The sequence below is a fragment of the Dromiciops gliroides genome, chromosome 1, assembly GCF_019393635.1.
Source record: "Dromiciops gliroides isolate mDroGli1 chromosome 1, mDroGli1.pri, whole genome shotgun sequence".
NCBI classification, from domain to species: Eukaryota; Metazoa; Chordata; class Mammalia; order Microbiotheria; family Microbiotheriidae; genus Dromiciops; species Dromiciops gliroides.
Genome location: NC_057861.1, coordinates 529,254,817 through 529,398,995, shown reverse-complemented (window position 1 = coordinate 529,398,995; position 144,179 = coordinate 529,254,817). Strand labels below are relative to the sequence as shown.

Below are 144,179 nucleotides of genomic sequence, written 5' to 3'. Positions count from 1 at the left end.
ATGGCTGGGCCTGGAGTCAGGAAGACCTGAGTTCAAATTTGGCTTCAGATACTTACTAGTTTTGTGATCCTACACGAGACTCTTGACCCTGTTTGCCTCAGTTTCTTCCTCTGTAAAATGAGCTGGAGAAGGATATTGCAAACCACTCCTGTATCTTTACCAAGAAAACCCCAAATGGGGTCACAAAGAGTTGGATACAACTGAACAACAACATGTACATGGGGTCACAAATTTGGCACCTCTAACCTAAAGTAAAAACTTCCTTCCCTCCCTTCCACATAATCTATAATTCAGTGATACTAACCTACTTGCAGCTCCTCATACTTTCAACACTCTATCTCCAGAATCCCTGCCTTTTCACTGACTGTTCTCCATGCCAGAAACTCTCTCCCCTCCCTCTCCTGGCTTTCCTGACCTCCTTCTCCTCAAACCTCTGCCCAAATCCTACTTAATATTTGAGACCTTTCCCTGCCCAATCCCTATCTACCTCTCCCTACCCTACCTCCATTCTAGTGCCTTCCCTCTGAAATTACCTTCAACTAGGTGGCTAAGTGGATAGAGTTCAGGGTCTAGAATCAGGAAGACCTGAGTTCAAATTCAGCCTCACACACTTACTCGTATGTAACCCTGGGCAAATCACTTAACCTCAGCTTCCTTATCTATAAAATGGGGGGTAATAATAGCAGCTTCTTCCACAGGATTGTTATGAGGATCAAATGAGATAATAATTGTAAAGTGCTCAGCACGGTACCTGGCACATAGTAAGTGCTATATAAATGCTAAATTATTATTATTATTATTATTATTATTAACTTGTGCATCTATTATATCTATAAAATTATTTGCTCAGAAGCACTGGGCTAAGTGCTTTCATGTGAAGCCAAAGATATACAATGATACCTCTATTAATGAACAAGATGGGCTGCAGATACACATTTCTACAAGACATGTAAATATGGGAGTTTGAAATATTATATAACCCTGTCTTTAGCAGGAATTTGCTAATGGCTAATCAATGTCTGGTGAACAAGAACATCCCACTGCATTAGATGCTCCTCAGGGATGCAAATGAACAAGAACACAAAACAGTCCAATGGGGAAAGTCACTTAGGTAACCAGACTCCCAAGACATGGATTGCGGTGCCACAAAGTGATCCCAGCTGGCTCTCAGGCTTACACTCCTATCAATATAATCTATTCTAAAATGTAAGAGCTAATTTAGGAACCCCGGATCAGAAACCTCATCCAGCTCTGCTTTTCTAAGCTGATTATAGGCAGGATAAGGAGACAGAAGCCATTTGGGGTACTGGCAGTAGTTTCTTGTTTCTTGCCCCCACAGATGCATGACATTTGAAAAGGTTGGAGACATGATTTCTGGGTAATTTAGTCGTTTTATTAATAATGCCAGCATTTTAATAGAAGGATGGTCATTTGGCCATCTCTCTTAGAACATTGACAATCATGGAGGCGGGCTCAAGACTTGCTTTGAAAGAGGGGTGTTCCCCAGAGTGGCAATCAACTTTGATTGATTAACAATGAGAGAATGAATATTACAATGAAGGACTGGACCTGACCTTTGATTATGTCATTTAGTTCTAAGTTAGCCCCAGCCTTGGGCAACCTATTCTAAGAATTTATCCTCACCCAAACCTGAGTGGAACACAATAGCTAGCCCATCAGGGTGGGGTCTGCACAAGAAAGTCCAACCTCATTATCAGCAATGTACTTTAAGAGACCAAACTTTTAAAATCAAGACTTTAGAAAAAGAGGAAACTCTGGATCTCCCCAAATCATTGGTTATTAATAATCATTTTTCTCAGACTATTACCCATATTTCATAAGTGGAGTAACAATGACATCAAGCAGTTGGTGCCTCAGTGACATCTAGTATTTTGTGCCTAAACAAAGCCCCAGTGAAGTGGAATGGAAAATGTTGATAGCAAGAGACAATGATTAATATTCATCATGATGCACTAGGGTGACAGAGTTGGGTGACAATCATGAGAGTCCACGTAAAGCTCCTTTCCCTGGTCTGGAGTAGGGATATCATAGATTCCAGGTACTTTGTCTCAGGTGACTGAGATACCAGCAGATAGCTACAGCTTTCCCTTGGAGATGAATGTATGGAAGAAGAGAGGGGTAAGGAAACGCAGAAGGAGGTGGAGGACAGAAACTAGGCATTCCAGATGTGGAAATTATATGACCAGCACCTGCGAATCAGATCTGCACCACCTCCTGCTTTGACGACCACTGCCAAGGAAACTCAAGAGGAACACAAAACCTCCATGGAGAATGTGCCTGCCTCGAAGCAGTTTGAGCTCTTCAGGAGTTGCATATTAAGACCCCTGAAGAAGATAAAGAAGAGCTCTTTCAAGATGCCAGCCAAGCTCTTCCAATTTGCAAACGAGAATGGCCTTCCTGAATGGGAAGAGAGACGAGGTACGGGTGACATCAAGCTGCTAAAACACAAGCAGAAAGGGACTGTTTGCCTCCTCGCCAGAAGGGACAAAACTCTGAAGATCTATGCTAATCACTATATAACATCATTGATGGAGCTGAATCAGCCCAGTGTAGGTAGTGAGTGACAGGGCCTGGGCCTGGAACACACAAGCTGATTTTGCTGATGAAAGTCCTAAGCACTTCTGAAGTGCTGGCAATTCGATTCCTAAATGCAGAACATGCTCAGAAGTTTAAGACAAAATCTGAAGAATGCAAAAATGAAACAGAAGAAAGAGGAAAGAGAGCTGGAACAGACAGAGAGAGCAGCACCCAAAAAGTGGTGGAGCTATGCAGGAAGGAGGTGAAGGAGGAGAAGGAATGCAGCCAAGAGCCTGAGAACCCTGAGGCACCTGAGAACCCCAAGTCAGCAGAGGAGGAGACCTAGGACCAGGATGTGTTACTTCAGTAAATCAACTCAATGGCCTCTCTTTCTTTCCTTTCATTTTCTCTATTTTTGCTTGTTTCTTTCTTTCTTTTATTTATTTCTTTTTTTTTTTTTTGCAGGGCAATGGGGGTTAAGTGACTTGCCCAGGGTCACACAGCTAGTAAGTGTCAAGTGTCTGAGGCCGGATTTGAACTCAGGTACTCCTGAATCCCAGGCTGGTGCTTTATCCACTGTGCTACCTAGCTGCCCCCCTCTTTCTTTCTTTTAAACAAGGACTTTATATAAAGAACTGAATTCCACCCTCCAGGTTGTTCTTTGAGTTTTGGGGTTTTTTTTGGGTTTTTTTTTAGTGAGGCAATTGGGGTTAAGTGACTTGCCCAGGGTCACACAGCTACTAAGTGTGTGTGTTAAGTGTCTGAGGCCGGATTTGAACTCAGGTACTCCTGACTCCAGGGCCGGTGCTCTATCCACTGCGCCACCTAGCTGCCCTGTTCTTTGAGTTTTTACCCTTTTTTGAAGCTGTCTTCAGCAAATACATTCCCAGTCACATGTATTACACTCATAACATTCTTTTCCATAGTAAAAACCCATTTATAGTACATCCAAATGAGTGAATAAAACATTTGAAAGCTAAAAAAAAAGAAAAAGAAAGAAAGAAGAGAAACAAAAATAATGAAGAAAAGATATGACATGCAATCAAAAACAGTTTAACAGGGGCAGCTAGGTGGCACAGTGGATAGAGCACCGACCCTGTAGTCAGGAGGACCTGAGTTCAAATCCAGGCTCAGACATTTGACACTTAACTAGCTATGTGACCCTGGACAAGTCACTTAACCCCAATTGCCTCACCAAAAAACAAACAAAACAAAACACACACACACACACACACACACACAGTTGAACTCAGTTATTTAAATAGACTAATGGAAAAATGTAAATGAGAAATGGACAACAGAAATGACATTGATACCAAGTTTAATAATTTCATCCTGGAGTTGAACCATGTAATTTAGTTGCTACAACAAGGATAAAAAAGCTTAGAAAGCACCTTAGTAGACAATTTACCTACTTGTCCTAAAGAGAGAGGCAGTTTTCAAAGCCAATACAGAGTTAAAACATAACTAATCTGTAACATCTTATTAGAAAAAGTATAGGTTATCAGTAAAATTTTCTCATAAAGCAGAAATAAATAGTGAAGGGTAAAACTAGTCTAAGGAAAGCTTAACAAGATCTCCAAGTAAGCCAAATTATACCAAAATCATTTGAGGATGAAAGAAGACTAAAAAGTGTGGGGGGGGTGCATTATACAACATGCCCAAAAAATGAACTCATTATATTTTCTCCAAAATTTTTTCCTCTTCCTAACCTTTCTATTATTTTTTTAAGTTACCACCATCTTCTTTGTCACCCAGGATAATAATAAACAAATAGGTTTCATCATTAACTCTTTACTGACTCTTACCCTCCCTTCCCACATCCAATCCATTATAAAATCATGTCACTGTTATCTTCATAACATGTCTTCTATATGTCCCCTTTTCTCCTCTGACATTAAAACTACCCTGACTTAGGTCTTCCTCTCAAGTCATACCTAAACTCTCAATAGCCTGCTAATTGATCTGCCAACTTGTGCAAGTCTCCCTCCATTCTAGTCCACCCTCCAGTTAGCTTTCAAAATGATCTTCAGAAAGCACATTTCACCAAGTCATTCCCCAATTAAGAAATGGTCAAAGGATATGAACAGGCAGTTTTCTGATGAAGAAATCAAAACTATCTATTGCCATATGAAAAAAATATTCAAATTAAAACAACTCTGAGGTACCACCTGACACCTATCTGATTGGCTAAAATTACAAAAAAGGAAAATAATATATGTTGGAGAAGCTGTGGAAAAATTGGAACACTAATGCATTGTTGGTGGAGCTGTGAACTGATGCAACCATTCTGAAGAACAATTTGGAACTATGCCCAAAGGGCTATAAAGCTGTGTATACCCTTTGACCCAGCAATATGACTATTAGGTCTATATCCCAAAGAGATCATAGAAAAGGGAAAAGGACCCACATGTTCAAAAATATTTATAGGTGCTCATTTTGTGGTGGCAAGGAATTAGAAATTGAGGAGATGCACATCAATTGGGGAATGGCTGAACAAGTTGTAGTATATGAATGTAATGGAATACTATTGTGCTGTAAGAAATGACAAACAGGCAGATTTCAGAGAAACCTGGAAGGACTTGCATGAACTGATGCTGAGTGAGATGAGCAGAACCAGGAGAACATTGCACGCAGTATCAACAACACTGTGTCTTGATCAACTGTGATAGACTTGACTCTTCTCAGCAATACAATGGCCCAAGAGAGTTTCAAAGGACTCATTATGGAAAATGCTCTCCGAATTAAAAAAAAAAAATAGAACTATGGAATCTAGATGCAGATTGAACCATACTATTTCTATTTTTTGCTTGTTTTTCTTTTTTGAGGTTTTTTCCTTTTTGCTCTGATTCTTCTTTCACAGCATGACTAATGCAGAAATGTGTTTAATGTGATTGTACATATATAGCCTATATCAGATTGCTTGCTGTCTTGGAGAGGAGGGAGGGAGAAAAAATTAAAACTAGAAATCTTATAAAAACAAATGTTAAAAACTATCTCTACATGTAACTGGAAAATAATAAAATACTTTTATGAAAAAAAAAGAAAGCACATTTCAAATTGCCCCCATCTCCACCCCCCACTACTCAATAAACTCCAATGGCTATCATTCAAAGTCCTTTATAATCTGCTCTTCAGTGCCCACCTTTTCAGTCTTCTTGCATCTTGTATGCCTCCCACTTATTCTGTGATCCAGAAACACTAGCCTCCTTGCTTTTCCTTGAACAAGACATTCCATCTCCCAATTCTGAGCATTTTCACTTGCTGTCCTCCATGATTGGAGCTTTTTCCCTCCTCATTTCCATCTCTTGACTTCCTTGGCTTCCTCGAAGTCCTAGCTAAAATTCCACCTTCCACAGGAAGTCTTTCTCAATTTTCCTTAATTTTAGTGTCTTCCCCACTGTTGATTATTTTCAATATATCCTGTATATAGCTGATTTGCATGTAATCTCCTCCATTAGACTGAAATCCTTGAGAGTAGATGCTGTCTTTTTGCCTTTGTTTGTATACTCAGTGCTTAGAACAGAAAATAAGTGATATGACCAAAATAAGAGAAGTAGGAATTAACCCCTATATGCTGAAAGGACAAAATAGAATGGTACAGAAAGCCACAATAAGAAATAACAAAGATTAGGTCAGAAAGAAGTGGGGGCAAATTGGCATTCCCCTCCTCTCCCTGCTTCTGACTTTCTGGCCTCTGCTACAGATCTCTCCCTGGGCTATCCCTCACTGACTAGAGCCTCCTCATCCTGGAATATTCATCCATCTCTAAGGACTTCTCACCCTGTAACACACACTGGTCCGCTAGACTTCTCCTCCCATTAGTGAGTTCTTCCTGGGGCTGCCATTTTGGAGAAGAGACAGGACAGGTCAATCTATAGCCTTCCTGTTTCTGTTTCTGTGCCTGGCACTTAATAAGTGCTTAATAAATGCTGTTCTTGCCTTGGTAGATGACCAAGAATGCAAAACTGTGTATTGTGGTTTGATCTACTAGGTAAAAGAGTGACAGAGTAAAGTGATGTTTGAAATAAACTATTTTTGTAGCTACATGATAAATGCACTAGAGAAAGGATTGAATGGAAGCCAGAAAAGCCATTCAGATACTGTACAATTTGTCCAGGTGTGAGTTAAAGGTGGCTGTGGGTTAAAGGAAGGGACACAGATGAAAGTCAGTGGAGGGAAAGAGCAAACAAGTCGGCTAATGAAATTCATGTGGGGAGCAAAGGAGGGAGTGGAGTTCAAATCAATTTGATTGTTGCAAACCCTGGGAGCCAAGGGGAATCAGAGTACCATGGATGACGATAACAGCAGTCACAGGGACGAAATAAAAGGCTGGCTGCCATTTACTGCAATTGCAAGCACACCACTGGTAATGGCCTTGATTATATTGGTAGTAGAGTCACGTGACCATTTGATGAAAATATAAACATGAAGTAGAACTGGTACTGGCCTTGTCAAATAGTGAGCAATTGATTCAACCAGACAGATGAATTGTATGCTTGGATTGTAATCAAATGAACTCAGAGTTAGTCCAGAATATGAACTCAGCTAACTCCAGGCACAAATTTATCTGAACGCTCAGAGATTTACTGAAATGTTAAAGCTAAAGAAAATTCTAGGAGATATCTTCGGACCACGTTACAGGTATGCTGTACCTTTTAAAATGGCATGTTCAGGGCAGCTAGGTGGTACAGTGGATAGAGCACCAGCCCTGGAGTCAGGAGGACCTGAGTTCAAATCTAGCCTCAGACACTTGACACTAGCTGTGTGACCCTGGGCAAGTCACTTAACCCCAATTGCCTCACCAAACATAAATAAATAAATAAAGATTTTTAATGACATGTTCAATGGAGAGGAATAATTACAATACCTGAGATTTCTCAGTATATAAAACCCCCAGTTTAGAAAATTCCCTCTAATGACCAATGTGGACATTTATTTTGCATGATTTCATGTTTGTAAAAGGTTTTGTGGTTCTTGCCTTCTGGGGGGGGGGAGTGGGGAGAGGGAGGGAGGGGACAGAGATCTGGAACTAAAAATAAGTTAAAGTGCTTTGGTGTTTTGTTTTGTTTTTTAAATAAAAGTCCTGGCTTCCGATCAGCCTCCCCGCCCCCAGGACGGTTGTCATAGCCACCATGCAGTAGGGTCTCTCTAGGCCCTGCTGCTGTTGCTGCCCGCTTCTTCTCAGGGTTCAGAGGGGGTGGGAGCAGCATCTCAGGGGTGGGGCAGAAGCGGTGGGGGGGGAGGGGGGGGTGTTAGGGAGAGCTTTAAGATCCAGGGGTGGGCAGTGATGAGGGGAGTGAAGCTGAAAGACTGGATCACCTTGCCGCGTGTTGGTGGACCTCATGTGAGGAGTGTGAGATTTAAAATTGGATGCTAGAACATTAATTTCCCCTCTTTAACCTTTCCCTTAATTTATCTCCCAGACTAGTAAATGGAAGAAGCTTCTGGTCTCTAGTTAGAGCTTTTATTGTGTGGTAGTTACCAGGTGATGTTGATTAAAGGGATAGGAAAGTAGAAATACAAAACAAATAGTCTTAAGTCTAAGCTTAGTCTATATTCCGTATAAAACTCACCAAAAGCCCAAGGCCACCTTTGGGGAGGAGAGCCTCATCAGGCACGTGCTGCTAACGGCAAGCCAAGCCGCGTCCAACTCCAGTCAGCGTCTGTCTATGTGTCACACCAGTCCTCGGACCAGGAGAGCAGGGAAGAGAGATCTCACTTCCGTTCTCTCCTTGCCTTTTAAGCTCGCACCCCGGAAGTGGAGTGCTTAGCAGCCGGGCTGGCGTGCGTAGCCCATGTATGGCCGTCGGTCTCCTCCCCAAAAGGGTGGTCCTTCAAAAACTGTCATCTTTCCGTATTCACTGACTGTTAAAAACTTTTTTTACCACATTCCCCCCTTTGATTCCTCAAGAAACATAATGTTTCCTTGATGGAACAGTAAAAAAATAACAGAATATAATAACTATTGCTAACTAATAATATGTGAACAGCAATATAAAAAAGGAAGAGAGGAAAGTTTTGTCCAGAGGGGCAGTTTTTTGTCCTCATGAACCGATGCTTTGACATTAGTCTTGCAAAGGGAGAACCTCTGCAGAGAGTACATGTTACAGATAGTGTATATTATAACAGAAAGGAGATAGTAAAAACTAACAAAACAAAACAGTTCATATAAAGTCTCTGAGTTGTCTTGTCTTCTTGAAGTGGTAAGATGTCATCAGGAGGAAACTGGATTTTGGTCTGGAAAACTGGATTTTGGACTTTGGTCTGGAAAAACTGGATTCTGGACTCTGGTCTGGAAAGCTGGATTCTGGACTCTGGTCTGGAAAGCTGGATTCTCTTCTTTAACTGTTTGAATTGCTGCATTTTTACTAAACCTTAGCATAGCATTGTCAATGATCAAATTAATTCCATTACATTCCCTCCTTTATATCCTTAGACTTCTAATAGAGGGTTGAGGTAGTTATGCAATCAGTAACACTTTTTACCACCATGTGTCTGGATCAAAGCCAAATTTAGTATGTGTTCATGACACCTGAAAATATTATGGAAAGGTTATCATACCATATCTCATGGTTCCAAGACAGCCAGTGATTATGCTAGGCCACAGGTGAGTTCAACTGAGTAAAATAAAAAGATAAATAAGTTCAGTTAAGTTAGGTTATATTAGGAGGGAGAGAGGATGAATACTGGACTGTGCCTAGTAATTGTGCTCTACATAGTCACCATCATAAGCAAACCATGGACTTACATATACCTGTCTCTCCTTTTGTTCCACATGTATTCTCTCCAGGGCCTGCATCAAAGTTCACAGCAAGTTAAGTCTCTGAAATGATAAGTTTCCATACTTCCGAAATCTCATATTAATTTCACCAAAGACAGTATGATGGTAAAAATGCGTGCTATGCTGCATAACTTAGAATATATTAGTGATATATACAATAATTCCAAACCATACCCAGAGTATAATGACATATAAATAATAAACGAATGTAAATAGCTGATTATATTAGACATTATTACATAATCTTCTTTTAGCAAGTAAACCACATCATCTTATACATGAATTCTCTAGTATAACAGTAGCAGATACTTAAAGTGGTGATCAATTTATCAAAAAGGAATAAGACTTCAATTAGCATGATTCAATATTCAATGTTTTCAGTGAGGTATCAAGCAATAGGGTTCTCTCTCCTCCAATCTGGACATTGAGTCAGAAAATATTTGCGTACTTCTGGCAGTGAATTACAAATAAACATGTTGAGAATAATATAAGAATCTTTTAAATCAATTGGATCCAATCTGGTATATTGCCCGGCGGTCTCACAAAGCCTATCATAAAATCTACTTGGTCTTTCATTAGCCTCCTGAAATGTGCTCATAAATTTAGTCCATTTTTCGGGTTTTCTAGAGCATAATTCCATCCCCTTCAGAAGTGTTTCCCTAGCGTCTTTTAATCTTTGGAATTCCCTGTCGTTATTATAATTCCACTCTAGATCCTTTAGAGGCCATTCCACATCGGCCTTACCCTTCGCAACAAGGGCATTTCCTGCTGAGATAATATCTGTAATCTCAGTTGGGGACAGTAAAGTTTCCATAAGGCAAGTAACATCAGCCCAAGTGGGTTGATATATATTAAATATAGTCCTTAACTGTGAAACTACAATGTTTGGATGTTTCTCAAAACTAGGAAAGATTGTTTTCCATGAGCTCAAGTCAACTGGTGTAAAGGGGTTATATTTTCTAACCTGAATTGGCACTCCCTTTTTATTATGTTCTATAGCTTCCTGCAAGGGAAGTAGTTTCTGCTGATTTGATTCTAAAGACTGGCCAATATCTGTTTCTGTAATTGGGTTACCTCCAGTAGGGGGAGCTATCTTAGCATCTCCCTCGCCATGTGGTGATGCTGGGTTACCTTCAGCAGAGGGAGCCATCTTGGCGTCTCTTTCACCACGTGGTTCCTTCCACTTCACAAACATGATAATATCCATAATAGAGTTATAGTCATGTTAACTATCGTGAGTATGGTATTACAATTTATGTCACTGCAGGCATAAAATTCCTACTAATATTAAACACATTTTCAGTGGAGACAGTTACATTCATACCATTATACAAAAAGATTTTGCTATGTGAGTGAGGAGGAGACCAATAGCACAATGAAGGAATACCGAGAATTTTTTACAACTGGAGCATGTCGGCTTTCTCAAGACAGATGGAAGTTTTGTGGTTCATGATATACCTTCTGGTTCTTATGTTGTAGAATTTATATCCCCAGCTTACAGGTTTGACCCTGTCCATGGATATCACTTCAAAAGGAAAAATGAGAGCAAGATATGTTAATTACATTAAGACCTCAGAAGTGGTCCGGTTACCCTTATCCTCTTTCAAATGAAATCTTCTGGTCCACCTTCCTACTTTATAAAAGGGAGTCCTGGGGTTGGATGAATTTTCTGATGAATCCAATGGTTATGATGATGGTACTTCCATTACTGATATTTGTGCTTCTGCCCAAAGTTGTCAACACAAGGGATCCTGACATGAGATGGAGCAGTCAATGAACACGTTGAATTCCAACCATGAGCTACCTGATATTTCAGAGTTTATGACAAGACTCTTCTTTTCAAAACCCTCCGGCAAGTCTGCAGCGGCAGCAAGTGGTCCAGAGCTGGCATTTGCATGAACACTTGAATGACACTGGATAGCATCCAAATCTTGAGGGAGAACTTCACAAAGCAATTACTGTAATCTTGAACCAGCCTGAAAGTTGATCTCTTGCAATTATTGTATATGATGTAACTTTTTAACTCATTTAAACTGTTTGGTACTTGGTACCCTGAAGATAAACCAGATTCCATCCTTTACCATATGAGGTCAACATTGATGTCACTGAATTAATTACAGTGCCCTGTAGAGAATGACATAAATAAACTAAATTATATGAAGTGCTATATATTATGTACAATAAAATAAGTCTTAATCCATAAAAATAAAAATAAACACATACAATGACAAACAGTTTGGTAGAGAAATACATCAAACTTAACAGGGAAATAAGTAATAGGGAGTGGGAAGGGAGTTAAAAGGAAGTATAATACTAGAATCACAAGCAAAACAAATTTCTTGAGAATGAAAGGAATTACAAGGTAGGGGAGAAATTAAAAGAACAGAATCTAAGGGAGATGCATATCAACTGGCCAATGGTTGAACAAATTATGATATGTAGATATAATGGAATATTATTGCACTATAAGAAATAAGGAAAGAGATTATGTCAGAGATTTTTGGTTAGTATGAACTCACTGAGTAAAGTTAGTAGAACCAGGAAAATAATTCATACAAGAACAACTGAATTTTCAAGAAAAATAACTTCAAAAGACTTAAGAACTCTAATCAATGCAAAGACCCACCATGTCTCAAGAGGACCTATGTTGAAACATATTATTCACCCCTTGACAGAAGGGTGATGGACTCATGGTGCTGAAAGAGTCATACATTTTTGAATATAGCCATTGTATGGGTTCAATTTGCTTGACTATGTTTATTTGTTACAAAAAGGGTTTCCCCTCCACTGACATTTAAGTGAAGCTGAGGGGAGAAGAGCAGATTAGCAATAGTGATGCCAAAAAAAAATGGAGAGCAAGCCATTGAAATGTTTTTCAACAAGGAAGGAAGAGGAAGGAAGGAAGGAAGGAAGGAAGGAAGGAAGGAAGGAAGGAAGGAAGGAAGGAAGGAAGGAAGAAAGAAAGAAAGGAAGGAAGGAAGGAAGGAAGGAAGGAAGGAAGGAAGGAAGGAAGGAAGGAAGGAAGGAAGGAAGGAAGGAAGGAAGGAAGAAAGAAAGAAAGAAAGAAAGAAAGAAAGAAAGAAAGAAAGAAAGAAAGAAGAAGAAAGAAAGAAAGAAAGAAAGAAAGAAAGAAAGAAAGAAAGAAAGAAAGAAGAAAGAAAAGAAAGAATTGTGGCACCAAAGGGAAGGGAAAGCCAACAAGAGACCCAATATGATCCTACAATGATTTGAAACTCCAACAGAGATAGTAGAGGTCATTAAGTCCAACCCCTTTTTTACAGATAAGGAAAATGAGGCTCAGAAAGGTTAAAGTGATTTTGCCCCTTCCAGTGGTCACAGAGTTCACAGTGTCTCTTCATACATTTGATCAAATTAATTCATGACCCAATCAGGATGAAACAGAACATTTCCTTTAAGGAATGTGTATATTTATAGGACTTTTCAGTGGTAGATAAGTGGTCAGTCAGTTGGACCCAGATTATAGAGTAAGTTAAATGTCAGACATTTGGATTTATAGACAATAGAAAGATAATAGAAGATTTTGAGCAGGGGAATAGCACACTGAAAAGAGATTTTTTTTTTTAGGAAGATTAATTTGGTGGTTATGTGTAGAATGGACTATGTTAATCATAACAATTTATATAGCACTTCAAGGTTTGAAAAGAGCTTTATGAATATTATCTCATTTTATCCTTTAATAAAAAAAACCTCTGGGGAAGTAGGTATTATTGTTAATTCCCATTTTCAGATGAAGAAACTGAGGCAAAGAGAAATTAAGTGACTTGCCTAGGGTGACATAGCTAATAACTTTCTGAGTCTGGATTTGAACTCAGGTCTTCCTAACTCCAGGTCCAATACTCTGATCCACTGTACCACCTAGATGCCTATAGACCAGAGTCAGAGAGACTAGATAAAATTCTACTTCAATAATCCAGGAATGATATAATATGAAGCTGTACTACAAGGGTCAAGTGATATGGCAATGAAGAGACAATTAAAAAAAAAATTTAAAGGAAGAATTAAGAAAACTCTTAACTGACTGATTAGAAATGGGAATTGACGGGGCAGCTAGGTGGTGCTGTGAATAAAGCACCCGCCCTGGATTCAAGAGGACCTGAGTTCAAATCTGGCCTCAGACACTTGACAATTTACTAGCTGTATGACCCTGGGCAAGTTACTTAACCCACATTGGCCCACCAAAAAAAAAAAAAAAAAAGGAAATGGGAATTGAAGGTAAAAGAGGAGTCAACCATTACAGAATGTTTAAGCTGAAAGATCAGCTAACCCAACCTCACCCCACCATTTTATGAGTAATTATAAGTAGGCATTTCCTTATTCTCCAATAGAGCTCTCAAGTAAAACTTCAAAGTATGCCCCAAATAAATAGGCAAGTGAGCTAATTTCCATTAAAGGAAATTTCTCTATGTCAGAATTCAATGGGTTTGGGGCCTGGACATAGGAACTTTGTCACAAGAGAAAACGTTGAAAAATGGTTTGTTCTCCATTAATCTCAATTACTTTCCATATTCAGAGGGAGCTCAACTGCAGTATATTACTATAATTCTAGAGATGGAGGTGGACTCATGGCAGGGAGAAGAGGTCAGCACTCTACTGATGGTATATATTTTCTTTTATTGATAGACCCTCAACTATAAGGTAGACCCTGGGGGAAACAGAAATCTACAAGAAAAGGAAAAAGAGTTGTTTTTAACTAATTATGAGCTTAGGGATAAAATAATTAAATTGATTCTGTGTCTCTGAAATAATTTAGAAATTTAGCTGGCCTGTAATGAGTTAAGTTTAGAAATCCAATTCTCCTATTAATCACCATTCTATTCTTTTGTCAAGGAATCTGTTACCTTTGAAGGAAGCAGGTAGACACCAGGGAGTGTAATCTAGTATCTTTACACCACCAAGCTATCCTTCAAGCACGTCTGGTTTGTTATCCAAAGAAGTCTGGTTTGATATCTCTGTCCTTGCAGATGCAGCTGGACTCAAACAATGAACATTTCTTAGTCACAGGAGGGAAGGAGGGGGCTATTGCTAACCCTCATTCCTAACTTTCATCCAATCATATTTTCTTCCATCTATGATGCTAGCCTTCCTATTTTCTATACTCTCCAAAACTATAAAAAATGCTGTTTATCCCATAACTGAGTCTTAGCTTTGCTGGAAAAGCTGAGATGCTATTTATTGGTAAATTCATGCTTCAGTAATAAATTTATCATGCTCAGAACTTTGGGGTGAGTCCTTTCTGTTTCACCTTTTTTTTATTATTAAATTAAACCTGTCTTATGATCAATATGTTTTTAGCCTAAATATTTGCATGGGAACTGAGGAAGACTCTTTCACATTTTCTGTAGATAACTATGCACAAGTCAAATTCCCTTGCTCCCAAGGAAAACAGTGGGTAAGGATACAAACCAAGAGAGTGATTTGTGAGAAGCTTCTAAGGTTGAATTCAGAGTATGTAAATCTGGAGCTTTGGTTCTACGTCTTAAATTACACTCAAGTATTTATAAAAGGAAAAGTAAAAAAGGAGTTAACTAGATTGTAGCACAATCAGTCCACTAAAGGAAGCTATATTAAGAATACTTCTAGGGGCAGCTAGGTGGTGCAGTGGATAGAGCACCGGCCCTGGATCAGGAGTACCTGAGTTCAAATCTGGCCTCAGACACTTAACACTTACTAGCTGTGTGACCCTAGGCAAGTCACTTAACCCCAATTGCCTCACTAAAAAAAGGGAAAAAAAAAAGATTATAAGAATACTTCTACTAGATGCCACACAACAATAATTAAAATAGTAAAATATGTTGGCCATATGATATAGTTATATATGATATAGTTAAAACAAATAGTTAAGTTTATTTAATTCCTATATTGGTTTGTAACAGAATGTTAAAAAAAAATAGCCAACACTAAATGACATTGCCACATTTGATATAGTTGCAAATATCGACTAACATTGTAGATGTGATAGTGAGTAGCCAGTCATTCTCATTTATGGTATTTCCTATTTACATTCCAATGGAATCACTCTGGAGCCTAAAAATGGAAGGTATTACTAATTCACTGGGTTATTTTTTGTTCTCTATTTGAACGTGGAAGGTAAAAAGATAAAATAACTGAGGGAGACAAAGATCTTCTGAGCAATTGCCCAACAAATCGAGACCAGACCCTTTCCTCAGCTTAGGACTGGACCCCAAATACATGGGAGACTGACTTTTATACATTAAAAACAATCAAATAAAGTCAATTAATTAAAAGGAAACACTATGACATTAGGTCATCTGATTTTTAATTGTATGAACAAGTAGGGACTTTCCAAGTTGGGGGAGAATGAAGAGATACAATTCCCTGAAATCAGAAAAAGAGGTGTCCCATTCTCCAAAGTGTCTGTAAATAATCAAAAGAACATGGAAATGGGGGTAGCTAGGTGGAGCAGTGGATAAAGCACTAGCCCTGGATTCAGGAGGACCTGAGTTCAAATTTTGCCCCAGACACTGGACACTTACTAGCTGTGTGACCCTGGGCAAGTCACTTAACCCTCATTGCCCCCCAAAAAAATTATTATCCAGTATTACCCATATACTGAGATCCCCTTAAAATGTGATATGCCTAGCCCTTCAGTAAGAGATCATGTCTTTGTTTCTACAATTGGTTCAAAACACAAATTTTTTACTCTGGACTTCAGTTTGTCATTGTAACAGGCTCTTGGTAGGACCTGCATGGATAATAGGTACAGCTATTCCAAGTATCATCTGCTGGCTGAACTTCACAGGAATCTGCAACAAGAAAGGAATACTTAAAGCTGATAAGGAACCTGCAATGAAGGGAGTTGGACTCAATCATGGTTTCCAGCTCGTAGTATTAGTTGCTAAAGAAACTAAGAAGCTGAATGACATGGTCAAGCCCTCTAACTAATATATATTGTGACACCTATTTAGATCCAGTTTTTTACTGACTCCATTACTGAGCTTTTGTCAATTACATTTCAATGGTTTGGCCTCCATCAAAAGAGCTTCCATTTGGGGAGTTCCCCTTCCCACATTGGACCCTACAGATCCACAAAAAAAAAAACCAAAAAACGGCCATGCAAAGTTTTACAAGAAAATAAAACCTGTCCTTGGAACTATCAATCAAGGTAAATAAAAAGTGGGGGGTGGATTTTTAAATAAAAAATTAAAATTCTAGATAGTAAAATATTAAATTAGTCTTTAAAACATTTTGGTAAAATGCTAACTGTAAAAAAAAAAAGAGTTGTGATTATATACATGCAAAAGCAAAGAATATAACCACGGAATGGGGTTTGAAGATTTTTGTTATGAAGTATCTGAAATGTGTTTGTTGGGCCCAGAGCAGAGGGAGAATGGCAAGCTGTGATTTTCCTGTGATTAGTACTCTTCCTCATGGCCACAATACCTGAAGTCATAGCATCTTTACTACAGGTAGCTAGGGGAATTGCTATTTCCTTTAGAGGTAGGTAGCTAGGTGACACAGTGAGTAGGTCTAGTGATATTCTTGGATTCACCAAGGCTGCTCTCAAACACTAAGTAGCTATATGACCTTGAGCAAATCACTTCTCTCTATGAATCAGTTTTTTCAGCTGAAAGATTAGGGCATTGGACTGGATGTCCCCCAAGATCCCTTCCCTCCCTATATCTATAATCCTAACTGGCATGGCCTCTTCTCCTTTCTTATCTGCACAGGGGCCTTTATACCCAGAAATCAGTTGTTTTGGACTTCAGAGAAGAACTTGCTCCAAGGGACCCCAGTTCCTTTCTTTTTATCTTGAGGACCTTCTTTCCACTTAAAAAGGCTAAAGGCCTATTTTTGTTTCCTCAGAGTCAGAGGAAGCTCATGAAAAGTTAACATACAACAAATGTGAAGCATCTATTTTACATGACATGTACCCTGCTTAAATTTTAAGTATAAAATGAGGATTTTTCATTGGCTTTCAGAGAGATTTGGTGCTTTTTGTAGTATCTAGAGGAAGGGAGTTTTAAGAAATAACTTATATTTCTGCTGACTTTAACCTTTTATGAATTACCATAACTGCTTATGAAGCAGCCCTCTAATGAAGTTGGATACAGGTTTGTGTTGTTTGTTTTGGTTTGGTTTTGATAAAGTAAAACAAGACAGTGTCCAAAAAGAAAAAAAAAAACCAGGACTGGTTATTACAAAAAACTGAATACCCATATTTCTATCATCTTAGTCTGTTATGAGGCTTAATAACCTACTATACACTGTTATGCTGCCTCTCAATAAGTATTAATTAAATTATGATTATTAATAAGTATTCATTAAAGTATAATTAACAAGTATGTAATTGAATTTGTTCTTATGGTATAAGAAAGTTATCAAAATTAATAACATCATCTGAATTTTTAAATTATGGGAATTTTTGCATAAATGTGCTCCCAGACCTGTGTCTCAAATTTGGGGGGGGTTATTTGGTTTTTTGGGGGGTTTTTGCAGGGCAATGGGGGTTAAGTGACTTGCCCAGAGTCACAAAGCTAGTAAGTGGTCTGAGGCTGGGTTTGAACTCAGGTCCTCCTGAATCCAAGGCTGGTGCCTTATCCACTGCGCCACCTAGCTGCCCCCTCAAGTTTTAAAAATGAAGTGCTGTGATAGTCAACTAAGAGCAATTTTAATGCTTCTCTGGAAAATCTCATTCCAATGCATTTTCAGGGACCCAAGACCAAAGGACACAGGTATTTATATTCTTCTTACTCTCCTCCTAAACCTGGTATGAAAATGGTAGATTTTTTTAAAGTTAGAAATAGAAGAGCACTCAAACGAAATGTATAGGTTCTACATGTAGAATATTCCATCACTGGCAACTGCAAAGTGTCCCAAAAGTCTTAGTGCAGGTTTTAGCTTTTAAACCTCAATCAACAAACATTTATTAAGTATCTACTATGTTCCAGGCACTGTGATAAGCTCTGGGATTACAAAAAGAGGCTAAAAGGAGGCAGCTAGGTGGCACAGTGGATAAAGCACTGGCCTTGGAGTCAAGAGGACCTGAGTTCAAATTTGGCCTCAGTCACTTGATACTTACCAACTGTGTGACCCTGGACAAGTCACTTAACCCTCATTATCCCACCAAATAAGAAAAAAAAGAGGCTAAAGACAGTCCTTGTCCTCAAAGAGCTTACAATCTAATAGACATACACCAGACATATACATGTTTAAAACTTACCGAAGGGACAGATAGGTGGTGCAGTGGATAGAGCACCGGCCCTGGAGTCAGGAGTACCTGAGTTCAAATCCGGCCTCAGACACTTAACACTTAACTAGCTGTGTGACCCTGGGCAAGTCACTTAACCCCAATTGCCTCACTAAAAAAAAAAAACTTACCCAAAAAAAAAATCATTGAAAATTTAATTATATAAATACTGCTTGACACCTGTGGTCTATATAGGGTTCTGCCTGAGAACAGTAGGCCTTAGTAGGGTAGGACAGTGGAAAGATGATTTCTCCATGTGTGGTCTGAGCCTAGCTCCAACACGTACTTCTTAGTTTTGTGGCCCTAGACAGGAGCGAGTAGACCGTCTATGAACTACTATGAATAACTATTTGTTGGATAGAGGGATGGGTGGTTATGAATTGGAACAAAGGACTGTTGCCCTCTTAGAAGGTCTGGTTTAGGACTCAGGTTCTCCTGACAGTCATTCAAGTGATATTCTTAAATCAGAGACTTTCTATATTTTGATTTTGAAAAGGGAGTAAGACAACCCAAGCAGTTAATATCAATAGAAAAGAACAAAAAAGTTCTGGGAGGTTTGGGGGGGAAGAAGTACGATATAGGAGGTAGTCCAAGACAACTCTAAAGTTTTGTGATTCTATATCCCTTAACCCTTTTTGATCCAGTCTATAAAATGGGAGTGACAAAAGTATTCATACAACTTTGCAGGGTTGCTATCCAGATTTAATGAGAGAAGACACATAAAGTGCTTTATATTAATTCAGGATGGTTTTATTAGGGGGATAGGGCTGTGCTACTGGGAGTACTCAAGTGTTAGAGTGTCCTCTGCCGTGTGGGAGGCACCATTATTTCACAGGAATGATAAATAAGCATCAGTCCTGCTGGGTACTACTCTTCCTGCAGGCATATTCTTTTTGGCACAGATGTTCCCACATGTATGGGAAACTGCCTTTGATGTAGGCAGGTGATCACTAGGGCTCTGGATTGCTGCCTAAGTAGGTGTTTGAAGTCCTGACACTTTGATAGAGAACAACATGGAATTGAGAAAAACAATATCAAGCAAGAATCTGAAAGAATCCCCCAAAATAATGGTCTCTATAAGTATAGAATTATAGAATTTTTGAAACAGCAGATTAAGCACCAGATCTGGAGTCAGGATGACATCCTGCCTTAGATACTAGCCCATGTGACCCTGGACAAGTAACTTAACCTCTGTCTGCCTCAGTTTCTTCATTTATAAAATGGGGATGATGATAATAACACTTACCTCCCAGGGTTGTTGTGAGGATAAAAAGGAAAAACATTTATAGAGTGTTTTGTAAACTTTAAAGTACTGTATAAATGTCATCTATAATAATAATTATTTATTATAATGATGATTATCATTAACTAGTCTAAATTCATCAGTTTATAGATGAGAAAACCAAGGTCCAAAGAAGTTAAATGATTTACACAAAGCTATAGAATCAATAACAAGCAGAACTGAAGGAAACAGAGAAGAAAAGGTACCAAAACGGGAGACATTAAAAACACCATAGAGTCAGAGTCAGAGGGAACTGGAGGGCTATCCAGTCTAATAACTCCCAGACCTTGGCATTGGCCCTGAAGCTGTACTTTCCTCTATGTGTTATCTCCCCCAATTAAAAGTGTGAGCTCTTGGAGAGCTGAAGCTATCTTTCTGTTTTTTCCCCAGCACGTAGTATTAGAGCTTTATAGAGGGTTTAATAAATTGACTTTTTAAGCATTCATCAAAAATCTTCACACACTTGCCTTGGATTATCCTCCACAAACCATGTCATTCCTTCCCAATTCTGAGTGCTGTACTCTAGGAAACAGAACCAACCAAAAGTGCTGGGAGTTCGGCCAGAAGGAATCTTTCTTCAGTCACAGATGAAAACTGGAAGCTGTGACTAAGCCCAAGGATTAGGGATAAGTCCAGGCCAACTCAGTGGTATCCAGTCAATATCCATTCTACTTCTTGTAAAGAGGATTCAGTCGAGTTGAGCTATAGAGTACTGTCAAGAAACCACTTCACAGAAGTGCACCTAATCATTGCTGGGAAAGTACCAAATGCAATTAAATCAGAAGCTTAAGCAATGTATAGAGCATGAGCCAAGGATGTCAGCACATTCTATGTGAGCATTCTCATTGGCCCTTCCCCTGAAGGAATGAATGCCTATGGTCAGGACATGTGAAGTAATTATAGGACAAAGACCAACAAGCATGCATGCACACCTATATATTATTCACATAATGAAGTATAAGTGTCAGCTGGATACTGTACTGCAAGATGAAATTAAGGCATTAATAACAGAATGAATAAATATTTGAGTGGACCACATTTTTAGATTCACATACAGCTATTGTGGATGATGTCCAGAAAAGAATCCAAATGGAAAAGTGATCCCCTAGTAGATGGTGGTGTTCTATGGAATGGGATGACACTGCTGTCTCCATCAAGTTCTGGAACATTTACTTCAGGGACTTCTGAATGAGATCAATAGTCATTCAAATGCACTCAGTTTAACAATCCCACAATGGAAAAACCAAGTGGATGAAAATGCCTGTAGTCCAGATTCCAGTATGCAGTTGCATGAACAACCTATCATAGAAGTGCTCTAAATGACCTTATGGTTCTTCTTTCTTTTAAAACCTTTTTCTAGTGAAAGCCTTTTCTGTCTGGGGAATGGAATGTCTGCAGTCATAAATACAATAAATTGTATAATTTACTGAACTTGATCAGAGTAGCTTATTATAATTCTGAATTCAAACACTTCAAGTCCATATGTGATATTGCAACAAGCCCTGCTTATGTTGACTTTGCAATGTAGATAGAGCCCCTTGACTTGGAATTAAAAAGGCCTAGGATTTAATCCCAACATTAAACAAGAATTTATTAAGCACCAACTATGTACCAGGCATTGTGCTCAGTACTGGAAATATAAAAACAAAAATTAAATATCCTTGTTCTCAAAGACTTTGCATACTGTCAGGGAAGATATTTACATACATAGGTATGTGGAGAATACAGTTCTACATCACAACTTTCCCCATTGCAGTTTCAATAAATCACAAGTCAGCATAAGAAATTAAATAGGAATTTGGGGAGAGTTTTGAGGAAGCTACAGATGACAGGCAAAGACCAGCAAATGACACAGAAAAAGTTTAGAAACTCAGAAATGCATAAAATGTATGTTTAGCATTATATAATATCAATGCAAATTTATAATAAGGTGCTATAAACATCCCATAAAAGAAAAAGAAAAATTCATACTTCTTCTATGGTGGTATGAAGGGAGGCCCAAAGATTTTACATGTATTTTCCACATGGTATAGCACTCAACTCCAAAAATGTGGAAAAGATCAATAAAAGGTAGTTTAGGGGGAGGCAGCTAGATGGCACAGTGGACAGAGCACCAGCCCTGGATTCAGGATGACCTGGTTCAAATCCGGCCTCAGACACTTGAAATTTACTAGCTATGTGACCCTGGGCAAGTCACTTAACCCCAATTGTCTCACACACAAAAAAAAGTAGTTTAGGAAGGAAGAACACAAGTAATTGAAGGGATCAGGAAAAGCTTCATGCAACAGTGCTTAAGGAAAGTCTTGAAAGAAGTTAAGGAATTCTATGAAGGGGAGGGAGAGGTGAAGAAGCATGGAGGATGAGAGTAAGTGCATGTGAATACAAAGACACAGAGATGGGAGATGTTATGTCATGTCTGAGGAACAAGAATGCAAGGAGAGTGACATATACTGGAACTAGAAAGGTAGTTTGGTGCCAGATTGTGAAGGCCTTTAAAAGACAAAGGAGTTTATATTCTATCCCAGAGGCAATAAAGAGCCACTGGAGTTTATGAGTAGGAGAGTGGCATTGTCAGATAAACATAGAAAGAAAATCATTTTGGCAGCTGTCAGGATATATTGTAAAGGGGAGACTTGAAAGTTAGAAGACCAATTTGAAAGCCATTTCAATAGTGTAAGTGAATGGTGATAGGTCCTACACTAAGGTGCTAGCTGTGTGAGTAAGAAGAGGTCAGATGCGAGAGATGTTACAAAGGTAAAAATGGCAAAATTTGGAAATTAAATGCCAAGGCATCAGCAATAGCCCCACCACCACCCCTATCTTTCTTTTAGATGCCAAGATTTTTCAGGTAGCTGCACCTAAACACAATGACCTGATTTTCCTCTCATTCACAGCTGCCATTGGTGTTCCTTGTTTTTCTTCACTGTTTGCCTCTCCCTCAACTCAATTCAACTCAACAAATATTTATATTGACTATGCGCAAGAAGGATCTGCAGAGACTAAAAGAGGAAAATTTAAAAGTCCTTCTCACTGAGGAGCTTACAAAATAGACAGTAGGATAGATGTATGCCCCAAATAAAACCACAATTGAATTCATAAATGAGGTGAGAATATTGTGAATAATTCGAAGGAGGACTTAATTCAAGGCAAATTAATCAACAAATATTTATTAAGCTCCTATTATTTGCCAGGCATTATATTAGATCCCGAGGATATTAAAGAAAGACAAAAACAGTCCCTGTCCTCAAGGAGCTTACATTCTAATGGGAGAGAAAATATATAACCAAGTCTGTAAGGTACATAGAGCATAGAAGAAGTGTAACCTTAAAGGGGAAGACTCAAGTGCCATAAAGACAGGGAAAGAGCTGTAGAAGGTGGTATTTGAAGTGTCTTAAAGGAAGCCTGGGATGCCACGAGGGAGGAAGGAGAGCATTCCAGGCATGGGAGGAAACTGGTACAAAAGCATGGGCATGGGAGATGGAGTGTCCTATGTGAAGAACAGAAAACATTGACAGTATGGGTGAATCATAGAGCATATGAAAAGGAGTAAAGTATAAGACTGGAAAGGTAGAAAAGGCTGGATTATAAAGACCCTTAAAGGCCAAAATGAGGAATTCATGGGTTCATCTGGGAAAGTAATAGGGAGCCATTGAATTTATTGGGGAAGGGGAGGGTGACAGAGTCAACTGGTCAACAAGCATTTATTAATCTCTTACTGCATACCAGACTCTTTGATAAGCACTAGGGACACTAAGAAAGACAAGCCTATGCTTTAGGAAAATCACTTCGGCAGCTCTGCAGAGAATGGATTGAAGTGGTGAAATATTTAAGGCAAGAAAACCAATTAAAAGTCTTTTGAAATAGATCAGGTAAGAGGTGATGGAGGCTTGAACTAGGGTTATGGCTGTGTGAGTAGAGAGAAGAGTGCATGAAAATCCAATCTAATAGATATTCATTTGAATTAATAAAGATAATATTTAAGGGGCGGCTAGGTGGTGCAGTGGATAGAGCACTGGCCCTAGAGTCAGGAGTACCTGAGTTCAAATCCAGCCTCAGACACATAACACTTACTAGCTGTGTGACCCTGGGTAAGTCACCTAACCCCAATTGCCTCACTTTAAAAAAAAAAAAAGATAATATTTAAACTAGTCACTGAGACAAACTATTTTGCTTCAAGGACATGTAAGGACATTTTTAGGAAAATGAATTTGGACCACTTGCTATTCAAATCCTGCAGCCGACACATGAAGCTACGTGTCCATGGACCAGTTGCCCAACATCTTGACGTCCCAGACAACTCTCTGGGACTATTAGATGAAGAGAAGACTCTACAAGGGGCTGGGGACAAATTGAAGCTGTGAGCCACAAATGCAGAGACCATATCATTTATGGAGATTATATTCTTGTTCTAACATAGCTGATTCCCATGTGGTATGCTTGTAGTCTCTGCGGATTCCTTAATGAAAGTATCCCTTGGTAGCCTTTGGACAGTAGAGTCTGACATAAATGGTCTTTCTTTGTTCTCCTGTTATATCCTTTGTCTTGTACAATACACACATTCTTCCCCCCACCTTGTTTCACAACTGGGGTATTTGGAAGAGGACTACGAACAGGTTTACATTATCTAAACCCTTAGTGACCCACTCACAGGATAAAATGTCCTATTGATGTAAGATGTTTTCTTTACAAACAAGGGGCCAAGTTAAAGGATGCTGCTGGTGAAGTTTGCTTATTGGAAAGGTGACAGCAAGTGGGAAAGGTATGAATGCATTTGCTTCGATACCAAGCAACTGGTGACACAGTGGCTAGAGTGGGAAGCCTGGAGTCAGGAACACCTGAGTTTAAATCCGGCCTCAGACACTTACAAGCTATGTGACTTTTGGCAGGTTACAATTTTCTCATCTGTAAAATGGGGTTAATAACACCACCTCTGTCACAGGGCTCTTGTGAGGATCAAATGAACTTCTATTTGTAAAAAGCATCTTAACACAGGACCTGGATATAGTAGGTGCTGTATAAATGTTTATTTCTCCCCCTTTCCTCTCTGAGAATATGATCATTAGAATAAGGACAACCTGCGATTTCAGTGACATAATGAACTCTGGATGAAGTGTAACCCTCTACCAATGCATATTGGAAGTTTCTTGGCAACTTGGTCTTAGAGACTAGCCTAGAACACCCAGAAGTCGAGTGACACTCCCAGAAAAAAAATGCAGCCAGTTTATGTTAGAAGTTATTGGGGAGTGAGAGGAGCTTACTTTGGCTCCATGAGTGCTCCCTCTGTCAATTAAGGTGACAGCTCCTCTGGACCTTAATCAATGTTTTATAAGCTGCTGTAGCCAAAAAAAAAAAAAAAAAGTCTCCCAGGGTAACTATACTTTCTGTTGTGAGCCTCTCCCCAAATTTAGCTAATCTAGTCCTTGGACAAGACAGCAATATCACCAGACCACCTTTGAAGACTTTCCAGATTATTTGGGTCTGCTAGAGTTCCCACACCATTGGCATAGCCTTTGGGATCCTGGTGTTCCTCCTATACCACAATGCAATGGCTGTCCTGCATGCTGAAATGCTCGCCCTCCTCACCATCCCTCCCAGGATCCTGGTTTCCTCCAAAAACTCAGTTCACAGCTACCTTTTACAGGAACCTTTCGTGATTTCATCTACTGCTGGTGCCTTCCCTCCCATAATTACCTTGTGTTCACTTTGTCCATAATCTGGATACACTTTTCTGTGCATGTATCATCTTCCCTGTTAGAATGGAAGTACCCTGAGGGCAAAGAGTGTTTTGTTTTTAATTTTGTATCCCCAGCACCTAGCACAGTGTTTGGCACAGAGTAAGTGTTTAGTGAATACTGGTTGGTAGGTTAATTAGATAAAGGAAGAGTTCTTGGCCTTTTTGTGTCGTGGATGCATGGACCAATTTTCTGGATGTTTTTAAATAACTGAAGGGAATGCTCAATTTCAGTTAGAATTTTTTTTTTTGCAGGCAATGGGGGTTAAGTGACTTGCCCAGGGTCACACAGCTAGTAAGTGTCAAGTGTCTCAGCCAGGATTTGAACTCAGGTACTCCTGAATCCAGGGCCGGTGCTTTAACCACTGCGCCATCTAGCTGCCCCCTTCAGTTAGGAATTTAATAAAAATAAAGATCTAATTTTTCTCATTCATATTCATAGACTCCCAAAATCTATCCATGGACCCAAGGTTAAGCACCCCTGAAATACAGGAATAAGATTGTAGTGGGAAATAACGACTTAAAATTCTAAGGGAATTGATCCTCTATATCTACAGTTCTGTGCATGGAAGCAGACGTTCCTTAAGCTATCCCCAATTCTCTGTAACCTCAGAGCCTACCTAGCACAGTGTTAATAGGTGCTAGACAATAAACTTAGGCTTGCTGTGACATCCATACTGTCCCCAGACCTTTCACTAAAACTCTAGAGCCTGGTCATCCCTGGGTCTTTGAAATCTAATTCTTTTTTAAAAAAATAAACACTTTTATTTAAAGTTTTGAGTTCCAAATTCTATCCCTCCTTCCCTTCCTCCCTCCCTTCTCCCCTCACTGGGGCAGTAAGCAATCAGATATAGGTTATACATGTGCAATTATGTATAACATTACGATAGTAGTCATTTTGTATAAGAAAACTTGAATAAAATTTAAAACTCAAAAAAAGTGAAAAATAGCATGTTTCAGTCTATATTTAGTCAATATCAGTTCTTTCTTTGGATGTGAGTAGTATGCTTCATCATTAGTCCTTTGGAATTTTCTTGGATCATTATATTACTAAAAATAATTGTCATTCATTATTCTTCATCAATCAATATTGTTGTCACTGCACAATGTTCTCCTGGTTCTGCTCACTTCACTATATATCAGTTTATATAAGTCTTTCCAGGCCTTTCTGAAATCATCCTACTCATCATTTCTTATAGCACATAATATTCCATCACAATCATATACCACAGCTTGTTTAGCCATTCCCCAATTGATGGGCACTCCTTTGATTTCCAATTCTTAACTACCACAAAAAGAGCTGCTATAAATATTTGTGTACAAATAGGTCTTTTCTCTTTTTGGGAATGTCTTTGAAATATAAACCTAGCAGTGGTATTGCTGGATCAAAGGGTATGCATAGCTCTATAGCCCTTTGGGCATAGTTCCAAATTGCTCTTCAAAATGGTTGGATCAGTTCACAACTCCACCAATAATGGATTAGCATCCCAGTTTTCCCACATCCAACATTTTCCTTTTTTGTTATTTTTGCCCCTCTGATAGGTGTAAGGTGGTACCTCAGAGTTGCTTTCATTTGTATTTCTCTGATCAATAGTGATGGGGGCAGCTAGGTGGCACAGTGGATAGAGCACTGGCCCTGGAGTCAGGAGAACCTGAGCTCAAATCCAGCCTCAGACACTTAACACTTACTAGCTGTGTGACCTTAGGCAAGTCACTTAACCCCAATTGCCTCACACAAAAAACAAAACAAAACAAAAAAATAGTGATCTAGAGGTGTTTTTGTTTGTTTGTTTAGCCTAGCAATGAGGGTTAAGTGTATGGCCCCAGGGTCACACAGCTAATAAGTGTCAAGTGTCTGAGGCCAGATTTGAACTCAGGTCCTCCTGAATTCCAGGGCCAGTGCTTTATCTACTGTGACACCTAGCTGTCCCCTAGAGTATATTTTCATATGATCATAGGTAGCTTTGATTTCTTTGTCTGAAAACTGCCTGTTCATATCTTTTAACCATTTATCAATTGGGGAATGACTTGTATTTTTATAAATTTGACTCAGCTCTCTATGTATTTGAGAAATGAGGCCTTTATTCAGAGATACTCATTGCAAAAATTCCCGTTTTTTCTGCTTTCCTTAGAATTTTGATTGCATTGGTGAAACCTAATTCTCAAGAGCTTCTGTCCTCCCAGAGGTTTTTGAATAAGAGAAGGGAGGCTTTTTGCTGTTTCTAGTTTTGTAGACTAGTAATAACTAAGCTGCTAATAAATAAAAAGAAATCCACCAGTAAAGCTCCCCTCAGAAGGCCACAGTGGAAATCAAAGCCCAAATATCCAGGGCACAGTTTGACTCACCACATTTTCTTTCACCTATCTTTAATCTCAGTCAGACACTGGGCTGATTCCACAATGGTAATCTAGTTACACAGTACTGTCTAATAAGTCATTGCAAAATTCTGAATGTTCGGGAACATTTCAGAGCTAACCAAGCTGTATAATGCTTGCCAACAGAGTCCCCCCTAGTGGGTACTAGAGGGGCAGAAATCCACCTTGGTCTACCTCCATGTGGTTCTTAGCAAAGACTGAATGTGATTGAGAACAGAACAGAAGCAAAGTGATGTCCAAACCTTTCTCTAGGTGCCCTTGTTAAGGTCCTCTGCTAAGGCAGGATAGAAGTGGTCGCGGGTGAGTCTTGATGACATCTCATTTGTAGTTCAGTAAACTAGCATCCTCAAGTACAATATGACAACATGTTTGAGCAATAAGATCTGTCAGATTCTATAGGCCAGTCTCTTCAATAATCCATTTCAAGGATCCTACATGTGAAGGTATTGTCATCTACACCGTCATGTCAGCCTAACTATTTAAATGCAAAGGGATGAAGAGGCAAGATAATAACAGCTCAACTTGTCTCCTGTTTCTTTAAACTCAACTAAAAGCAAACACAGACACTGCCAGAAACTATGATGTCAAGTGCTGTGTGCTGTGAATAACCAGAGGCAAGGCTATGATGGTTACAGCAAAATTTTTAGATGGACCTAGAAGCACTTCAAACAATTAGGAGGATTCTACTGTAATCAGGAAATCCTTTTAGGCTGAACTGGATATCCTGGAAAAGCATCTCGACTTCAACATATCTATAGGCAGCTGAAGATGTATCTCTAGAGCTCAGGAGAGAGATTTGAACCCAACACTCTTCTGCTTTGCATTTAAGGGCCCTTCACAAACAGTTTTCACATCCTTTTACCTCCTATATTCTATATACAGACAAATGGCCGATTTTGCGCTTCAAGTCAAGTGAATCAGCAGTCATTTATGAAGCACCTACTTTGTGCCAGGGATTGTGCCATGCATTAAAAAATACAAAGAAAGACTAAAAAAAGAGCCCTTGTTTCTCAAGGAGCTCACCATCTAATGATGGAGACATATGGATACAGTAGAGATAATCAACAGAGATGAGAGACTAGCATTAAGGGTGACTGGAAACAACTTCTTGCAGAAGGTGGGATATAAGTTGATATTCTATTTTCCTCTTCTACTTCCTTTGCACCGGCTGTCCCCAAGGCCCATAATGTTTTCTGTAACAATTGGAATGATGCCACCTGCTGGAGACTTACTGTAGAAAAGCTCCGCCATGAAAGGAAGGTCTTTGAAGGCAAGACCATGCGTCTTTTCTTTGGCGTCAGGAAGTGACCTTTGCTGGTAGGAGGAGGAACAGGGAGCCGGGTGCTCTGTCTCTCTCTCTTTTCCTGGGGACTCTGGTAGAGAGCGGAGCTAGAAATGTGCTCTCCCTTTAATAGATAGATGAATGTAGGCCTTTCTCTCTCTCTTTACCAAATTCTTATTCTCCTTAATAAATGCTTAAAAGCCTAACTCTTGCTAAAGCTTATAATTTATTGGCGACCACTCATTAGATATTTTAGACAGATAAGCTAGAATTTTAGCCCTTAACATTTCCTTCCTCATCTTAGAATTCTGAGTTTCCCCTTAAAATTCATCTCAAACACCACCTACTCCTGCACAATTCTTTCTTGATCCTTCTTGCCATAGGAACTTACTTTTTGTATGAATTTTTATATATAATATCATTTATATATATATATATATATAAAAACAAATACAAATATATATAACAAATATACACAATATATAACCAATACAAATAAAAATTATTGCTTATCTGTTTTAACTTCTCTATTATACCTACTATATGTATTATTTCCCTACAATAGCGAGTTTCTGAATCATTGTTTTTTTGTTTTTTTATCTCCAGTACCTAGCATACTGCCTGATGCATAATTGTTGGGTGTGGTGGTGGTAGTGAGTCATTTTTCAGTCATATCCGACTCTTCATGACCCCATTTAGGTTTGGCAGGAGGGAGAGGGGGAAAGGGAGGTGTTGGCAAAGATACAAGAGTGGTTTGTCATTTCCTTCTCCATTCATTTTACAGATAAGGAAACTGAGGCAAACAGGGCTAAGTGACATGCCCAGGGTCACACAGCTAGTCAGATGCGTCTTCCTGACTCTAAGCCCAGTACTCTATCCACTGCACCACCTCAATGCTCTGGCCTGGACACATAGAAAGCAATAATAAATGTTGATTGAATGATGGCGGGGATGGTGAAGCCATAAAGTATAACTAACTGAAGAGAAGGGGAAAAGGATGAGGGTTTTTTTTGGGGGGGGGGATGGGGATGAGGGAATAGGCTATTGGAATTGGTGATTAGGAAGTCACTCATGACCTGTGAGAACAGTTTCATTAGTGGTAAAGTCAACAGGCAGATTGCTAAGGATTGAGGAAGGACTAGGTGGTGATAATAATTACCTCACATTTACATTGTACTTTAAAGTTTGCAAAGCTCTTTCCTTATAATAATCCAGTGAGGTAGGAAGTATGACAAATATCTCAATGGTGTGTGAATTACATGGTATAAGCAATCATTTAATTTATTTTTCTTTTATGACTGCAGTGGTCATTCATGCCTAAATGCTTCTATACAGTCATTAGGCTAACTAAGAACACTTGACCTTGAGCAGATGAAACTGGTACCGTCACCATCTTAGCTCTCTGTCAGTCAGATGCTGGCTTAACTGTCTCATTGCTCTCATTCATTGTGTTTTGAATCCTGTGTTTTTGCTTTTGTTTTAAAAAATGGCTGACTATTCCTGCAAGGAAACATGCAAATTTTGAGAAGATGTTATAGCAGCTACTGGTGGAAAGAAGTCAATTGTTTCAAGAATCATTCCGGCCTATAATAAAACAAGATCAGTAGCACCAGGAAATGAGGGCAAAAATTTAAAACGGTAAAAACTGACAAACTTTACTATAAAACAGCCTGGGGGCAGCTAGGTGGCGCAGTGGGTAAAGCACCAGCCCTGGATTCAGGAGGACCTGAGCTCAAATCCAGCCTCAGACACTTGACACTTACTAGCTGTGTAACCCTGGGCAAGTCACTTAACCCCCATTGCCCCGCAAACAAAACAAAACAAAACAAACAAAAAAAAAAAAAAAACAGCCTGCTTCATTTTCAGAGAAGAAAAAGCAAAAACTCATCAGAGGGACCTGACAGCTAGAGGAATGAATACCAATTCCCCTATAGCAGTGATGTCATACACAAATAGGAACAGATCCCTATAAGTTGAACATTGACTTAGAAAACCACAAATTAACATCATCTGTGGTGTATTGTATTTTTATTTATTTTTTAAGCATTTCCCAATTACATTTGCTTCTTGAAGTCAATAAGTCTGACATCTCTGCTCTGTAGCACAGCATACACTTCTTAAAGTTGTAAGGAAAGGACAGAAAGATTTTTAAAACGAACAAATAAATGCTAACCATTGCTATGAAGATAAAATGCTTGTCATGGACAAGACAATACAGAGATGGAAAAGGTTGATTTTACTGATAACACTCACTTTTTCATTAAGAGCTAGGCCAAAACCATTCTCAGCAAGGTCCATTTGAACCTATAAGATCTGGGCTTCATTATGCTATAAAACATCTTCCACCCCCCCCCAAAAAAAAATCAAGGGTATTTTTACTTCCAGTGAATCTAAAAGTCTCATACCCATTGAGGGAATGATAAACCCTGATAAATATATTAGTATAGTGGGAAAAAAAATTTCTCCAGAATTATAGAAACTCCCAAATGGAGATAGAATACTGCAACACAACCTTGTATCATACCACAAATCACAAAAAATTAAGAGATTTATGCTAGAGCTAGAGATAAGCATGTTTTAATGGCCTGGGAACTCTCCTGATTTATATCCCATTGTCAAGCCTTGACTTGAAAAAATAGACTATTCATCAAAGGCACACTATATCCAGTGTGATAAAAATGTAGATTCATGAAGATGAATTACAGAATATATGTCAAAATCATATTAACTCAATGCCAAATTGTGTAAAACAAGTGAATGCAACAAAAGGAAGACATATTGCATATTAAAAAATGTTAAGATATAAAAACTTGTAAAGTTTCTGACATGTCAACATATTTATTTTATTTTTCTGCACACTAATTTGCACACTACTGTAAGAGACCAGGACATGGAGAAGATCAGGAAGACAGAGAATTCTAGGATGATGGTCAGAGAATCTTTAAAGTGGCAGAACATGGGGTCAAGGTTAGCATGAAAGTGAATGAAAGCAAAATACCATATTTTGAATATCTTATTCCTCCTATAGAATAGGATATTCAGAATAAGAAGACAGAGTGGAAGAATTGAGATGAAGCAAAGGACTTCACAATGATGGTGAAGGGGTTTATTTTGAATGGAGAGTGAAAGATCAAAGGATAGGAGGGTGAGGAGAGAGACTGAAATGGCAAAGTTCAGAACCTTAAAATTGAAACAGTGTGAGATGGTGAGGTCTAAGATATATATGTGGCTTAAATAAGGGATTAGAGGAGAAGGTCTTTGGAGCTAAGGAGGTTGAAAATTATGTACAAAAGTGATATGTTGCTCCTGTGATAAAGGAGATACTGAATAAAGTCTGAATTAAAGAGGGATTCTCTGTGCAGCATGAGATTTTCCAAATGCTCCTTTTTGTAGTCAAAGTTGACATTCTACTGGTTACATCAAGTCCTGAGATATCATAGAACCTCGTGGGAGAAATCTATAACCATTCCAAAGATCTTAGCCTAACCATCCACATAGGAAAGGCTCAATGTATGAAAAATGTCTATTGCCCAGATAAAGACATACAGTTGAATGGCAGCCTATAGAGCTTAGCCTTATCCATCTCTGTGTGTGTCTGTGTGTGTGTGTGTGCTTATTATAAATGAGCATTGAGGGGGCAGCTATGTGGCGCAGTGGATAAAGCACCAGCCCTGGATTCAGGAGGACCAGAGTTCAAATCTGGCCTCAGACGCTAAACAAGTAAGTAAATAAGTAAGTAAGTACTAGCTGTGTGACCCAGGGCAAGTTGCTTAACTCTTGTTGCCCCACAAAAACAAACAAACGAATGAATGAATAGATAAATAAATAAATGAATGAATGAATAAGTAAATAAATAGATGAATAGACAGATAAATAGATGATAGATAGATAGATAGATAGATAGATAGATAGATAGATAGATAGATAGATAGATAGATAGATAGATAGATAGATAAATGAATAAATAAATAAATGAGCATTGAAACAGTCCCAGAATTGAAAAAGAAGAGCCATCAGGAAATTACAAAACACCTTTAAGGATCTCAGGCTTCTCCCAGAAACAAAGGACCATTTTTTTTAATACCAACATTTTTCTGAAGATAGTCTGGAGGCTGGCTAATAAATAGAAATCTGACGGTAGAAACAGGAAGACCCAGTCTTTGGTTTTGTTCAGACACATACTAGACTAGCTGATTCCCTAGGCAAGTTACTCAAGCTCTTAGCACCCCAGGAAACTCCACAAGACTATAAATTGCAGAGCCAGTCAGTCATCAAATGCTTAGTAAGTGATTTGTATGTGCTAGGCACTGTGCTAAGCTTTGGAAATACAAAGAAAGACAAAAATAACCCCTGCCCTCAAGGAGCTTAAATTTCTAATGGGGAGATATACATATACATGTACATGTACATATACATATATATATATGATGTTCCAAAAGTCTTAATGCAGTTCTGAGCTATTAAATGGTATACCATAAATTGTTTAGCTATTCCCAAATCCTTGAGCTTAGTCTTAAAGGAAGCCAGGGAAACTTCTAAAAGCCAAGGTCATCCACTGCATCCCAAGCCTTCACTAGCCATTTTGACTTTTGTCTTACCACTGGACTTCAATGAGTCTGGAGCAGAGAGTGAGACTGAAGACTTTGTACAACACTTTCTCACTTAAATCCAATTCACGTAAAAGTCAAAACATTACCCTCATAATGACATTGATCATCTTTGAGAATGAAGGACAAGGGCAGCTAGGTGGTGCTGTGAATAGAGCACCAGCCCTGGATTCAGGAGTACCTGAATTCAAATCCAGCTTCAGACACTTGACACTTACTAGCTGTGTGACCCTGGGCAAGTCACTTAACCCTCATTGCCCCACCACAAAAAAACAAAAAAGAGAATGAAGGACAAACAAGTGTAAGATGCCAAGGTAACAGATAATCCTATGTATGAGAAAAAGCCAGTCCAAAGGTACTGAACTAATAGAGGGTCATTTAATTTCAAGGAATAGCAAGGATGCCAGAGGATGAGTGCTGGGATTTGTATTGGTATTGGTATGGATTGGGGTGGGGGTGGGGGGCAATGTATTGGTAAAGGGAATTTCCCTTATTGTGATCTTGTTCATTATACCAATGAAATGAGTCTAGTTCAAAAAATAAATCTATAGCCTTCGAAAATTAAAAATGAACATCACACAGAAGGCAATAGAGTAAAGCAGGGATTTAATCTTGGTTAGGTGATAGATTTGGATTGAATGAATCTCAGAGGAGAAATTACTGAGTGATGGCGGTAAACAGTCTGGAGGTGGCAATGAAGAACAAAGAGTATTCTAACTCCCCAATATAACCAGTGAGTCAGGGGGTATGGGTAAAAATTACAAGTTATACTGGAAAGGGTAGACAAGTATTGTATTCATCAGAAGGGAGCCAGGCTTCAATAAGTGAAAGATGGAATGCATGAAAAAGGAAAGGTTTACAATGAAAATAAGGGTGTTAACCATGAAGCAGACATTCCAGAGAGCACAGTGAAAGGGGTGAGTATAACTTATTGATGATGATGATTGATAGATTGAGGAGGAGGAGGATTGATTAATGAGGAGGCATATTGATTGATGATTGATTGATTGATGATAAAACATATGGTACTTTGCTGGGCTATTGTGAAGACAATTCTTTGTCAGGTATAAAGTACTATATAAACGTTATCTATTACTGTTGTTGCAATAATCAACCTAATGGGTTTATTGTAAGTAAATCTCTCTTTAAAGTACTATATAAGTGTAGTTTACTATTTTTTAAAATGATGAGCAGGATGCTATCAGAAAAGCCTAGAAAGACCTATATGAGCTGATGCAGATTGAAATGCACCATATACAAAATGAAAGCAATATTGTAAGATGATCTGCTGTGAATGATTTGGTTATTTTCAGCAGTGAAATGATCCAAGACAACTCTGAAGAACTTATGAAAAATGCAATCCATCTACAGAGAAAGAACTGATGGTATTTGAATACAGATTAAAGCATAATTTTTTTGTTAGTTCCTTTATCTGAGGTTTTGTTTTTGTCTGTTTTCTTTCACAACCTGGCTAATGTGGAAATGTTTTGCATAACTATTCATATATAACATATTGAATTGCTTAAGTTCTTTGGGGGGTTAGGGAGGGAGGGAGGAAGAGAATTTGGAACACAAAATTTTAAAAAATTGATGTCGGGGCAGGTAGGTGGAGCAGTGAATAGAGCACCGGCCCTGGATTCAGGAGGACCTGAGTTCAAATCCGGCCTCAGACACTTAACACTTACTAACTGTGTGACCCTGGGTAAGTCACTTAACCCCAATTGCCTCACCAAAAAAAAAAAAAACTGATGTCAAAAAATTGATGTCAAAATTTGTTTTTACATGTAATTTGGGAAAATAAAATTCTAAATTGAAAATTGAAATTGAAAGGAGTGGGTATATGTGGGTGGAATATTTGGAAAAGAGAGGTGAGAGATTCAGAGGAGCAGAATGGGAAAAAGAGAACAGGTAGTGGGAAATAAAGAATGGGGTTGGTATGACAACTTTATGCAGCTAGATGGCTCACTAGATAGAGCACTGAAACTGGAGTCAGGAAAACCAGAGTTCAAATCCAATATCAGTCATTTACTAGCTATGTGACCCTGGGCAAGTCACTTAACCTCTGTTTGTATTAATCAACTGGAGAAGAAAATGGAAAACCCCTCCAGCATCTTTGTCAAGAAAATTCCATGGACAATATTGGCATGCTATAGTCCATAGGGTCATGAAAAGTCAGACACAACTTGGGTTCAGAATCACTAAGGCGGAAAGAGTACAACAGAGCGGAAACATGCTAACACACTGAGAAGTCTTTTAAGGGAGCCAGGAATTAGACTGTTCAAGGTCCTTTAGATGAGAGGGAGTACATTTGTGTTAGAAAATATGTTTGCAGGGTTTTAATAGTAAGAAGCTAGGTGGCACTATAATGCACAGAACGCTGGGCCTGAAGTCAGGATGACTCATCTTCTTGAATTCAAATCTGACCTCAGACTCTTACTAGCTGTGTGACCCTGAGCTAGTCACTTAGCCTTATTTGTCTTAATCATCTATAATGAGCAGGAGAAGGAAATGGCAAACCACCCCCAAATGGAGTCACGAAGAGTCAGACACAACTGAAATGACTGAACAACAAAGCAGGAAAGATAGATAGGGTCCCAATTATGGAAGATTTTAAGTACTAGGAGTTGGGGTTTTGTTCTGTAGATAATAGAAAGATTTTTGAAATTTTAAGTAGGTGTCAGGAAAGGGGGAGAGGAAAGAGGAAGAAGATTTTGAACTTAAAATTTTTTAAATGAATGTTAAAAATTATTTTTACATGGAATTGGGAAAAATAGAATATTCTAAAAAGAAAAAGAAATTTTAAGTAGATAAGTGATATAGTAAGAGTAGTGATAAGGAAGATTAATTGGGTAGTAGACTATGATGGATTAGAGTAGGAAAAGACAAGGAAAAAACTGTAATGTGATAATCAAGTCACAAAATGATTAGATTGGTGTGTTAAGGGCTAAAATTCTAGCTAGTCTAAAATATCTAATGAGTGGTCGCCAATAAATTATAAGCTTTAGCAAGAGTTAGACTTTTAAGCATTTATTAAGGAGAATAAGAATTTGGTAAAGAGAGAGAGAGAGGCCTAGATTCCTATCTATTAAAGGGAGAGCACATTTCTAGCTCCCTTCTCCGCCAGAATCCCCAGGAAAGAGCTCGAGACTGAGCGCCAGTCTCTTCCTTCCTCCTCCCACTAGCCCGCGTCACTTCCTTTTCCAAAGAAAAGACTCCTGGTCTTGCCCTCAAAGACCTTTGCTTCATGGGTGGAACTCTTCTACAGTAAGTCTCCAGCAGGTGGCGTCATTCCAATCGTTACAGGTGGAAGTAGAATTTTTTAAAAGCAAGATATAGGAAACGTTACAAAGGAAGAAGTAGGTATTTGGTGACTGAGTGACTTACAGGAGGAAATGCTAAAGAGAGAATTAAAGATCATAAAATCAGAATGTTCAAGCTAAAAGTGACCAAAGACGTCATCTAGCTTAGCTCCCTTATATTACAGAAAACTGACATTCCCAGAGGTAAAATTACTTTCCCAAGATCAATTGAGTAACCTGGTGCCAGAACATGATAGACAAGAGTCCATGTCGCCTGCCATCTTTGTAGAGTCCCTTTGATATGTACATTATGGGTGACAACAATAGTGCCTTGATGGAAACAGGATGTTGACTAACACCTAGAAAACCCTGCACATTTGTTCATTAGTTAAACTATGAAGAGGAACTTAGGAAATGAGAGAAGATTTGAGAGAGAGAGAATAAGTCAAGTTTTATATCTACTGAGTCTGAGGTGAAGGCAGGACATCTAAGTGGAAATGTCAAGAAGCAATTAAGAGACTAAGGCCAATAGCTCAGGAGAGGTCAGCACTAAAGGTATGACATTGTGAATTATCTGTACTTTTTCACCTGCTTCTCTTTTTAACCAGTAGTTCATATTTGGGAGGTATATGGTCAGGCTTAGGGCTATGGCCTATGGTCATGAGAAAAGATAAAGGCAATTGACTCATACCTTTAATTAAGTCTCATTATCACCATAGTCCAGATGATGCCTAGCACAAGGCCTTAATCATAGTATGTCCTCAAATACTTAGAGGAGAATGGAAATTGGAAAACAAAACAGGGACGGAGGAATTTAGTCATCTCATGTGAATTTAGCTCTCAATCAAATTGGATCTTTAAATCATCAATCTTATCAGTTGTTCCAGCAATACCACTGCTAGGTTTATATCTCAAAGACATCCCCAAAAAGAGAAAAAAACCTATTTGTACAAAAATATTTATAACACCTCTTTTTTGTGGTGGCTAAGAATTGGAAATCAAAGGAGTGCCCATCAATTGGAGAATGGCTAAACAAGCTGTGGTATATGATGGTGATGGAATATTATTGTGCCATAACAAGCAGGATGATTTCAGAAAGGCCTGGAAAGACTTGTATGAATTGATGTATAGTGAAGGGAGAAGAAACAGGAGAACATTGTGCACAGTGACAGCAATATTGTTTGATGAAGATCTGTGAATGACTTGACTCTTTTCAGCAATACAATGATCCAAGACAATCCCAAAGAACTAATAATGATACACATACTATCAATCTCCAAAGAACTGATATTGACTGAACACAGACTGAAGCATGTTATTTTTTATTTTCTTTAATTTTTTTCTTTTATTCAAGTTTTCTTATATAAAAGACTAATGTGGTAATGTTTTACATAATTGCATATGTACAATCTATATTTGATTGCTTACTGCCTCAGGGATCAAGGAAGGAGGGATAACATTTGGAACCCAAAACTTTAAATAAAAATATTTATTATAAAAAATTAATTATGGCATAACCAATAATTATTATAATAAAAAATGACCATTCCACAACTGATAGTTTTATTATATAGATATGACTTTATTGTATACTTGATATCAGATAGTAAGATTCATAAAATGCTTTTATTTATTTGGAACAGAACTATTAACTTTGCAATATTAAAAAGCGTATTCCACCTTCTCTACTCTATACCCCTTCCCCCCAAAAAAGCCTGACATTACCAATCACCATAATCATCAACTAACTTTCTTCTGTACCAGACTATAATTTTATTGGGCCTAGTGAATTCCCAATAATGAAATGTCCTTCACCAATGTAGATTGTCACCTGCTCCATAACTTTTTATCTTAGAGAGTCACATGAGGCACTGAGAGGTGAGGTAAGTTATCCAGGCTCCTGTAACCAGCGTTTATCACAACCAGGACCTGAAATCAGAACTTCCTGACTCCAAAGCTAGCTCTCTAACCTCTATGCCAGAATGACTCTCCATTAATTAAAAAAATGACAAGCATTCATGGTACAATCACTGAATCCCTCTAAATCCTAGAAATACAAGTTGTGCTAATTCTATTAGAACATGATCAATCAGATCTGTGTGTCTAACTCTTAATCTCTCATGAACACTATAGAATATTCTTGAGATACAAATATCTAAAAAACCAACTGAAGTCCCTAACCATTTATCCAGCACAGCAAAGTGACTCATTTCTATTCCAGTGCTTGCTTCAAAATGTAAATTAAGTTGCTTCTGGCCTCCCATGATATAGAACCTCCAGCAGACAGTATAGAAATCTTGGCAGAGAAAAGATATATTTGGAACATAGTAGAGAAATCCTTGAGGGAGACAAAGGTGGTTTATTTCTCTTTGTTATCTTGGTACAACCTGCAGGACAATGGATATTTTTAGTGTAAACAGATGCTTATTTCCAAACTTCAGGGGAATCTACAAAAATGAGTGAAGAATAATTAGAGTCCAATAAGCAATAAACTACCTTGATAAAAAGAAGGAAGACAATGTGATTTTTTAAAAATTAAGTAATGCAAAGTTTTACAGAGAAATAAAATCTACCTTTATCACTATATAGCTTTGATTTTTCATGTCTATACTTTATATTAGAATGCTTATAATCTTTTTAATCAATATTGTATTTTTCCATTTAAATGAAATTTAAAATTTTGTTCTTAAAATACTTTTTGTTGCCATGAAAAGAAAAATAGACATTGTTATCATTTAATTTATATTAAAGCACAGCTACATTAATAGAATGAAAACTAGAAATTTAAATTACATGGAATTTTTAAGTATAAATCTATTAAAGGAATAAGGACTATGGATTTAAATTATATAGAATTTGAAATAATAGATCATATAACCTTTCTAAGAAAAGTTTCAAATTTAAATTATAAGCAGGACTATAGCAGGAAATCACGGAGCCCCAGAAGCTCCATAAAGTCTGAAAGACAAAAAAAGAACCCTCTTTAATGGGAGGAAGTCTATAAGATTCTCTAAAACATTGAACAGTTGATAAGTTTCATCTCTTAAACTGCACTGATGATTCTAAAGAAAATATGTAAATTAACAGTCAGAGGTATAACTAAAAAGTGGGGAAACATAGCACACACACACACACACACACACACACACACACACCAAGAATTGGCTATAAAGGCTGGTCTTGTGCAACAGAAAATGGATTGGAGACAGGCCTGCGCCTGGAAGAGGGATGGGTGGGAATGGGTTCACTAGCTTCAAATAACTAATTGTTAAATTTTTAGTATAAGCATTTATACCTTGAAAATCAGAAAATGCTAGAAATCAGCACTTGGGATATTGTTTTGTTGAATTCTGGATTTCAAAAAGTGATGAAGAAAATGTTAATAATGTAGATTTAACTTTTTTTTTTTTTTTTGCGGGGCAGTGGGGGTTAAGTGACTTGCCCAGGGTCACACAGCTAGTAAGTGTCAAGTGTCTGAGGCCGGATTTGAACTCAGGTACTCCTGAATCCAGGGCCAGTGCTTTACCCACTGCACCACCTAGCTGCCCCATGTAGATTAAACTTAAAGGTTTCATTCACACTTTTTTTTTTCTGAGTCTTGGTTGTTAAACATTTACCAACACACCCCTGGATCTGGATACCTGGCATATGGACAGCTAAGAGAATGGGTCCCTTAGTACCCAAATAAATTTGAACTCAAGTTCTAAAGAAGGCTAGATATGATTTCAATCAGGTTTGTTTAAATACTGATTTATGTAACCAGTCAAAATTATTTGATTAAATTATTTTAGTCTATACCCCAAGTTCCTAGTCTCCTAAATTAGAGAAACTTCTATTCTTTTTTTCCATATTCCTCTGACCCCATCTCATTCCCTTCAGAGTGCTATGCTAAACCCCTCTTGGTTAAGCTATCTCTTTAGAAATTATCTAAGGGGAAGATTGCTGATACTGCTTCCCCTAAAAGAAGCAGAGTCCCCTTTGAAGCTATTCTAAGAGATCTCTTGTTCTGCTTCTATCAGATAGCATTCTGTCAGCAAGCATTCCCAAGTACTTCCCACATGGCAGGCAGCTGTATTAAGGGCAGGGAACACAATGAAAGGGAAAAGCAGTGTCCCAGACCTCAAGGAACTCACATTCTATTGTAGAAGACAGCACATAAATAATTCTTATATATACAAGATATGCTTACATAGAGTTCAGGTGGAAAGGGCCTGGTTTGGGGGATATTGGCTGTTTCCAAGTGATGAATTATTTTTTCTTGGCAGGAACAATCAAAAATTGCTTCCTGCCTAAGTCCTTGCTCACATATAAGGAAACAGAACTCTGTATGCTTAAGGCTTCTCACCTTAGAGGGCTCCCCTTCCTGTGGATAGAATCGCCATTTAATTCTGTAAGAACCTGAGACTTGAACTGAAACTTTAATTATGTGCAGAATATGGAGAAGTGGAGGGGCAATTAAGCTAGGAGCAGGTAGGTCAGGTCCTGGAGTCAGGAGGGCCTGAGTTCAAATCTCACCTAAGACACTTAATAGATGTGTGGCCCTGAGCAAGTCATTTAACCCCAATTGCCTCAAGGAAATAAAAAAGAAAGAAAAAAAAGAAATGTAATTAAGGTGGAGGAACAGCATAAAATAAGGAAATAGGATTAACAAAGTGAGTTTGGGCAATAATGAGACCATTAGGAAGGTGGAATGAGATTTGATGATATAAGGTGTTGCTTAACAGTCAAAGGAGTTTAAAACCAATATGGCAGCTAATAGGGACCCAGTGTACATTAATCATTTGCATATTTTCTCTCCTGCATGCAAGTTCCTTGAAAATAGGACTAGTTTTTGCCATTCTTTGTATCCCCAGAGCTTAGCACAATGCCAATGTTTGTCACAATATTTGTCAATTTGATTTGATTAAAACAAGTGAAGATCACAGAATCTAGTAATCATCATTCCATATAATTACATATTTGCATTTCTATTGTCCTAACCTATCTTAGGAACAGGTAGGTAGCAGTGGATAGAGCATGGGCCCCTGGAGTCAGGAGGACCTGAGTTCAAATCCAACCTCAGACACTTATTACCCTGGGCAAGTCATTTAACCTGTTTGTCTCAAATTCTCATCTGTAAAATGAGCTAGAGAAGGAAATGGCAAACTATTCCATTATCTTTGCCAAGAAAACCCAGTTGGGGTCACAAAAGGTCAGACACAACTAAAACAACTCAACAACAACAATATCTATTGTAAGGAAAAAAATTCAGATCATACATATTAACATGTCCTATAACCCTGCCTTTGTTTCTCTCATAAAAAGAGCTTAAAATTGGCATAAAATAGTTTGATATTTATAATTTGATCCTTAAGCAGCAAGATGCCTCAATGTGTACTGGCTATACTTGCAATAACAAAGACTCGGGTTCAAATCCTGTCACAAATATTTACTAGCTGTGTGACCCTGAACAAGTCACCTATGCCTCAATTTCCCCTTTCAGCCTCAGTTCCCTCATCTGTAAAATAGAGATGATAATAGCACCTACCTCCCAGAATGGTTATAAGGATCAAATAAGATAAATTATGTAAAGTGTTTTACAAATCTTAATGCCCTGTTAGTATATAGAATCTTATAGATGATTCCAAATACATTATGTGGTCAAAGGTTTCATCTAAAAAGGATGAAGAAATTAAATATTGCACCCATAATGAGCATATAATCATTTTTTGTTTAACTGAATTTGTCCAAGTGGAAAAAATAAAGTAACTGATTAAAATATAGATATTTAAACATAGGTTTTGCTTCCTGACCTGTGTCTCTTGACAAGTTCTGAAAGAGAAGTTTTGTAATACTTGGCTAAGGGCAATTTTAATGTTCATAAGCACAAATCTCATCCCAATGCAGTTTTGGGGACCAGTACCAAAGGGAAGGTACACATAGGGGTTGATGTTCTCCTTGTTCTCCTTACTGAACCTGTGTTCAGAAAGACAAAAGAAAATTAGTTGGTGAAATGGAAGAACCCTTCAACCCATATGTTTAGGATAGTCACACAGAACTCCCAATCTGTGATAAATGCTAAATACTTTTATAAGGTAGCAATAATCAACAAAGAAATGTTGGTGCTTATTGGAGGTAAATACAAAACATGGAATCTGCCCTCAAGAATCTTAAAATACAGTTGGGGAAGTGGGTCTAACATATGAAATAATTAGAAAATAATATAAATGTGTCCTAGTATACAAATATACAAATGTATAATCAAAGTGCTAAAGCACTATAGAGATTCAAAAAAGGACAATATCACTGTCCAGTGGACACCTAAAGATAGAAACCAATCAAATATGCTTCAGCAAGACTCTTTACCCTCCAACCCTGAACATCCTTAATGAGTGACTGATGAATAAATGACCCATTCATTCAAAAAACTGATGTTGGGGGCAGCTAGGTGGCACAGTGGATAAAACACCAGCCCTGGATTCAGGAGTACCTGAGTTCAAATCTGGCCTCAGACACTTGACACTTACTAGCTGTGTGACCCTGGGTAAGTCACTTAACCCCCATTGCCCCACCAAAAAAAAAAAAAAAACCTGATGTTCCTTGGCTATTTTAAGTTCAGGAAGTCAGCTTCTCTCAAGACCACCAGTACCTTAATATGAAAGCCATCATGACTGAGATTGCAATGACATCGCTGGTTGTATACTTGATCGCCTACTCAAGCCTCTCTACCCACCCCCCCCCCCAACTCTAGACATATCCTTGATTGCTCCTGCCCAATCCCAGGTGTCTCATTTAGAGGTTGGTGCCATTCTTTGGGCTAGTAAAAACACAATTGATTGCTTTTTAGCCTTACTGGCTAATCAGTCTCTCCTACAGAAGCCTCTGCAATGGACTATGATGAAAGAAAAGGTAAGACAGAAGCTTGATGTTGATTCTGAAATACTGGTAGATGATAAATGAAGAGTATGTATGAATAAGTGTTTCCAACTCATTAAGTGGTGACTTCATAAGAATTTAAGGCTCCTATTGTTCACAATAATGACTTTTCTTATTATAAAGTGGCCAAAGAAGACTGACCAGAACTCAAATGGATCACAGATATCAGGAATATCTGTAATTCTTTTTTTAATTGAATTTTATTTTCCAAAATATATGTAAAAAACAAAATTTTAACATCAAGTTTTTTTAAAACTTTGTGTTCCAACTTCTCTTCCCCCCTCCATTCACACCCTAATTATTTTTTTAAAATACTAAATATTTTTATTCAAAGTTTTGAGTTCTAAATTTTATCCCTCCTTCATCTCCCCCTTCCCTGAGGCAGTAAGCAATCAGATATAGGTTATACATGTGCAATCATGTAAAACATTACCATATTATTCATTTTGTATAAGAATAAATAGGATACAATAAGAATAAAAGGAAAAAATGAAAGAAATAAAGTAAAAAATAGCATGTTTCAGTCTGTGTTAAATCAATATCAGTTCTTTCTTTGGAGGTATATAGGATGCTCCATCATTAGTCTTTGGGATTATCTTGAATCATTCTATTGCTGAGAATAGCTAATTCATTCACAATTCATCAAACAATATTGCTGTCACGTGCACAATGTTCTCTTGGTTCTGCTCACTTCACAGAAGTCTTTCCAGGCCTTTCTAAAATCATCCTGCTTGTCATTTCTTATGGCACAATAATATTCCATCACCATCATATACCACAGCTTGTTTACCCATTCCCCAATTGATGGGCACTCCTTTGATTTCCAATTCTTAACAACCACAAAAAGAGCTGCTATAAATATTTTTGTACAATAGGTCTATTGCTCTTTTGGGGGATGGCTCTGGGATATAAACCTAGCAGTGGTATTGCTGGATCAAAGAATAAACACAGTTCTATAGCACTTTGGGCACAGTTCTAAATTGCTCTCCAAAATGGTTGGTTCTTTTCACAACTCCACCAACAATGAATCAGTGTCTCAGTTTTCCCATATCCCCTCCAACATCCAATATTTTCTTTTTTTGCTATATTTGCCACTCTGATAGGTGTAAGGTGGTAGCTCAGAGCTTTTTTAATTTGCATTTCTCTGATCAATAGTGATCTAGAGCGTTTTTTTTCATATGACTACAGATAGCTTTGATTTCTTTGTCTGAAAACTGCTTGTTCATATTCTTTGATCATTTATCAATTGGGGAATGACTTGTATTTTTATAAATTTGACTCGGTTCTCTAAATATTTGAGAAATGAGGCCCTTACCAGAAATACTTGTTTCAAAAATTCTTTCCCAGTTTTCTGCTTCCCTCATAATCTTGATTACATTAGTTTTGTGTGTGCAAAACCTTTTTAGTTTTATATCATCAAAATTATCTATTTTATATTTTGTATTGCTCTCTATATCTTCTTTGGTCCTAAATTCTTCCCCTGTCCATAAATCTGACAGATAAATTATTCCATGCTCTCTTAATTTGCTTATGGTAGGTATCACATTTTATGTGTAAATCATGTACCCATTTTGATTTTATTTTAGTATACGGTGTGAGATGTTGGTCTATATATAGTTTCTGCCACAGTTTTCCAGTTTTCCCAGTGGTTTTTATTCCAAAAACTTGGATTTTAGGGTTTATCATATACTAGATTATCATAGTCATTTGCTGTAGTGTAATTTCTACCTATTCTATTCCACTGATCCACCTCTCTATTTCTTAGTACCAGATTGTTTTGATAATTACCACTCTATAATACAGTTTGAGATCTGGTACTACTAGACCACCTTCTTTTGTATTTTTTTCATTGATTCCCATGATCCTTGAGCTTTTGTTTTTCCAAATGAATTTTGTTGTTATTTTTTTCTAGATCTATAATGTGTGTGTGTGTGTGTGTGTGTGTGTGTGTGTGTGTGTATGTGTGTGTGTGTAGTGGAAATTTATTGTGATTTGGGGATCCTGCCTTTGGGCTGAGATTAAAAAGTCTTAGGCCCTCAGGGGTTTTTTCCGTGTAACAGGGGCTGGGGCCCCTCCCCCACTGCTTCAGCCAAGCGGAAAAGACCCATGGACCTTAAGGGACACCAGGTCCGATGGCTGGGGGAAAAGCCCCAGCTCCCTCCACCCTGAAGGGATATACCCCAGAGATCCCGGGCTTGTCCAGGCCAGCCTCTGATGCAGCCTATGCCAGGTCCCAGGTGCGCAGCAGGAGGCATGGGGCCCTTGAGCCCTGGGTGTGGTCGAGCCCCACCCCCCCAAGCATAGCTGGCATGTGCAGGAGCGCCGGGAGCCCAAGGTTTGAGGGGAAAGAAGGAAGATATATACCGGGGAGTTAGGCAGTAAAGGAGGTGGGAGAAGACAGTGATGGAGAAAGCGAGAGAGGGCTGACAGACAGGAGTTCGCAACAGTAAGAGCCTTTTCAGGGGGCTGGCAAGAATATGGAGCAGGGGAGCTTTTCAGTGAGGGGAACAATGCTAGAAGAACGTCCATTGGCACGGAGAGCGGAGGATACTAAGAAAGTTGCAGGCGCAGCAAACGAGTTCATTGGCAGAAAGTTTAAAGGCTGACAGGTTGTATTTTACCTTTGTTATCCTTGTTTCTACATTTAACTCTAAATTTATTCACCTAAATAAACCCTGCTTTGATTATTTAATTAAGAGGCTTCTTAATCGTTTACTTATCAATCTGGGAGCAGAGAAGTGTGGAGAAAATTTTTAAAAGGCCCTAACAGATTGGCTTAGGAAATTAATAGCAGTCAGATAGCCAGCCAGTCAAAAATCCCCAGATTAGTCCTCCAGTTAGATTAGCCCCCCTCCAGTCAGATTAGGCCCTAAATTACCTGAAATATTATATATATAGATATAGATATAGATATATAGATATATAGATATATGTCCTCCTGAATCCAGGGCTGGTGCTTTATCCACTGCTCCATCTAGCTGCCCCCTATACAATATTTTTGATAGTTTGATTGGTATAGCACTAAATAAATAAGTTAACTTGGGTAAGTCTGCCATTTTTATTATATTATCTTGGCCTAACCAGGAGCAATTAGTATTTTTCCAATTGTTTAGATGTGACTTTATTTGTGTGAAAAGTGTTTTATAGTTCTGGTCATATTGTTCCTGGGTTTGTCTTGGCAGGTAGACTCCCAAGTATCTTATATTGTCCACAGTTATTTTAAATGGAATTTCCCTTTCTATCTGTTGTTGCTGGACTTTGTTGGTCATATATAGAAATTCTGATGATTTGTGTGGATTTATTTCATACCCTGCAACTTTGCTAAAGTTGTTAATAATTCCAAGTAGTTTTTTTTTTCCATTGGTTCTCTAGGATTGTCTAAGTAACATTATATCATCTGCAAAGAGTGATAGTTTTGTTTCCTCATTACCTATTCATGGCTGTATTCTTAATGGGACACTCTTAATGTACCAGGAAAAAATCAGGAATACACCTATCTATAACACAAGTGGTAAGGAAAGATAGTACAACATTTGAGGAACTTCTGTATTTCATAATTTCTACTCCTGAGATAGTCCAAAGAGTCAAAATATAGTACTCATAAAACTAAGTGCAAATAGTCAACTCCCCCCCCCAATTTAACAAGCCATGGGAAATACCATAGATAGATAGATACATAATTTAATTTTATAAACCTAACTCCAGCTAGTTCATTTGTTTGTGGCTTTTCTCCTTCTCATGGAATGGGTATTTTCATACGCAATAAATCTTGCTTCTTATTTGTTCATTTTTCAAAACAATATCTCTGTTTTGTATTCTTTCTACTCTTAGTACTCAAATTCCAAATGAAAAAAGATTAAAAGTTACTCAAAATTGATCTTAAAAATCAATTGTGGGGCAATTAGGTGGCGCAGTGGATAAAGCACCAGCCCTGGAGTCAGGAGGACCTGAGTTCAAATCCGGCCTCAGACACTTGACACTTACTAGATGTGTGACCTTGGGTAAGTCACTTAACCCCAATTGCTTCACCCAAAAAAAAAAATCAATTGTATGGGAAACTTAAGATATCTTTTTCCTGAAAAACTTTCACTCATTCTACATTGACCATAGCTAGGTTAATTGATGATTACAATCCACAGTAATACAGGAGAAAACACATTTTCCTTTCTTTTTTTTTTTCCTTCTGCTACCCGGCAAAAATGCTCCCAGAGTAGAGAAAGGAATAGTCTACCTATCAGATCTTTGGAAAGGAAAACAGTTTATGACCAAACAAGATATAGAGTATATTATAAAATGCAAAATGGATGATTTTGATTATATTAAATTTTAAAATTTTTGTACAAACAGAAGCAATGCATCCAAAATTAGAAGGAAGGCAGAAAGCTGGGAAACAATTTTTGTGGCCAGTACTTCTGATAAAGGCCTCATCTCTAAAATATATAGGGAACTAAGTCAAATTTATAAGAATCCAAGTCATTCCCCAATTGAGAAATGGTCAAAGGATATGAACAGGCAGTTTTCTGATGAAGAAACCAAAGTTATCTATTCCCATATGAAAAAATGCTCTAAATCTCTAATGATTAGAGAGATGCAAATTAAAACAACTCTGAGGTACCACCTGACACCTATCAGATTGGCTAAAATGACAAAAAAGGAAAATAATAAATGTTGGAGAAGCTGTGGGAAAATTGGAACACTAATGCATTGTTGGTGGAGCTGTGAACTGATCCAACCATTCTGGAGAGCAATTTGGAATTATGCCCAAAGGGTGATAAAGCTGTACATACCCTTTGACCCAGCAATACCACTTTTAGGTCTTTTTCCCAAAGAAATCATGGAAAGGGGAAAGGGACCCACATGTACAAAAATATTTATAGCTGCTCTTTATGTGGTGGCAAGGAATTGGAAGTTGAGGGGATGACCATCAATTGGGGAATGGCTGGACAAGTTGTGGTATATGAATACAATAAAATACTATTGTGCTGTAAGAAATGATGAGCAGGAGGAGTTCAGAGAAACCTGGAGGGTCTTGCATGAGCTGATGATGAGTGAGATGAGCAGAACCAGAAGAACATTATACACAGTATCATCAACATTGAGTATTGATCTACTGTGATGGACTATATTCTTCTCACCAATGCAATGGTACAGAAGAGTTCCAGGGAACTCATGATAGAAGAGGATCTCCAAATCCAAGAAAAAAAAAGAAAGAAAGAACTGTGGAGTATAGATGCTGAATGAACCATACTATTTCTTTTGTTTTTGGTGCTGTTGTTTTTTTTTCTATTTTGAGGTTTTTCATCATTGCTCTGATTTTTTCTCTTATAACAGGACTAATGCAGAAATAGGATTAATGTTATTATGTGTATATATATGTGTGTGTCTATAGATATATATATATCTATATCTATATATAGATGTATATGTATAGAGATATATAGATATAACCTATATCAGATTACCTGCTGTCTAGGGGAGGGGAGAGGGAGGGGAGGGACGGAGAAAAATCTGAAATTGTAAAGCTTGTATAAACAAAAGTTGAGAACTATCTTTACATGTAACGGAAAAAATAAAATACCTTATATGTAAAAAAAAAAAAAAATGCTCCAAGAGTGAGGATCTTCCAGGTTGATCAGGCAAAGAGGAAAAAGGTTACTGTCTGGATAGGGTTCCAATTAAATTAAGGGATGTTTTCATCATATACAAAAAGATAAAATCAAAACAAACAAAAACATCTTCCCAGCCTCATACAGACACACACACTCATGCATCCAGAAAACAAATAAATATTCAAATCTAGGCATTTTATTTTTTCTTAAGGGCATTAGGATTCAGACACTTTAAATCTTGGGGGAATAATAAAACAAAGAGATACTGGAGTTCCTTTACCAGAACTTAGAGAAACATCTCCCCTTCACTGATACTTAGGGAGGGAGCTGTTAGCTCTTGACCAAATTGCCTGAAAAGTTTAGCATCTAGCACAGTGCCTGATACATAGTAAAGCACTTAAAACACACTTACAGATCAACTTTTTTATCTCAATCCAGGGATCCCAGAATACATATCTCATAAGACTGATACACAAAAGAAAAAAGGATTCATTCTCACTTTTCCCAGGAACATAATCTGTACCTTTCAGGGCAAAACTCCTCTGGCTCTGTCCAGTACTCTGGATCATGATGAAGGACATAGGATGGAATGAGTACCACTGTCCCTTTGGGAATGGTCAGTCCATTGATCTCAACAGTTTTCTTACAGACTCTTTGCAGTCTGCCTATTACAGGGAACAACCTGAGTATTTCATTCACCACCATGTCTAGGTATTCTATCTGCATCACAACATCATAGGTGACTGGGGCCTGGGAAGAAGAAAAATAAATCCCAGCAAACTAAAGCTATAAACAAGATCTAATCTTTGTTGATCTTAAACTCAGTTTGTGCCAGATTAATCATAGCCCTGTTCACCAAATGTATTAAAAACAACTTCAACAATAATAATAATAACACCTTCTGAAAAAGTTATAAAGACATTGTCATTAATAAACCTATGAAAAGCTGGGGTCGTGGTATTTCTCTGCTTGCTAGTGAAGTATTTGCAAATTTCTTAGTTCTGTCAAAAATAAGGGGGCAGCTAGATGGCGCAGTGGTTAAAGCGCTGGCCCTGGATTCAGGAGTACCTGAGTTCAAATCAAGCCTCAGACACTTAACACTTACTAGCTGTGTGGCCCTGGGCAAGTCACTTAACCCCCATTGCCCCGCAAAAAAAAAAAAAAAAAAATTAATATTCCATGTTAATATTTTCTAAAAATGAACACTTTTGAGTTTATTGATATAGTCAAGATAATGGTGACAAAGGCATCACTTGTCCCTTACTAGAATTAAGTAGAGATTAATTTAATCAATTCTCTTCAAAGTTGTACTCTTGGAACTAAATTACCAACAAGGGAAATCCAGAGCTTGTCTTAGGCAAAATTATTGTTATCCAAGTTTGTCTTTGAGATCTTTCCATTTCCTTTTTTTTAGTGCCCTTTTGCATCTTTCTGCCTTCCCTTTCCCCACTTCCTGAAATTGCAATTCCTTCCCAAATTCACTTCCTTCTATTCTAGTCCTCGACATCCTCTCCAATTAATACCTATCAGTATTAGAAAGCTATGGTTTTAGTTGATAACTGTTGAAGATTTTACCCTAAATTTGTATTTTGACAGCTGTTCTCGAAACCTGGAATGACACTGTCATGGGTAAATTTAGGTTTATTAAGCAAAATAGTTTAGGGCAAAGCTTCTTAAACTGTGGGTCACCACCCCATATGGGGTCATATAATTGAATGTGGGGGTTGTGAAAAATTTGGCACTAAATGTTTGATTTGTATACTTATATACCTATATATCTGGGATTGCATACAAATTTCTCAGGCAAAAAGAGGTCTTTAGTGGAAAAAGTTTGAGAAGTTCTAATTTAGGGGATAGGAGACTTTCCCACATTAGGTCACATAAGTATCTGCTTATTTATAAGACCATCTTTGCTCATATCTTTTGGTTCTGACACTCTTCTATATAGCTCAGAAAACAGTAACAGGGTTGGGGATAGCGTATGAATACTCATCAGCCTATTTCAGTCCTCTCTAACCCTGTTTGGGGTTTTCTTGGCAAAGATACTGGAGTGGTTTGCCATTTTCTTCAACTCATTTTACAGATGAGGAAACTGAGGCAAGCAGGGTTAGTGACTTGCCCACTGTCACAGAGCTAGTCAGTATCTGAGGATGAATTTAAATTCAGCTCTTCCTGACTCAAGGTGCAGCACTCTATCCCCTACACCAATAGTTGGGGCTTAATAAATATTTTTTTGACCAATTTTAACCAAGATTGGGCCTTTTATTTCTGAGATATATTGCTCTTTATAAATAGAACCCCCAAGTGTGTCTATGATTCCCCTCCCCCTTTCTTTGCCTCTTCAAGTCGTCCCAAAGCTCTGGGATGAGGGAAATATACAGGGGAAATACATGGGAAGTATTTGTGCTTTCCACATAGTCTATACAGAGATAACTGGGTGAATAGGAGGTTGAAGAGAAGCTCTGCTTTCCTCACTCCTTTCACACTCACTGCCCACTCACCTCGTTGAGCAGAATAACATCTATCTCCTCCTGCAGTCTCCGCTGAATGTCAGGGTGAGTAGCCAGGTTATAAGCAAGGAAAGAAAGGGCAGAGGTGGTGGTTTCATAGCCAGGTAAAAGAAAGATAATGGATTGAGCCAGAATTTCTTCATCACTCAAAGCTAAAAAGAGAGGAAGGGAAGATATTCAGCAGTCACTATACCTTTTAACATATCATTCAACCAAAACACAATAATTCAGTACAAGAAAATTTACATGAGACTCCAAGAATAGGAGAAAACATTAGGGGACCATACCTGTGATCTCATTGATGTAAGGAATTTCCAGTGAGGAAACTCTTTGCAATTTACAGTCAAAGCAAGAATTCTTAACCTATAGTCTGAAGATAGATTTCAGGGGCTTGTCTGGTAAAAATAAGTTTACATCTTTATTTTTTCACTAACCTCTAACTAAAATTTAGCATTTCCACCTAATATGAATGTAGGCAGCAAACCACTCTACTATTAAGCTTTATCAGATTGTCAAGCACACACACACACACATACTATATATATATATATATATATATATATATATATATATACACACACATATATATATGTATGTGTATATATGTGTATGTATGTATATATGTATGTATGTATATAGTGTGTGTAGATATAAATGTAGATGTAGATATAGGTATAGGTATAGGTATAGGTATAGGTATAGATATAGATATAGATATAGATATAGACATATATAGACATAGGTATAGATATAGACATACATAGACATAGATATAGATAGATATATATGATTATATATTTAGATTATAGAGATAGAGATAAATGGAGATAGAGATATATGTGTATGTTTATATATACGTATGTTTGTTTATATATTTATAATATATTATATGTCATACACATAATATGTGTATATATACATATAAATATAGATATGGAAAATATAGGTATGGACACAAACAGGTACATATGACACAGACACAGACACAGACACAGACACAGACACAGACACAGACACAGACACAGACACAGACACAGACACAGACACAGACACAGACATATCCTGTCTTAACAAATTGTCTGGGCACATGAAAAGTAGCCTAGCCAGCCAAGGCCCACACAGCCAGTGGTTGCCAGAGGCAGAGCTTGAAATCAGTTCCATATAACTCCAAGGCCAAGTCCATGCATTAGTTCTTGCTGCCTCAGCCTGGCTAGAAAAATTTGTAAACAGAATTCTTATTTATAACCAGAGTTTACACCACAGTAACACTCATTTTAAGGCAGGGAAAAGGCTAAGCTCTTAAGTGAGTATGTGGACTTCCTTTCTCCCTTTCATTTTTTTTTTCCCAACCATTTACTCCTTGTCTGTCCCTCCCTCATTTTCTGATTCAAGATGTATCAAAAATTACTTAGTTTATTTTTTTTTCAAGTCATTCTTCCTTCATTCTGACATACATACAGAGAACCATCAACGGGTAACATGAGGGGATACAGGTGTCATTAATAAATATAGCTCAAGGGGGCGGCTAGGTGGCGCAGTGGATAAAGCACAGGCCCTGGATTCAGGAGTACCTGGGTTCAAATCCGGCCTCAGACACTTGACACTTACTAGCTGTGTGACCCTGGGCAAGTCACTTAACCCCCATTGCCCCACAAAAAAATTTATAAATAAATAAATAAATATAGCTCATGGGGCAGCTAGATGGCACAGTAGATAGAGCACCTGCCCTGGAGTCAGGAGAACCTGAGTTCAAATCCGACCTCAGACACATTACACTTACTAGCTATGTGACCCTGGGCAAGTCACTTAACCCTCATTGCCCTGCAAATAAATAAAATAAGTAAATGAATGAATGAATGAAAATATAGCTCACACTTGCTTACTCCCCTATGGTTACAATGTATTTTAAATACATTATCTTATTTGACCCTCACAACTATCCCATGAGAAGGGGAGCTTACACTTCCTTCTCTCCTCTGACACTCCTCCCACCTTAATGCAGAGCCTCATCACCTCATTCCTTGATTACTGCAATAACCTGCTGGTGGGCCTGCCTGCCTCAAGTCTCTCCCCATTCCAGTCCATCCTCCACTCAACTGTGAAAGTTATCTTTTTTAAGTGAAGGTCTGACTATGTCACACACACACACACACACACACACACCAATCCAGTGACACTGGCCTCCTCACTATTCCTCAAACAAGACACTCCATCTCCTGACTCCAGGTATTTTCACTGGAAATCCTCTCCCCACTGCCAATGGATGGAATACTCTTCCTCCTCCTCTCTGCCTTCCCTGGCTTCTTTTAAGTCCCAGTTAAAATTCCATTTTCTCTAGGAAACTTATCCCCATCTCCCTTAACTGTAGTACCTTCCCACTATTGATTATCTCCAATTTATCTGTATTTATCTTGTTTGTACAGTTATTCCATTTACAAGTTGTCTCCCTGTTAAATTGTAAGCTCCTCAAAGGCAGGGATTGTCTTTTGCCTCTTTTATTATTCCCAGTATTTAGCACAGTGTCTGGCACATAGTAGGCACTTAATAAATGCATATTGATTGACTGACTGATTTATCCCCCTTCTTCTGGAGAGGAAACTAAGCCTTACAGGGGAAGTGAATTGCCCAAGGACACAGAACTAGTGATTGGAGCTGAATCTAGAAACCAGGTATTCTCTGCTGCTCTCTCCATTTTTCCACTGTATTTCCCTAAAGTTAACTCCCAATAGAAATAATGGGAGGATGCTCAAGGATGAATAATGCAAAAAGAGCTTTAGGCCATATTCTGATCAGAGACAAGATAAGAACTCACTAAATTGCCAGGTTTAGAGATTTCCTTTGAATGATTTTTACAACCTCAAGGCTTAAACTTCAGGAGTCAAAGGCTCTAGATTCTAGTCTTTTTATTCTCTTCTTGAGCACAAGACTGCAAGGTCTAACCATGGGCAAAGCTTCTTGAACTGTGGGTCAAGACCCCATATGGGGTCATGTAACTGAATGAGGGATTTTTGAAAAATTTGGCAATAGTAAAAGTTGATGTATACCTGTTTTATATACCCATATACCCACGGTCACATAAACATTTCTCAGGTGAAAAGGGGTAGTGAGTGGAAAAAGTTTAAGAAGCCCTGGCCTGGTACTGCCATGTGTGAAATGGTAGAAGACCCAGGAACTCATACTGTGGAAGGAAGACCAGCCCTTGAGTCCAAGGAATTCATCTCCAATAGGACTACTTTTGTGACACTGGACAAGGTCCTGAGACCTCTGTTTCTTCATCTATAAAATAAGGAGTTGGACTAAATGTCCTCTGAAGTTCTTCCAATCATCATCTTTGTAGTAGCAGCCTAGTTGGCCTGAGTCCAGTTAGGGATGCTCTGGCCCTGAGGGGGATACTATCACCATGAAGTAATGCAGTTGGGGCTGCTAGGTGGTGCAGTGGATAAAGCACCAGCCCTGGATTCAGGAGGACCTGAGTTCAAATCTGGCCTCAGACACTTGACACTTACTAGCTGTGTGACCCTGGGCAAGTCACTTAACCCCCATTGCCCTGCCCCCCCCAAAAAAAAAAGAAAGAAAGAAATGCAGTTGATCAGCTTTCTGGGGTCAGTTAGAGATTACTCTTTTCTTGGAGAAGCAGAGTAGTTGATTAACCAGGTAATGGTTGGTCAAACAGATAATAAAGCAGCCACTCAGAAAGCTGGGCTCCTTGAATTTACAACATGAGCTTAGTTGGGAGCCAGTCGTATTTCCTATGTGATTAGGACCAGGTAGTGACAATAATCTCAAGTTAGAAAAGTGGAATTTTTATTATTCATATATGCAAATAACTAACATCATAATTTTCAAACTGCTTTAACTTTTCAGTCTTAGGTCTCTACCCCCACCCCCTTCCCACCTCTATAAAATTATCATCTTCTTCTTTGTTCAGGGAGTTGAAGTCTAGACTTCTTCTCCCAGCCATACCTCTGTGTGCCAAATAATAAAAACTTTTACTTAAATTTTGATTGGATTGTGTGGGCAAATAATTCTTTGAAAGAGGAATGTTTTCAAGAACTGATCTAGCATTTATGTGACACTTTATGGTTTGTAAAGCCCTTTAGGAATATTAACTCATTTGATCCTCATAACACCCTTATTATTAACCCCCTTTTATAGATGTAGAAACTGAGGCATACAGAGGTTAATTGACTTGCCAAGGTTCACAATGCTAATGAGTGTCTGGGTTTAAATATTAACTCAGTGGGCAGCTAGGTGGTGCAGTAGATAGAGCAACGGCCCTGGATTCAGGAAGTCCTGAGTTCAAATCTGGATTCAGACACTTGACACTTATTAGCTGTGTGACCCTGGGCAAGTCACTTAAACCCAATTGCCCCACCCCAAAAAAATAAAAAAGAATATTAACTCAGGCCTTCCTGACTACAGGTCTATTGCTCTATTCATGGCATCACCTAGCCTCAGATCTAGATGACCTACCGCTTATTTTCATCATTAAAACCTTGGACAATCCTGAAAAGTGGCAAATGCCAATATATTTTTGGAAAGTGTCTTGAATCATCTCCTTTCCTTGCCTGGAATACATTCCCTCCATAACAGCTAGGTGGCACAGTGGATAGAGCCACTGGCCCTGAAGTTGGGAGGAACTGAGTTCAAATCTCACCTCAGACACTTACTAGCTGTGTGACCCTGGGCAAATCATTTAACCCCAATTGCCTTAAACAGGTCATCTCCAGTCATTCTGATGTATATCTTGCCACTGGACCCACATGGCTCTAAAGGAGAAAGTGAGGCTGGTGACTTTGCACAGCCCTCCCTCACTTAGATCCAATTCAGTGCAAGTTATGACATCTGCCGTGGTCCTCTTTGAGAATGAAGGACAAACAACAACATTTCCTCTTGATATCATCCTCCTAGAATCCCTTGCTCCTTTCGAGACTTGCCACAGATGCTACCTTCTCTACTATGCCTTTCTTGATGCCCCCAGTTAATGCTCTCATCATCTTCAAGTTAGCTTGTATTTACTTCTTCAGGCACATATTCACTACCTCCAGCAGTATGTACCCTCCTTAAGGAGACCATTTTAGCATTTTCTCTTTATATGCCCAGAACTTCATTCACACTGCATGCATTTTCAGTCAGTCAATAAACATTTATCAAGCCTCTGCTACATGCCAGGCACTGTGCTAAACACTAGGAATACAAAAAGAGGCAAAAGACAATCCCTTGCCCTCAAGGAGCTTACAGTCTAAGGCAGGAGACAGCATGCAAACAAATAGATACAAAGTAAGCTATATACAGGATAAAGAGAAAATAATTAACAGATAAAGTACTGGAATTAAGAGAGTTTGGGGAAGACTTCCTCTACAAACAAGAGATACACAGGATATGTAGGAAATAATTAAAAGAAGGAAGGCAATAGAATTAAGAGGGGTTCAATCGAATGTTCAACTGAATTGAATATAGTATAATCTCCCAGGTAACCAGGGAACTTTTCTCTATTCCCTTAGATGACACCCTTATTCAATATCCCCATATATACACCACTTACAGGCTTCCCTCATGCCTGATTTACCTCCATGGTAGTTTGTCTCATCTCTAGAGGTCTGTGAGTCAATCAACAGCTGCAGGAAATCTACTCAGTCCTGGAAACAGAGAGGAAATCTCTGATGATGGAAAAATACTTGAGAAGAAAGAAATCTCCTCTAACGGCCCCACAGAAGGATAGACAATCCAAGTACTAAAGTATTAACAATATCTTGTGGTTCTAGCTAAGTGTTAGGGTTAGAATTCAATGCACATCCAGTTTCAAAGGCCCTTTGGGGCTAAGCTGCCTGAACCTCCAGCGTATGTAAAAAAGCTTAAGATCACAGACCTAGAATTTAAAAAGTCCTTTCCCAATGGAAATCCCAGGTGATGGTACAGAGAGATTATTTACATGGAAAATTTGAAGCATCCCAGGAAATATATCCATTAAATATGTGGCTGAAAGGTTAGAGAATAAGCTATTCAATTGGCAGCTAGGTGGCGCAGTGGATAGAGCACTGGCCCTGGATTCAGGAAGAGCTGGGTTCAAATTTGACCTCAGACACTTGACACTTACTAGCTGTGTGATGCTGGGCAAGTCACTTAACCCCAATTGCCTCATCAAAAATAAAAGAGAGAGAGAGAGAGAGAATAAGCTATTCAAAAATTCTATGTAAAGACACAAGAGCCCAACTGCAGAGTTTTTTAATATGACAATGTTCAAGTGATTGTATACTATTATTAAGCTTCTTCATTATATATTCATTTCTCCCTCCCTCCCCTAGATAGCAAGAAATCCAATATAGGTTATATATTTACAATCACATCAAACATATTTCTGCATTAGTCATGCTGCAAAAGAATTAGAGCAAAAGGGAAAAACCTCAAAAAACAAAAACAAAAAAATAGAAATAGTATGGTTCAATCTGCATCTAGATGCCACAGTTCTCTTTTTCTTGATTTGGAGAACATTTTCCATCATGAGTCCTTTGGAACTATCTTGGACCATTGTATTGCTGAGAAGAGCCAAGTCTATCACAGTCAATCAACACACAATCAACTGAATTTTTTTATTTGAGATTGCCTTTAGTCATTGCTGCCCAAGTTCTAACTTTGGTTAAAAGGAATCCTATGGTTAAAGTATAGAAAAAAGCATTTTTTTAATTGTAAAAAAAAAGTTTTAAAAATGTACATGTAATTGAGAAAAATAAAAATTTAACGTAAAACTCAAAAAATAAATAAATACATAAAAATAAAGTAAAAAATTGTAAACTATCAAACACCATTTGCTAAAATATTCAAAGTCACAAACAAAAATAATGCAAATCAGGAAAACTTTGAGTTTTTTACTCATATCTATAAAATCGGCAAAGATGACATAAGATGCGAACAGTGTTGGAGGTGCTGTGGAAAAATAGGCATAATGGTATACACTGCAATTTGGTCCAGTCATTCTGAAAAAGAATTTGGAAATAAGCTATAAAAAAGTGACTAAAACGTAAACACCCTTTGACTCAGAAGTCCCACTGCTAAGCACATACACCAAGGAGATTAAAGACAGAAAGAAAGGTCTTGTATACACCAAAATACTTGTAGCAATATTTTTTGTGGTAGCAAAAAAAAAGTTAACATAGTGTGTACCCATCAATTAGAGGAATGGCTGAACAAATTGTGTTATATGAATGTAATGAAATACAATCTTACCACAAGCAGAGGAGAATTATGGATTCAGAGAAATATGGGAAAATATATGAACTGTTGCAGAGAGAAGTACTCAAAGCCAGAACAATTTTTACAATGCCTTCAATAAAATAAATCAAAATAGCATCAAAAGGCAGCCAAACTCTGATTAATTATGATGACAAATCTTGCTCCTAAAGAATACATGATGAACTATATATCTCTTCTTAGTAGAAGGGCAAGAGAATATGGTCACATTGCTAGACACTGTAACTCAATCAGCTGGCTTAGCTTAATTGGATTTCTTTGTTAAGAGGGTTCAATATTGGGGGCAGCTAGGTGGCGCAGTGGATAAAGCACCAGCCCACTAGTCCTGGATTCAGGAGGACCTGAGTTCAAATTCGACCTCAGACACTTGACACTAGCTGTGTGACCCTGGGCAAGTCATGTAACCTTCATTGCCCCACCAAAAAAAAAAAAAAAGGTTCAATATTATGGTAGGGTTTGACTTTGAGAATGACTAATAGTGTAAAAAAAAAAGGCTTTGATAAAATTTTTAACAGAGAAATGGAAAAAGAAATAAACCCGCTCTTTCTCCTGACTTCTATTTCTGTTAAAGATCCCACTCTTTTCCCAGTTACTCAGGCTTAAAACACCTATGTCATCTGTGACTCCTCCATTTCCCTCACCATCCCCACTCTCACTGTACAGACACTAAATTTTGTCGTCTACCTGGACAGATCCTTCTTTCTATTCCCTTTCTACTATCCTATTTCAGAGAATGTTACCTCTCAGATGATTTATTGCCACAACCTCTTAATTTATTTACCACCTACAATGTTGTTTCTATAATTTGTGCTATACCCAAGGACTTAATTAAAATTCTCAATGCATAGGTCTGCTACATCACTACATGCTACAAAAACCTTCAATAGCTCACTGTTTCCTAATGAATAAAATCCAAACTTCTTAGCAAGGCCTTCAAAGTCCTTTATGATAATTACAATGTACCTTTCTAGCCTTAATCCATATGTCTCCCTTTCATATATTCAACACTCCAGCCAATAATCCAGGATTATGCCAAACTGGTTATGTCCTTTCATACCTCCAAACCTTTGCTCATTCCTTTTTTTCTCAGTGACATCTTTTTTCACAATTTGTTAATGTTAACTCAATTTTCAAATGATAATGTATTTATTCATCTGTGTAGGTTTTACATTCCCCCAATAGAAGGTGAGGTCTTTGAGGGAAGGGATCGCTTTATTTTTTACTTTGTATCCCAAACAGCTAACACATCAGAGATGCTTAATAAGTCCTCATTGAATTGATTTATGCAGGTTTCATATTTCAATTTTTATTGTATACATTTGTGAATATTCTTTACCTTCCCTTGTCCCCAAATACCTTGAGGATAAAGGCCATAGCTAGTTTCTCTTAGAGTCTCCTCCAGTTCTTACATATGGCAGGTGCTTAATAACTTTTGCTTATTGGAATTTTTTACATGTCCCATCATACCAGATATATCATAAAATACTATCTTCAACATATGAAGACTATTTAAAATGGGAAAAATGTACCTACCTTCTGAGTATTTTTCTTGCATTCTTCCTTTATTTTGGTAACTGGTGAAATTAAGAATTCCATTACATCCCTTGATATCACATGTATATTAAATGTTTTGTAGAATATTTTGAAGAATGGAAAGAGGACTACAGGAAGAAAACACATTAAAAATTAAGAAAATGCACAGTTTCCCTGGAACAATTATCACTTTGCTTTTGAGTTCAGATGAGATGACTTCAGAGCTATATTGGGCCTGGGCTTAGTCACTTTCTATCTTCATTCTTTTTTTTTTTTTTTTTGCAGGACAATGGGGCTTAAGTGACTTGCCCAAGGTCACACATCTAGTAAGTGTCAAGTGTCTGAGGCCGGATTTGAACTCAGGAACTCCTGAATCCAGGGCTGGTGCTTTATCCACTGCGCCACCTAGCCGCCCTATCTTCATTCTTTAATTGCCTATAAACGGTACGGTGTCTCCAAAACCAGCTAGGTGGCGCAGTGGATGGAGCACCAGGCCTGGAGTCAGAAAGACCTGAATTCTAATTCAACCTCAGATACTTCCTAGCTATGTGATCTTCGGCAAGTCACAATCCTGTTGGCCTCATTTTCCTCATCTATAAAAATGAGCTGGAAAAGGAAATGGCAAACCACCCTAGTATCTTTGCCAAGAAACCATCAAATGGGGTCACAAAGAGTTGGATGCAACTAGAACAACTGAACACATTCCAAAACTAGATGCCCTATATCTTTCCATGGATTTCAATGATAATAACTAAGATATATGTGATCTATCCAATGAACAAGTAACTCTATTGCCTTCAATCAATCAAAAGCATTTGCTGAGTACTTCCTAGGTAATAGACACTGTGCTAAGCCCTGGGGATACAAAGAAAGGTAAAAACAGCCTTTTATCTCAAAGAGTTTATACTCTAATGGGGGGTACAACATTTAAATATCTAGGTAATACAATATATAGAGAGTAGACATATTCAAGAAATATACAGAGTACATATATAGAAGGAAAGTCCTTTTCCTCTCATTGATGACAGAAGTATTGTGCACAAAATCGGACAATGTATCCACTGGGCTACAATTATCTTGGAAGCCATTGGGATTCAGAGCACCTGGGTTCAAATCCCAACTCTGCCATTAGCTAGCTATGAGACCTTGGGTCATTTCATTTTTATTAGGCCTCAGTTTCTTCATCTATAAAATGAGAAAAAATGAACTAGATGATCTTTAAGGTCTCTTCCAATTCTAGGTCTATGATCCAGTGAAGGGGAACTAACATACCTAGTAAAAGGAAGAGTGGCTCCAAAATAGTTATCTTCTGCAACTTGTTGATCTCTTTGATAAAGGGATCATTTGGGTTGTTCAAGGAATCAGTGTTTACTCCAAATAAAGTACTGATGATCACATCCAAGCTGTAGGCTCCAAAGATGCTGAAGAAAAAAAAAAAGAAAACAGATTTAAAAGGAGACACTTCCTCTTCCATCTTCCAACAGAGACAAAAATGGATACTATGAATCCAAGCACAAAGGGAGGAAAGGGACAGGGCTAGACATTATCAAAATTATCCACAGATGAGACTTTTCAGAAATATGCTGCCGACTGAGTTCATCATGAGAGATCCCTTTGCCTGTATCAGATCTCAGAAATGTACCTAAGCGGGGCAGCTAGGTGGCGCAGTGGATAGAGCACTGGCCCTGGAGTCAGGAGGACCTGAGTTCAAATCTGGCCTCAGACACTTAACACTTACTAGCTGTGTGACCCTGAGCAAGTCACTTAATCCCAATTGCCTCACTAAAAAAAAAAAAAAAGAAATGTACCTAAGGAAGGGAGGTAAGATAGTCCTAATGGGAGGTGGCAGAGTTTGGATGAGGAGCCTGTGTAGGATGTTTATCTCCCTCCACCCCCATCATAACTTTCTTCTACACCAGCTATGAAAAAAAATAGATTCATAGACCAGCAAAAGAGACAGTGGTCCCAAAAGGCCACAAAGCTCCATTTTGCCTTACAAACTGCATTATAAATCATCTTTTCCCCCCCAGGACAATTAAGGTTAAGTGACTTGCCCAGGGTCACACAGCTAGTAAGTGTCAAGTGTCTGAGGCCAGATTTGAACTCAGGTCCTCCTGAATCCAGGGCCAGTGCTCTATCTACTGTGCCACCTAGCTGCCTCCCAAAATAATAATTTTTCATTGTGGAGACCCTTTGGGACTAGGTTTCCATAAAGCAAACCTTACTCAAGTCTACACTTGGAAACAGGAAGTGATGCTTCCACATAGTACCAAGGCACATAGAATGAGAAGATTTGATAAATGAATGCTAGGGCACATGTACATATAGCAACACAAATTCCAGGGCTAAAGTTATCCCTTCCTGTTTCTTAGTTGCTTGAAAAGACAGGGATTCAAACCATTCTGGAGAATAATTTGGAACTACACCCAAAGGCCTATAAAACTATATGCACCCTTTGACCTAGCGATACTAACATTATATTCCAAAGAGATCAGAGAAAAGGGGAAAGGATCTATTTGTACAAAAATATTTATGAGTTCTTTTTGTGGTGACAAAGAATTGGAAATTGAAGGGGTGCCCATCAATAGGAGAATGGCTGAACAAGTTGTGGTATATGATTGTGATGAAATACTATTGTGCTTTAAGAAACGATAAACAGAATTATTTCAGAAAAATCTGGGAGATTTCTATGAAATGATGCAAAGTGAATTGAGCAGAACCAGGAGATCATTAGATACCATCAATCCTATAAGATCTCCTTCTATTATGTGATTGTCAAGTGCATTGTGCAGGAACTTATTCAATGTAGCCACAGGTGAAATTGTGAAGTAGGTAACTTTGTATTTTCCTTTTTAGAATTGCTTCTTGGGGCAGCTAGGTGGCGCAGTGGATAGAGCACCGGCCTTGAGTCAGGAGTACCTGAGTTCAAATCCAGACTCAGACACTTAACACTTACTAGCTGTGTGACCCTGGGCAAGTCACTTAACCCTAATTGCTTCACTAAAAAAAGAGAGAGAGAGAGAATTGCTTCTCGAGGCCCGGGACCCGACGGATGGGGAATGGCCCCGTACCACCCGTTGTACGATATGTGGGGAGGAGATGTCTACTGTGAACCTCAGCCCAATGTGGGAATGATGGCTCAGCCTGTTCAGGAGATCGCGGTCCCCGATGGTGATACAGGACCCGAGGTAGAGAGCCCTTCCCAGGACAGTTCCCCAGAGCCCTGCGCCACAGCTCGAGTCACCAAGATTGAGCCGGTGGAGAGTGGAGACGAGCAGCCACGGGAGACCCCTTCCCCAGAGGAACTGGAGCAGTTTGCTAAGGAGCTAAAGCGGAAGAGGATCACTCTGGGTTATACCCAGGCTGATGTGGGAATAGCCTTGGGGGCTCTCTTTGGCAAGGTTTTTAGCCAAACCACCATCTGTCGCTTTGAGGCACTACAACTCGGCTTCAAGAACATGTGTAAGCTCCGACCTCTGCTACAGAAGTGCCTAGAAGCAGCTAATGACAATGACCACCTACCTTCAAGAGCTTTGCAAGGCTGAGACAGTCCTTCAGCAAGCCAAAAAGAGGAAGCATACAAGCACTGAGAACGAAGTTCAGGGAAATTTGGAGAGCATGTTTCTCCAGTGCCCCAAGCCCACACTTCAACAGATCAGCAATATTGCCGAGGAACTGGGACTTGAGAAAGATGTTGTCCGGGTTTGGTTCTGTAACCGGCGTCAGAAGGGCAAGCACAGCAACAGCAACTCACCCCGAGAGGATTTTGAGGCAGCTGGGTCCTTCCCTGGGGGACCTATGCCTTTTCCCCTAGCTCCCGGCCCTCCTTTCAGTCATCTGAGCTACGGGGGCCTTCATTTCACCACTCTTTATTCCCCAGCTCCCTTCACAGAGTGGGATGCATTCTCCCCTCTTCCTGTTTCCTCTCTGGGCTCCACCATGCATTCAAGCTGAAAGGCAAGCCCATCCTTGGGCAGAGGAGGTGAAAGAATAGAGAGATGAGGAACCCAGCAAATTGTTTTCAGATCTAGGAGTTGATTGATTGAGCTCTCTATATCCTGGGAGTATTAAGGAACAGGGAAGAATGGAACCAAGATTTCACATATTCATAAACAGATTTTTAGGGAAATAGGTGAGAGAGAAATTAGGAAGTTTGTTGCTTGTTAGTTCCGCATCTCTTTCATCTCCCAACTCTTAAATAAAGCAATCTAAAGCAAAAAAAAAAAGAAAAGAAAAGAATTGCTTTTCATCCCTGGGAAGAAAATGTAACAGTGGAAAGAAAACTGGACAGGGGAAGGGGTGGGGGTGTTTAAGGGGGAGTGTCAGAGGAACTTGAGTCCTAGCTCCATCATTTACTAGCTAGGTGTCACTTAGCAAATTCAAACACACACACGCACGCACACACACTCTGAACCTGAGTTTTCTCTTTTGTAAGATGAAGTGTGTACTCTCGGCTATTGCTGATATTCTATGACTCTAGGTATGTTTCATTACAGAGGTTTTCCCTTTCCAGCTTCTCATTCTTTCTCAACATCCATGGGCTATGGATGTAATGCCCAGCTTCCTCCACATTATCTATTTCTGTATCTCATTTTCTCAATCAACAAATGTCTCTTATGTGTCTCCTATGTGTCTATTTAGGGTCTACTAAGTCTATTATGTGCCAAGCACTGTGCTAAACACTGTGGACACGATTAATTAAAAGTGGCAAATTAAGATTTGCAGATTTTTCTCATGGGAAAGAACTACAAAAATGGGTTGTCACTTCAATCATGGATTCCCTTCCCCTGAAAGTTTGCAAATTTAAATTTTGACTGAGCCCTTGTAGAGATAACAATGAAAATCATAATAGCTAGCATTTGTATGCATTTTAGTTTGCAAAGCATTTATTAATTTAATAATAGTTATATTAATAATACCTAACATTTATATAGCACTTACTATATGTCACACACTATGCTAAACATTTTACAAATATTGTTTCATTTGACCATCAGAACAAACCTAGAAGGTAGGTCCTATTACTATCCCCATTTTATAGATGAGAAAACTGAGGCAAATAGAGATTAAATGACTTGCCCAGGGTCACACATCTAGTGTTTGAGCCTGGATTTGAATTCAAGTCTTCCTAATTCTACTCCATCCACTGCACCACCTCACAATGACCCTGAGAGGTAAGTGCTGATCTCCATTATCCCTATTTTATAGATGAGGTAACTGAGGCATACAGAGGTTAAGTGATTTGCCCAGGGTCACACAGCTAATAAGTGTCTGAGGCTGGATGGGAATTTAGGTCCACTGTACCACCTTTCTGCATTTAAAAAAAAAACAACCTGTTTCTATTGTGTTTTATACTTTACAAAGCTTTTTACATCTCATTTCATTTGATCCTCCCAAAACTCTAAGAGGCAAGCTGAGTAAAGAGTCTTGTCTACATTCTATGCTGTGGATAAAACTGAAGCCTGTCTAATGTCACACTGGGAGCAGAAATGCAGCCAAATTTTTCACTCAGGTCTTTGATTCCAAGTCTGGTGTCCTTTGCACTCCTCACCCTGCCTCTCATCCCTATTTTGCTGATAAAAAGTCTGAAGAGTGGGGGCGGCTAGGTGGCACAGTGGATAAAGCACTGGCTCTGGATTCAGGAATACTTGAGTTTAAATCTGGCCTCAGACACTTGACACTTACTAGCTGTGTGACCCTGGGTAAGTCACTTAACCCCCATAGCCCCGCAAAAAAAAAAAAAGTCTGAAGAGTATTTCTAGAGGAGAGAATTTCATGTCCTTAGTCTTTTGGTGAGAGTCTGTGTTCCTGAGGTCTCCACAGTCAGCCTGGTACTTACTCTTTCACAGTGATGGATTTGCCCTTCTCTGCTTCATTCTGCATCTTCTTCACTAAAACACTGTCATATTGCTATATGATGGGAAACATCTAAATGCCAAACCAGAACACCACAGTTATATGTGGAAAATGCTCATCTACCTCTACCAAAATTGAGTGTGTGCTAGGGTACAAAAAATAAATAAATAAAAGCAGAAAAACAAAACTATGAAATATATCTTATCCTAAACCCAGCACAATAAAAATTATAATTGATACAGGGGATTTGGGGGGGAAATATTGAAACATAAATGAAAAATAAATAATATAATCCTAAATAATATTCAGGTCAAAGAATAAAATAATAGCCAGGTGTGGTGTACACACCAGGAATTACTACTTTGGGGCAAACTGAGGCTGGTGGAATGCTTGAACTTGGGAGTTCTAAGTGACAGAAGGGCTAAAGCTGTTGAAGTGTCCAAACTAAGCATGGCACAAATATGAAAAATCTTTTCGAGCACAGGGCTACCAGGCTGTCAAAGGAAGAGTAAACCAATCCAGGTCAAAAAAAAAAAAATGGAGCAGTATAGGTCTCTGAGCAGCCACTGTACTTCCAGCCTGGATGAGTTAAGAAGACCCAGTCACAAAAAAATATATATAGATAAATAAAGATAGAACTTATTTTTTTTCCCAAAGGAAATGACAATAATGAGAGAACATACCAAGACTTTGGGAATGCAGTCATAGTCATTAGACAATATGCAAATTTTATCTCTAAACACTTTCATCAGTAACAGAGAGAAAGAACAAAGCAATGATTTGGGTATACCACTAAAAAACCTAGAAAAGCAACAAATCATCTAAATGTAACTAAATTAAGTACAAAAACATTCTGAAAAAGAAGCAAACAAATTTTAGTTGAATTAATAAATAAAACTAGGTGCCACTTCAAAAAAAAACTAATAAAACAGACAAACCAGCCATAAATGTAATTTTTTAAAGGAGAGGAAAAATTTAAATTACCAAAATCAAAAATGGAAAAAAAGTCACCAAAACTAGCAGAAATAAAGAATTATTGGTAATAACTATTTATACAATTACATGCCAATAAAACCATTAACTTCAATAAAATGAATAGTACCACAATATAAACTACCCCATTAACAGAATAGGAAATAGAAAATTTGAATTACCCAGTCTCAGAAAAGGAAAATTTTTAAGTCATAAATGAAGTCCAAAAGAAAAACATACTAGAAACTCAGATGTATTTACAAATTAATTCTAAAAATCATTAAAGAAAAATTAATCCCAATGTTATATAAGTTGTTTGAAAAAACTGAGAAAGAAGACATCCTACCAAATGCCTTCTATGAGACAAATGTCTTCCTAAGATCCAAACCAGGGAGGAATAACACATGGGGGAAGAAAACTCTAGCATACTCTCTCTAACGAATATCGTCAATACAAAAAAATATTGAAAAAAATTACCAAAGATGCTACAGCAATATCATTTTTAATATACCCTATGACTAGGTTGGATTTATACCAAGATGCAGATTGGTTCAATTGTAGGAAAATTATAAATGAATAGACTATAATATATAATTTTGTTACAATAATAACAAAAAGAAAAGCTGGGGCAGCTAGGTGAGGCAGCGGATAAAGCACCGGCCCTGGATTCAGGAGGACTTGAGTTCAAATCCAGCCTCAGAAACTTGACACTTACTAGCTGTGTGACCCTGGGCAAGTCACTTAACCCCAATTACCTCACCAAAAACCAAAACAAAACAAATAATAATAATAAAAAGAAAAGCTGTCACATGATTATATCAATTCTAAGGCTTTCTTACAAAATACAACATGCATTTTGATTAAATAGCATAGAAATAAATGGACTGTTCCTTAGAATGATAAGTAGTATCTATCCAAAACCAAGAGTTAGCATTATCTAGAATGGAGAAACCCCACCAATAAGATCAGGAGTAAAGCAAGGGCATATATTGTCACCACTGCTATTTGATATAGTTCTAGAAATGCTAATAATTGCAAAAAGACAAGAAAAATTAATTGAATATATATAAGCAAAGAATAAATAAAAGCATCACTTTGTGCAGATGATATGGTGATTTACTTAAAGAACTCTAAGGATTCAACTAACTGAAACAATGAAAAATTTCGGTAACATAGCATGATATAAAAGTAAGCCACAAAATGTATCAGTATGTATATTACCCAAAAAAACTGAGAAGAAACAGAAAAAATAGATCTAATTCAAAATAACTAAAGAACATATAAAATATCTGCAAGTCCACTAACCAAAATACATGGGAATTATATGATCAAATGACCTATAAAACACTTTACAGAAATAAAAGACAAGCAATTAAAGAGATGTTCCATGGTTGGAACATGCTAATATAGTAAAAATGGCATTACTACCTAAACTAATTTAGTATCAAACTATCAAAGGATTGATTTTTAGAACTAGGCAAAATAACAAAATTAATCTGGAGGAATAAAAGGTCTAGCAAACTGCTTCTTATATATGAAAAAGTTATCTGTATTCTTAAAACTGTCATCATTAACAGGGTAATTGGAAAGAAAGATTAGGGCTGAGTTGTGTGTGATGGGGTAATTCTAAAAAAAAAAACTATGTAGGAAAAGGTTAAAAAAAGACTAATTATCTCATAAAATGAGGTATGAATGGAAGAACTGATACAGAGGAAGCAGGTGGAGTGGAAGGCTGGTAATGTTGAAACCTTATTCTCATCAGATCTGGTTTAAAAAGGAAACAGAATGGATCTAACAATTCTGGAAAGCAATTTGGAATTATGCCCAAAGAGTTATAAAACTGTCCGTGTCCTTTGATCCAGCTGGTTTATATCCCAAAGATATCCCAAAAAAGAGAAAAAGACCTAATTGTACAAAAATATTTATAGCAACTCTTTTGGTGGTGGCTAAGAATTGAAAATCAAAGGAATGCCCATCAATTGGGGAAGGGCTAAACAAGCTGTTTGGCATATGATTGTGATGGAACATTAATTGTACTATAAGAAATGACAAGCAGGATGATTTCAGCAAGGCCTGGAAAGACTTATATAAACTGATGTATAGTAAAGTGAACAGAACCAGTAGAATGTTGTGCACAGTGACAGCAATATTGTTTGATGAAGAACTATGAATGACTTAACTTTTCTCAGCAATACAATGATCCAAGATAATCCCAAAGGACTAATCTACCATCCACCTCCAAAGAAAGAACTGATATTAACTGAACACAGATTGAAGCATGCTATTTTTTACTTTTGTTTTTTTCTTTTATTCAAATTTCCTTATACAAAATTACTAATATGGTAATGTTATACATAATTGCACTTGTATAACCTATATCTGATTGCTAACCACCTCGGGGAGGGGGCAGGAGAGGGAAAGAGGGAAAGAATTTGGAACTCAAAACTTTAAATACAAATGTTTATGATTATTTTTTAAAATAAAGAAAAGAAAACAATATACATATCTGGAGGAGTGTAGAAGTCTTCTGGACTTGTAGAGAGATTAGAGGACTAGGCAACTAGGTGGGGACATTTAGAAGAGTATGTAGATTAAGATCTAGGACAGTGGGGTAAAAGATAAGGTAGGTACTTTTAGATGGGCATGTAGATTAAGATGTAGAAGTATGTGGAGAGGGTAAGGGAGGTACTCTTAAGACTCTTAAGGTAGGTAAAATAAGGAACAGGAGGGTAAGGGGAGAAGATAAAGTAACAGAGATAGGGTAAAAAAAGGGGCTGAGAAGGACAATAGTGAGTAAAAATAGGAAGGAAGGAAATTCACAAACCTTAATTATAACTTTGAATGTGAATGGGATGAACTCACCCATTAAATAGAAATGGATAGCAGAATGGATTAAAAATCAGAATCTAACAATATGTTCTTTACAAGAAACACATTTAAGAATGGGAGATACAAAATCAGGTATAAAATGAATAATTTCTATTACATTAAATTTAAAAGGTTTTGTACAAATAAAACAAATGTAACCAAGATCAAAAGGAAAGCAGAAAATTGGGGGAAGCAGTTTGCAGGGGGGCAAGATTTTATAGACAATTTATCAGATAGAGCCCTCATATCTAAAATCTGTAAAGAACTTTGTCAAATCTATAAGAATACAAGTCATTCCCCAGTGATAAATGGTCAAAGGATATGAAGAGGAAGTTTTCTTATGAAGAAATCAAAACAATTTGGTCATATGAAAAAATGCTCTAAATCATTATCAGTTAGAGAAATGCAAATTAAAACAACCTTGAGATATTATTTTACACCTACCAGATTGACTAAAATGATTAAAGGAGAAAGCAATAAATGCTGGAGAGGATGTGGAAAAATTGGGATTGCTGAATCATTGCTGGTGGAATTGTGAACTGATCCAACCATTTTGTAGAGCAATCTGTAATTATGATAAAATATAGTGGGATGTGGGGCCCCAAGAAACCTAGCAACACCAAACCCTAAGGAATCCTTAAACTTAAAACTAAAGAGTCCAGAAGTGAAAAACAGCTCTGCTTCCCACCTCAGGAATACAGTCGGGTGTAAACACTGATAAGCATACCAAAGTCTGCCAGGATCAAAGACAATATGTAAGTTCCATGCATTTGAGATATGGACCCCTTCCTTGTACTGAGGAGTGTTACATATCTTACTGATAACCCATTATTCAAACTCCAGGCACTCCTTCCTCATTTGTTTTACAATCCCTTCCCCAGTTATTTTGCAATCTCCTCACTTGGCCTGTAGCCTTCTTTGTCAGTAAACATATATAAAATCAACTTTTTCTTCCCTCAGGGAGGCAATCTCCATCTTAACTCTGCCTCCTGGACATGTATTCCTCTCTCCTAATAAATCTCTCTATTTTACAATATTTGCTGTGAGCCTCCAATTCTTTGGGTGAGTTAACCTTCCCAAACTAGGTCAGAATTCCTCCCATAACACAGAGTTATTAAACTGTGTATACTCTTTAACCCAGCAATACCACTACTAGGTCTATTTTCAAAGATGATTATGGGAAAAGGAAAAGAACCAACATGTTCTAAAATATTTATAGCCACTCTCTTTATGGTGGAAAAGAACTAGAAATTGTGGGGATGCCCATCAATTGGGGAATGGCTGAACAAGTTGTGGTTTATAATTATAATGGAATACTACTGTGCTATAAGAAATGATGAGCTCGGGGCAGCTAGATGGCGCAGTGGATAGAGCAGTGGCCCTGGAGTCAGGAGTACCTGAGTTCAAATCCGACCTCAGACACTTAACACTTACTAGCTGTGTGACCCTGGGCAAGTCACTTAATCCCAATTGCCTCACTTAAAAAAAAAAAAAGACTATCTTGTGCAATGGAAATGATTGTCTTATTCCATAAATTAAAAAGAAAAAGAAAACTTTCCCCTGTGTCCTGCCCTGAAGAAGAAAGTGAGGAAGCCCAAGGGAAGACAGGAAATAAAAAATCAGCCCCTTAAGATATGCAGTCTGAAAGGGTTCAAGCAACACAGCTTTGTTCCTGCCCTGCTTCATGCCTAATCTGTTCACATAACCTCAGGACTGGAGTCCAGTGTTGACAGTCTCGTGGTGCTACTTCCACTCTTCCACTTTCTCTCCTCCAGCTGAAAAGTCTCTCCAGTTTTTTCTTCGCACAATCCCTTAGGATAGGAAGGACTAGATTATGAAAGTGGAGCTCTGCCAGTCACAGGGTCATAGCATACTCCCCAAGAATCAAGGGAGGGAACATCAGGGGAGTTTTTCCATGCCTGTAGGTGTTCCTCTTCAGAATCTTGGACCCCTTGATGAGCTCAAGTTAATCCCACCTATTCCAAAATGGAGGGAGGAAGGCAATTACATGGGAGTGTGTGTGTATGTGTGTGCGTGTGTGTGTGTTTGTGTGTAAACTCACACATACTCAGGGATGTGCTAATAAATGTTTAACAACTGGCTAGCTCTTCAGAAAAAAATGTACATATGACACACTTTTAAGTTTAATCTATATTATTAACATTTTCTCTATTACTTTCTTAGTCTAAACAATCAACAAAACAAAAAATCAAGCCCTGATTTATAGAGTTTATCAATTTCCACAGTATAAATGTTCCACTGAAAATTTAACATTCAGTTTCTTTGAACAAGTTCAAGCTGGCTCCCACACACTCCTAGAGATGAGTCTAGAATGGACTCAGAGTCCATCTAATCCAAAACATTCATTTTTCAATTAAGGAAACTGAGTCCCAGATCAGTTAAATGACTTGCCCAAGATCAGTCAGGTAATAGACATGAGAGGGAAGATTTGAATCTAAATCTGGTGCTCTTTCCATTATACCACACAGCCTCCCATAGCAGCAGATTAGTATTATTTTCCCTTTTAGGCATGCTGGGCTTCCCAGAGTCCCCCTCACATACATACACACACACACACACACACATTGAGAGAGAAGCTCTAAAGCCTTGAGAAGGTTAAAAAGGTGTTTTGGCACCCTTACCTTTACTGTCAGCACAAAGGATTTAATTAAACCTATTCACACACCTTCATCAGCTCTCACAAACTTTCAGACTCCGAAAGGGATTAATACCAACAGCATAATGTCAACTAGCTGTCCAACTATCCAACAGAATAATGAAGTCAGTTAAAAGAATTTTATTTCTTCCACATAAGTGTCCAAAGTAGAATACAGACAGAAGTAGTGGAAGGGAATTACATAAATAAATCTAATCATTTTAATTAGAAATCCTTGGCTTTATTACACATTTTCCAAATTTGGCAGAAAGTCCTATAGCTGAATTTACTTCAAAGGTTTCCAGGCCATCAGCTCCCTCAGATCCTATTTCAAAGATGTTGCTGGTTGAAACTGCAAACTTTCATGGAACCTTTTGGTTTCTAAGAAAGAACACTCACTGGGGAAGAAATCAACATGCATAGATGATTTGGAGGTTCTGTCTACAGAATCATCAGGCTGCTTGGATTAGTCACTATAGAAATTTGAGTGTGCAGTGGGAATGTTTATTGATTTTGTTTGTTTGTTTTGTGGGGCAATGAGGATTAAGTGACTTGCCCAGGGTCACACAGCTAATAAGTGTCAAGTGTCTGAGGCCGAATTTGAACTCAGGTCCTCCTGAATCCAAGGCTGGGGCTTTATCCACTGTGCCACCTAGCTGCCCAGGAATGATTATTGAAATACTCACCCCCAAGTTTTCCTATATTTTTGAAACATGTCATGTCAAAGTCCACAAAGCCCTAAAAGAGGCATGTTAAAATGAGGCAGTAGTAGTAGTAGTAGTAGTAGTATTACTAGTACAGCAACAACAACAAAAGGAGAAGGAGGAGGAAGAGGAGAAAGAGCAGGAGGAGAAGGAGGAAGAGGAGTAGGAGGAGAAATTAGAGCATACAGTCTAATGGGTAAGATAGTATGCCAATAAACATATACAAATTATACTATATACAGGATAAGTAGGAAATAATTAACAGAGGGAAGATACTAGAATTGAAAGGGTCTAAAAAAGCCTTCTTGAAAATGATGGGATTTTAATTGGGACTTAATAGAAGCCAGGGAAGTCAGTAGGCAGAGTTGAGGAGGGTAAGCATTCCAGGAATGGGGAACTGCCAGGGAAAATGCCCCAAGCTGAGAAGTGGAAGAAAGACGGCATCTTATTCCTGGAACATCCAAGAGTCCAATGTCACTGAACCAAAGAATACATATGGGAAGCAGAGAGTAAGGTGTAAGGATACTGGAAAGGTCAGTGGGGACTAGGTTATAAAAGGTTTTGAATAGTAAATGGAGCTTGTTCTAGGGAGAAACTCCAGGAACAAAGGCTGGTGCCATGACTATGTTTAGTCAACTCTTGTCTTCATGCTGGCTGCTATTCATCTCTTTGAGCATTTCTTATTGTAGGAATTCTCAACCCACCACCAGGCTGCCTGGCTGTGGTCCTTCAATTTCCAGGCTTTCCCTGGGAGAGGAGGAGCATCCCCTACGTGCTGTTGAAAAAAGGAGTCAATGCTCACCAATTTGAGACAAGCTGAAAGACATCATTCCCAAGTGTTTTGTATTCATTTATCCTCAATGGATCTATTCGTGTATTTTCACAATAAATCAATCTTGACTCAGCAATTTTTTTTAAAGTAGTTGGGGGGAGGGAGGGAGATAGGTGGTACAGTGGATAAAGCACTGGCCCTGGATTCAGGAAGACCTGAGTTCAAATCCGGCCTCAGACACTTGACACTTATTAGCTGTGTGACCCTGGGCAAGTCACTTAACTCTCACTGACCCACAAAAAAAAAATAGTAATAATGTTTTCTTAAAATATAAAGAAAATATAAGTAGCATTATTTACTAATATTATTTTTCTTTTTACACTATTTTGCCCTAAGCCTAAAATTATCACTTCTTCAATCCATCTATACCTGTTGGCATCCTCCTCAACCTTCCAAGGTCCAGGTGAAGTGCCACCTCCTCCATGAATTCTGCCATGATCTCCATTGATAGAAATAGTTGTCATTCATCTAGTTGGTACAGTGGGAATAGCTCTGGTCTTGGAGTTAGGAAGACTAGATAGAACTCAAATCCTACCTCAAACACTTATTATCTGCATAATTTTGGCCAACTCACTTAACCACCCCAAGTCTGTTTTCTCGTCTGTGAAATGGGAATAATAATAGCACCTGTCTGACGAGGTTCTTATAAGGATCAAATAATATATGTATAAAGTGCTTTGTGAAACTTGGAGGACTACTTAAAATTAGTCAATGTTATCATCATGTGATCTCAGAGTACTTTGTACTCTGATGATACTCATTGAATTATTTTAGTCATATCCAGCTCTCTGTGATCCTGTTGGGGGTTTCTTAGCAAAGATACTGGAGTGGCTTGTCATTTACTTTTCCAGTTCATTTTACTAAAGAGGAAACTGAGGCAAACAGGGTCAAATGACTTGCCCAAGATCACACAGCTAGTCAGTATCTAAGAATAGATTCAAACTCAGGGGAAGGGAGGGGAGGGAAGGATGGAGGGAGAGAAGAGGGAAAGAATGGAAGGAGGGAAGGAAAAAGAAGAAGGAAGAAAGAAAGGGAGGGAGGGAAGGACAGAAGTAGAGAAGAAGGAAAGGATAGAAAGAGAGAGAGAAGGAAGAAGGGCAAAGGAAAGGAAGGAGGAAGGAAGTAAGGAAACAAGGGAGAGAGGTCTTCAAGATTAAAGGAAGTGCCAATCTACAAGATAAATTGTATGTTTAATAGTCCAGAAGATAGACCAATTCTTCAAAGAATTTAGCTGTAGTCTAACTTGCCAAATAGTGAATCAGTTTGCTTTCTGAGAATCTGAAGTAACAGATCATTCACAACTTATGCAACAATAGCAACAAAAAATAAATAAATAAAACTCCTAATCTAATGTAAAAGAAGAGACTTAAATCTTACAAATATCCTACCTGCTTTCCTAGGGGTGCTACTATTATCATCTTAGAAATGTGCAGATGAGGAAACTAATACTCAGAGTCTCAGAGTTTAAATGGAAACCAAAGGAATATAGCTACTAAGTGTCAAAGAGAATATCTGAACCCAGGTCTTCCCAACTCCACATCAAACATTCTATCTATTGGGTTGTTATGTAATTATTTTCATTACAAAATACATTTATATTCATTATTTCATTTGATTTTTCACAGTCTTTTTGATGTATGTGATATGCATGTTGTTATCCTCCATTTTGCAGATTGGGGATTCAAGGTTCATAAAAGTTAAATCATCATGGTGATAGCAAACAATGGAATGATGAGCAAGTCTTTGACTCCAAGTGGAGGCTCTGTTCACTATATCACACTGAATCTGTTTAGAAACATTATGTCTTGGCTCCTTCCAGGCATCATTAATGGGAAACAAATACTCAAGCTATGGGGGCACCAGGATTCAGTGGAGAATTCTCAGGCTAATCCTTCATAAAAGATCTATGACCCAACCCCACACACACATATAAGCAGAATTCAGTGTAAAATATTCAGTCTTCAATACTCCTTCTATGAAAGAAGTCCCTGCATCTAAAGTACTCTGATCAGAGTTGTCAAACATGGGGCTCATGTAGCCGGCAATGTGCTACAATCCTTCCTGAAGATAAAGTTAGAGAAGTAGAGGAAAAAATGGAAAGAGAAATGAGGGTGATGCAGGAAAGACATGAGAAAAAAGTCAACAGCTTGAAAAGTCAAATTGGCCAAATGGAAAAGGAGGTACAAAAACTCTCTGATGAAAAAAATTACCTAAGAATTATGATTGAACAAATGGAAGCCAGTGACTTTATGAGAAACCAAGACACAATAAAGCAAATCCAAATGAATAAAAAAATAGAGGGCAATGTGAAATATCTTCTGGGAAAAACTGCTGACCTGGAAAATAGGTCCAGGAGAGATAATTTGAAAATTATTGGGCTACCTGAAAACCATGATCAAGGAAAGAGCTTAGACACCATCTTCCAAGATATTCTCAGGGAAAATTGCCCTGAAATTCTAGAAGAAGCTAAAATAGAAATTGAAAGAATCCACTGATCACCTCCAGAAAGAGATCCCAAAAGGAAAGCTCCTAGGAATATTATAGCCAAATTCCATAGCTCTCAGGTCAAGGAGAAAATATTGCAAGCTGCCAAAAAGAAAGAATTCAAATACTGTGGAGCCCCAGTCAGGATAGCACAAGATCTAGCAGCTTCTACATTAAAGGACCGGAGGGCATGGAATATGATATTTCAAAGGGCAAAAGAAATGGGATTACAACCAAGAATCACCTACCCAGCAAAACTCAGCATTATCTTTTAGTGGAAAAAATGGGACTTTAATGAAAAAGAAGACTTTCAGATATTTGTGATGAAAAGACCTGAACTGAATGGCAAATTTGACTTTCAAATACAAGACCCTAGAGAAGCATAAAAAATTGGAGCTGGGGGACATACTTGGGGTCATACAGTAGGCGACTGTCTTGTGTCTGAGGCCGGGATTTGGCTGGGATCCCCCTGAGTCCAGGGGGAATGCTTTGTCCACTGTGTCACTTAGCTAGGTGATGACATCATTAGGGTTAAATTGAGGGGTGAAGGGAATTCACTGGGGGAGGGGGAAGGGCAGAAGTGAAATCCTACATGAAAGTAACAGGTAAAGGCTTATGGAGTGGGGGAAGAGATGGGAGAGGAGCAGGGCGGTAAATGAATTTTACACTCATCAGAAAAGGCTCAAAGACCTTAAACTCATCAGAGCTGCCTCAAGGAGGGACTAACAGACACACCCAACTGGATGGAGTAATCTCTTTAATCTGGGCAGTAAATGAGCCTAACACTCATCAGAATTGGCTCAAAGAGGGAATAATGTACACACTCAATTGGGTGGAGTAATCTCTATAACCCTGCAGGAATATAGAAGGGGAAGGGGATAAAGAGAGAGGGCAAAAGAAGGAAGGGCAAAGTGGGGGAGGGGACAGACAGAAGCAAATCCCTTTTGAAGAGTGATAGAATGAAAGAAGATGGATAATAGAATTAATATCATGGGGAAGGGAATAGGATGGAAGGGAAACAGTTAACAATAGTAATCATGAAAAAGAGAAAAGGGGAAAAAATTGTACAAAAATATTTATAGCAACTCTTGGTGGAGGTTAAGAATTGAGAATCAAGGGAATGTCCATCAATTGAGGAATGATGGAAAAATCTGTGTCATATGATTGTAGTGGAATGGTCTTGTGCTACAGGAAATGACAAACAGGATGATCCCCGAAAAACCTGGAAAGACTAATGAACATCAATGTATAGTGAAGTGAGCAGAGCTGGGAGGACATTGTACATAGTGACAGCAGTATTGTTCAATGAGCAATTGTGAATGACTTAACTACTTTCAGCAGTGCAATGATCCAAGACAATCCCAAGGAACTAATGAGGAAGTTTACTATGCACCCCTATAGAAAGAACTGATAAAAAGAACACTTGTGAATTGTACATATATAACCTGATTGCAATCTTGTGGAGGGGTGAGGAAAGGGAGGGAGGGAGAAAAATTTGGACCTCTAAATCTTATGAAAATGAATGTTGAAAACTACCCTTACATGTAACTGGAAAATAAAATAAATGTTTGGAAAAAAAAGAAGAGAATTGAAAATTATGAGAACAGAATTTATGTCCTGCATAGCAAATTTAATGAACAGAATAGAAAAGCTTGGATCTAAAAAGGCAAGCCTCACCAAAGAAACAAGAGATAACAATAGAATGAGAATGCAAATACAGAGAACTGAAAGACAACCTAGAAGGAGAGAAACAAAAACAATAACATTTTTTTAAAAGTATTCTTACTATATAAGTAAAACATCTCAAAAGAAGATCTCAGAGATAGGATACACAAACAACCTAAGGATCATTGATCTTCCAAAAAACAAGAACAGGACAAAAAACTTTAGCATGTGAGATTTAAAATTGGATACTAGATCATAAATTTCCCCTCTTTAACCTTTCCCTTAATTTATCTCCCAGACTAGTAAATGGAAGAAGCTTCTGGTCTCTAGTTAGAGCTTTTATTGTGTGGTAGTTACCAGGTGATGTTGATTAGAGGGATAGGAAAGTAGAAATACAAAACAAATAGTCTTAAGTCTAAGCTTAGTCTGTATTCCATATAAAACTCACCAAAAGCCCAAGGCCACCTTTGAGGAGAGAGAGAGTGCCAAGTCAAGCACATGCTGCTAACAGTGAGCCGGGCCGTGTCCAACTCCAGTCCTCCTCTGTCTGTGTGTCGCGCCAGTCATCGCACCAGGAGAACAGGAGAGATCTCACTTCCGTTCTCTCCTTGCCTTTTAAACTCGCACCCCGGAAGTGGAGTGCTTAGCAGCTGTGCTAACATGCATAGCCCGTGCATGGCCGTTGGTCTCCTCCCCGAAAGGGTGGTCCTTTAAAAACTGGCATCTTTTTACCACATTCACTAACTGACGGTTAAAAACTTTTTACCACAAGCACCATAATGAATGAAAAATAGAATAGAACTGCCCAGAATTTCTGAACATAAAAAAAGAAATTCCATTTGAAAGAATTCACAATTTCCCTCCAGGAAAAAAAAAAATCAAGGCTCTAAACTCCAAGACACATAATGTTTAATTTAACAATTCAATTAAAAAACAACAAGTTTTATAAGCCATCAGGAGAAAGACCTCCTAATACAAAGAAAAGGGCATTTGAATTATATAAGACTATTCCACATCCACTAGAAAAAAGAAGAGAGAAGGGAACAATGTGTTCCTAGAGTTCAGAATGTAGCCGAGGCTGCCCTATACTGCAAATCTTAACTTAAGTACACAGGACAAAAGATTACTTTCAATAATAAAGAATAGTATGAAATATTTTTTAGAAAAAAAACAAGAACTGAAGGAATTATTTGCCTCTTGACCATCTAAAAAAGAAGAAATTCAAGGAGACTAAATAAATGTAGCAGGCAAGGACAGGTTTCATTCTAAATATACAAAAGGAGACAGAGATCAAGGCAGAAATCTGGTAGAGGTAACAGTGAAGGCATTATGGATAGACCTGGTGTCACCCTGCCTACAGGAGAATGCTTCTTTTGTGGGACTCCATTATAACTGTAGGTACTGTGGAAATTTATTTTGATTTGGGGACCCTACCTTTAGGCTGAGATTAGAAAGCCTTAGGCCCTCAGGGTCTCTCCCTCTCCTTCTCAGCTTCAGCTGAGTGAAAAAGCTCCATGGGCTATACAAGACGCCAGGTCAGACAGCTGGGGGGAAAAAAGCCCCCAGCTCCCTCCGACCTGAGCAGAGCTATCGGAAAGATCCCGGATAGCCTGTGCTGAGGGTCGTGAAGTGGGAATGCACACCCCCCACCCCCAACCAGCCGCAGCCTGGCTGGCGGATTAGCTTGGTCTGTGGGGGCGAAGGAAGCCCCGAGATTTGAGTGGAGAGAAGAAAAGGTATATATAGACCTGGGAGTTAGACAGCAGAAGGGGGCCAGACTAGATAGAGAGGGCGGACTAGAGGAGGACAGACTAGATAGACAAGATTGAAGAGAGGCTGACTAGAGGGGAGCGCGGACAAGGACGGAGGGGAGTTTGGTTCGCAAAAGTAGAGATGGGGCTGAGAAGGAACGGGGGCTGCTGACGGAGGGCGGAGAAGAAGTCAAGAGGCAGCTGACGAGATTAGAAAGGTTGTAGCAGGGCAAACTAGAGACGGGGCTACAAGAACGCAGGAGAAGACGAGAATGACTAGGAGCAGGGAAAAGAGAGGCCAAAGGGCAGACTGACAGAGCAGACAGACAGGGGTTCAGCGGTAGCAGTAAGGAGGAGAGAAAAGTTAGAAGCAGGGGATTTACAAAGTAAAAGGGGCTTGGAGTTAGAATAAAGGACCTGAGTGCCCTGAGGCAGGGCGCGGCTAAGGCCCTTATTGTATTAAAAAGGTTACAGGCCTTATTACAAACCAGGGAAAGTGTAACGTGCCCTGAGGCAGGAGGCAGCTCAGGCAGCTAAGTTCTAAGCACAGCAGTTGGGAAAGAGACCATAGGAAAGCAGTCAGGTTATACATTTCATTTCCCTGTATTCTTAATTTTAAATAGTATCTCATAAATAAACTCTGCTTTGATTATTTAGTTAAGAGGCTTCTAAATATTTAGTTTATCAATTTTGGGAGTGGAGCAGTGTGGTGAAACTTTGTAAATGGCCCATATTAAATTAACAGCACTCAGATAGCCAAATAGTCAACAGTCCCCAGATTAGTCATCCACAGTTTAGTACCCCCAAATCAGGTCTAGTCAGTAAAAATATTTCTACATTTGAATGGCGACCATGGCAGGACACACGGCCCAATTATAATTTCTCTAAACTTATAATTTTTCATAAATCCAAAATTATATAATTTTTCCAGGTTAGATATAGTTATAGTTAATAATTACTTTTTTTGTACAACACTACTTAAAGTGGGGAGGGAAGGAGGGAGATAGAGAGAAGTGAGTGACTGTGGCAGCAGAAACAGAAAAGCCTAAAAGGCAGTAGGTGAGGAGGGGCAGGGGGGAAAAGATTTATAAAAGTGGAAAGGAAGGAAGCCCCACTTTAGAGGTGAGAGGGTTTCCACTGATAAATGCTCCTATGGGTGAAAAGAGATGGTCAGTGAAAAGAGGTATGGATGTAACAGTCATTTATAACCAATCAAGGAGGCAACATAAAATCATTACCAAAAATCACAATTCCTGACCTTTGAATTATACTTTGTACTAAAGTACTTTCACATAGTTATTTTATCTGTATAGCCTAGAAGATATTGGGACTGCTATGATCTTTGCCATATAGGAAAGCATGGGTTTTTGAAAAGCATACTGTGGAAAGGGAGAAAGTAAAAATTGTTGCTCTCACTTACAGAAAGAGGGATGCCAGGAAGGTAAGCGGAGTCCAAGTTCCAGCACCAAAGTCTGGAATACTATTCATGATCATTTTCTCATTAGCTTCTTTACTTTCTCTCTCCTCTCCTCTATCTGTGCCTTAAATTACTCCTAATCTGCTGTTTACCCTTCCCGATGAAAGTTTAGAAAGAATGGGGCAATGGGAGAGGAAGAATGACAGGAGACTGATAAAAAGAATTTCAAAGGTCAAGATCTTAGAGAAAAAAAATGTCTTTGGTGATGGTGAAATCTAAAGTGTAACCATTCCTCTGAGAAGCCAAAATAAACTGGAAATAAGAGATTGAAGAAGTTAAAGAAATGGGAGATCAGGGGTTTGAAAGATCAGTATTGTGACTGTGGAAGTCGTCAAAGAAGGCAGAGATTGAGGGAGTGATGAAGGAGGCTAAAAGAGTTGAAAGATAACCTATCAATAGTAGTTCTCAATAGTACCTAAAAGGGGTTAACAGACAAACCTAAGACCCCAGCTCTAATTTAGATCTGAGTTCTGAAAGGGATTAATGGATAGCTTAAGACTTGGGCCCTCATCAAAGTCAGGGCCTAGGTTCTTGGTAACTGGTACCTGGAGGTCTGGCTCCTATTAATTACCCCCCATGAATCGCCACCCAAAACAAAAACATAAAGAGACAGGCTACAGAAATCCTATTTGATACATGTCAATACCCAGAAACTAGGCCTGGGAATGAAAAACATAGGGACACTCTGACCTTGGCAAGTTGAGGTAACATGCACAGAAAAGGCCAAATTTGTCCCCACCTCACCTTATGATGTGTAAACCCCAAAAACACACCTCCACGGAGAAAGGTACTCACCCCGGGGGTTGGCTTAAGCCCTCAGGAACTCCAAATTAGGATAAGCCCTCCCCTGTACCGCCCTAAAGTGGAGATCATTATAATGAAACTGATCATTGATTTATCCATACTATAAATATAACTATCTTTTCTTTCCCTATTAGAGAGATACCTTTCCATTTTTCTGGTACTTTCCCTGTGGTCAACAGTTTTTCAATAAAATTTAGGAAACTGAGTCACTGAGTCTTGTAATTCTTTTGAGATGCCTCACAATCAATTTGATCACCCTAATTCCATCCCACATCAGGGTCAAGTTGAAATGACAGACTTCTAGCCAGGTTCTGAACTTATTAAGCAGGAAAGAAAGTGACCTAGAGGTCAGTAGATGACAGCAATATGGATCTGGACTTCTCACAATTAAATTAGATACGGTGATCTTCAGGGAAGGAGAGATTTCTGAGTGATGGTGGTTGAGAGAAGACTTAAGAGTTTTGAGAGCAAGGAGTGTTCTGAATCCTCTATCTGGTCCTTTGTGTGTTTCTTTGAGAGTGGGGTGAGGTTAGGTGATAAGACCAGAGCTTTCCTGCTGCCTCTTCTGTCCTCTGACCCACAAAATGGGGACTTGATGACTTTCTGAAGCCCGCAAGAGTTATATTAACCTCCCCTGCTGACCATACACATTTTCATATGAAATGGGTGTGACCTTGACCAGAGGACCCAAAGGTCACTATATTCTTCTTGTCTATCTTTACTGTGTTAGGGGCAAAGACAACAACCTGGTGTTAAATGTTCAATGACTTTCAAGTGCCTCATTTTATCCATACATTGAACCTGAATTAAGATGGTCCTGGCAATAGATCTACCCTCTAGCAGGCAGATCTGTTATGAGAGAAGGAATAGCCAACTTTGGAGATGGTGGGAAGAAATGGGATGTCTTCAGGAAAAAGCCAAGTTTTAGTGAGCAACAAAAGATGGAGAAAGGAAAAAATATAGAACAAAATGGAATTTGTAAGCAAAAGAAGGAATTCAGAAGGCAGAGTGGAATGAGAACCCAGAAGAGCATAGGGACTAAAAACAGCAGAGTACTAAAGAGATATTAGAAAAAAGGGAATTTTTTTTGGTCTTGTTTTGTTTTGGCTGAGCAGTCACAAAGATTAAATAACTCCAAGGCACTGGATTATGTCCATGTTGTTCCCTACTTTCTTCTGGTATTGACAATGTCTCAGTTTACAAAGGGTAAAAGTTTTCATTGTCATCCATGGATAAGACATTTGTTCTGGTCTTGATAAGTCATAAATTACCTTGTACTTTCATGTTTCCAGGAAATACCCTGAGGGAGAATACAAGTCAAAGAGACATATTATACTGATATCCCCGGATTAAATCTGGTCCATATAAACCCAGAAGTTCTGGGCAGCCAATTATATCTTGGGATGTAGGAATTTTCTAGCCATAGGACATGGGAAGCAACAAATGGGTGAAAGCTTGTAGAATAAGCCAGGCCCTGGTTCTAATTAAGATGCTGGTGTGTGGGGCGGCTAGGTGGCGCAGTGGATAAAACACCGGCCCTGGATTCAGGAGTACCTGAGTTCAAATCCGGCCTCAGACACTTGACACTTACTAGTTGTGTGACCCTAGGCGAGTCACTTAACCTCCATTGCCCCGGAAAAAAAAAAAAAAAAGATGCTGGTGTGAGCCATGCCACAGAACAAATACATAGAGCTATACCGAAAATGGTATGGCTACTGTTTGGATCACCATGAAAAAAAGAGAAAGAAGAAAAGCCAAGAGGCTCATGAATGTTCTGAGAAAGCAAAGAAAATGACTGGTCTAAAGGCCAGACTCTACCATAAACAGCATCATGTTGAGAAGATTCAGATGAAAAATAAATTATCAAGATACGTGAAAAGAGAAATACCAAGGGAAAGAATGATGAAAAAACTGACTGCCTTTCCTAGAAGTATATCAGTGAGGGGTCTACATGGGCATTGGAAAGAAAATGCTCGGACCACTACAGCTAAGCAATTTTCAGCTTCTCTAAACCTTTACTTCCCTACCTCCTATATATGGCATTACTCTAGTCCAGGGTTCCTAACCTAGGGTATATGAACTTGTTGGAGATTTTGACATACATACATATGTGTGTGTTGATAAATGTTTGTTGTTGTTCAGTCATTTTCAGTCATGTCATATGCAGCTAGGTGGCGCAGTGGATAAAGCACTGTCCCTGGATTCAGGAGGACCTGAGTTCAAATCCGACCTTAGATACTTGACACTTACTAGCTGTGTGACCCTAGACAAGTCACTTAACCCTCATTGACGCACAAAAAAAAATTTTTTTTTTTAATTTTCAGTCATGTCCAACTCTTTGTGACCCCATTTGGGGTTTTCTTGGCAGAGATACTGGAGTAGTTTGACATTTCCTTCTCTAGCTCATTTTACAGATGAGGAACTGAAACAAACAGGGTTAAGTGACTTGCTTAGGGTCATACAGTTAGGAACTGTCTGAGGCCAGATTTGAAGTCAGGAAGAGGAGTCTTCCTAACTCCAGGCTTGACACTCTATCCACTGTGCCACCTAGCTGTACCTGTTGATAAAATGTACTTCAATATAATTGGCTTCCTTTGTAATCTAACTCTATGAAGATTCTAAGCAGGGGTGTAAATGTTTAACAACCAACTCTCTGGAGAAAAAAATGCACTCCCAACACATTTTTTTTTTTTTTTTAGTGAGGCAATTGGGGTTAAGTGACTTGCCCAGGGTCACACAGCTAGTAAGTGTTAAGTGTCTGAGGCCGGATTTGAACTCAGGTACTCCTGACTCCAGGGCCAGTGCTCTATCCACTGTGCCACCTAGCTGCCCCCACATTTTTTAATTTAATCAGCATTACTAATACTCTCTCCATTATTTTATTAAGTCTAGACAATTAACAAAACAATAAATCAAACCCTGATGTGTAACATTTGCCAACTTCTGAGGTATGTATGCTCACACTGAAAACTTAATGGATCTCCCTAGACAATTGTAAGCTGGCACCCCGCATGCCACTAATTCTAGATGACAACAATGTCATTTTACTAAAATGGATGAGGATGAGGAAATCATTGTATGGGCAAAGATTATAAGACAATTGGATTTTGGGAGACAGGGGAATTTGATCTATAGGAACAAGATGTTATTTTGAAATATATATATGGTATATATATTCATATACACACATGCATATATAAATATGTACATATGTAAAGTATTCAAAATATCATGTTTCTGTGTATAAATAAAATGTTATATAAAATATATAGTTCCTATATTTGCATATATATATATAAACCTGGATCATATATTATGCACATGGAAATATATGTATATATACATATATACATAGAGATATTTACTGTACATATGAAAGTTCTAAAATGTTTTTAATTATATCTGAGTTAGGGAAGAAATCCAGAAGATAAATTTTTATGAGCAATTAAAGAATAAATATAACATATCAACACTTGTCAGGTATTACCAAAGTAGTATTTAGCAGGAATTATTTCTCTAAATGACAAACAAGAAAAAGAAAAATGTGATGAATTAAATCTTGATCTAAAGAATTTTATAAGAGAACAAAGTTTAAAAAGAGCAAAGCTAAAAGTAAGTAGAAAAAGAGAAATATTAAAAGGGTAGATATAAAAAATTAGGGAATACATAAGTTTGAAACATTTCATATAATGTCAGATTTTTTTAAAGTACATTATTGATTGGTTTTGCTGATTTTTTCTCTTCCTTTTTCTTTTTAAAAAATTGTCTTTGTTATAAGGGATGGCTCTCTTGGAAGGAAAATGGAGAGAGATATTAGGGAAACAAACCTATGCAGTGTAAAAATAAAAGACATCAATAAAAACCTATTTTTAAAAAGAAACAAAATAGAAGAGAAAAATAAGAGAATTAAGCAATAAAACCTACTTTGCTCCTTTGAAAAATTTAACAAAATAGATTAACCATTATTGGTTCAATTAACCATAAAAAGAAAAAACACAAATTAATACAATTGGGAATGACTTGAGAAGCTAATATGTACTGAATACAGCCCGAGGCACCACAAGGAAATTTTTTTTTAAAGACAGAAGACACAGACAAGACAGGGCATGTTACTGGGTTTTGAGTATTAGTCCCATTCCTTCAACAATGAAGTTCCTGAGATTTTATAATATCTGCCAAACCTACTATCATGAGCCCTTTCTTAGTCCCTACAAGAGCCATTCAAATCAGTCCTGTCCTGTGGCTCAGGAAGTAGGCTACTGAAAGAGAGAGAGAGTGAGAGAAAGAGGTGAATGGACAGATGGATGGACAGACAGATGGGATAGATAGGTGATAGATCAATAGATCAATAAATCGATAGATAGATAGAGTTTGAGATGATGAAAATTAAAATAAAGATACCCATCAATGGGAGGGATACTTCAATCTACAGGTACTACAAAATTCTTTAGTTCTTCGAAATTAAAGAGTGTGAAAAAAATTTTGAAAGCTATGGAAGTTCTGTGGACTGATCCAAAAAGAGAAGATATACATATATATATATATATATATGTATATATATATGTATATATACACATATACATATATATAGGAGTATGTGTGTATAAAGGAATTGCTCATTTATCTGTGTGTGTCTGTGTGTGTGTATTAAGGAAAGATTTCACTGAGCCCCTGGGCAAGTCACTATACCTGGTCTCAGATTTTCAGATTCCTCATCTGAAATGGGGCTAATAATACTTGTATTATTTTTGATGCTATTGAATTTGGATCAAATTAGATTATATATATATAAAGAGAGAGAGAGAGAGAGTCCTTTGGAAATTGGTAAACTAGCATATAAATGAAGGATAATACACTCTGTTTCAACCAAAGGGTCTCTTGGATCTTATCCTAATTGGGCAGATATTTACAGCTATAGTTATGGCTCTGGCAACTTCCACTCCTTCCTAGAATTCACCAGCTCTGCACAAAAACCAATAACTCATCTGTTATTCTCTCTTCACCAAGGTCAGGTCTCCCAGCCACTACATTTTGTCCTACTCCAGCAATCAGCCTACCCCCTGAGGTTCCTAAATAGTACTATGGAATTTTGATCTCTCCCCTGCCCAGCTGCTCCCCCAGAGGTGAAAGTTATTCAGGGAATCTTCCCTGTCCTCTCTCAATGCCAGTCACAAAGCATCCCAATTACCTGGTACTCAAAGAGCATGGGAATGAAGCATCATTTATTTGGAAAAACAGGGGAGAAAGAGGTCATTGGGTTAGCATATTTGAACACAGCTATCATGCCTTTCAAAACCTTTACTTCCCCTTACTAAACATCTCTAGCTACTCCACCTGATTCCCATATGGCATGGTCCCTAGGCCTCTCAACTCAAATGTTCAAAATCAAAAATTCTAAACCCTCAGATCCAGAGGGTGGCTTGTACTCCAGAGGAAGCAGAACTGTAAAGAGCAACCATGGTAACAACTCCTTGAGAAAGATTAATTTAATTATGTTTTCCATAACTTCTGTTTTGCAGCAGATGTAGAACTAAGTTAGGAGTCCCATCAGTCCTTTGTCAGTGTTTCACTTTAATTAATCCTTCACCCATCTACTTCACTCTTTAGATCAATTTCTTTGTTTTTAATTAATTTATTTCTTAATTAGGTTGGTTTTTAAAAGGCACATGGTACCTTGTAAGGTCTCTAAGTGCAGAAATAAATGCAATCATCCAGTTAATAATATTGAGTTATCCATGGCAACCATCCTCTCTACACTACCATCTACCCAAGGAAACCATGGTTGAAAAAGTAGGTGTTGGTATATAATTCAATAAAGTTTAACACAGTTTAACTCAACTCAGTCCGATTGAACAAACACTTATTAAGCAACTGATGCATGCAAAGCAATTGTGTTAGGTACTGGGGGAGTTGTGCAACTTAGATGATATATATTTCCCTTTGCTCATGAAGCTTACACTCCGGTAAAGAACAGAAGGGAATAAGCATTTATATAGAGCCTACTATGTGCCAGGCTATCATGTGCTATAATGTGCTAAGTGCTTTATAGATATCATTCATCTGGTTCTCATAACAACTCTGTGAGGTTGGTGCTGTTATTAATCCCATTTTACAGTTGAGAAAACTAAGTAAACAGATACTAAATGACTTGCCCAAGGTTATACAGCTAGTATGTGTCTAAAGCCAGATTTAAACTCAGATATTCCTGACTCAGACCCAGCACCCTATCCACTGTACCATCCAGCTTCCTAAGTAATGGAATATAACATACACTGACATATATAATACTAAATAATATATGTGAATACAACTAGTGGGGAAAAAATGAAATGCTTTGTGAGAACCAACAGAGAAAATATCATTTATTACCAATCAGAAGAACTGAAGAAGACTTCATGGAGGAAATGGCCTTTGAGTTTGTCTTTAGAGGATAAGTAGAGATTTGACAAGTGAAGACAGGGAGGGAGGGCATTGCAGGCTAAGAGAACAGAGTGCATTGAAGGCACTGATGTGGGAAAATGTAGGGTGTGTTCATCTAATAATCAGTAGTTTCATTTGGCTGAAACATAGAGTATGAAGAGGGAAATGTGATTAGAACAATAAAGTGGTGCTACACTATGGAAGTTCTTGAATGCCTAACAAAGAATTTTCTTCAGTAGGCAATAGAGAACCATTGAAGTGTCTGAGCAGAGAAGTCACACTAGCAGACAAAGCCATAGTAAATACTTTCTGACCTCACTCTCCCAGAATAAGGTCAGCCACATTTCCCCCTCAGGGTCTTAGGGGTACTCCAGAGGAATCAGAGTATCTCTTCTCTAACATCATTCTTGAGACTTTATATCAGGCCCAGCATTCTATCCACTGTGCCACCTAATTGCCCAGCTGTTTTTAGGGTTGTGATAAACTAATTATTTTTTGTTTGTTTGGGGGTTTTTGCTTTTTGGTTTTTTGGTTTTTGGTGGTGCAATGAGGATTAAGTGACTTGCCCAGGATCACACAGCTAGTAAGTATCAAGTGTCTGAATGAGCATGGATTTGAACTCAGGTCCTCCTAAATCCAGGGCCGGTGCTTTATCCACTGTGCCACCTACCTGCCCTGTGATAAACTAATTCTTGCTAAAGTGCTGATGCATAAGTGTGACTATGTTACTCCCTGCATGACATACTAATATTCTGGCTTAGACTTAGAGACATAATTCTTGGAACTAAAGGAATGACTCTTGGGCTGGGAACTTATGATGGTAAGAGGCTAATAAGGAAGAGATTTTGAATCAAGGAGACCTGGTATACCCTCCAATTACATGACATAGCAAATAAATCTGTACAAAAATGCTATATACAAGATAAAAAGAAAATAGCTAAAAGAAAGAAGACACTAGAATTAATAGGGGTTGGGAAAAGCTTACTGTAGAAGATGGGATTTTAATGGGGACTTGAAAGAAGCTAGAGAAGCCACAGAGAAGTAACAATTAGCTACTTTAGAGGGTTGTTTTTGGTTTTTATAAATCTCAATTAACAAGTATTTTTTTCAGGGACAGCTAGATGGCGCAGTGGATAGAGCACCGGCCCTGGAGTCAGAAGTACCTGAGTTCAAATCCGGCCTCAGACACTTAATACTTACTAGCTGTGTGACCCTGGGCAAGTCGCTTAACCCCAATTGCCTAACTAAAATAAATAAATAAATGAATGAATGAATAAAAACAAATATTTTTTTCTCCCTCTTGCATCCTCCCAAATGAAAAAAGAAAACAAAACTCCATGTAGAAAACTCCATGTAACAAAAATCATAGTCAAGCAAAACTAATTCCTACATTGACCATGTCTAAAAAGGTATGTCTCATTCTACATCTTTAATCCATCCCCCCTCTGTCAAGAGATGGGTAATATACCACATCATCAGTTTTTAGCATCATAGTCAGAGTTGCATTGATCAAAGTTCTAAAGACTTTCAAAGTTGTCTTTACAACATAGTTGTTATTGTATAAATTGTTCTGGCTCTGCTCACTTCACTCTGCATCACTTCCTTACAATCTTCCCTACTTTCTTTGAAAACCATTTTTTTAATCATTTCTTATAGCCCAATAGTATTTCATTACATTTATATACTATAATTGGTTCAGCCATTCTCCCAACTGATATGCACTCCCTTTAGTTTCCAATTTTGTCACTACAAAAAAGAGCCACTATAAATATATTTGTACATATTGGTCCTTTTCCTCTTTTTTTAATCTCTTTGAGACATGGGCTAGGTCAAAGAATATGTGCAATTACCTGACTTTTGGAACTTAGTTCCAAATTTGTCTTTCCAAATTGCCTGACCAATCCACTACCTCACCAACAATGCATTCATATACCTCTCCGATTTTTGTTGTTTTCATTTTTTGTCTTCACCAATCTGATGGGTATAAGGTAGAATCCCAAAGTTGATTTAATTTTCATTTCTCTGAATTTTAGTAAATTGAAGAATTTTTCCTATGGCTATTGATAGTTTGTGTTTCTTCCCTGAAGAACTGCCTGTTCATATTCTTTGACCATTTAGTGACTGAGAATTAGCTTTTTCTTATTATTTTATAAGCATTAGTTTAGTCTCCTTATCTAGACTATAATCTCTCCTTCCACAAATCAGTAAGAATTCCAAGTAGGGATTTCTGTCAGTCAGTATGGATCAAGAGCAGATCTTAGAAGACTACAGAAGACAAGCAAGATCCTGGATTGTTTTTGGAAGGTCTAAGATCAAAATTCCTAGTTGAGGAGGCATTACCATTCACCACTCCTTGGCTTCTCTAGACAACTTCCAGAGATAAGATAAAATGTGTCTACCCTCTTGTCGCAAGGATTTTTTTAGCCTCTTGTTTCTTCCTGAGGGGTCTTACACAAGACTGACTGAGGACATAGATCATAAGAGCAATGCTAATGAATTTCCATCCAGTCATCTTCTGGGGCATAAAGTCCTCTCCCTTCTTGGGGACCAAATCAGTTCAGTGATTGAAGAGAAAGAAAGGAAATAAGTATTTATGTTGTTGTGGTAGTGGTAGTGATAGTGGTGGTGGTGGAAGGAGGAGAAGGAGAAGGAAAAGGAAGAGGAGGAGAAGGAGAACATAAGATGAAGAAGAAGGAGGAGGAGGAGGAGGAGAAGGAGAAGGAGGAGGAGGAGGAGGAGGAGGAGGAGGAGGAGGAGGAGAAGAAGACGAAGAAGAATTAGCATTTATATAGTTCTTACTATATGCCAGGCAGTAAGTGCTTTTTAGAAATACCATTTCATTTGATCCTCACAACAACTCTGTGAGGCAGATGCTATTATTATCCCCATTTTATAGCTGATGAAACTGAAGCAAATAGAGCTTAAGGGATTTGCCCAGATAGTATGTAATGTCAGATTTGGACTCAGGATTTCCTAATTCCAAACCCAGAACTCTATCTACTATACCAGCATCAGTGTCCTATAGATAGCCACACAGATTTGATTCCTGAAATGTACCTTAGAATATAAGGAGCTGAAACTATGGGCCATCAGTGCTTGAGGAAGCATGATACAGGAGGGTAAGTGTTGGATTTGAGTTCATAGGACATTGGTTCAAATCCTGACCCTGGATAATCCTGGGTAAGTCCGCTCCCCTCTCATGGTCTCTGTTTCCTCTTCCATAAAATTGACAGGTTGAACAAGATGATCTATCTAGAAAGGAATATGGTAATAGTGGACTTAGAATATGGGAAACCAGGTTTCAAATCCTGCCTCAGACATTTACTAGCCATGTGACCATGGTCCACTTAACCTCTCTGGGCTTCAGTTCCCTCATCTGTAAAATGGGATGCCTACACCTAATTTTGAAAAATTATTGTGAGGATTAGTGAGATAACCTATGTAAAGTACTTTGTAAACATTATATCATCATATAAATTCAACATTCTAATTAGCATTATTATTAATTCTCTACGTCATTCTAAAGTGATTTTCCTAAGGCAAAGGCTTGACCATATCAATCCCCTATTCATTAAACTCTAATGTCCCCTATCACCTTTGGGATCAAAAGCAAACTCCTCTGTTATGGTATTTAAATCCTTCCACCAACTCTTTCTAAACTTATTATATATTTTCCCTTTTCAGGTATTCTATGGTCCAGAAAAAGTAACATTCTTCTGATTCCTCACACATAGTATGCCAACTCCCATTTCTATACTTTTGCTCTGGCTGGCCCTCATGCTTAAAATACATTCCTTCCTTCACAGCCTAGCTCAAGTGCTACCAAATGATGTCTTTCCTGTTCTCCCCAACCACTTGTACCTTCCCCTTCAAAATTAATATCCTGTATATATTTAGCAAATAATACATATTTACACATCGTTTCCGACAACAAGATGTAAAGTCCTTGAGGGCTGGGGCCGTTTAATTTTTGTATTTGTATTCTTGAAGCCAAGCAGTTCAATAAATGCTTCTTGACTGATTGATTATCAGATCCTTATATGTATATAGTTATAGAACTATATGTGTTAGAAGATGAGAGAGCAAGAAAACTACATCACACCTTTGCTGAAATGGAGTCATTTGACTCAGGGCAGTCTGGTTGCCTAGACTTTTTAACCTGCATGTCTGTATTTGCTTTTCCCTAAATGATGTGCATCTTTGGAAAACATCTAATGCATGGGGCTGTGTTCTATGAGTTGTTTGAGGTTTTATATACCAAATGGCTAGGCAATACAGACACTGAATCACAAAGTCAGCCAAAGTGATATCCTCAGCTTAACTTCTGTGGTCCTATTTTCTCAGGCGTGCCTATGTAAGGGATAGATAAGCTCCAAAACAATATCTTTTTTCCTAGGATATTATGGGGGACAACAGTTCTAGTACTGACTTAGTTCCATTAACTACCTATATGACAAGCATATATACATGCTCAAAATTCCTATGCTACTTCTCAAATAATTTACCAGAGATTAGCTGGTTTCTAAAGTCCCCTCACAGAGATGTTATCTCCTGTCACAAATTCCTCCTAGATCTTTCCCACTCCTTGATGTGCCTTGTACAATCCTGATCCACTGAAGAGATATTATGAAGGCACTGATAATAATTTTGAAATCAAGCCAACAAATATTTATTAAGCATTTTTCATGTGCCAGACACTGTGCTAAGCACTGGGCATACAAAGAAAGACAAAAATATGGTCCCTGCATTCAAGAAACTCACAGTCTAATTATGGAAGCAATTAATAAATAACTAGGTACATTCAAGATACATATAGAGTAGGTGGAAGGACATCTCAGAGGAGAAGGCACTAGCAGTCAGAGAGAACAAGAAAAAGGCTCCTACAGAAGATAGGACTGGAGTGGACTCTTGAAGGAAACCAAGGATGTTAAGACTCAGAGGTAAGGAAAGAGGGCATTCCAGATTCGAGGGTCAGTCAGTGCAAAGACACTGAGATGAGAGATGGAGTGTTTTCTTCAAGGAACAGCAAGTCAGCCAGTGTCAGAGAATCCTAGGGTAGAAGGAAATAAAGTATAAGAGAAATGCGAAGATAGACAAGGGCCAGGTTACCAAGATCTTTAAATGAGAAATAGATGATTGCATATTTGATCTGGGATATAATAGAGAGCCATTGCAGTTTATTGATTAGGAGAGCGGCATGGTCAGAACTGTGCTTTAGAAAAATCACTTTGGTAAAGGATAGATTAGATTTAGGAGAGAATTCATACAAGGAGATGAATTAAAGGGATATTTCAATAATCCAGGAGAGAAGCTTGCACAGGGTAGTGGCTATGTGAATTTAGAGAAGAGACATGATATGGGAAAAGAAATGACAAGATTTGACAGCTGATTGGCTATCTGTTGTGATCAAGACAAAGGAGTTGAAGATGACACTGAAGTTATGAGTCTGGATGAGGGTACCGATGATAGTCCCCTTGACAGTAATGGGGAAGTTCAGAAGAGAGGAAAGTTTTGAGGGGAAAAGGTAGGAACTCTGTTTCAGACTAGTTCAATTTGAGATGAATATGGGACATCCAATTTGGGATGTCCAGAAGGCAGCTGGTGATGTAAAACTGAAGCTCTAATGTTGACGATGTAAATTTAAGCTGATGATGTAAAACTAACACTGGATACAAAGATCCAGGAATCATTTGCTTAGAGGTGAGAATTGTATCACCTAGGAGCTGATGAGATCCCCAAGTGAAACAGTATAGAAGGCAAAGAGAATAGGGCCATGGATTAAGCCTTAGGGGATAGCCACAATTACTATTTATGGCATGCATTAAGAACCAGCAAAAAAGCCTGAGAAGGAGCAGTCACGCAAACAGGAGAGGCAGGACAAAACATTGGCATGAAAACCAAAAAAAGATGGAATACACAGGAGAATGTGATCAAGAGTCAAATTCTGTAGAACAGTCAAGAAGCCTTAGGACTGAAAGAAGGCTATTAAGAGATCAAGAGATCATCAGTAACTTTGCTTTCAACAGTTTCAGTTGAGTGATGAGATCAGAAGCCAGGTTGTCAAAGGGTTTAGAAGAGAGAAGACAGAGGAGGCCCAGAGTGTATCTGGATTTCTTAAGGATATTAGCCTAAAAGCGTAGGAGAGAGAAGACAACAGCTGGTGGGAATGGTCAGAATAAGTGAGAGTTTTTTCAGGATAAGGCTGTAACGATTGGAATGACGCCACCTGCTGGAGACTTACTGTAGAAAAGCTCCACCATGAGGTGAAGGTCTCTGAGGGCATGCGTCTTTTCTTTGGCGTCAGGAAGTGACGTTTGCTTGTGGGAGGAAGAAGGGGGAGCCTGGCGCTCTGACTCGCGCTCTTTCGTGTGGACTCTGGCGGAGAGCGGAGCTAGGAATGCTCTCTCCCTTTAATAGATAGATAAAGCTAGGCATTTCTCTTTCTCTTCACCAAATTCTTATTCTCCTTAATAAATGCTTAAAAGTCTAACTCTTGCTAAAGCTTATAATTTATTGGCGACTATTCATTAGATTTTAGACAGACTAACTAGAATTTTAGCCTTTACAAGGCAAGACATGGACATGCTTGTTGGTAACAGGGAAAGAAACATAGAGAGAGAACAAATTAGTGAAAGCAGGATGCTGGAATCTAGTTTCTCAGTAACTGAATGTGGGGATCACAAAAGATTTGACAGCAGTAAAAGGTTATGTATACTTATTTTATATACCTATATACCTGGAGTCACATAAATATTTCTCAGACCAAAAGGGGCCACAAGTAGAAAAAGTTTAAGAATCCTGTGCTAGAGAATAAAGAAGGGGATGAGATCAAGGGTGCATATAGAGGGGTTGGCCTTGGCAAGGAGAAGGGTAATATCTTTGTTCAAGACCTAAGTGAAGGAGGAGATAGTGGAGGAAGATGTCTTAATGATGTAAGATGGGAAGGAATCTTTTGAGCATGGTCTCATTTTGGGGGACTCAATATTTGGAAATCTGGGATATCAACCACCCTCCCCATGACACTCATTGTCCAAGTGAAGGTCAAGGTCAAGATTTGCTCATTATACTTCTAATCCTGGTTATTCCTTGGTCCAATAACTCCTCTGCATCCAGAAAGCTTATTCTAAAAACTCCTTGGCCTGATCCAAAGTCTCTACCTCCCTGTATTCTTTTCCTATCCTCTCTCTTGTGGGTTGTTGTGGTGCCCCAGAGTGCCACACAACTCCCTCTTTGGCTGTGTGGTTCTCTGTAGGGCCACTTCATTCCTCCTTTCCTGGGAGAAGAGAGGTTATGTGATTCCCTGGGAAGCCAAGTGGATGCACAGGCCTTCCTCTAGGGAATCAAGTCCATGTTTCTATGTTTTGGGGTTTGTTTGGTTTTTTTGTGGGGCAATTGGGGTTAAGTGACTTGCCTAGGGTCACACAGCTAGTAAGTGTCAAGTGTCTGAGGCTGGATTTTAACTCAGGTCCTCCTGACTCCAGGGCCAGTGCTCTATCCACTGCACCATCTAGCTGCCCCCCATGTTTCTATGTTTTAACCCCTATCTTCTCTGTTTATTCAAGTGCCTATATTTCCAGCCCTATAGCCTCTGAAGTCTACAAATAGCTCTCCTCAAAAATCCAAGACCACAGGTGTAACTCAGACGTAAATACTTACTAGCTATGAACTTCATCATTAGTAATGGAGTCCTGTGGTATTAACAGCCGCACAAATAAACAAGGCAAAATTCACATCAAAGGCAACTTCATACCTTATCAAAGGATTTACTTGTTGTCAGAGAGGTATCATAAATGCCAGACAATGGGGCTCATCAGCTGAATAATAAAAACCCAGGATAATGCCTAGACACAATGCAAAAACTGTACCTAGATGGGTAAGATTTGGAAATTCATTATTACAAATCTTATTATAAACCTACTTCTCTATAAGGTTACTTCTGTATAAGGTTAATCTCATTCATTCTATGCAGGTATTCATTAGAGTCCATTTCAGTGGCCTTCCCTTTCTGACCTTATCCTCAGATGCTAGGAATGCACCCAATTTAGCCCCTTTTGTTCTGGCTGAATTTTACTAGCAGAAATTCTTCAATTCCCAAGCATAGCACTGAAGATTGATTTCCTTGTGCTTCACTAAAATTTTTGGTCCTTGCATTGGTTGGATGCCATCAGCTTTGAGTGACAATGACAATATAAGAAGAAAAGCCAGTCTCTACATTGTAGCTTAACTTTTATAATCTCTAATTTAAGAGTCAACAAATCCATCTGTGCTATACAGTTCTATGTTAGCTCAAATACTGGATCAGGCTGCATCAGCTTATTAAAGGTTCTTGTTTCTAGATTCCAAAATGTCACAATAATACAAAAGCCCAACAATCTATTCATGTAACAAAGGTCTATTGAGTGTCTGTTGCATGTGAGGGCATGGCAGTAGGAGCCACATAGGATCTAAAGAAAATGAGGTATTGTCATTGCCATTAAGAAACTTACCTTGTAGAGCAGATAGAATACCTGCATAAAATATAAATTCCAACCCAAGGCAAACTGAATGTCAAAGGAGTGATATAGATGGAAAGTGACATAATGTTGAATGTGCTTTTCATTGCCCCAATGAAAAAGGGGCAGGAATGATTTTTGCCTGAACATGTACAAAGGAATAGACACAAGTATTCCAGTTTACTTTCTTTGCCAAACATATTTCTGGGAAACACCCTTTATTTTTATTCAACAAATCCTACTAGCTTTGGCACCTGATAGCTTGATAAGCCAGACAAGATGAGCTCAGTGGGTTCTTCCATCCCACTACCTAAGAGAGTAAGCATTTATGTTCAAAAGAGGTGGGGGAGGGGATAGAGTGCCGGCCCTGGAGCCAGGAGGACCTGAGTTCAAATCTGGCCTCAGACACTTGATACTTACTAGCTGTGTGACCCTGGGCAAGTCACTTAACCCTCATTGCCCCACAAAACAAACAAACAAACAAAAGAGGTGGGGGTGGGGAGTACACTTGAAAGTCCCATGTTCACACAGCAGAAAAAAATTGTATAGTTGAAAGAGCACTGGATTTGGAGTCTCAGGACAGAGGTTTAAATCCCCTACATCACTTCTAAGCTCCAACAAGTCATTTCACTTTTCAGAGCTTCAGTTTTTTCATCTATAAAATGGAGACTATTGTCACACTGGATTTTGTCTCAAAGGATTTTGGTGAGGAAATGACTTAGCAAATTTACATGAACTATAGCAATATGAGTTGTTGTTGTTATTATTATTATTATTATTATGCCTATAGTCTCATTATAGCCCCAGGGGATTACAAGTGTCCTACAGGAAGAGAGACAAGTATTCTTCCTATTTTAAAATATGCAAAATAAAAGCACAATTGGATTGAGTCCACCTTAAAAAGTCAAATGCCTTCTTGTGCTGCTGGGCAAAGTCAGTTTTGTTCCTATATGGCCAAAGTACACTGTCTTCTATTTCACGTTATTTGAACAGTTCCCACTTCCTGACTCCTTCTCTGGGGTTATGACATTGTTTTTTCCAGAAATCAAGCTAGGTGTGGCAGCAATAGCACTGGATTTGGAGGAGGAGCACCTAGTTTCATTTCTGATTCTGCTTTTTACTCTTCCTGTGACCTTGGGCAAATTCCTTAACTCCTTTGTGCCTCAGTGTCCTCAACTGACTAAAACAAGGTGAGGAAAAATGGAGCAGATTGGTTGCACTCTGATCTCAAAAGTCTGTCTCAGGTTTAGCCCTATGATTTTATTTATTTGTTTGTTTGTTTTTGTACAAGTCTGTGTATCCAGAGTGGAAACTCTCTCCAAAAATGCTGATAGGCATTTATGATCATAGAGTTGCCTAGAGCACTGAGAGGTTAAGAGACTTGCCCAGGGTCACACAGCTTATACACATCAGAGGCAGGACTTGAACCCAGGTCCAGATGACTCCAAGCTCTGCCCTCTGTCCACTATCCAAGGCTGCCATGTTTAGGGCAGTAGAAAGAACTGTGAATTTGGAGTAGCCAGAGTCGTAATCCTGCCTCTGACATTTAACTATCTGTGTGAACTCAGGAAATCACTTAACCTCTCTGGGGTTCAATTTCCTGGTCTGTAAAATGAGAGAGTTGTACCAAATGACCTCTAAGGTACCTTCCAGATCTAGAGTTATGATCCTGTAATCCCTACTTCTCTACTCCTCACCTATTAAAATGCAAATCTTTCAGTAGGTATTACCTTAGTTGGGTCATAATTAGCCATCAGCACCTTCTGCAAGATTAGCTTTCTCCTTGACAGATAGTAGAAAATAAAGTACTTCAGGAACAGGATACAGGTAAATTCTGATAAAGGGAGGGAAAGGAAGATGCGGATGATAAGGAAAGCAGACAGCAGCAGAAGTATGGGAGAACCTAAAGCAGGGAGCCCCAGGAGAAGAGAAACCAAAAAAAAGAGTCCTCAGAAGAATGGAAGGAGGTGTGGAAATCAAATCCCATCTATTCCACAATTTTGCCAAAGCTAGGGACTCTTGCTAGGTCAGATCCTTTTGATGTGTCAATATTGCCTCCTTGTGGCCAATGTAACATGGTTCCAGTCCTGTGCTCATTCTCATCTACATTGTTCTTCCTGGGGCCCCTGGCCATCCTCCTGACATCTGTCTGCCAATCCCCATCACCATCAGGTCTGGGAACAAGAGATAGTAAGTGATTGAAGGGAAGCTGTTCACTCATTGACTTCATCTGAATTAAACAACTCACTAGAATTAAATGGTGGGCAGCTAGGTGGCACAATGGATAGAGTGCTGACCCTGGAGTCGGAAAGATTGAGTTCAAATTTGCCCTCACATACTTAACTAGCAAGTGTAACTTACCAAGTGTAACTTAGCAAGTCACTTAACCCTGTTTGCCTCAGTTTCCTTATCTGTAAAATGGAGAAGAAAATGGGAAACCACTCCAGTATCTTTGCCAAGAAAATCCCAAGTGGGGTCACAAATTCTCTGACACGACTAATCAACTAAACAACAAAAAATTAGATGGAAGTGACATGGTTTTGTGAAAAATCAATTGAGAATTTATTAAATGCCTATTTCCAGGTCCTGTGCAGGGTACTAAGGATATACACAAAATGAAGCAATCGCTCCTCTATAGGAGTGTACTTTAGCTTGAGAGTTAAAAGTCCTGGGTTCTGGGGGCAGCTAGATGGCTCAGTGGATAGAGCACCAGCCCTGGATTCAGGAGTACCTGAGTTCAAAATCTGACCTCAGACACTTAACACTTCCTAGCTGTGTGACCCTCGGCAAGTCATTTAACCCTAATTGCCTCACCAAAAAAAAAAAAAAAAAAACAGTCCTGGGTTCTGGTTCTGCCCCTTCTACTGACTTGTTATATTGCACTCTCTAGGTCCCAAGTTCCCCCTTTGTAAAATTAAAGGGTCAGACCAGATGATCTCTGGGGGTCTTCAGCTCTGACATGCTACATTCAGAACAAATATCTTCTGGTCCCTCTCAGATCTAATACTTTAATTTTAATATCTTAAGGTCCCTCCAGCTCTAACATGCTATGACTTGTATCAGAGCTCTGCATTCCCATCGCCATCAAGACTAAAAAGCTTTACTTCCTGTGTGACTTTGGGCAAGTCATGAACTCCCTGAGGCTGTTTTCTCATTTGTAAAATAAGGGGACTGGATTCAGTGACTTCTGAGGATACATCTCAGCTCCTGTATTGTATGTTTTTATGTCCTGAGGTCCCTTCATTTCTTACATGCTATGATTTGTATATTGTCATTGTTGGCCATATAGCGAACCAAAATCATTATTACCTTTGCTTCTTAGCTGTTTTCAGTTCCCATGCCATCTGTATTGTTGTCATCATCATCATTGTCATTCTGAGAGGTGCAGAACAAATCTTTCCCACTTTATTTAAAAGTCTTTGTTAAATGAGAAAAATATATTTGACAGAACCTCTTTCAGCTTTGCAGATGGGAAAAGGTACAAAAGTTGGAATGGACCATGATTAGACATTTTTAGAAAATCTCCTAACAAAGGGAAAGGGAAGGACTAAAATGTCTCTCTCATCTTCTTTGACAAAATATGAGCCGTAGTCATCTTAAAGTTTCCACCAGGTACTCAGCATGAAAGAGTTGTGTCCCCTTCACATCACTTTTGCCCAGTGTAGCTCATGGTAGCCACCTCTCATTACCATCTTCCAGAAAAGTGGGTTGCTAAGTCATAAAGTGAGAGAGCTGGAAGGAAACCCCCAATATCTAGAACAACAGTACCTGGTCCATAAACACCATGGATGAGAACCATTTATTTGGACTCCTGAAGCTCCCATGGGTAAGATCTCATGATTAATCCTACCTGCAGTTGAGTGAGGTGCCTCACACAAGCCTGTCTGGAAGATAAGACATAGTTAAGTCCCTAGGCAGGTCAGGAGGACGGTACTGGTATTTTTCCATCTAAACCACTCAGCCACAGAAAAAAAGTGAATCATTGTCTATGAGAGGTATATTCTACTAAGGAGCAGCTAAGTAGCACATGGATAGAGCCCTGCACTTTGAGTCAGGAATTCCTGAGTTCAAATCCAGGCTCAGACACTTACTAGCAGTGTGACCCTGGGCAAATTTGTCTCAGTTTCTTCATCTGTAAAATGATCTGGAGAAGGAAATGGCAAACCACTCCAATATTTCTGCCAAGAAAACCCCAAATGGGGTCACAAAAAGCTGGACATGACTGAAATAACTGAACAACAACATATTCTACTAACGGTCCTCTTTTCATTCCAATTGCTCAGAGTCTGGCATATCCCAAAAGACGAATGCTCTGTTACTATGGACCAAGTTTTCTTCTGTAGTCTCTGAGGGAGCTGAATGGAGTAAATTTAAAATTGAATGGAGTAATTTATACTTTACATATCCTTGAATTAAAGGCAAGGTTAAAACAAAATAAAGGAGACCCATGAGAATCATCAGAATAGAGATTTAGGACTAGAAAGGACTTTAAAGATGATCTAGTCAAACCACTTTATTTTAAAGCACTATAGAAAAGCTAGGGAGGGGGCAGCTAGGTGGTGCAGTGGATAAAGCACCGGCCCTGCATTCAGGAGTACCCGAGTTCAAAGCGTCAGACACTTGACCCTGGGCAAGTCACTTAACCCCCATTGCCCACTAAAAACAAAAAACAAACAAAAAAGAAAAGAAAGAAAAGAAAAGCTAGCTATTTTTTAAGCTAACTATTATTATTACAGAGAAGGAAACTGAGGCCCGGAGAAGTTACTAAGTAGCAGATGTGGAATTTGGATCTAGGATCTCTATGGATCTCTAACTCCATATTCGGTTATCTTTTCATTGCACCATTCTGGGCCCCAAGTAGAGTTTTGGGGTATAAAAACAGAAAAAGGAAAGTTAACCATAAACTCTTTAAAACAAAATCTGTTACATTCTGTATTTTTTTTTCTATAACCTATTTGAGTGTTGGGTTAGGTTGAGGCTGTTAGAACTCAGAGAGACAGAGAGAGATGGAGAAGGAGAGAGGGAAAGGTATAGATATCGATATAGAGATACAGATATCAGTGAGATTGATTGTTGTTGTTGTTTATCCTTTGTTCTCAAAGAGGACCATGACAGATGAAATGACTTACAATGGATTGGATTTAAGTGAGGAAGGAGCTTTTCAGTCACCAATCTCACTCTTTCCTCCAGAGCCATCTGGGTCCAGTGGCAAGATGTGTTATCAGGATGACTGGAGATGGCTGTGGATGTTTAAGGCAATTGGGTTTAAGTAACTTACCCAGGGTCACACAGCTAGTAAGTGTCTGAGGTGAGATTTGAACTCAGGTCCTCCCAACTTCAGGGTCAGTGCTGTATACACTGCACCACCTAGCTACCCAATGAGATTGGTATAGATGATATAGAGGTAGAGGGGGGAAGACAGACAGAGACAATAAGAGAGAGAAAGACAAAAAGAAAGAAAAAGAGAATGAAAGAGACAAACTCTTTTAGGGGGAAGGGAGAGGGAAGAGAGGTGCATGAATATAGATATAGACAGATACATAGATATAGATGATAAAGATATAGAGATATAGGGAAGGGGGAAGAGAAGAAGAGGAAGAAGAAGAAAAAGGAGGAGGAGGTGAAGAGAGGGACGGAAGAAACGCAGGAAAGAGAGAACAAGGGAAGGAAAGAGAGAAGAGAGAAAAAAGAAGAGAAGTGGAAAGGGAGAAGGAGAAGGAGAGGAAGGGGGAAGAGGGAGAGGTATAGATATAAACAGATAGCAGATAGCTAGGTGGCCCAGTGGATAGAGTGATGGTCAGAAAGACAATCTCAGACACTAGCTGTGTGACTCTGGGCGAATCACTTAACCTCTATTTGCCTTAGTCCACTGAAGAAGGAAATGGCAAACCTCTTTAGCATCTTTGCCAAGAAAACCCCATAATGGGGTCACAAAGAGTTAGTCATAATTGAACAGCAACAATATAGACATATATAAATGTTATGGGAGTGGGGGGGAAGAGAGAGCTAGTGTGTGTGTTATTTCTTCTCTGGGCTGTGAGTGACAATCCACTGTGCCACCTAGCTACCCGGACTAATGCATTCTTGTAAGGGATGGCTGTTTCACTGCTGGTAGATTGTGATTTAGATCAGGCTAAAATAGCACCATTATGGTTGCTAGAGAATTGGAAAGCTGTTGAGCCCTAAAAAATTGAAACCCCAAGAACTGTACAATTTAGAGGTATCAATAGATATTGTAATGACATTTAAACAAATTTACAACGTGTAGACAGCTTGGGGAAATGTCAGGTATTATCTAGAGTGCTCAAGAAGGATGATGAAACAATGACTGTACTCCACCAATTTCCTGAGCCAGTGATTCATTTCAGCATTCCCAAAGGGGTAAAGGTTAAAGAAGATTTTAGGAATTAGGTGCTCCCACTCCCCCATCCCCACTAAGGATGAGGAGATGGCAATTCAGGATACAAAAATATTGGACTGAAGATGATGAAAGATGCCAACAAGGAGGGATAACAATACCTATGCTGGTAGCACTGACTGGAGAAAGGGAATAGACAGTTGGTCTGCAAGTTCAAATACAAGAGACCTCCCTTTAAGAAGTTAAGTTTTTTCTAGGGCAAGAGTTCTTAACATTTTTGATCATGTACCCCATTAGCAATAATGTAAAGCCTATGGACCCTTTCTCAGAATAATGTTCTTAAGTGTATAATATAAAATACATAAGATTACAAAAGAAATCAGTAATATGAAAATTGAAAAAATTGTGATATATTCCATGCAGAGACCCCAAGTTTAAAATATATCTCCCAGGGGATTATCTTCTGTCCTCTGGGGACAACCTCTTTCAGTCCTAGCTAGGACATGCCACTGAAATAAGAAGTATCATGATGTAGGGGTTAGGTACATGATTATTTGCATATTTTCTCACCCATTGGGGGCAGCTAGGTGGCACCATAGCACACAGAGCACTGAGCCTTAAGTCAAGAAGATGAGTCTTCTTCCTGAATTCAAATCTGGTCTCAGTTACTAAGCAGTGTAACCCTGGGCAAGTCACTTAACCCTGTTTGCCTCAGTTTCCTCATCTGTAAAATGAACTGGAGAAGAAAATGACAAACCACTGCAGTATCTTTGCCAAGAAAATAGGGTCACAAGGAGTCAGACATGAATAAACAACAAAACTCACCCTTAGAATGTGAGCTCGAGTGCCGGAATCATGTTTTCCCTTTTAGTGCATCTTCAGCGCTTCCTAGCACACAGAAAACACTTAATAAATACTTGTTGGCTAAGTGACTAAAGCAATGACTTGATCCTATAGCATAGCATGGGTAGAGGACTGAAGTTTAAAAAAAAAAAAGGCCAATTAAAAGCCTCAGGGGGACCTGCTTTTGACCTTGATACATACCCCGACTCCTAAGTATAAACAACATGGTAAGCATGAGTTAAATTTACAGTTAATCTAGCCTCCTGCCACCAGTAAATGGTCTGTGTATCTTCCTTCCAGATAACCCTTGAACTCATTAATTCCCATATAGCTGATCTAAGGGCAAAGACGCCACTGATCACAAGGTCTAACCCCTTCATCTGACACAGAAGGAAACAATGGTAGAGGGACTGATGTCACGAAGTGTAACAACTTCCTAGCAAAACCAGGACTCAAATCTTAAGAGGCAGCATGGTACTGTGGAAAGAACATTAGATCTGGAATCAGAGGAAATGGCTTCAAACCCTAGCTCTGCCATTTTCCACTTGGGTGACCTTAGGCAAATCCTTCTAGCTCTCTAGGCCTCCTCGGGTTCCTCATCTTTAAGATCAGAGGATTCAGTTTGAAGATAAAACCAGCCAATGAGCTGGGCACAATCAATCCACACAAGCATTTACCATGTGCTAGGCAGTGGGGTACAGAGTACAAAGAATGAAGCCATCTCTACTCAAAAGAAATTTACATTTTAATGGTGGAGATGACAAAGACATATCAGATATATTTCAGCATAAACATAAGATGAATAAATGCCAATATATTCAAGGTGAGTTTGTGCATAAAAGCACAAACTTAAGAAACTGAGGCAGGGAAGAATTTTGTATCCTTACTTTTCCTGTTCAACTAGCCAATAGAACAACTACTCTGTTCCTAAGCACATGCTGACAGCTAGAATTAACTCTGGAACCTTAGGGACCACTTCTGAGATTTAACTTCTGAGAGATCTGGTGGCAATGGCCAACTTTGTTATTTCAGCAAAGTCTGAATTTATTCACCTTCTGGAATAAGGTCCTTCTGGGTAAGGTCCAGGTTCTTTCTTTTTGCTGAGACTTTAGTCTGAAATGCTAACTAAATATGACCCATGAGGACTTGGGTCAATCCAAAAGACTGGGCCTCCACCTTCCCTCTGTAATCTAATCTTTTTTTTCAGTTTCATTCTTTTCTAATTTTTCCTTCCGCATCCTTTCTTTTCTCTTCATGCTGCATTCCTCACACTTTTTTTCAAGCCAGGTTCCTGAGGTTTTTTCCCCTTTTTCCCTGTTTGGTTCCTGCTCTCTGAAGCAGGTGACATTTGACTCCAGCACTTCCTTTTTTCCTTGTCTCACAGCTCTGCTCTTGTCTCCCTTCATAGCTCCCTCCTTGAGGTTCTCAGGTTGCTCTGCTACTGACCTTTACCCTTATGGTTAAGACCTTTTCCCTCTCCTTCCCCCTATCAGAACTTAATATGGCACACAGAGACCCTAAACTCTTTGAAGGGAGAAACTGAGAGTGTAACAATAAGATTTAATGAAGGAAGAATAATAAGGATTCCATGGGTCTAATCTTATTAGAAAAAAAATAATAACTCACCTTCTGGAGATCATAGACCTCCAAATGAACTAGGATATATTTATTGTTGTTGTTCAGTCATGTCTGACTCTTCATGACCCCATTTGGGGTTTTCTTGGCAGAGATACTGGAGCAGTTTGCCATTTCCTTCTTCAGCTCATTTTACAGATGAGAAAACTGAGGCAAATAGGGTGAAGTGACTTGCCCATGGTCACATAGCTAGTAAGGGTCTGAATCTGGATTTGAACTCACCAAGATAAGTCTTCCTGACTCCAAGCCCAGAGCTCTATCCACTGCACCACCTAGCTGTCCCAGATATATTTATGCAGAATCAGACATACTATATCCTATATATAAGATCATAGGTCTAGAGCTGAAAAGGACCTTGGAGACCACCTCATACAACCTCCTGATTTTACAGATGAAGAAACTGAGACCCAGAAAGGTTGTGACTTACCTAAGGCCACATTAAACAAGATCTGAACACATTCATTTACTCTGAGTTCTCGGGGCTCAGTACCAATCAGTGGCAGATTAGTATAAATAGAATAATTATTGGACTTGAGGTCAGAAAACCCAACTCCAAATTCTGGTTCTGCCATTTACTAGTTATGGAAACTTAATCTTTCAATACCGAATAAGATGATAGGATTTAGAAAGGAAAGGAACTTTCACGATCTTCAGGATGATAGATTGAGAGCCAAAAGAGACCTCAGGGATCACTTAGTCCAATTCACTCATTTTACAGATGAGAAAATGGAGGAGGAGAGATGAATCCATTTAGCCAAGGTTACATAGGCAGCAAGTCGGGGGGACAGGTTTCAAACTCATGCCTGACCTTTAAGGTTTTTTTCAGACTCATGCCTCAAGTCCAGCACTTTTCTAATTGTCCACACCGCCCCCAGCCCTGCCACCAAAAAAAAATAATAATAATAATTCAAATTACTGCCTCTTTACTTTCTCTTATGGTATTTCCTATGTATGTCCCTAGAATGTCCCCAGCTACTTATATCAATTCTATCTGTCCTAATCTCATCCCCATTAGCACATGGGCAGCTAAGTGGTACAGTTCATAGAGTGCCAGGCCTGGAGTCAGGAAGACATGAGTTTAAATCTGACCTCAAACATTTACTCGCTGTGTGATCCTGGGCAAGTCACTTCACCCTGTTTACCTCAGTTTCTTCATCTGTAAAATGAGCTGGAGAAGGAAATGGCAAGCCAGTATCTTTCCAAAGAAAACCTCAAATGGGGTCACAGAGTCTGAAACGACAAAACAACAACAATCAGCACCAGCCCATAGTGAATTCTCTTTATTTTGCCTATTTGAACACTTTTCTGCACTATTTGCCACATAGTACAGATATTCTTAGTTATCTTTTTATGCTTGTGTCTTATGTCTGTGTGGTACCTGGCACTTAGCACAGTGTCTGGCACAGAGAAAGTGTTTAATAACTGCTTGTTGACTTGACTCATGTTCTATCTTCCCAAATAGACCATAATCCCCTAGGGGTCAAGGATTTTGTCTTATTCCTTTCTTCATCATCCTACTGTCTAGCACAGAGCCTTGAGGTGGTACTCAAGAAATGTTTCCCCAGTGCTGTCCCTGATGACTCAATCCTATACCATGTCTGTGACAGTCCAAGAAGTAGTGTGTTATAGAACTGGACCTGGAGTCAACACGACCTGGGTTTGAATAATAGCAAAATTATTTACTAGCTATGTGACTCAGCTATGTAACCTTTCTGAAACTCAGTTTCCTCATCTGTAAAATGGGGGTGATCATGCACCTGCTCTCATTACTGATACAAGGTCCAAACAAGACGATGTACACAAAAGTGTTTTGAAAACTTTCAAGCACTGTAGGTATATGATCCCTTATTATTCTAACTGCAAGACAGCTCTAGGAAATGCTTTTGTTGCCTGGCAAGAAACATGAGAAGCAACAGATCAGTCACATTATACTCTGCCAGCATTGCTCCTTGGCCTGGGCCCCGTTTGAATGAAAAATAAGTGGTGTTAGCAGCCAGAGACTATGGAGACCAGCTGCCAAGCCTGTAGCATATAACCTTGCTTATTATCAACAAATACAAATTCTCTGCCCAGCGAACTGAGCTCCCTGGGAGGCCATGGAAACTCAAGGAAACCCAGGAGGATCCACTGTGGGGAGACACATGAGCAAAAATTTCTCAGTATTTCACAGCCTCCCTGACATCCCTGAGCTACAGGTGAGGAAAGAATGATCCATTCATCCAGAAAAAAGCCATCTGGGTCATGGGCACCACTGGGCGACATTTTATACGGGAAAGGTTTATTTTCTCCCGACTTCGTAAAGACAGCACAAAGGATTTCAGATGTTTGTGGCGGCGGCTGCTGCTGCTGCTGTTATTTGTTGAGGAGAAGCCCACCAAATTGAAGTATAATGAACTACTATGTGGCCCAGCCTATCAAAAGCACAACATGGGTGTGAAATTGTAATACAAATTCTACAAATGCCTTATCCCATTTCATCCTCACAATGGTCCACAGAGATAGGCTGTGGATGTGGATACTGTCTGTTTTGTGGATGAGGACACTGAACCTCAGAGTTTAAGTGGTTTGCCCACCAACATTAATTTCGGTACCCCCCCACAGCAAAAAAGAGTAAGAAGTTTTGTCTTTGTATATACAGTGCTTAGCATTATCCCTTGCATACAGAAGATGCTTAATAAATGACAAATAATTGACTGGGTGAATTGGTGGGGAGAATATGTTAAATAACATATTTTTAACTTAAGGAGGTGACCCAAGGGCTTTCAGCACCAATGAGCTTTCAGGAATAGTAGCCCAAGAGAACACAGGAGCCAGAATACAATGTACATGGCCTAGAATTAGAGGCCTTCTATACATTCCAGTTCACCAAGCTATGGCATCACGGTCTAGGGAGGCACCTGAGAACAGAGAAGACATATAAGGATCATAAAATTTTAGAGCTGGAAGGGACCATAGAAATAATCTAGTCAGTGTGCAGCTAGGTGGCGCAGTGGATAAAGCACCGGCCCTGGAGTCAGGAGGACCTAAGTTCAAATTCGGCCTCAGACACTTGACACTTACTAGCTGTGTGACCCTGGGCAAGTCACTTAACCCTCATTGTCCTGCAAAAAATAATAATAATAATAATAATAATAATCTAGTCTCTAAGTCTTTGAATGAGACAGAGAACAGACAAGAAGTGAAAAATCTGTATTAAATGCATATGCTAATAGCTAATATCCAAGACTTATAGGGAATCAACACTATTGTATGAGACCAAGAGGCATTCATTTCCCCAGTTGGTCAAAGGATATGAATAGTTATCAAAAAATTTCAAACTATCAATAAACATATAAAAAGGTCTAAATCACAAAATAACCAACATGCAAATTAAAATAACTCTGAATTTTCACTTTGCATCCAGAAAGCTGGCAAAGATGACATGAAGTCCAAATAATTAATGTTGGAGGGGTGATGGGAAGAAAAGCACAGTAATATACTGCTTTTTTTTTTCATTTCCTTTATTAGCATTTTTTAAAACATCAAAAAACATGAACAGTGTCATATAAGTAAGAAAACAAAAGAATTATTTATGTAATCATGAATCTCTATTACATAGTTTAATTAAGTATATGATAAATTTGCTTTTGCTTTCTTTATCATATGCTTTACTAATGCTTTAGTATCTGCTACCACAAAAATTGCTGCTCTAGGGGGCAGCTAGATTGTGCAGTGGATAAAGCACGGGCCCTAGAGTCAGGAGGACCAGAGTTCAAATCCAACCTCAGACACATGACACTTAATAGCTGTGTGACCCTGGGCAAGTTACTTAAACCCCATTGCCCCGCAAAAAAAAAAACAAAAAAACACCTATGGAATAATATACTTTTTTTAAATTGCAAAAGAAAACCTATGGAATAATACACTTTAAAAAAATTTGCTGCTCTGATTATTTCGGTATGTATGGGTACTTATGACTAATACTAGTTGTACTTTATACTTAGCATATAATTTAGCACATACATGTTATTTCCAATACTGCCTACTTGTCTATGTTCCCTTCTAAACTTCTTTCTGTTCTCTTCTGTGTATTACATTAATTTTTTCATCAGATAAATTTTTTATCTTTTCTTTCTTTATAATACTATAATTACACCCCTCCAAAAAAAGGCCATTCCTTGCAACAAATAGGAATCAAAAAGAACGAATCTACACACTGACCATATCTAAAAATCTATGTCTTTCTATACCTCCAGTCCATCACCTCTTTGCCAAAAGGTAGGAAACTAATACCTGAAAAACCCGGAAAGACACATATGAACCAATATATAGTGAGGTGAGCAGAACTGGGAGGACATTGCTCATAGTGACAGCAGTATTGTTCGATGAGCAATTGTGAATGACTTAACTACTCTCAGCAAGACAATGATCCAAGACAATCCCAAAGGACTAATGAAGAAGCATACTATCCACCCCCATAGAAAGAACTGATAAAAAGAGTACTTGTGGATTGTACATATATAACCTATATCAGATTGGTTGATGTCTTGTGGAGGGGGGAGGAAAGGGAGGGAGGAAGAAAAATTGGGAGTTCTAAATCTTATGAAAATGAATGTTGAAAACTACCCTTACATGTAACTGGAAAAAATAAAATCAAAAGGTAGGAAGCTTGAAATCATTCATTGTCAGCCTTCTGGAACAGCGGCTGATTATTGCATTGAGCATAGTTCTTAAGTCATACACAACTGTTTTCCTTTCCCATGTTGTAACCATTTATACATTATTTTTCTGGTTTTGCTCACTTCACTCTGTATCCCTTCATACTAATTTTCCCAGGTTTCTCTATATCCATTCTCTTCATAGTTTCTTATGACACAGTAATATTCCATTGTTTTTATATTTCATCAGTTGTTCAGTAATTCCCCAATTGATGGGCATTCACTTTGTTTCTTTGATACAACAAAAAAGGGTTGCTAAAAATATTTTTAAATAGATTCTACTCCTCTGTCCTTAATCTCTTTGGGTTATATGCCTAGCAGTGATCTTGCTAAGGCATTTAGTGACATTGGGGTATGATTCCAAATTGCTTTCCAGAATGGTTAAATCAATTCAAAACTCCACCAACAGTATCCTATCTTTAATGTACCTGTTCTCTCTCAGATCCTCCAACATTTCTCATTTTCTTTTATTTTCCTGCAACCTTTGCCAATATGTGGAATCTCTGGGTTAATTTAATTTGCATTATTTGTGATTTAGAACATTTTTTCATGTGGTTGTTGATAGTTTGCCTTCCTTCTTTTGAGAACTGCCTCTTCATATTCTTTGACCATTTACCTATTCAAGAATATCATTTGTTCTTATATTTTTGAATCAGCTCCTATATATCTTGGATAAATATCAAAGAAATTTGCTTCAAAGTTTTTTCCCAGTTTACTATTTTCCTTTTAATACTCACTGCATTGATTATATTCGTACAAAAACTTTTAAATTTTATATAATCAAAACTGTCCATTGTGTTTTATGATACCCTTCTCTATCCATAATTAAGAAAGATATTTCTGTCCATTATTGATCCTCCAGTTTGTCTGTGACATGACCTTTTATATCCAAGTCTGTACAAGCTAGTATATTGATTATTAAACTATGAATTGGTCTAACCATTCTGGAAAACTATGTGGAGTTATGTGAAAAAAAAGTTATTAAATACTTCATACTCCTTGACTTAGAGACCTGTGTACATACCCCAAGGAATATTTTTTGTGGGACAATGAGGGTTAAGTGACTTGCCCAGGGTCATACAACTAGTAAGTGTTCCCCAAGGAAATTAAAGACAGAATGAGACAATGCATATATACCAAAATATTCAGAGCAATACTTTTTTGTGGTAGTAAATAATTAGAAACAAAGTTGGTCCCCCCTCAGTTGGGAAATAGTTGAAAAAGCAGTGTTATATGAATGTAATGTAATAGTATTTTGTTGTAAGAAACAACAAAAGTGAGGAAGTTGGAGAAACATGGGAAGACTCATTGCACCTGCAATTTTGATTCTTTGAAGATGATACTTCAAGATTTGCAGCCACAGAGCATTACTAACTATCAGTCAGTTAATCAGCAAGTATTTATTAAGTACCTACTATGTACCAGGCTAAAAGCTCAGGAGAAAAAAAGGAAAGGAGAGAGGGAGGGAAGAAAGGAGGGAGGAAGAGAGGGAAGGAAGAAGGGAAGGAGAAAAGAAGGGAGGAAGGAAGAAAGGGAAGGAAGAAGGGAGAGAGAAAAGAAGGGAAGAAGAAAGGAGGTAAGAAAAGGAGAAAATCCCTTTTCTCAAGGATCTCACAGTCTCACAGATAATATGCAAACAACCACATATAAACAAGATATACACAGTATAAATTGGGGATAGTCTCAAAGAGAGGGCAATAAGATTAAGGAAGACTTTGAAAGGCTTTTTTTAAAAGATGGGACTTTAGGGGGCAGCTAGGTGGCAGAGTGGATAGAGCACTGGCCCTGGAGTCAGGAGGACCTGAGTTCAAATCCGGCCTCAGACACTTAATACTAGCTGTGTGACCCTGGCCAAGTCACTTAACCCCAATCGCTTCACCCCCCCCCAAAAAATGGGACTATAGCTGAGACTTAAAGGTAGCCAAAGTAGTCAGGAGGCAGGGGTTAGGAGACACAGAGAGTTCCAGGCATTGGGATTCATCCAGGGGAAATGCTGGGAGTCAAGGAATGGAGTGCAATTTTCAAGGAACAACAAGGAGGCCAGTGTCACTGGATTGCAAAATATGTGGAAGAGAAAAGACTGGAAAGGTATGAATAGACCAGAATATGGGTTTTGATATTAGAGAATGGTTTGAGTATCAGATGTATCTAAAACTCCAAAAAGATTCCTTAGAAGATCCAAATTTAGAACTATGGGATTGTGGAGCTAGAAGAATTTTCGGTTAAGAAAATGACCAAGGTGATTTTGACAGATCTTTTCTTTTTAAAAGTTCTTTGTTTGCTGGGCAGAAGAGGAGGGGGGGGGGCAGCTAGGTGGCGCAGTGGATAAAGCACCGGCCCTGGATTCAGGAGTACCTGAGTTCAAATCCGACCTCAGACACTTGACACTTAGCAGCTGTGTGACCCTGGGCAAGTCACTTAACCCCCATTGCCCCGCCAAAAAAAAAAAAAAAAGAAGAGGAGAGAGGAATATATTCAGAAATGAAGGTGATATAAAAGCAAAAGCTATCATTTGATTTGAATTTTGAGAAAGAGAAGGAAAAAAGAGGCAGACCCACTGAATGTTCATCACGGGCAGAGGTTCTTAACCTTGGGTCCATGATTTATTTTATATTTTAATAAATGTATTTTCATATAATTGGTTTACTTTGTTATCTTTTGCATTTTATTTTATGCATTTAAAAATATTATAAGGTAGGTAGCACAGAGATAGAGTATTATACTTGGATTAGGGAAATTTGAGTTTAATGTCTTCAGACATTTACTAGCTGTGTGACTCTGGGCGAGTCATTCAACCTCTATCAGCCTCAACTTGCTCCTCTGTAAAAATGAGTTAATAGCACCTGTCTCCCAGGGTTGTTGTAAATAAAGATCAAATGAGACAAAACATAGAAAGTACTTGTACACTTTGAAGTCCTACATAAATGCCAGCTGGCTGTTATGCTGAAAAGAGGTCCACAGACTTCACCAGATTGCCAAAGAGGGCCATGAGACAAAAAAGATAAAGAACCCTTATCTGAAGCCTCATCAGATGTTTGCACCAAAAGGTTAGAAAATTAAAGCAAAGAGAGTTGAATTTCCTTGAAAGATAGTTTCATAGACCTACGGTAATTTGATAGAATATTCAACTTCACTCTAGGAATATTTCTGTCCAGATAACAGTTACTGGTCATTAAAATCAGAGAACCCTCTTCCCTATGAAGTTAGATAAATAGTGACCAATTCTTGCTCTCCATGAGAATCCCTACCCCTCTGTTATGCCCATATTACTTAGGACAGGTGATGATCATAGCTACATATTTTTGTCTTCTTTTTTTTTTTAAAAAAGAATAAGCATTTTTATGTTCTCCACATCCAGAAAAAAGAACTGTGGATTCTGAGTGAAGATTGAACCATACTGTTTCTACTTTTGTTTTTGTTTTTACTTTTTTGAGGCTTTTCCCTTTTGTTCTGATTCTTCTTTCACAACATGACAAATGCAGAAATATGTTTAATGTGATTGTACATGTATAACCTATATTAGATTGCTTTCTGTCTTGGGGAGGGAGGAGGGAAGGAAGGGAGGGAGGAAAAATTTAAAACTAAAAACCTTATAAAGACAAATGTTGAAAACTATCTTTACATGTAACTGGAAAATAATAAAACACTTTTATGATTAAAAAAAAGAATAAGCATTTTTATTTAAAATTTTGAATTCTGGGGGCGGCTAGGTGACATAGTGGATAAAGCACCAGTCCTGGATTCAGGAGTTCCTGAGTTCAAATCTGGCCTCAGACACTTGACACTTACTAGCTGTGTGACCTTGGGCAAGTCACTTAACCCCCACTGCCCTGCAAAAAAAAAGAAAAAATTTTGAATTCTGAAATCTATCCCTCCCTTCCCCCCTACCTGGGATGTTAAGCAATCAGATATAGCTTATACATGTGCAATTATGTAAAACATTACCATATTAGTCATTTTGTAGAAGAAAGCTTGAATAAAAGGAAAAAAAATGAAAGAATTTGAAAAATAGCATGCTTCAGTGTGTGCTCAATCAATATCAGTTCTTTCTTTGGAGGTGGATAGTACGTTTCATCATTAGTCTTTCGGGATTGTCTTGAATCATTGTATTACTCAGAATAGTTAAGTCATTCACAGTTCTTCAAATAATATTGCTGTCTTTGTGCACAATGTTCTGCTGGTTCTGCTCACTTCACTATACATCAGCTCATACAAGTCTTTCTAGACCTTTCTGAAATCATCCCGTTTGTCATTTCTTATAGCACAATAAATAATATTCCATCACCATCGTATACCACAGCTTGTTTAGCCATTCATCAATTGATGGACATTCCTTTGACTTCTGATTCTTAGCCACCACAAAAAGAGCTACTATAAATATTTTTGTACAAATAGGTATTTTTCTCTTTTTGGGGATGTCTTTGGGATATAAACCTAGCAGTGGTGTTGCTGGATCAAAGGGTATGCACGGTTTTATAGGCCATTGGGCATATGTTTGTCTTTTTGACGAGACTTCAACAGATGACAAACCATCATTGGGTAAGCTACTTCCTGCAAATGACCAATGTCATGAATTTAACAATGATTTTTATTATGTTCAATTTCAATAGGTAAACATTTCTGACCTTATTGAATTCTGGAGTTGCACCCTTTGGGGGATTGTAGTCTCAAGAGGAAAGATCATCTTGGAGTATTTGGCTTTCTCTGTGGGCTACAGAGACAAGGGCTGGGAAGGCAACTATTTTCAGAATGCAGCCTGGTCCCAAGATCTTCCTAGTGAGTGGTCTCTAGTGCCACCCATAAGAAACAGCAGAAGCCCATATGGTGAAAGAGATTCAGGACAGCTGGATCCATTAGGGCCTGGTTAACTTCCAAAGATAACATTCGTTCCAGTAACTCCAGACCAATGATCTATAATCTCCTGCATCTTGTATGATATTTGATCAAAGCAAATGAGCATCCACTGATGGTGAGGGAGAAGGTATCCTTTCCCCTTCTGAGGCTTTCAGAGCATCCAGAGTATAGAAAATTATCTTACTGTAAAATCTGATTCACTCACACAGACATCTGGAGAGGGACATAACTGAATTTTCAAATAAGGAACAACTTTAAAAGTGAGCAAGTCAATATTCTGTATTCCAAGGGAAGAATTCTTATTCCACAATTCTTTCCAGGCTGCACTCCACCCTTCCTCTACCAAGCATTCATTCATCCTGAAGCCTCACACCAGCCCTGGAAGTATGCTCTGTGGCCTCTCCCTCTGACTGGATGGCTCTTCCCAGTCCCTCCATTGAAGCAGAGGACCCAGGCCAACCATGCCTCATCCCTCTCCCCATCCCTCTGTCACCACCCTGCAAAATGTCCCTTTGTCATTCACACACACACACACACACACACACACACACACACCCTTTAAAGATTCCTGGTATGAGTTCTCTTCCCTCATCAGAATATAAATTCCCTAAGGGCAAGGACTATCTTCCTATCTACTTGTATTTGTATTCCCAGTGATTAGCATGTTATTGTTGTTGTTGTTGTTGTTGTTGTTGTTACTGTTGTTGCTGCTGCTGCTGTTGTTGTTTGTCCTTCCTGAGGTGACGCAGTGAATTGGGTTTGAGTGAGGCAGGGCTGTGCAACGTCACCAACCTCACTCTCTCCTCTGGAGCCATCTGAGTCCAGTGGCAAGATATAGATCAGGACAACTGGGAATGGATGCAGTGAGAGACCTTGGTCTTTTTAAGCTAAGGGCTTGGCAGATAATAAGTGCTTAATTGTTGTTGTCCTTCCACTAGATTATTGCCTTGTACTGGCTGAGGGGCTTGTGAGAAGGAAATGGCAAACCACTCCAGTACCTTTGCCAAGAAACCCCCACGGGCAGTACTAAAATGATAAAAGAGATAGCAAGGGGGAGATGAGCCCCTCAGGTCAGAAGGTGCCCTACTGGCACTGGGCTAAAGCCAAAAGGAAGTTCAGTTGCAGATGCATCTGGTGACAAAAGGAAAGTCTAAAATTATAAGGACCCCTGGAATGTTAAGGTCTAGGAGCTGGATGTGGTCAAACAGAAGACAGAAAGATTGAACATCAACATCTTGAGTGTCAGTGAACTTAAATGGACAGGAATGGATGAATTTAATTCAGATGATCATTACATATACTACTGGGTACAAGAATCCCTGATAAAAAATGGAATAGCCTTCATAATCAATAAAGGGGTAAGAAAAGCAGTACTGGGGTGTATCTCAAAAATGATCCATTGATATCTGTTTGAATCCAAGGTGAACTGCTCAACATCACCATAAGTCTATGTTCCAACCACTGATGCCAAAGATACCATAATCAATCAGTTCTATGAAGACTTACAACATCTTCTGGAAATCACACACACACACACACACACACACAAGATGTTACATTCATCATAGAGGATTGGAATGCTAAAGTAGGAAATCAAAAAATAATTGCAATAAGATGCAAGTTTGCTGTTATGGTATAAAATGAAGCAAGGCAGAAACTAATAGAGTTTTATCAAAATAACTCACTGGTCATAACAAACACTCTTTTTCAACAACCCAAAAGGCAACTCTACACATGGACATCACCAGATGATCAATATCAAAATCAGATTGATTATATACTTTGCAGTCAAAGGTGGAGAAACTCTATGCAGTTAAAACAAGACCTGGGGCTGACTGTGGCTCAGAGCATGAGCTTCCTATTACAAAATTCAAAAGAAAGTAGGGAAAACCATCAGACTATATAGATATGACCTAAATAACATCCCTTATGAATATGAAGTAGAAATGATAAATGGGGCAGCTAGGTGGTGCAGTGGATAGAGTACCGGCCCTGCATTCAGGAGGCCCTGAGTTCAAATCCGACCTCAGACACTTAACACTTACTAGCTGTGTGACCCTGAGCAAGTCACTTAATCCCAATTGCCTCACCAAAAAAAAATTTTTTTTCAAAAAAATAAGAAATGATAAATAGATTAAAGGGATTAGATCTGGTAGATAGACAGCCTGAAGAACTATGGACAGAGGTTTGCTATATTGTAAAGGAGGCAGCAACAACAAAAAAAAAAAATTCCAAAAAAAAAGAACAAGAAAGCAAAATAGCTGTCTGATGAAGCTTTTAAAATAGCTGAAGAAAGAAAGAAAGGGAAAGGAGAAAGGGAAAGATAGATCCAACTGAATGCAGAATTCTAGACAATAACAAGGAAAGGCAAGGTTTTACTAAATGAGCAATGCAAAGAAATAGAAGAAAACAATAAACTGGGAAAGACAAAAGATCTATTCAGGAGAATTAGAGCTATTAAGGGAAAGTTTCATGCAAAAAATGGGCATGATAAAAGACAAAAATGATAAGGGCTTAACAGAAGCAGAAGACATTAAGAAGAGGTGGCAAGAATACACAAAAGAAGTATACAAGAAAGATCTTAACATCACTCATAACCACGATATTATGGTTACTGATCCAGACATCCTAGAGAATGAAGTTAAGTGGGCCTTAGGAAGCATTGCTAACAATAAAGCTAGTGGAGATGATGGAATTCCAGCTGAACTATTTAAAATCCTAAAAGATGATGCAGTTAAAGTGCTGCACTCAATATGCCAGCAAATTTGGAAAAAACAAGAGTGGTCACTGGATTGGAAAAAATCAGTTTATGTCCCAATCCTAAAGAAGGGTAATGCCAAGGAACATTCAGATTATCAAACAGTTGCACTCATTTCACATGCCAGAAAGGTTATGCTTAAGATTCTGCAAGCTAGGTTTTAGTAATATGTAAAACAAGAATTACTAGAAGAGCAGGTTGGTTTTCAAAACAGCAGAGGAACTAGAGACCAAATTGCCAACATTCATTGGATTATGGAGAAAGCAAGGGAGTTCCAAAAATAAACATCTGCTTCATTGATTACACTAAAGCCTTTGACTGTAGATCACAACAAAATATGGCAAGTTCTCAAAGAGATGGGAATACCAAATGATCTTACTTGTTTCCTGAGGAACCTGTATGTGGGCCAAGAAGCAAGTCAGAACCAAACATGGAACAATTGTTTGGTTTAAGATTGGAAAAGGAATGTGACAAGGCTGCATATTGTCACTTTATTTATTTAACTTATGTGCATATTACATCACGTGAAATTCCAGGCTCAATGAATCAAAAGCCAGAATTCAGGTTTCCAGGAGAAATATCAACAGTCTTATCCAAGCAGATGATACTACTCTCATGGCAGAAAATGAAGAGGAATTAAGAAATCTCTTCTTGAGGGCTTTTCAATCACATTTGCAATATTTGTTCCCCTGGGTTGCTAGAAAAACAATATTTATCAGCTTTAGGGGGCAGCTAGGTGCCACAGTAGATAAAGCACCGGTCCTGGATTCAGGAAGACCTGAGTTCAAATCTGGCCTCAGATACTTGATACTTACTAGCTGTGTGACCCTCAGCAAGTCACTTAACCCTCATTGCCCTGCAAATAAAACAACAACAACACTTTAAAGTACTCTTTGATGATTGTCGAAGAACAACTGAGGCGTAAGGACCTGGTTGTTTCCTGCAGTTCATTAGTTAGAATGAAAATTCCTTGAGAATAGGAATTGTATAATTCTTTATATTTGTGTCCCTGAGGCCTAGCTTAGTGCCTGGCTCCTAGTTGGTGCTTAATAAATGTTTATAGGTTGATTAATCAGTTGTAGGGAGAAGTGGTTTTGGAAACTGTGATCTGCTTTAGCCTAAGCTTTCCACTGATTTCACTGCCTGACTCCCAATAAAGTTAGCATCTTGGAATTCTTCCCAAGCCTTGTACTCAAAGAGGCTGCATCATCTTTCACAGGGGTCCCTCTAGGACACTGTGAGCCTTTTTTTTTGTATTGGATACTCATTTGTTTTGTACCTGAGCTCTCCCTCAATCTCAGTATATTCATTTCCGCAGCACTTCAAAGTTCCATTTCCCCAGTAGATACTGAGCTAATATTAAATGCTGAGCTTCTCTCTTTTTTTCTTCCTTCCTTCCTTCCTTTCTTTTTATTTTTTATTTTTTGGTTCCCTCAACAGCATAGAAGAAAAACACTAATCTTCCAGAATTGGGAGTGCTCTCAACAGCTGAAAGGAGAGATAGATGTGCTAAGCTATCAATTCATCAGACCATCTAGGGATGAGGTTGGCTACTGCCACTCAATCTTGTCATTTGAATCCTCCCAATGTATAAGATCACACTAAGATCTGGTAACAGAAAAGTACTGCATGTCTCTTTTGTCAAAGATGAATGCACAGGTTCATCCATCCAGACCTCATATGTGGGGAGGTGGAGAGGGAATGGTTAATTAGAGAATTTCCTCAAGGTGAAGTTAAGGGTTACAGAGGAGAGGGATTTCAGGCTCTAGAATTCAAAAGCTCAATAACCCATTACTTCACTACTGTTGGTGTATAGAGAAGATGCTTGAAAGGAAAAGTTTCTTTTGAATGATGTCAAAATCACACTTAATTGTCACAGTATTTGTTACATGGAATTTCTCCTTCCTAATACCTTCCGTCATTTCCCACTTCCTTGAGTTCATCACTACATTTATTAATCCCAACCACATTTACATATTATCAGAGATTCTTAACCTTTATTTTTGTATCATGAACCCCTTTGGCAGTCTGGTGAGACCCATAGAGCCATTCTCAAAATAATGCTTTAAATTTCACGAAATAAAATGCTGTACATAGGCTTGCAAAGGAAACCAAAGGTTAGTGAAAATAAAGATATAATGTTCTTTGTATTCAAGTTCACGGATCTCCTAAAATCTATGCATAGAGTCTTCCATAGATCCTAGGTTAAAAACCCTGAGAGAGACAGAGACACGGAGAGATTAAGACAGAAACCAACAGAGACAGAGCTTTATATCTACAGATATAGATATACAGAGAGGGGGGGTGGCTATATACATATATGGGGTGGGCCAAAAGTCATGAAAGGGTTTCAATATCTAATAGTTCCTTTATTTTTTGTGTTTATTATTTATACCATAGATATACAGCATATATAGGGAAAGAATTTACATTACATGTGAAAAATCAAATTTTGAAATGGCAAAAAATAAAGAAAAATCATTTTCTAAAAGTTATTAAAACATGACTTTTGGCCCACCCTGTATATACACAAATAGATGTACATAAATGCATTACATATAACAGTAAGACATATAAGAGCAAAACATAATTTTATACTACAGAAGGTAACCATATGAAATGAAGATCAAAATAGCAATGCCTGGTGTACAGACAGATTTGTGGACCCCCTTGCAAATTGATCTATTGCCTTTTTTTTTTTTTTTGCGGGGCAATGAGGGTTAAGTGACTTGCCACACAGCTAGTAAGTGTCAAGCGTCTGAGGCCAGATTTGAATTCAGGTCCTCCTGAATCCAGGGCTTGTACTTTATCCACTGTACTACCTAACTGCTTCATGGTCTATTGCCTCTTAATGCCTTACTCTGTGAAGAGAGAAATCATCAATCAGCTTTGTATCTCTGCTCCCCTACCTATCCACCCAGCACTACCTCAGGTTCTTGCATGGTGCCCTGTTCATAGTGGGTATCTAATAAATACCAAATTTTATAGATAAGGAAACTTTACTGATGAGGAGACTGAGGCACAGACAGATTCAAGACCATGCCACTAGCTAACCCCTTCTAACTCTAAATTCTATGAACTTGTTTTTCAGAATCCTATATCTTTATTCTCTGATATTTCCACAGCTTTAAAAAAAAAATGTTCTGCTCCTGGCTCCAACTTCCCCCAGAACTCCTTAGCAATTAATAAGAAAAAGCATTTATGCCTTTGGTTAATTATACATGGGATTCATGCAAATAAATGAAAAATTATAATATTGTACTATATTGCAAATATTTATATAATGTTGATTCCCAAGGCATGTTTTAAAATAGCTAACTAATCTGCACAATTTTGTATTGAAAAGAATTTGGTTGGGGTGGGGTAAGGGAGGGGGGTGAAAAGAAAAGTTTCTTTTTAAAAAATTGAGAGTAATTACTTTTTAAAATATACTCTCTCCTCCAGGCAGTGGACATTTGCAATTTCAAGCTGAATTCTCTTTATTTCTATCACATTCCCAAAATTTCTAACCTGAAATTGTAACTATGAACATAAATATTTTTTCCTGCTTCATTTGTCACTTTCTCTGTTCCCCAATTTATTTTCCACTTCCCCCTAGAGAATTGCCCCTCAATTTTTATTAATTAGTCTTCTTTGATAAATCTTTTATTTGAGTCCTAAAATATACACTATTGCTGCATTCACATAATGCCTTAATTCCCAATGCACTGATCACCATTTTTAGAATAGTACAGTATTAATAATCTCTTCCATTTCAGCAGGGCCTTTTTGTCTGAGGAACACAAAGTCCATTATGGGCTTTTTCTATTCCCAGTGAGGTAGTCTGGAAAGGAACAAGGATGCATGCCATTTAAAGCCTTTCACAATCTGGCTCTAGCCTCTCTTTCCAGGCTCATTCGGCATTACTTCCTTCCATACATTGCATTTGCCTGATTGCTATTCCTCACACATGATGCTCTATCTTTCTCCTCTATCCCTTTGCCCTGACTGTTCCCCTAACTGAAATGTGTTTCCTACTCACCTCCAACTCCCTGACCTAATTTTGCCTAAAACCTTTCCTGATTCCTCTCCTAGTAGCTAGTTCTCTTCCCCCATGCCACCTCCCCAAAATCTTCAAACTTATCTGGTCTATATTTTGTATTTATATTATATATACACATTGCTCATTTTTACACCAGCATTGTAGGATACAGTTGAAAGGAAACCTAGTTCTGGAGTCAGAATCACAAAATTTGAAAGTTGGTAGGGACTTCTATGGCCACATACTCTAATACACACCCAAAAGGAGTCCCCACATAATATATGAATTGAGTAATGTATCCTTTGCTTGAAAACCTCCAAAAAAGGGAAGGGGACCCACTTCTTCTTGAGTGAGTTCCAGGTCCATTTTTGGACAGCTCCAATAGTAAGGAAGATTTTTTTCTGACATCAGCAGAAATTGGTCTTTTTGCAACTTCTAGCCATTATTCTTGGCAGTTAGGTGATGCAGTGGCTAGAACACCGGGCCTGGAGTCAGGAAGACACATCTTCCAGAGTTCAAATCTGGCCTCAGACACATTAGCTCTATGACCCTAGGCAAGTCACTTAACCCTCAGCTTCCTCACCTATAAAATGAACTGGAGAAGGAAGTGGCAAACCTCTCCAGTATCTTTACCAAGAAAATCCAAAATGGGGTCAAAAAGAGTCAGACATGACTAAACAACAACAAACCATAGTTCCTGGCTCTGTCTTTTGTAGTCAAATAGAGCAAATTTAATCCCCTTTCTATGTGACAAGTCTTCCCATATTTTAACACAGCTACTGTGCCCCATCTCCCAACCCTAGTCCTCTCCCCTCCAGGTTAAATATACCAGGTTCCTTCAGCTGATCCTCAAATGGCATGGGCTCAAGGCCTTTCATCATTCTGGTTGCCCTTCACTGGATATTCCCAAATTTATCAATGTCCTTCTTAAGGAGCCATTCCCGGAATAGAACACAATACTCTAAATGAGGTCTGGCAAGGGCAGAGTACAGTGAGATTATATATCACTTCCCTATTCATAGAAGCTATGCCTTTCAATGTAGTCCAAAATCAATTATGTTTTTGGCTGCCACCCCACACAGCTGACTCATATTGGCTTGCAGTCCACTGAAACCTCCATATCTTTTTCAGACCATCTGCTATTTAATCATGCCCCTCCCATCTTATGCTTGTGGACTTGATTATTTTGTACCCAAAGTGTGAGACTATACATTTATCCCTAATGAAATAATCAAATCTCCCCCTCAGATACTTACTATTCGATCTTGGGCAAATCTCTTAACCTAAGTCTCATTTTCCTCACATGTAAAATAAGAACACTGGACCATGTTGTTTCCCCCCTCCCCACCAAAAGAAAAATAATGTAAGTTTTCTGAGGTTAAGAATGGTGTCATTTTGGGGGGGCAGTTAGGTGGCGCAGTGGATAAAGCACCAGCCCTGGATTCAGGAGTACCTGAGTTCAAATCAGACCTCAGACACTTGACACTTACTAGCTGTGTGACCCTGGGCAAGTCACTTAACCCCCATTTCCCTACAAAAAAAAAAAAAAAAAGAATGGTGTCATTTTTGTCTCTGTACCCCCACTGCCTATCAAGTGCCTGGCACTTAATAATTGCTTAGTAAATGTGTGTTTAATGATTAATTACTGCACATAGACATATTAAGGCACAGGACCTGACTTGCCCACAGTCACAAATCAACAGAGAAATCTTTGAATTTCTAGCCTAGGCTAGAATTAGGGTCAGGACCCTAAACCATATTTGCCAAAGATGATTTTTCACTGAACTGCTTGTAATATCCAGCCCCCTCTTCGTGGCACTCCCTACTTCTTCCCACTCTGTTTTTGAGAATTATTACAAGCTGATGGGAGATAGACCTGGTCTTCCTGACACATGTATTTCTCAAGGCGCTCTTCAAGAAGTTAATCTCCATAACAATTCTGGTACTGTAACAATGACTAAGTGCCTGTGAGCCCTTTCCACCTGATTTAAGATTCAGCTAAGCCTCCTAGAAAGAGTTGCCATGCATTGCTAATGCCCTAGACTGCTAGTCTTTCCCTCCACTTATCTTTAAAGATATTCCATTATTTATTATTACTCCCAAAGGTCTGTCCATCTCCAAGTGTTGTCCAATACCCACATTGTGATGTGTAGCTCCTCTGATCCCCACTGGAATTGCATGATCTTTATAATCATGTTACTTTTACTCTTAAGAAGACATTTTCCCAATCTCAGAGACAGCTACTCTCATATAATGTGAACATGTCCCTTTTCATAGACTAAGAAATGTTTTTATTCCTTCCAACAAACAAAAAAGATTTTAAAATGGATATTGAGTAGGAAGAAAAAATATCAGATAGCTAATCCTCTAATCTTTTATATCAGTTCCAGAATTTAAACCCAGATGTTGCTTGCTCTTCCTTTCAAAGAGGACCAATAACATCACTGGGTGATGTCTTGAGTTACTCGTGAACTGGATTTAAATGAGGCAGAATTGCACAAAGTCATCAGCCTCACTCTCTCTTCCAGAGTCACCAAAATCCAGTAGAAAGACAAAAGTCAGGATGACTGGCAATGGCCTGGAATGCAGTGGATGACCTTAGAATCTTCAATGTCTGGCCAAGCTCTAAGAGCTCCAGAACACCTGCTTCAGCCACTGTCATGGCCATTGGAACAAATTGTTCTCATCCCCCCATTCTACTGGGGGAAGTCTTTATATACTTGAAGTAAACAACTCCATAACTCATCAAATGCGTTTGAGGCCCATTGGTTTCCCTCAGCCTTGTTTAGTCCATCTGCCAAGATGGTTTTACCAAGGTTTGGCCACTGTGCATGCCACAGCTTCTTAGAGCCACAGATGGACAACAAAAGTGGATGAGCAGCCCTGGAAAGGATTCAATAAGTCCTCAGACCAGAGATGTTAGCCCTCCCTGGACCCAAAAAGAATTTAGATGAAGGGAAGATAGGGACAAGTTTAGTAGGCCTGCTGAGTGGGGAAAAAATGATGCATTCTCTTTCCCTTTCTTATTTCTTGCTTTCCACATCACTCAATTAAGTGCCTTACATTTTAAAAATCATTTTCATGAACACAGCTTATTTGATCCTCATCATATACGTGTGAGGTGACTGGGTCAGTATTGCACTATCATTGATATTAATACTACCAATTTGATATTAGTAGTGAGGTCATGACTAAATATATTTGTCTAAGAGTTTGATTTTGGCCCCATTTGTGTGATAGATGAAATTCAAATTTGCAATTTGATAATTATTCAAATCTTCTTAAGTCAGATAAATGAAATCAAGATAAACATAAGATACCAGCCATCAAATAAGTATCCAACAAGGTATTTTTTTTTTATATTTGAAATTCAATGTCGGTAGTACTAAGGGGAAACAAACATTATATTACATTGTTGGTGTTACTATAGACTACTGAAAACTTTTTGAAAAGCAATGTGGCTCCAAGACAATTCCAAAGAACTCATGATGGAAACTGTTATCCATATCCAGAAAAAAGGACTGTGGAATCTGGATGCAGATTGAACTATACTGTTTCTACTTTTGTTTTTGTTTTTTGTTTTTTGAGGTTTTCCCCTTTAGTTCTGATTCTTCTTTCACAACATAACTAATGCAGAAATATGCTTAATTTGATTACACATATATAACCTATATCAGATTGCTTTCTGTCTTGGGGAAGGGGAAGGGAAGGGAGGGACGGAGAAAAATTTGGAAATAAAAATCTTATTAAAAGAAATGGTGAAAACTATCTTTCCATGTAACTGGAAAATGATAAAACACTTTTATGATTAAAAAAAAAAAGAAAAGCAATCTGGCCATAAATAATAAATCACAAAACTGATTCTACCTAGCCATTCCATTATTAGAATTCCACTTTAATATTCCAGTGGTCTCACAATTTTAAAGATATAGATACTCTGTCCAACACACAAAAAAAGCCTCTCATCTTGTGCAATTCTTATCCTCCCATAAATCCTCCATAAAAAGAAGTACCCATCATAATACAGGTCTTCCTCTAATTCATTTTTAAGATTCCTTGTTAACCTTCTAGATTGTTTTAATGTTCCATGAGCAAAAGTATCAAAGAAAGAAGAAAAGAATCCATCCATACAAAAATATTTACAGCAAGGTCTTTTTTATTAAAAAAAAAAAGAATTGGAAAATAAGGGCAATACCCACCAAATAGGAAATGGCTAAATAAATTATAACATATGAATATATGATAATAATATCATGCTATTAGAAATGATGAAGGGGACAGTTGCAGAGACCTTGGAAGACATATAAAATAACACAGAGTGAGGTAATCAGAACCAACAGAAATATTTATGAGGTAACAATATCATAAAGACAAACAACTTTGAAAGACTAAAATACTTGGATCAATTCAATGACGAACCATGATTCTAGGGGGCTAATTATGAAGAATGCTTCCCCCTTTTCCAAAAGAGATGATATTCATGGTGTAGAATAAGACACACATTTTCTGACATGGTCAATATGAGAATTCGTTTTGCTTGACTAAACATATTTGTCACAAGAGTTGTTTTTCTTTTCTTTTTAAATATATATTAAGGGTACTTGTGCAGCACTTGAGATATCCACCTGTATTTCTTGTTCTTCTTATATGACCAGTCCAAGTTCTTTTCTAATAATATTCGATAATACTAGATAATACCCTTATGTTACTTTTTGCATGAATAGTTGGTAATATGGTCGTATTGCTTATGTTCTCCATTTTTCTCCATTGCTCTTTGAGTCACCCATAATTTTTATTCTAAAGAAACTGTAGTATTCCTAAAACTTTCGAGAAATGTGAAAGTCCCTCTGCACTCAGTTTTAGTCTGGAGCATTGTGTTCAGTTATCTGTTCCATGGTTTATGAGGGACATTGGTAAGAGGGAGAACAACCAGAGCAGGACAATACGATAGTGAAGAGCCTAAGCCCATGTTATATAAGAACCAGCTGAAGGAAGTGATAGCAAGGAGGCAAATCTAGGTCAGATTTCAGGAGTAACTTCATAAGAATTAGAGCTGCCCCAAGGTACAAAGGGCTACCTTGGGAAGTAGCAGGTTTTCCATCATTGGAGGTCTTCCATCATGGGCTGGATGATCATTTCCAGCTATGTTATAGTGAGGTTTCCTTTTCGAATATGGGTTGGATTACATGGCTCTTGAAATTCCCCTCTAATTACAGCTAAGTAGTAAAGTAGATAGAGTATGGGACCTGAAGACAGGAAGACCTGAGTTCAAATCTTGCCTCAAAAACTTGCCGGCTATATGACCTGGACAAGTTAATTGACCCCTATTTGTCTTATTTCCTTCAACTGAAAAATGGGGATAATAATAGTAACCACCTCCCAGGGTTAGGATAAAATAACATTTATAAAGTGCTTAAAAGGGCCCAGCACACTGTAGGTATTTAATAAATGCTTGCTCCCTTACTTTCCCCTTCCAACTCTGTAACATACAAAACAGCATATACTTTGAGTATAACCACACTTTTTAAATAACATCATTTTCGGGGGGTGGCTAGGTGATGCAGTGGATAAAGCACCAGTCCTGGATTCAGGAGTACCTGAGTTCAAATCCAGCTTCAGACACTTGACACTTACTAGCTGTGTGACCCTGGGCAAGTCGCTTAACCCCCATTGCCCCGCAAAATAAATAAATAGATAGATAGATAAATAAATAAATAGCATCATTTTAGTCTTGTCCAACTCTTTATGATCCCATTTGGAGCTTTCTTGACAGAGATACTGAGCTGGTTTGCCATTTCCTTTTCCAGCTCATTTTACAGATGAGGATACTGAAGCAAAAGGGGTTAAGTGGCTTGCCCAAGGTCACCTAGCTAGTAAGTATCTGCAGATGGATTTGAACTCAGGACAATGAGTCTTCCTGACTCCAGGCCCAGCACTCTATCGACTGTGACACCAACCTTCCCTAAGGTGGAATTCTAGATAGATATATGATAGATAAAAAGATAGATAGATAGATAGATAGATAGATAGATAGATAGATAGATAGATAGATAGATAGATAGATAGATAGATAGATAGATAGATAATCATATACTTGGAGTTAGAATCATAGACTTAGGATCACAGACTTTGAGTTAGAAGGTATCTTAGAGGTCATGTAGCCCAAGAAACTCTTGTGGACATTTAAATACATTTTAATTTTACTAAGGGTCACCTGTGACTTTAATCAAGAAGAGGATCTTTCCGAACCAAATTCTTAGCTTTAATAATTTAAGTCTACAAAAGATCCTAATTCATGAATTTCTAATTATTTCCTACACTAACTGTTAGTTGGAGCCTGGTCTTTTCTTACAACACTTACAACAGTGAAAAAGAACAGTGAAAAATGGCTGATCTGGTGTTTTTAGTCATATTGACAACTGAAACTGAACTATTTGCAGAGTTGGTCCAATATACACTGCAGAAATTAGTCATTAAGAGAGCAAAAAAAAATTAATTGACAGAAAATGGCAGATGTGGCCTTTGTCACAAGAAATACAGAGTGTGTCAAAAATCTCACAACCCCCTATTTTTCACTCCAGTTTCTATACATCAAGAAAAGGAGTGGATTCCATCAGTGTTGGAAAAAGTAATTTTCTTTAGCAGTGTAATAGAAAGAACATTTAATTTAGACTCAAATTTTGGGTTCAAATTTTGGTTCTGACGCATACAAGCTACATTACCCCCAGCTAAGTCAATCAACTTCTATGAGTTTCAGTTTCCTCATCTATGAAGTGGAGATGATACTATTTGTTTTATTTCACAAAATTGTTTTAAAATGAGTTATTATTGTTATTATCAATGACATGAAATATGGAATGTTACTAAAAAAAATCTCTCAGGGCCATATCACAGGAGACTGACCTTTCATTGAGAATACTTACTTCCTAGATACTTAAAATGCTTGGGATTCTATCACACCATGTTAAGATGAATCAAGAGCTGGGGGGCAGCTAGGTGGTGCAGTGGATAAAGCACCAGCCCTGCATTCAGGAGGATCTGAGTTCAAATCTGGTCTCAGACACTTGACACTTACTAACTATATGACCCTGGGCAAGTCATTTAACCCTCATTGCCCCACCCCCCAAAAAATCTTACAAAAACAAATATGGAAAACTATCTCTACATGTTACTGAAAAATAACAAAATACTTTTATGATTTAAAAAATAAAATAAAATATTTTGTTTATTTTTCAAGTTGCAAACTGTTCTCTATGGGGTACCCAGAGGCACGCTGTTCCTTGGATGCTGATGTTCAGACCCTCCATCCATAATTATTCTAGAGCCTAATCCTATTTATATCTGACCATCACAGATTTTACATTGCTAAATTGAATTAAAATTCTATCACTCAAACTGTTCAGTATTCATTCTTACATAGTAGGTTTTGAATAAAGTTGGCCATTCATTGAGTCATCAACTCATATAGGTGGAAGGACTTCTTATATCATCTAGTCCATGAGTTTAACTCTCTGCCAGTGACTCCAAAATCTATATATATCCAACCCTAGTGTGTCCTCACAAGCTTCAGGTCACATCACTAATTGCCTATTGGCTATTTAGAACTGGATGTTCTAGAGACATCTTAAACACAATATATTGAAAACAACTTATTTATATTTCCCCTTAAACCCTCCACTCTTCCAGACTTCCTAAGTTCTGTCAAAGGCATAACCTCCCTCCTACTCTCACAGATTTGTGTAGCCTCTTCATTATCCAAACTCCTTACTTCATCCATCCTAATGAACCAATTGCTAAATCTTTCCATTTTTAACTTTGCAATATATTTTACATATAAACCCTTCTCTCCACTCACATGGTTACCACCTTGATTCAGGAACTGATCATCTCTTGCTTGGATTTTTCATCAAGGTTGGTCTCCCCCACCTCAAGTCTCTCCCTTTTCCAGTCCATTCTACACACTACTGGCAAAGTAATTCTTCTTAAGGTCAGATGTGAACATGTGGCTCCCTTGCATAATTAACTACAGTGCCTTCCTATTGATTATAGAATGAAATATTAAATCCTTAGCTTACTTTTTTTTTTTTTTGGTGAGGCAATTGGGGTTAAGTGACTTGCCCCAGGTCACACAGCTAGTAAGTGTCAAGGATCTGAGGCCGGATTTGGACTCAGGTCCTCCTGAATCCAGGGTCAGTGCTCGATCCACTGCCTCACCTAGCTGCCCCTAGATTATCTTTTAAAGCCCTTCACGACCTGGCCCCAACCTATTTTTCTAGCTCATTTGGACATCCCTCACACCAATATATTTCATCTCCCATACCTGCGCTTCTGTACTGGATGTCACATATGACTGGAATACACTCCCTCCTTTGTTCAGGAAGGATTAGCTCCTTTGGGGTAAGAGCTTGCTGAGCCCTTTGCAGGGCTCCTCATCCACCTTTGGTGTCCACCTCTCACCCAACTCTCGCCCATGACTCCAAGAAGCAGTAGCATGCACAGTAGCCGCACACCCTTATAAAATCATCTTAGTAGATGAGCTAAACCATGCTGAGGGTAACCAAATGGCCTGAAACCCATGGGTGAGTTAGGGGCATACCTACCACAAGCATGTGAAGACTTTCCCAAGCAGAATGGGTGCATGAGAACAATTTGTTCCAACAACTATGAAGCAACTGAAGCAAGCGTTGTGGAATGCTTAGAGTTTGGTCAGACATCAAAGACACCAAGGTCCTCCACTGCATCCTGGACCATCACCAGTCATCCTGACTTTTGTCTTGCCACTGGACTTTGATCACTCTGGAAGAGAGAGGTGAGGCTGAAAACTTATTTAAATCTAATTCATGAGCAAGTCAAGGCATCACTCCATGATATCATTGGTCCTCTTTGAATGAAAAGGACAACTAAATGCCAGTCACTGTGCTAAGTTTTTATAAATATTATCTAATTTGATCCACACAACTGTAACGATTAGAATGATGCCACCTGCTGGAGACTTACTGTAGAAAAGCTGCACCATGAGGTGAACGTCTCTGAGGGCAAGACCATGCATCTTTTCTTTGGCGTCAGGAAGTGACGTTTGCTGGTGGGAGGAAGAAGGGGGAGCCGGGTGCTCTGACTCGCTTTTTCCTGTGGACGCTGGAGAAGAGCAGAGCTAGAAATGGGCTCTCCCTTTAATAGACAGATGAATGTAGGCCTTCCTCTCTCTCTTTACCAAATTCTTATTCTCCTTAATAAATGCTTAAAAGCCTAACTCTTGCTAAAGCTTATAATTTATTGGCGACCACTCATTAGATATTTTAGACAGACTAGCTAGAATTTTAGCCCTTAACACAACCCTGCAAGGTAGGTGCCATTATTATCCTCATTTTATAGTTGAGGAAACTGGGACAAATAGTGGTTAAGTGACCTTGTCTAGGGTTACATAGCTAGGAAGTGTCTCAGGTCAGATTTGAACTCGGGCTTTCTCAGCACCAGGCCCAGTGCTCTATCCACTGCCTTCTTGACTTCTCTGTCTGTCCATTTCCTCGCCTGTAAGATGAGGGATTTGGTCTAAAGAGTCCTGGCTACTTTAGTCTGGATCACAGAATGGAAGAGACTCAGACCACAGGAGACTATAGTTGTGGTTTTGTCCTGATGCCTCTGTGACCCCCACCAAATACAGTGTTCTTATGGAATGTATAAAGGGAAAGAGATGAGGAGAGAGAAACAAGATAGATAGGCTTGACAAAGGAAAACAGGCATGTTATGGGAGTAAAATACTAAACTATTACATGGTTGTCACTACAAGCATCCAGCCTTGAAATCTTAACCAGCATTTTTTTTTTCTTGGAGGAAGGCTGTCTTCATTTTAGTAGTCCATTTGAGTTATAAATATCCTTGCATGAGACATCGGTTCAATTCAATTCAACTCAACAAGTACTTATTACGTCCCTACTGGGTGTCTGACAGTATTCTACATCCTGGGGATACAAAACAAAAATTCCTCTCCTCGAGGAGATTGTATTCTATTGGAAAAGGAAAAAGTGGGAAGAGCTAGGTAGCTCAGTGGATAAAGCACTGTCCCAGAATCAGGAGGACCTGAGTGGATTGAGACACTTACTAGCTATGTGACATTGGGCAAGACACTTAACTCCATTGCCTCCAAAAAAAAAAATTTAATAAAAAGAAAAGGAAAAATAGCTAACATACATAACACTTTTAAAGTTTACAACACACTTTACATGCCTTGTCTTCACAAAAAAATCCTGTAAAGTAAGTGCTACTATTCTTTTCCCATTCCCTCACAGAAGTCTGACATATGATGTGCGGTCTCAGTACTTTTTTTATTTTAATATTTTGATGGGTCTCATCCACATAAGTCCTCCCTCTACTGGTGCCAATGGCAAACCATCCATGCTTTCTCAACCTGTGCAATTCTTGTCCATGTGCTCCCATAAATCCTCCACAGAAGGAATATTGTTAGGCTCTTGTCTTTCACTGAAACCGAATATGTTAAAAGTTATCAGCAGATCATTCTACAATTTATCACTGTGCTAGAGGCTGACAGATGTGATTTGTGGTTTCAGCGAGATGGGACAACCACTCCTACTATAAATTCAACAGTGAGACTACTCAACAAGTTCTTTGGGGAACTTGCAGAAAGAAAAAAAAAATTCTCACATCACAGTCTGCGGATTTGCTGTCATTTGACTGTTTCCTGTCAAGGCATCTGAGGGAAAGAATAGCCTCTAACATCTTAGAGGTTTGGAAACACTGAAACAAAACACTGTCTGAACTGCCTCTGCAAGAAATGTTCTTGTTACATCTTTCTGAAAACAGGGACAGGGGGCAGCTAGGTGGCACAGTGGATAAAGCACTGGCCCTGGATTCAGTAGTACCTGAGTTCAAATCTGGCCTCAGACACTTGACACTTACTAGCTGTGTAACCCTGGGCAAGTCACTTAACCCCTATAGCCCCACCAAAAAAAAAAATTAAATTAAAAAATAAAAAAACAGGGGCAAATGTTTTGTAACAAGCTTGCAAGGAGATAGTCTCCCCAATACTTGTTATTCAGAATTGCTATGTGTTTCCTGGATATATAATGGGTGCCCAATTCATAGAGTTGATTTCTAAAAGCTTGTTTATCATTCAATTCCATCTAATGGGCATTTATTAAGAACCCTAAAGATGCCACACTCTGCGCTATGTGTTGGGGATACAAGACAAAAATAAAATTATAAAATAGTCTCTGTCTTCCAAGAGCTTATAGTCTACTGAGGAGATGTGGGAGAGAAGGGCAGGGTAGGCTATAATGCACACAGGTAAAGAAATTCAAAATGATTTGAGGAGAGAATACAAAGAACTTGGGGGGGGCGGTGAAGAAGGTCAGGAAAGGTTTCCTACAGAAGGTAACACCTCAGCCCAGAGTCCCAAGTAGAGGGGCTGATCTTGGCAAGAACCATGGAAAGAATGTGGAACGATGTGGAGGGGCTTAGGGTGTGGAATAGGAGAGAAGAGGGGGCTTGTGGCAGAGGGACTCTATTTTCTCAGTAATTTCTTAGCACAGTCCCATGAAGAGGCACGATCATCTGATGAGAGGGAAAAGAAAAGTGGCATATGAGCTCTCAAGAAGAGAAAAGTTTTAGAACATCAGAAATTATGGTCAAGGAGACATTAAAAAGATTGCCCTCATGTGTGAAGATCCAGTTAAGATGAGATGAGATAAATTTTAGTGAACTCATTTAACACTGTTGCATGACTTTTTCTAGTAGCATTTATCAACAGAGGAGTACAAACAAAAGACAGATAGTGAACCCAAAAGGAATTTGACAAAATGTCTCTATTGGATATAATAGACTTAAGAATAGTGTTATCTAGTAGAACTAGACATCCATAGGGTCAATACTCTGAAGGAAAGAAAGTGGGGCCAGCAAAGGATGTACTAGGAAGACAAAGATGGGACCAGAAGTCAGAGGTCACTGTGAGGATAAAGAAGAGACTTAAGAGGAATGAAGCAGAAAGGAGGGGAAAATAAGAGATTATGATGAAAGAGGAAAACTGTAGAGCTCCATATCATGGAGGACTTAGCACCATGTTTGTAACTCAGAACAACTTTTCTTCTAAAAAAAAATTCTCATAAATGGTGACTTCATTGACAGGTCAATACACAAAAGCTTATTTCATCCATAATGTAGTTGAACTATGGCAGTGATGCTTTGGTGAGTTTGAGAACACTTTTCATACAGCTGTTTGTGTCAGTGAATAAATGACTGACTTATTTAGAATTTTTTCCTGGCAATATCTCCCCTAGCCTGCCAAGGTAATGACCTTCTCCCCCTCCAACCTCATGGAGCACTTTGTTTTATAATTCTCAAATGCACTTATTATGCAATATTATGTTTGCTAATTCATATATCCCATCCCAGAAATTGACAAATGGTACCAAGAGATCAGAGAGTGAGAGCCAGAAAGGACCTCGGGGTCACTAAGTCCACTCCCTCATTTTATAGATACAAGACCTGAGAATCAGGGAATTTAATTGACCTTTTCAAAGTCACAAAGACAGTAAACATCAGAAATGACATATGAGAAGTCTTCCTGAATTCAGAGCCGATGGTCTTTCCACTGGACTATACTGTCTCTCTCTACATCAGTGTCTGATCCCCTAATAGACTGTAAATTCCTAATGGGAATTTACTTTCCTAGAAAAAAACACGTCTTTTCTAAGCTTTCTATCTCCTGGTTGCCCAGTAAGGTGCTCAGCCAACGTTAAGCATTCAATAAAAGTTCATTATATTGAAATAGAGCAGGACTAGAAAATAGGATATCTGGGTCCTTGTCTTAGCTCTAACATATAATAGCTTAAGGGCCTTCCAGCTCTTTGTTGCTGTCATTGTCATCGTTGTCATCATTGAATCACAATCCTGTGACTCCATTTGGTATTTCCTTGGCAAAGATCCTAGAGTGGTTTGCCATTTCCTTCTTCAGCTCATTTTACAGATAAGGAAATTGAGGTAAATAGGGTGAAGTGACTTACCCAGGGTCACACTGCTAGTGTCTTAAGCTGGATTTAAACTCAGGAAAATGAGTCTTTCTGACCCCAGGCCTGGCATTCTACCTACTGAAAACTTTAATTATCTTCTTTCCTGGCCTGGGTTCTGGATTTCAATAGGAGGAATGAGAGAGAGGTGAAGAAGGGAGCCAATGCTAGCATAATGGAAAGCACATTGTCTTCAAAGTACAAGGATCTGCTTTCAAATTCCACTTCTGACACTTACCAGCTGTGTGACCCTGAACAAGTTCTATCATTTCCCTGCACCTCAGTTTCCTCATCTTCAAACAGGCTAAGTTTATCTTTGGCCTTTTCCCTTCTCCCTCCCTTCCACCCTCCTTCCTTCTAGTACCTGAATTAAAATAATCCCTGAAGTCACCAAAATAAGAAATGACAAAGAGCTTGGCATTTCTTTATCTAAAATACAGATATTTCTATGCTCAGAGATTGTTCAAATGATTTTTACAGCATTAAACTTGTATAGTTGTACCCATATTTAACAGGTAAATTAATTAAAGATTAAGATAGATTTATTTTTTATATCTTTTAGTTTTTTTCTCTCCCTCCTCCTGCACCTCCAGACTCCACCCCAGAGCTCGTGTTCCACCCGGGCCACACCCCCCAGGCCTCTCTGAGAGCTCCTCCTTCCCCAGGCCTCCAGCACTTGTCCCCCTCCATCCCCTTCCCTCCTCAGCAGAACCCCCAGGCCTTCTTCCAGCTCCTCCTGCTCCATGCCTCTTCTTCCTCACCAGGATGTGCCCACCCTACGGCCCCCCCGGCTCTCCCAGGCATCCCCTTCCCTCCATGCCCTCACCCTGCCCCCGTTCTCCCTGCAGCCTGGAGCCCAGACTCGTGCACCCCCACTTAACTTGCCCAGAACCTGACAACCTTTACTACCCTGGCCGGTCTCCATTCTTGACCCACCACACCCCATTCTGAACACTGAGGGGTCCTTTCCCTCTATCTCATTATCTTCCCTAAGGGCCAGTCTGTCCCTGGAAAACAGCTGGATCCTATGGGGGTACTGAGATAGATTTATGAGGGACAATAAATAACAAGATGGTTTCTGGCTGGCTACTTCTTGACTGTTGGCTATCCTGATCCTTCCTTTTCTGTGTCACACATTACCGAAATTTTCATCCTACAGTGCCATCTACAGTACATTGGAAAATGGAACATGCTCATTAAAAGTCTTCGAAACTCAAGAGAAATACAAAATTACCCTAATAATAGCTATTTTTGATCTGGGAAAGGTCAAAGTACCCTTTAAATACTCATTATTACTCTACCTTTCCTGTGCAGTGCTTAAATGATACAAAATAGGCCATTTTTCCAAAACAACCTGGGAAGTTAATAGATGATTCAATTCAACAAATAATAATTAATCATCCATTATGCCCAAGCTCAAGGGCTTGGAATCAGGAAGACTCATCATCATGAGTTCAAATCTGGTCTCAGACTCTTATTAGCTAGGTGACCCTGGGTGAGTCACTTAACCCCATTTGCCTCAGTTTCCTTGTCTGTAAAATGAACTGGAAAAGGAAATGGCAAACCCCTCTAGTATCTTTGCCAAGAAAACCCAAATGGGCTCACAAAAAGTCAGACACAACTGAAATAGCTCAACAACAACAAAATGTCCATGAATGGTAGAGTGGGTAGAGCTGGCCTCATTGTGAGGAAGACTAATGTTTAAGTCCAGCCAGTGACATATTGGCTGTTTAACCATGAGCAAGTTAATTAACTTCTCAGTGCCCTGGGCAACTAAGACCATAAATTACAAAACAAGTGCCAATCTGAATTGGTACAGTGAATTTCCTCATCAAGTGTTCCTTATGCCAATGAAATCACAAGTAAAGGCTTTTTTCTTTCTTCCTTCCTTCTTTCTTTCATTCTTTTTATAAAACATAAGACATGATGGTAGAGGCCAAGGAAATGAAGATTTAAAAAAAAAAGCTTAGTTCCTGCTTCGATGAGTTTACAATTCAGTAAATATAATGAAATTGGGACAAGATGCGAATTTCCAGTCATTTCTTTTGCCAACACAAAGGACCGAAAGAACGTAAATAAATCTATGGAAAGGGTTCTTAACCTGGAGCCTATAACCTTTTTTTTTCTTATTTTGATAATTGTATTTCAATATAATTTGTTTCCTTTGTAATCTTTTTTTTTAATTTATTTTTTTGTGCCTTTGTAATCTTATGTATTGTATTTTATGCATTTAAAAACAAACTCTGGTCAATAAACAGTTGAATTCTATTAAAAATGAATTTTAACTCACATATGATTGTAATGGAATACTATTGTATAGTAGGTAAATTACCAACATGAAGAATTCAAATAAACACAGGGAAGTTTATATGAACTGATACATAGCAAAATGAGCAGAACCAGAAGGACAGTATGCACAAATCAGTTCAGTTCAATTCAACAACAATCTTATTAAGCACTTGCTTTGTTCCAGGAACAATACTATGTGCTGGAGGTACAAAGACAAAAAATAAAAACAATCCCTATTCTCCAGGAATTTACTATCTACTAGAGGAAACTATGTGTAGAGATAGGTAAATCCAAAGTAATTTCAAGAGGAAGCACTATCATGGAACTATAAAAGAAATCTATCAGGAAAAGCCTAGTATGGGAAATGTGAACTATAGTTGGAACTAGCCCACGGTTCAGAGCTGATGAGAGAAAACATTAGAGACATGTATGACAGCCTGTAAAGGAGACAAAATGTTGTGTATAGTAAAGAGGAAGTAGATCAGTTTGACTGAAACTTAGTTTGTGATGGAGAATAATGTGAAATAAGTTTAAAAAGAGACTGGAGACAAATGGTGAAGGGCTTTGAAGGAGTCTGTATTTAACATAGAAATAATAAGAAGCCAGTAGATTTATTGAGCAGGGTAGTGACATGGTTAGATCTGTGCTTTAACAATAACAATATGACAACTATGAAAGAGGATACATTGGATGGGAAAGACCTAAAGAAGGGAGGTCATTTAGGAAGCTAGTAATCACCAGAGTGCAGGGAGAGATGATGTCGACCTGAACTAGAAGAGGAGACCACTCTTCCATTCTTCTCCAAAAGACTGTCCCCTTTAAATATGCCCCGCCCCTCACCATCTCTCCTTCTCTACTAGTTCTTCTCGAATTTCAAGTGTGCCTAAGTCTTCTCCATCCCCAAAAAGCTTTCACTTGTCCCTATCATTCCTCTGAGCTACTGTTGAATTTCTCACCTCTTTGCTCGGTCAGTTTACAAAAGGAAGAGGACAGAACAGGACAGGGCAGGAAAAAAGCTGTCTCCATTCATTGGCTTTCCATCTCCTATCATTCACTCCTCAAGGCTTTGCAATCTGGTTTCCATCCTCATCCCTCAACTGAAACTGCTCTCTCCAAAGTTACCAGTGATCTCTTAATTGCCAAATCTGATGGTCTTTTCTCAGTCTTCATCCTCCTTGACCTCTCTGCTGGATTTTACACAGATGATTACTTTCTCTTGGATGCTCTTTCCTCTCTGGCTTTTTTGCTACTCTCTCCTAGTTATTACTTACATGTCTCCCCACTCTTCCTTAGTGTCCTTTGCTGGCTCTTCATCCACATCACACTCCCTAAGAGTTCCCTAAAGGTCTGTCCCTCGTACTCAGCTTTCTCTTTCTTTCTCTTCTCTTCTGTTTTTCTCATCTCTCCCCTCCCCACCCCCCAAACCCCCCAGGAAACTTAATTATCATTTCTATTCAGATGACTGACAAATATATATATCCACTCCAAATCTTTCCTTTGGACTTCAATCCTCATCACTGTCTGCCTATTGAACACTGAATAGGATGTCCTACGGCAGCATGATATAAAGGAAAAAGCACTGGACTTAGAATCAGAAAGATCTGAATTCAAATTTCTACTCACAAGCTTACTTGCTGTATGACCCTGGGCAAGTCACCTAACCTCTAGTAAATTCTTTTTTTGTCTACAAAATGAGGAGGTGTTAGTTGATGACACCCCCCCCTCCAGTTCCCTTCTAGCCCTAAATCTATGATCCTATTACACTTACAGACTCTGGGACTCACTCTCCCAACCCCAATTTCACTTCCACAGCAGGTCAGATCCATAGAGTTCATCTATATTTCTCCCTTGGAGTTGTATAGGAAACCCTAAGAGGTTGGGGTGATTCTTCTCATGCTATCAGCTTAAGCCCTTACCTAGTATGTTCCCTCCCCAAAATCACTGCCAGTGATGAGTGTCCCAATCATTTGCTGGTCCCAATCATTTGCTGGTGCCAGTAAGTATCTCCCCATTATCATTTATCAGTTGTTATTTCCTTAATATCATCAATAAGAAATTAACATCAATAAGCTTTTGTTGTTGTTGAGTCATTTCAGTTTTATCCAACTCTCTGTGTCCCATTTGGGGTTTTCTTGGCAAAGACACTAGTTTACCATTTCCTTTTATTTTTTTTATTTTTTAGTGAGGCAATTGGGGTTAAGTGACTTGCCCAGGGTCACACAGCTAGTAAGTGTCAACTGTCTGAGGCCAGATTTGAACTCAGGTACTCCTGACTCCAGGACCGGTGCTCTATCCACTGGGCCACCGTTACCATTTCCTAGCTGCCCCGTTAACATTTCTTTTTACAGATGAAGAACTGAGGTAAACAGGGTTAAGTGATTTGCCCAGGGTCACACAGCTAGTAAGTATGTGAAATGTCAGATTTTAACTTAGGACTATTTACTGAAAAGATATAACAAGAAGAGAAGCAAAAAACCAATCCTCCACCATATCCTCTTCCTCCATTGTGTCCAAACTGGAGCACACTCTCCCTTCCACAACCTTGGTCCTTGAAGAAAGTGGATTCAGACTTAAAGTAGATACTACAAACATTCCTCCCACCAAGTTCACTTCGAAGACATAGATAGATGGATGAGTCACTTCCTTGCTTGTAGGAAATGGAATCTCAACTTCAGGGTCACTTCATTTCTCGGCTGGGTCACAAAGGGGACCAACATGTTATTCCTCAGGACTATGCTGGCTCCTTCACCTGGCTCAGGCGTGGTGGCTATGGCATTTGCTACCACGGGCTTCCATTATTGACCTTTTAGATGCTCTTCAAATCTTTCAAAGCTCACAAGGTCACTCCATGTCCAATACTCCTTCACTGGGAATCAGGAAAGAAGAAACTCAACAGGAACAGAAGAAACTGCAAGGCTGTACATTCACATGGAGAACCAGATGGGGAGAGAAGATGGCCTCAACAGAGCTCTGCCACTAATGGTGACGCTACCTACCTCTCTTCAGGAATATCTGCAGCATTTCTTCCACTTCACTTGAAACCTGCCAGAGAAAGGGGGACAGAGTTCTTTCATTGGAGCCTTTTATATGCACAGTCAGTTCTGGCTTAGAAGCCAATTAAGAGGCTTTTCTTCACCAAGCAGTCAGTGAAGAGTCATAGAATATCTCCATTAATTCTGAATTGGGGACAAGGCCCCTCCACTTCTGGTCATCACACATTTCCAGAAGCAAGCTCCACAATGATCTGCATGCGATGGTGCCCAGAAAAACATGTTACACATGCTCAGAGGACTAGTTCCTCATTGGCTATTCCCCCATCACAATCCTATGGGAGAACTGCAGATATATATATATATATATATATATATATATATATATATATATATATATATATATATGGAGTCATGTGCTTAGAGTTTATAATTGGACTCGCAGGAGCTGATGAGAACAGAGAGAACATGTAGAAAAAAGCAGAGAGATGGGAAGGGGACGAACAGGGGAGGGGAGGACAGGGGAGGACAGGGGAGTGAAGGGAAGGGGAGGGGAGGGAAGGGAATTCTCAGTAGAGATAGGGGGCTATGGGGACCTTCTATGAAACTTGGTCACTATATCAGATATTATCAAATAAGACAATATTTGTAAAAAATGCTTAGCACCGTGTCTGGCACACAATAGGCACTACATAAATGCTTATTCCTTTCCCCTTCCCTGCATCAGTTTCTTTTTTTAAATCTGTTTTTCTTTGCTACAAGGAAGAGTTCAATTCTTACTGGGGAGAGGAGGAAGAGTTATTATATCCAGAAATGACTGTTATGTAAAAACAAAGAATAGCACTTCTCATGCTTTCCAGAACAGGGTCCCATATAACACTGTGCTTAGTTTCTATCTTAACCTTAAAAGGAAACATTCACAATGCCCAGAGTTCTAGATGTCTTGGAGGTATAAGAGGAGGATGTCTTCAAATCCCTTGCCACGGGAACCTTCTGTATTTCTAAACAGAACAGTAGACTTACAAAAGGAATGGTGATGGCATCCACCTCATAAATTTGGAAAGGACTTCAGGAAAGTTTCTGCTTGCAGCTTGGGCTGTCGTTTGCCACTGACACTTCAACTGACGTGAGTGTTAGCTAATCTAGGAGAGCTGGCCAGCCAAAGCCGTTTGTGGATTTGGGCTGCCATTGGTGCCACACCTACGGCTGGCCATTTCACACCTGGTACCTTCACTAACCAGGTCTAGGCAGCTTTCCAGGAGCCTCACCTTTTGGTGGTTACTGACTCACAAATGATAAATTGCTATGTGTATGAGCCAAAGCTGGTGAGATGTGCTTGATGCCATAATGTAAAAAGAATGAAATTATAAACACATATCAAGCATTCTAATTGCTCAGATATCCATATGTGTGGCAAGAACTGGAAAATGTTACTGTTGTTTGAGGTAAATAGAGAGATTTTGGTTTATAGTTCATGCTGCCAAGTTTTGTGGGGTTTAACATTTTTTTTGTTTATACAACTGTAAAAAGGGGCTTTAAAATACTGAAATCTGTACTTTTTCATGGTTGAATAATTATAAATGGTTGCATGGATCTTCTCCAAACTTAAAAATGGAAGGGAAAAAATCTGAGAAAGAGCTTTAGAAATTTCAGACAAATTATAGGTTTTCTAGAGGAGCAGCTAAGTTTTGTTTTGTGGGGGGTTTTTAAGTAGATCGATTAAAATGTCTTTCCTTAATATTAATTGTGGTGTCAGGAGTGACTGCAATGCCTTAATTATTATTATTTCGTCCTGTATGTAATTCCACGGAAAACTGCCTTGAATCGTTAAGACTAAAATATTCTAACCCTTGCCTTCTGTGTTCTTTGTTAATATGCTCAAAATGACAAGCTTCAGCAGACATGTCTCTTATAGTACAACAAGAGTGCCCTTTGAGAGTTGTCTTAGCTCTTCCACCAGAAGTCAAGTCCTATGGGACAGACAAGGCTGAATTCCTCTGGCCTCTCTTCAGTTTCAAAGCCTTTGTAGTGTGGTCCAAGAATCCTCTGGCCATATATTTTCCAAATTCCTACCTCTTCTTCTGTATCCAGGCAATGAAAAGAACTTGGTAGCATAGTGGATAGGAGGGCTAGAACTTGGAGTCAGGAAGGCCTGAGTTCAAATACTGTCTCTAGCAGTTACTAGCTGTGTGGCCTTGGTCACACTGTCTGCCTCACTCTGTCTGCCTCAGTTTCTTCACCTGGAAGGAAACAAGCAGGACCTGAATTTCATCCCCTAGACCACCTAAAATAGGGATAACAATAGCACCAACCTCCAAGGATTGTTGTGAAGATCAAATGAGGAGGAGGCAGCTAGGTGGTGCAGTGGATAAAGCACCAGCCCTGGATTCAGGAGGACCTGAGTTCAAATCCAGCCTCAGACACTTGGCACTTACTAGCTGTGTGACCCTGGGCAAATCACTTAACCCTCACTGCCCCCCCCCACACACAAAAAAGAACAAATGAACTCCAGATTAAAGTCAGACTGTACAATGTCCAAGTGCAAGGGACCTCAGAAGTCATCCAATCCAAACCTCCCCAACCTCACCCTTCCCCTCCCCTTTGCAAACCTTGGATTTATAAATGCTATTCTTCGTCATCATCATCATCATCAATCACCATCAGCCAAGTGGAAGTGGCTGACCAAAAGCAGCACAGTAGACTCAGTCAGAAGAGTTGAGTTCAGCTAGCAGCTCTGCCGCTAAACATTTCCCTTCCTGATCTCTGGCCTTCTGATTGTTTCTTACCAAGT

The 144,179-nt window shown here is 38.7% G+C and overlaps 4 pseudogenes; 3 read left to right on the top strand and 1 right to left on the bottom strand.

Annotated features, from left to right (window-relative positions):
* The first annotated feature begins 2,375 nt into the window (after positions 1 to 2,375).
* Positions 2,376 to 2,908, top strand: LOC122734440 (annotated as a pseudogene).
* Positions 2,909 to 6,829: 3,921 nt separating this feature from the next.
* LOC122751296 lies at positions 6,830 to 11,221 on the top strand (annotated as a pseudogene).
* A 28,279-nt stretch (positions 11,222 to 39,500) lies between these two features.
* LOC122751290 lies at positions 39,501 to 107,332 on the bottom strand (annotated as a pseudogene).
* On the top strand, positions 63,964 to 64,897 carry LOC122737312 (annotated as a pseudogene).
* Positions 107,333 to 144,179: the final 36,847 nt, after the last annotated feature.